Genomic DNA, 105,287 nt, shown 5'->3' with positions numbered 1-105,287 from the left:
CATCAACAAATTAGTTAAAAATTGTTTTCGCTAAGAATAAAATTTAAATAGTATCTCAAATGATTTAATTTTAACTTCAACATATTAATCATTTATGTTTATTCATTTGATTTTTGTAGTTGTAATAATTTATATCACTATTGATTTTTGTAGTTGTAATAATTTATATCACTAATGATATTTGAGTATTTCATAAAATGCCAATTTTCTTGTTTTGGTCCTTTTCTTTTAGGCAGATCATGTGAATTTGATTTTATATTCTATAAAAAAATATATTTGAATTTGATTTTATTATAAGATAAAGTATTTTTCTATATGCTATCTTCTGTATTTAGATTTTCTCTAGTTTAATTATCAGATCCATATTTTTTAACTATATTTATTTTATTCAAGTTGAGAATATCCCCCATATGGCAATATGCTGAGATTAGTGCTCCAAGAAAATTTTCTACTCTCAAAGTATAAACTCAAAATCCTACTTAAAACAAAATTAAGTACATATTACGTGAGCTAATTGTCTGTGATAAATTCATGTTTGGATTGCTAACGTGCGGTTAAACCTTTTGAGAAAATCTATCTCCTATTCAAATTAAATAATTATAAAAAATTAATACAACATATTTATTAACTTTACGAGTGATTAATCTTTATTAAAAATTGAATTGGTTACGTATGGAAGAGTTTCTCTTCCCAACTTTATAAGTTGCTTATTTTTCTTTTTTTTTTCTATCAGATATTCACTTTATATAATACTAGAAAATAAACATAGTATACATATTAGAAAACAAATTTACTTTGATTTGTTTTTTGTCTTTGAAGAGTGGAGTTAGAAATTTTGGGCCATGATTAACAAATGTTTCTAGACGGCCCAGTCCACACCTGATTCCTCTATCTCGGTAATGGCTTCCTGCACAACCCTTTTTACTTCTTCTACCTTCAATAAGACCTGAATAAACACAAATACCCCTGCCTCTCCCAAGCAAGTCCCACCTCCACTCAATACCATTGTCGACCCAAACACACCACCATTCCTCGGGTAGAAAAAAAGTGCATACAAAGTCAAAAAGAAAAGCGAGGTACAAAACTTGACCATATTCTAGAAATGTTTTTCCAAAAATATACTATCTTTTTTACACTACCAAAAAAGACATTTCGAGAATATACTTTTTCTTTTTACATTTATGGAAAGGCCTTTTTGAAAGTATACTTTTATACTTCTAGAAAGATTGTTCTAGAAGTCAATTTTTATACTTCCAAAAAGATTATTCCAAAAGTCAATTTTTATACTCCTAAAAATTGACTTTTTGAATAGTCTTTTTGGAAGTATAAAAATATACTAGAAAGACCTTTATGGAAGTTTTAAAACATTTTTTTTTGCAAGAGATGTTTTTAATGTTGTTTTCATTATGCTTGCAACCATTTTACACCATGATCTCATATAAAAATTGATCAATTTTATAATGTTGTCAACAAAACACATCTACAAGAAAAAAGCAAAACTAGAAATAAAAAGAATATAACACCGTCAATTTCAATCTCTCACCTTTTATAACTTCTAATAATATTCATATAATATTCGCTCAGTCCACTCAAATTTGTGGATAGCATTGTAAGAATTAATTTGTTATCAATGCTCATGTGTGATGTATTTTTTTATCATTTTTCTTTTTTCAGGTTTATTGTTTAATTTTATAGTTTCAATCTAGCAGTGCAAGTAACATCCATGTCGTAAAGGGATAAGAAAAGGCCTTGAGTCCCTCTTCCTTATTCTTCAAGACTCAAGTGCACTATTATGGGAAGAAACAATAGAAATTGAATATGTCTTTCTTCATGAGACCATATTTTACTATAGTATATATTATGCATTTTTTCCAACCCTATCTTCGTACCCCTATGATGCCAAGGTAGTATAAAAAAGAAATAAAATTTCCTTGTATTCAAAGTGTGTCATTATTTACATGAAGTATACAAATATACTTTTAAAAGGGTCTTTTTATAAGTGTAAAAAATGTATTATGGAAAGATCTTTTCGAAATAAGGTTAAGTTTTGTATCTCACTTTCCTTTTTGACTTCGTCTAAGCTTTTTTTTTTCTGCATAAGGGTCGACGAAGATGGTGGTGGGTGGTTGCAGCAGCGGTGTTTTGGTTGACAGTGATATTAGATGGAGGTGGGACTTGCTTGGGAGAGGCGAGGGTATTTGTGTCTGTTCAGGTCTTTTCTGGGAGGTGCAGGAAGCAAAAAGGGGGTGCATCAAGCAATTGCCCTCTGTCTCCTTTCTTAAGGGACGATTTCAGATAGCTACAGCAGCTTCCATAAGCAAAAGAAACAAAAAACATAGCAGCAAAGCTTCAATTTCCGCTTCCTTCAATTTTTGAACAAGCTTCTCGCTTCCCTAGCTTAGCACCTACATCACAGATCTTTAACGGTGCGTGCGAGAGCAACGCTTCAATTTGCATTTTAATCATCATTGTTATCGTTGTTAATTTCTGATTTTGGTTTTGGTTTTGGATTTGGTTTTTTTTTGCAGATAAAATAAAAATGGATCCAAACGCGGTGAAGTCCACTCTCTCCAATCTGGCGTTTGGAAACGTAATGGCAGCAGCTGCCCGTGATTATCAGAAGGTAATTTAACAATTCTTCACTTCAAAATGCAAATTATCTTCACGATTCGCGAAAAGGAAGACAAAACCCCCCTCGCTGATATGTGTGTGAATTTGGAACAATTTAAGTACATGTTTGGATACGCATTTGTAGAATTGATTTTGAACCAACGTGATTTTACAGAATTGATTTTAAGTAAACGTGAGTATGCTGTAGCGTGATTTTCACTTAACACTTACCACCTGTGTGAGATCCTAGGTCCTCTTCCTCCAACGTGTTGTTATGTTTAGTTTAGGCCTACAGCATCATAATTTATATATTTAAAATGGTGGATGGATGTTTATGATATTGGAACGTTCTTTTTACTACTTGAACCTGGCGGGCTATGCATTTGCATGTGTTTTCATTTGGAGTGAATAAAATTGTACTACTAGTGCTGCTACCATGGAATGATGAATTGGAAGTGCCGGATTCAAAACTCTTTTAACTTATAATATTGCTCAGGTTTTTTCTATGAACTCCTACCTTAAAAAGTTATCCTTTTCTTGTTTTCTTATCAAATGTTCTTAATATATAGTGCTATGTTTAAGAAGCATACCATAGATGGTGAATAGTTGAATACTGTATGTTTTGGGTGATAGTTTTTGAAGTACTACTTTCTCGTAAGTCTTGTGTGGTTTGTTTTTTAAACTAATTTACTGTTTACTCAAATGCTAACATTATGCTATAGTTTTCTCTGGAGAGTGATGTTATGCATAATTCTTATGCCAGCAGTGACATATCTGTGTAATCTAACATGTGCTATGATACTTGCAGGAATTGCTTGCTCAAGAGAAGACTCAAGGATCAAGTTCAGTACATGAGGAGGTTGACCTTGACGAGTTAATGGATGTATGCTTTGCAAACTTTTCAACCTCATCTTATATGTATACGTGTTTATCCCCTCATTCTTATAACTGGTCTACACAATGTTGATGTCAGGATCCTGAGTTAGAAAAATTGCATGCAGATAGGATTGCAGCTCTTAAGGTGGGAATCTCCATATGTACTGAGATGCAAATGATATTCAATTTTTTGTTTTTACTTCTGTTATTTATAATTTGCCTTGCTATTTGCAACTGAATTTTTCTTTAATAGAAAGAAGCAGAGAAACGGGAGGAATGGAAGAAGAAAGGTCATGGGGAATTCAGGGAAGTAACCGAGGGTGATTTCTTAGGTGAAGTCACTGGAAGTGAAAAAGTGATTTGTCACTTCTACCATAGGGAGTTCTATAGATGCAAGTATGTTGTTGACTTAAATATAATTTCTTGTGACTCATTATCTTTCTATGTCTCTTAATTTCTGGCGTGCACGGTTACATGTGCCTGTTGTTGTATCGATAAATGTTTCCAGGATAATGGATAAGCATTTAAAGTCTCTTGCACCAATGCATATTGATACGAAGTTCATCAAGCTTGATGCAGAGGTCAGCACTAACCACTCTATAGAGATGATTTTGGAGTTTTCTTAGGGATTGAGTCAATGTTACTGTTGTAACATTGGACAGATTATCTTAATGCAACTGTTTGTCTTGGTAAAGAAATTGAATGAAGTTCACTATTGAAAATGAAATGCAGAATGCACCATTCTTTGTTACAAAACTGGCTATCAAGACTTTGCCTTGTGTCTTGTTGTTCAGGTGAGGCCTAAATCTGTACTTGGTCAATTGAGTGTATTAATGTTTCTGTTAGGTCTCAAAAAATATGTGAATGTAATAACTGCCCCCACCTAAAAAAGTGGATATAGGAGCTAACAGATGCTTGGTGGCAGAAGTTATCCTCCTGGATGAAATAAAATTCTGTTGTTACTGAACTAAACTGACAGTATATATAATAAAAGTGGATAAAATTTATTTGTTATATCAGTATATTGGCTAAGGACAAGGTGTTTCTTTCTTCAGACAAGGAGTAGCAGTAGATAGATTGGTAGGATTTCAAGATGTGGGAGGTAAAGATGATTTTACCACAAGAACGCTGGAAGCTCTTCTGATAAAGAAAGGTAATGCTTCTATTTGTTCTTTTTCGTTTCTTAGCAACTGGAAAGTTTTTTAACTGTCATTTGACAGGTATAATTGAGGAGAAGAAAGCTGAGGATGATGAAGATGATGAATATATAGACAGTACACGTAGAGTCGTTAGATCCTCCACAATTGCTGGTTCTGATTCTGATTCTGAATAAAATTAATCAGTTGGTGGCATTAAAAGAAAAATCTGCTGTTTATCTTCATTTCCTTTTGGATTTTGGGCTTGTATAATCTTTGTTGCACTTTTGGTTTGTTTGCTTTTGGGAAGTGGTTTGAATCCATTGCAATCATACAGAAGCTATGCTGCGCTACAACTGTTGTATCATGTGTGAACCTGTTGTCCCTGTAGGAAATTGCTAACGTTTCTCACATCCAAGGGTGTCAAAAGTTAGAACTTCCAATTTGTAACGTAAGAGATTGATATAAATTATCTGGATTTAAGTATTGTTCATTAATGTGAATTCATTAGAACTTTAGAAGCCACTACAATTGGGCCAGGGCTTGAATAGTACGCATGAAATAGTAGCACCAAACTTCATTACCACCGTTATACAAAAACAAAATTGGGATACGACTATAATATTTCATTGTTACATCAAAATATATGATTACACAATTTTAAATGAAGTGTCCATATATAAAAGATCTTCTCACGGTAAATTTTCACATGATAGTTATGTGAAAATTGTGTATTATGTGAAAATTGTGTTAATCCGTTTCTTCATACGTATTAAATAGGTGGGGTTTTATATGTATGTTTGGAAAATATATATATATATATATATATATATATATATATATATATATATATATATATATATAAACCTCACACAAGGTACTGCCAAACCAAAACAAGAAATAGAATAGAAACATGGAATAACAGTATCGGATATTTCCTAGACAAGCAGCAAACATCTTTTCTTAGCCACTAATATCCTGCCACCTCAAAAGCTCTAACAGAATTAGTTATGTGAAATTCCCTAAGCATTTGGTGGTACGGTTTTCCATTTGGGCCTATGGTTGTGCCCTTAGTATTGCTTTGCTGCTAGATTGTTTTCTCCCTCCTAACATTCCATAACCCATCAACAACACCTTGTCCTCAAGGTGTTGGGGCTTCAAACCATGGCTACCAAAAGTAATATCAGGATCCCAAGGTCTATTTTGGCAAAACTCACTTAGTTTAGCAGTCGTCCATAGTACAAAAACAGTTGGTTGACGCTTGTGTGTGACCATGGCAGGTCCATAGGACTCAACTCCCATCTCAAACAATGTCATGCCTTTATGTTTCAAAAGTTTGTCATGCGGAGCCGCTGCACGACCATAATGAACAACAACACTTAAGAAGTTGTCGAGGGAAACAACGGTACAAGCGTGGTCGAGCTAATTGAAGACAAGGGACAACGCGTGGGGCACGTGGTGCTTGTTGTTGGCGGCAAGGTGGGGAGCATGCATGGGTGATTGGCTTTGTTGCATCGGCACGGGGCATGGAGACGCAGTTAGCCTGGAAAGCGGAGCCGGTAATGGTGTAGGACTTTGTTGCATGGGTGCGGAGCATGGTGGCGGAGTCGGTATGGAAAGCGGAGGTGGCGGTGGTGACTACACGGAGGAAGAAGATGGATAGTGGTGGCTGGTTATCGGGATAGGCAGTTTTAGAAGAATGGTATCCAGTGTGGATTCCATGGAAGCTTGGGTCTCGACGAAGCGGAGTTGAGCTGCAGCAAGTTTGGTCATGGCGGCCTCAAGACGGTCCACACAAGCGGCGGAAAGTTCGGCGTCTGCCATTAAAGGACGTCAGGGAAGGGGCAGGTCGGAGGAAGTGTCTGTGTGTTGGTGTTCTAGCGTTGTCGTTGGCAATGTAGAATCCATGGAAGGCGGAGTTGGCATGGTCCGCACAATTTGTAGAGTCGTGGTACCGAACAAGCATAGCAAACGTTTGCAGGTGCTCTCAAAATCAATACCAAGGGATTGAGTTGGATGTACAAAAGGATGAGGGGTGTGCAGAAACGAAGGGGATGGGTGTTGCAGAAATGGTTGCTGGTGGGTGGCTGTGTGGAAAAGATGTCGTGCGAAGAGGTGGTTTGGACTGACATGACAGCCATGGAAGGTAGCCATTGGAGCTCAATGACAGCACCAATTTGTTATGAACTGAAGAATAATTCAGCGATTCCTAACATTCGAGGTCTAGGACCCTCCCAAGAAAAAATGAAGAGAAGAAGGGAATTCTATTATTTTTCTCTATTGCCCTTACATGATAAGTATATTATATATATATATATATATATATCACACGTACTACCAAACCAAAACAAGAAACAAAATAGAAACATAGAATAACAGTATCAGATATTCCCTAGACAAGCAATAGACAACATCTTTTCCTAATCACTAATATCCTACCAGCTGAGAAGTTCTAACAGAATTAGTTATGTGAAATTCTCTAAGCATTTGGTGGTACGATTTTTCATTTCGGTATGTGGTTGTGCCCTTAGTATTGCTTTGATGCTAGATTGTTTTCTCTTTCCTAACACCAGCAAAGAAATCCAATTAATCTTTAAACCTACAATTGGGTAATCCTAGTTTGTCTCTATTGTATTGTTCACAAATGTTCCCTTCACGGAAAAAATGGGAGACGTGGAAGTGCATATCACCTGAAAGTTGAAGACAATTCAACCAATGGTCTCTAAGCTTCCAAAGGACCACAGCAGGGGATTTAGTGTGTTTAAATGGATGTTTATAAAATTAATTTTGAATGAAATCAATTTTGGTTAAAATTGATTTTGAAGTGATCTGTTTTGTTTGAATGTTTTATTATAAAATTAAGTTAAAAATAAAATTCAATATAAAATTTTGAATCCAATACAGAAGTTATTTAAAATTATTTCAACTCAGAATCAACTTTAAATTCTTGTATAATATGAGATATGAAAATGTATCAAAAATTAATTCTACAAAGTGAAATCAAATACGAACTTAAAAACTGCAATCACTGTAGTCGAATCCGTCTCCAGCAAAAAGCTTTCTCCAGCCTTTGTAACTAGCATATACTATATAGCTAGCATAGCTGCTGTAAGCTCTGGATTGAGGCTAAAAGAGATACCGATGTTTTCAGAGAAGCAGCCAACTACAAAGCCCTTATAGTCTCTAAAGATTCCGCCTGAAGCCGTCAGTGTTAACTTTGATCCAGTTTTGAAGGGGGGATGTCACTGAACCTGGCGAATCATAGGGGCCTTTTTGTGATGGACAGTAACAACAAAAAGTTTAAAAAAAGAGAAGTCAGAAATGGGGTTGTACATCGTGCTAGAAGAACAGTTTCCAGAGAGCTAAACAGAGGCTGAAATCATGTGATTATGTGAATAACCTGAGGAATGGCAACACTTGGTTTTTGAAAACGCAAAACCATATGTACCATAATGAATGAACAATACCAAAGGTAATTACATCAGAAACTTGAGATTTTTTATTAGTTGGAAGGACTGAAAATTAAAGACAGAAAGGAAGAGCAATCAAAGTCGAATTGGTGGAACAAGTGCCTGGTAATTTCAGCATGTTTGCAGCATAAGCTACACAATGAAACTGTCACAAAGCCTCTGCGTTGCAGGTTGGCATCATTTGGCGCTTTGCCATGGATCAACCGCCAGAGAAGGAAATAGTGAGGGAGTAGTTCAAATTTGAAAAAATAAAATTAGCTGGAAATTGTATGGTTAATTTACTAAACTCAAATATTTGTTAAAATTAGTTGTTGAATTATCTAATAAATAAAAATAACAAAAGATGATGATATGTTTATATAATTTTTATTTTGTAGACAAATATATATAATCAAATATAGTGTAATAATTAAAATAAATGATGTAATATTAAATGAATCAATAAATGAGAAATGCAGAGGTAAAGATAAAAATGCCGCAAAATACAATAAAATAGTAATAAGTTTATATATATATATATATATATATACTTATTAGTTATTACTATATTTGCAAGTAAATTTGGTATATAAAATAATATTACTGAAAACTAATATTGCATTGGTGCAAATGGAAATAGATTCAAATGTCAAATGCTTTACAAATAAGTGTTTAAATTTTATAAATGATAAAAATGTGATGGGAGTAAATTAAAATTTGACTTAGATTAGTGTGTATATATCAACAGTAAAATTTAGGGGTAGTTAAATTAATATTTTATTATTTATTGATTGTATTTAATAACTTAAGTCTAAAACATTTATTGTTAAAAATACGAACAAGGAATAAGAATTTGGCAAAATGGGAAGAGAGACATGAACATGGGAAATGGGAAAGAGATGGATGCAATAACATGAATGGAATGTAACAGCCTCACGTTTCGCCCAAACCCCTTCTTCCATATCTGTCTTAATTTGTCTTCTCCAATTAGAGAATCGTGACTTGGTCAAATGACCCATCGTGGAAACCTATTTTCAGGGTTATCCCTCTCTTCTTACAACTTTTCTCTCTCTCTCTCTTCCCTTTCTCCCCGTCCCCTACGCTTTCACGTACGAGGTCATCATTCATTCTATTTTACCCTCTTTTTATTTCTTCCCTTTTTCTTTCTTTCTTTTTTCTTTCTTTTGCAAAAACCCACTAATTGATACTCGTACACCTCTTTCGAGTTTCAATTCTCTCTCTCTCTCCCTCTCGGTGTTCAGTTCCGTTTCTTATTTTTTTTACCTCGTGTGTTTGCATGCATGCCATGCACGTTGGTGTTGTTATTGATTTCATTATTTTGTGCTTAATGGAATATTGTTAACTGATTGGTGGGGTCAATTATTTTCTTGCATGCATGCAGGGCATTTGGAGTGCTATGTTTTTTTTCTGCTTTCGTATGACGAGTGTATAATTCTCCTGAATACCCAGCAGAAGCTATCAACAAAAGCCACACCATGTCTGGACCCCTGTCTCCAAAGACATGTATGTCAGTTTCCATCTCCATTACTATTTTTTTCCTTCTTTCCCAAATTAATCTTAAATTGCTGGTTATGTTTGGTTGAGATTATTTTTAGACAAAAATCAACTATGTATTTCACAAAGTACAAAACCTTAGTAATTTCTTGTGTCTTTTTTTAGAGTTGTTCTCTAATTAGAATTGGAGATTCTACTCATAATTCGAATAAAAATATTTACATAAAAGTTACTAATAGGGTCGGCTTAATTAGTAGTGGAGAGTTTGAGTAGTATAATGTTTGAGATCACAGGTTCTAACATATGTTACTGAAGTGAAATTCCAATTTTGATTAAAAAATAACATATGTTTCTCTTATCAAAATCACATAAAGTTCGGTTTAGTAGTGGAGAATTTGAGTAATATATTGTTTGAGTTCATATGTTCTAATCTCACTGTGATCATTATAAAAAAAACAAAAAAAAACACAGAAATTTGGTAAAAAATAAAAACCAAATGTAATTGATGGTTGCATTATTGCAGCTCTTGAAAAGAGTGACCGTGTTGGTTCGTTGAAGAAAATGCTAAGGAATTCTCTGACAAGGAGTAGGAGGCGAAGCAGCAGCAAGGTCATGTCGGTTGAAATCGAGGATATCCGCGATGCTGAAGAGTCCAAAGCTGTTGATGAGTTCCGTCAAGCTCTTGTCTTGGACGAGCTACTCCCTGAGAAGCACGATGATTATCACATGTTGCTCAGGTCACATTAATTTTCTTGCTTAACTCCTACTAATGAGGCACAAAATTTTGATATAATTCACCTAGATTGAACAAGTTTTATGGGTCATCTATTTATTAGATTGGTGGAGATTATTCATCTTTGTAAGAGTGAATAGCAATGCTATCCTAATTTTAAAATCCTCTTTAATGAGTCCATTCTAATTATCTATTGTTTTTCCATTCAAATTTGGTTATTCCTACAAATAATGGTTATAGAGTAAATATATAGTATGGACCCCAAATATGTTACTTGTTATTTTGATCCTTGAAAGTTTTTGTCTTTACAAGTTGGTGCCTGGAGGGAGGAATTTGTTAGCTCCTTGGTAAATTTAGAAATCAATTCGTATAGGCAGAGATTTTTAAAGAGTAAAGCAATAGAAGAAACATTTTAAAGGACCAAATATTATATCGATTCAATTGGTTATGAGTAGGAACTTGACACTTTTCCTGCATTATTTGTATTTTGTTGAACAGATTCTTGAAGGCCAGGAAATTTGAACTTGAGAAATCTAAGCAAATGTGGTCTGACATGCTTCAATGGAGGAAGGAATTTGGTGCTGACACCATCAGTGAGGTATTTGTGTTTTTGAACAATGATATTTGTGAGAATTCAGGGGAATGTGACCCTTATTCTCACTTATTTAATTATAGTTTTGCTCCTCCTTCTATTTACTTAATTGGTGCCTTTTTTATACTAGGATTTTGAATTCAAGGAACTCGAAGAAGTCCTGCAATACTATCCTCATGGACATCATGGAGTTGATAAAGATGGACGACCAGTTTACATTGAGAGAATTGGTCAAGTAGATGCCACAAAGTTGATGCAAGTCACAACCATGGATCGCTACATCAAATACCATGTCAAGGAGTTCGAGAGGACATTCGATGTGAAATTTGCGGCTTGCTCCATTTCTGCAAAGAAACACATCGATCAAAGTACAACCATCCTTGATGTGCAAGGAGTGGTACGTATCAGAAATAGTTTGTTTATCTTAAGCCAACCCAATATTGAAGTTAAAAAATAAAAAAACAACATTGTGTTCTTGCACCAAAGATCTTACCATTTGAAGTAACTCGAGTTACATCATTTAATGTCACAGGGCCTTAAGAACTTCAACAAGCATGACAAATTAAAACTTACTATCTTTTATTCAGTTCACACTTCAAAATGAACCTTGAAATCTATGAGGAAAAAGTGATGTGTAAAATATGAAAATATGATGAAAACTTGCTATGTTTTAATGTCACAGGGCCTCAAGAGCTTCAACAAGCATGCCAGGGAGCTTATCACCCGTCTTCAAAAGATTGACGGTGACAACTACCCTGAGGTATGTTTTTCTTCTATTTTGCTTGAGACTTGCATAAAAGTTTAATTGCAAATAAATACTGTGGATTACTGAGTTGTAATATCATAAAATTGGTGGCTTCACTGCAGACCTTGAACCGCATGTTCATCATCAATGCAGGTTCTGGATTCAGAATGTTGTGGAATACCGTTAAGTCATTCCTTGACCCAAAGACCACATCAAAAATCCATGTGAGAACAAAGACATTTTCTTATAATATCTACCTGTTTTTGTCAATAAATTAAGATTTTATCTAATTGAGCTTATAATTTAACAGGTTCTTGGCAACAAGTATCAAAGCAAATTGCTTGAAATAATTGATGAGAGGTGAGTTCATGATAACAAATACTGTAACATAGCAGTACCTGATTTTCCTTGTGCCACAATTTATTTCAATCCTGTTTCTGCTCCATAGTTGTCATTCTAGTATTCAAAAGCTTTTATCAAAATTGACTTAAGGTTTTGTTGACCATCTTCATATCTATTGTTTTTGCTTTGCCAGTGAGTTGCCAGAGTTTTTGGGAGGCACTTGCACCTGTGCTGATCAAGGAGGTTGCATGCACTCTGATAAGGGCCCTTGGAAGGATGCAGATATAATGAAGGTGGGGTTGCAATCCCTTTTTGTTTTCCTCTTTTTATGTATTCAGCTAATTAACATTTTGTGTTCTGTTATTGGTTTGCAAGTTTATGTACTTAATATATATCTATATGGACTAACAGATGGTTCAAAATGGTGACCACAAATGTTCAAGGAAATGTGAGGTTCCTGTCATGGAAGAGAAGACAGCTTCTGAGGTGAGATAACTTATTGAATGCCTTTAACTTAGATAACTCAAAAACGGCTTTCATTTGGCATTTCCATTTTATATTGTACATAGTTTTCTCTATACAAAACCCTTTGTTTTTTGTTTTAACCCTTGGTTCCTTCTGTTATGGATTAACATCCAAACTAATCAATAAGCATGTTTAGGAACACGAGACTTCCAAGTTGGAGGCTAATCTCACCGCACAATTGTCTTCTGTCTTTGCTGGGGTATGTTATTATATTTCACATTATCCATGCATGCTTGATCTGGTTAACTACAGAAACCTTTTATATTACAGCATATAGATATAGCTTCAATCTTGTAGATTACAAAATATAGCTAGTGAGGTAAATATATAAGGAAAATTTAAACACGCTAGACTAGATAATTCAACTATGATGTTGTGAAGTACATTTTGGTAGTTTCATGTAGACATTGTTTTATACAGAAGATTGCATATTTTGGAAGTCTCATGTGACCTTTGTTTTGTTATTAAGAGAATTAAATAAATAGTGCTCATTTGCTTTAAGTACTAAACCTTGAAAAAATATAACAGGTCCCTGCTTCTAAGGCTTACAACTACGAGGACTTTGTCCCCGAGGCTGATAAAACTGCTTGGAATAAAAAGATGGATGAAAATGAGAAATTTGCATTATCCAAAGGTAGAATGGTATTTATTTAACTCTATTTTATAATGTATATTCTTACCATCAAGTGCGTGGATTAATTGGCATGAGATTGTTCTAACTTAACCAGTAGATTCAAATTTGAGTCTAAACTTGTGGCTTAGACCAAAAAAAATATTGCATATTCCTAAATGACTAAAACTTTTTAAAGTCACCTTGTGTGGTGTGTATACCAAATTAAAACACAGAAATGTCACACTCTCTATGTCTAAATCCTTTACTCGTGGCAACTTGTGAAGTGAATGATGTGTTTTTGTGCTACTCATGGCAGTTGGAGCAGTGGACGCATACGCCATGGTTGATTCGTTCAACATTCACGAGAAAATGAACTCTCAAATCTTCACTGGCGTGATGGCCTTTGTGATGGGCATAGTGACAATGGTGAGGATGACTAAGAACATGCCAAAGAAGCTCACAGACGCCAACTTCTACTCCAACTTTGGTGGCGAATACAAAGGACAGGCTACAAATTCAGAGGAAATGACTACTATGCCTAACATCTCTGCTAAAGAGTTCATGACTGTGATGAAACGCATGGCTGAGTTGGAAGACAAAATGGTCAAAATGAACAACCAGACCATCTGCATGCCGCCTGAGAAGGAGGAAATGCTCAATGCTGCTATCACCAGAGCAGATGCTTTGGAGCAAGAACTCTTGGCAACCAAGAAGGTAAACAAATAAAGCAATGTTTGGTTTTCCATTAGGAGAGCTCCAAACTGACATAAACTCATTTTTGGTTACATGTTTAATTAATTAATTATCTCCAAAAGTACGTTTGCACTTTGCATGTGAAAATTTTGCTTGAAAACTCAGTTTTATACAAATAATTAAGACTCGTATTGCTTTTTGCAAACTCATTTGTCAAACTACACATACCTAAGTTTACAAACTTTAACATGGACTAAACCTGATTTTACCTAAATTTAAATACATTGTAACTTAAAACATTTTTACACAGACTATAAAATTTGATTACTTTACAGTGTCAATCTTACCTACTACAGTTAGTTAAAAACTCTACTAGGTTTCATGAGATTACACAAATTTTCTGTTTAGTAGAAAACTACACAAGTTTTGTAGAAATAAGCCATGTGCATAATCTTAATTTAGGGATATGTTTTTTTCATTTTTTTTTCACCATTTTATATTGCTGCATAATTTTTTATTATATGTTCACAACAAAAAAATAATGGATCGGCCTTGTTAGGCTTTGGAGGATTCACTTTCCAAGCAAGAGGAACTTTCTGCTTACATTGAGAAAAAGAAGAAGAAGAAGAAGTTGGTAAGTACACTACAACTGCATGCCCAAATATATATGACAAGTTATCTGTTTACGCACAGAACCTACTTCTTCGTGTGTTTAATATTTTGTTTTTATAATGCAGTTCGCTTGGTAAGTTCTCAATTTATGTGGGGGTTTAATTCTTCATTCGGCTTTCCGAAGACTTTCTAAAATGCATCTATATTACACATTAAATGTTCACAATGTGAATATATCTATATATACAGCACAAATGTCATCTTATAGTACCTAGGATTGGACTTGCTCTCCATGTATATAAAAAATGATGCACAATGTATGCAAAAGCCAATCCTATTTTGGACGTACAGTGTCGGAATGAATATATATTAAGAGGATTTCTAAATATATATGAAAATCGAGCACTCACAAAACAACACTTTATAATTTGTTTAATATGCTTGAAATAACATTTTATTTACAAGTAAATTAATTAAAAAATGGTTTTCAATGAAATGCCAACATGCCCAAACATGTTACTCGTGGCTTGCGAGTAACGAAGAATAAAACGGATTTTTTTTTCCTCTTTCATTTTTTTTATCATTTTTTCTCTCTTTCATTTCATAGAAAATCTATGTAATGTATAATCTCATTTTCTAACACGTACATTTCTTTATCCTAAAAAAACATTCCTCTAAACACTTTTTATTATTAGATAAAATTTATCAAAAAATATAAAACTGAGTGAGATTTATTAAACAATAAGTGAGACTAACAAAAAAATTATCATTTCTAATAAAATATATTCAATCAATAATAAAAATAATATATTTTAAAAAATACGTTAAAAATGTGTTGCTGACATTGCTTAACATGTAATCAACTCCCTCTTCAACTAACGTTAAGAAATGAGTTTAATTTAAGTCATTCCCATCATGAGGTTGAACTGAAATTATAGTGCTGCTTATAGATCGAGCCGTACAATACATATGCAATTTTCAGTACCTATGATCACATATCTTCAACAAATAAGTATTTTAATCGGTATTCTAACTTCATATTTTAATAAATATTTTAATGGGTGTTCTAACTTCATATAAAATGTTATCATTATGTTATTATTGAAAGAATATTTCTCATTGTAGAACCAAAATTAACTAATATTGAACCAACAAATTGTTCGCGCGCGTTATTTTTTTTCTTCTGAACTCAGCCCAACCCCAAACTTGTCTTGTAAATTATCCTAATTATAATTTCTTATCCTTAACCCGATCCTATCCCAGTAAGATCCAAAAGTTTGTTTAACCTGATATGTGAAAAATATCACAATAAGAATTTGAAATCATTAAAAGCTATTTCACCCTTGTTTAATGTTTAGCATAGCTCAAAATTATTTTCCTATTTGCTTATATAGCACATAAATAAGATGAACTGGGTGTATTTATTATTTTTCAAAATATATAGCGAGGTGAAAATCATTTTTTCTTTTTCATTTTTTTTTTAATTTTCACTCCTCTATACATTTTACATTACAACATTGTCATTGCTCACAAACTAAAACAAGCACACCATGAAAAAAAAATTATTCAAATTTTGGGTTATCTGTTACTAATATCAATATGAAAATGGCTAAACACAACGATGAATAAATGATGCATAAGAAAGGGGCACAAGACACAAGCCTCTGCTTCGAAGGTCTGGCATGAATTCTCTTCTATCTACCTTATTTGAATCCTGCATGTAGCAAGAAAACAAAAAATAGTTTATATCACGTATTGAATGACGGACTATTTATGATGAATTTCAAATTAGCTAATTTTCCGATGTCATAATCATTTTTTTATATATTTTTTTTACTTTTTTTTTCCTTTTCTTTTCAACTAGTGCAGACGGTTTAAACGTCTCGCATGACTGAATGTACTAGAGCAAAAACAGTCTCATGCATTAATTATTACGTACAATCTCAACTATTATAATTATCAAATATACTATAACTAAATATACAATCAAGTATTTTTTTTAGACATTCAAGTATATTGTTTTTTTACAGCAATCAAGTGTATTTTTAAATCATTCAAAAAACTAAATTCTCTAATTGATGATTACTAATTTATTTTCTAAAGTTTACTCTTCGCCTAGGAGTCAAATTCTGCACAGAAATATCAACAAAAACTATACTATATGCATTTCTTACCAGCTGCACCATTCTAGAGGGCTTGCTTTGTGCGGATTTCATGTAAGGGATGCTCAAAGTCTGCAGTGAACAAAGAGAATATTGTACGTAAGTCTGAAAGAAATATATCAACGTAATTTGTGAATTTATTTCTTTCCATATTTGTGGAAGAAATATAGTTAAAGGGCCTTTAGTTAACAAGCCCTAGGTTCGTACGTACACTTAAAACAGTGCAGCTTAATTACCAGCTATATTAATAACGGTTGATCTAATAATGTCTAAATATCCACCTGAATTTGTTGGTGAAGGAAATGGATGTAGCCAATGGCTTCACTCAACACATAGGCTGTACTGGTCTGCGAATTAAAGAACATAAGTGTTAAATTAAAACAAAAAAACAACAAAAAAATATTTTAGGAATTATTATTTTATAATAATAATAATAATAAGAGAGATCTACTTACATAATCAATAAGATCTATTTCAATTAGTTAAATATAATACATAAATAATTATAAATTTCATAGTATCATGTGTTCAATTTTCACGCACACATATAAAAGACACGCAAATAAGTGGCAACCAGAGAGATCAGATATGATGTACCTTTCCGAAAGGTGCCACTAGTCTCTGAAGAGTTTGGATCCTATCCCCCAATTTTTCCTTTCTTACCTGCTTTAAATTCACTCCACATCGATCAGCCATTTTTATTTAAACATGAAAGTGACCCAAAACATCAATTTAAATGACTTTTTATCATAAAATATTACCTTCAGGGGCGGGCATGATGGCCTTGACTTCTTAACTTTTGCTTCAGATTCTTTTGGTAGAGAGCAATTGCTAGGCCTTTTCTTCGTTGCAACTTCACTTACAAATGATGAAGTCTATAATTTACTAGAAAAGGTTAATTAATCCAATCGAATAGGATCACCGATGAAACTTAATTATTTTGTTTATAATGTAAAAACGAAATTCGTGTTTCAAATATTACTCAAATTTACTAATTAGTTTTAGCCTCTGTTATGCTTACAGAAATACCAGGACACCCTGATTTAAGACGGTATATATGAAATACATACACACACAATCATTGGAAATACAAGATTAATTTGATGGTAGACAGAAGAAAGAAAAGAATAGGTCAATTTCTCACTAATAAAAATTAATAAATTAACAACTAATATTTATAGATAAAAAAAATACACACAATCAATTATTACTGTAAATGCATATATTTGTAAAAAAATAAAACTTCACAAACAGCTAAACATTCATAAGAAAAAGAAAACAACAAGAACTATTTTTTTTTTTTGCCTAACTTCAAATTAACATATAAAAGTCAGATGATAATATAAGAAAAAACTTATGTGTATAAATTGATTTTAAAGTCATAAGAAAAGTTTAATTCATTATATATATATATATATATATATATATATATATATATATATATATATATATATATATTTGAGAAGAGATGTAGACAAAATATAGCACTCACTTTACTTGAGCTGTTTGATGGACTGTTTTCACGGCCATGCATATGGCTGCGACTCAAAGATATGCTCTCGTTAAGACCAAAAGTATCATAGCAAGGTTGGATTAATCCACAACTCCCACCATAACTTGTATGCAGATCAAACATTTTAGGGTTTAATCCCAAAGAACATGAAACTAAGGAAGAGGCCATATCTAGGGTTGGTAAATTTGAAATTAAGGAAACATCGCCAAAGTTATTATTATATCTCTTGCTTAGGGTTCCTCCATCTATAGGCCTGTCATTGGGAAAAAACTCTTCACCAGTTACACCAATACTAGATAAGAAACTAGGAGAAGAATATTGTGATGATTCCTCCATACCCTTCATGGAGGTATTGATCATTCCACCTTTGAAGATTCTTGCAGGAAAGAGATTATTATTATCACTAACTGGATGCTGAGTTATGAGGCTTTTTCCATTGTGAAAACCAAAGGCTTGCCTTGTTGAAATTCTAAGTGAATCAGTCATGGCGTGCTTCAGTTGTAGCTCTCTTGAATTTGTGAAGCACTGATCAGTTAGAAACCCACGGTCATAGCCATTGCTGAAAACAACAAACACACATTTATAAGCTATAATGGATGCTATCACTGTTTCAAAGATGAAACAACTGAAAAGCAATCAAAGAAAAGCAGTAGAATAATAATCATGAAATGGTCAAATGTGAAATCAAGATAAATAGTACTATTTGAAGACATATACTACCACTACAGCGAGCCAACTTTAATAATTAAAAGATTTAATTTGTAGTAGTGGAGAGTTCTGTGCAAACTGATGTATATACTTTTCTACTATATATGTCCATATCTTAATTATCAAAAGAAAATGTCCATATCTTTTCCATAAGTAGTTAATTTTTGCTGAATAACATTCACAGGGAACCCCACAAGCCCGAGAAAAAATAGTGATATAAGAAGCCAGCTTCTATAATATTTTACTAAGGGGGGTTCAAAGAATTCAAATATCGTAACTCCTAGTTCAACGAATTCATTAGTTTCACCTGAGACAATTATTGTTACAACAATAAAGGGATCATATATATATATATATATATATATATATATATATATATATATTGTGGTATATAAGTTATAAATCAAGAGTTAAGTTCATCTTAAAAGGGTGAAAGCACTTACTACATGTTGCTTGGGATCCATGATTGATTAGTGATAAAGGAAGGTGTAGAGTCAGGTGGTGGGATTGTTGAAGTTATACACTGAGTAGATTCTTCTTGGAGCTGATGCTGAAGATGGAAACGGGCAAACTCCATAATTGTTCCAAGCCTTGAAGATCCCAAAAACAAAAGTAATCGATCTAATTAGCTATAGCTACCCTATATATCAACCTTGAGATGCCCTTTCACTTTTTACTATGCAATAAGATGGGATATATTTCTTGATATATATTCGATACCATATGCATGCACAAGTTGCAGCCCTTTTTCTCCTTGTTGCAAAATCTCTTCTTGCCTCGTTAAGTCCTTTTGAGCTCACTTCAAAAGAACTCTAGTTATACAGTGAAATTCCCAAAGCAAAACTGCATAGAGCTTTGAAAAAGGGTCCTGAAAGAAGGGTTATGGTGCTAGACAGCAAGGGTTATCATATATATACTGGTCCTCTCGGATCAACAAGTTGATCACTGTGTTTCTGCTTTTAGGATAGACATAAATATGACACCTTCGGGGAATATGCATGAATATAAGTAAATTCTTCCTAAAGCTGTGCTAGTGGTATGGACCTTTTTCCTCGGTAAAAGGTTAGTGGACCTTTTGTTTTGCCTACAATAATATATATCAAACTAAATAATAGTACTATTTTAATTTTGGTTAAGATATCGATTTTGAGTCATGCGGCAAAGCGTGATTGAGCTAATTATTTGAGCCATCTCTTTGTTGGGGAAATTGTATTTGTATTGTCAAATTCTTTTAGCCACCATCATTATTATTGAAAGGGAATGGTGATTGGGTTTAATTAGAGTCATCTCTTAATTAGTTTGGGAAATTGTAATTGCATTAATTGTCAGACGTTTTTTCAGCCACCATCATCATTAATGGCTGTTTTGGTGATGGTTAGGTTTCAGTGTTGTATATGGATTTTTTTTTTTTATTTGTAAGAATTGAATACAGTAACAAAAACGTTATACCAGTCACACACTTCACTCCATCAATTGAATAACTCCTTTAATATAAGAATTGTTTTGGTTAAGGGTCAAGGTCTAGAGAAAGTTTTTTTTAAAAGGAAGATTCAGAGAAAAAGTTATTCAATTATGGATTGAGTTAGATTAATTATTTGAGTAATATTTTTTATCAACTTAATAACTTATATCAATCTAACCAAATTTGGATTATATAGTCTTAGGTTGTCGAGTTACATAAATTTAATTTTGTGACTTTTTATAGAAATATTTTATGAAATAAAAAAATATTAGTTTTAAAAAATTTAAATAGTGATTTTTTTCATGTTAAAAATATTATTTGATTTTGAAAAATACTTGTCTCATCCTTATAGGAACCTTTTGAGAGACTTGTTTGATCCATTTTACAAGACTCTCTAAATTATTTCTTGCAATGTGTGAGAATTCGAAAAAAATGACTCACCACAAATTAATAAGATAAAATACATAATTATTATTCTTTTCCCGCATATTAATTAATTAAGTGGAAAAAGAGAATAACGAGTTGCAATAATTTCAAAGTGTAATTTTACAAAATAATACAAATATAAAATATTAATAAATATAATGTCACTAACTAAATTAATAAATTCTTTTAATTGTTGTATTTAATTAGATAAAAGAGTATTATATATAGAATGAATTTATATATATTGATTAAAATTAAAATAAAATAATGAGATAAATCAAACCAGGTTTAATCCGTTTTGAAATATGCAAGTCAAAATATTTTACCCGATTGAAAGTTTCTTTAATTAAAGATCTATTAGTTATACAATTTTTTTAAAATCACATATAAACTTATTTAAGTATATATAAATAATATATTATTATTATTATAGCGTAGCAAATTTATTAGGTTATTTAAAGACTTAGACTTACTGTATATTAATATATTATATATCTATTGGTAGCATCACTAGTAGTTCAACAAATGATCTATTGGTAAGTTAAAAATATTTGCTGATAAAGTTTTTAAATATAGTTTTAGTAAGTAGGTTTATTGTATCTAGTTATTAAATTTATATAAGATAAATAAGTTAAATTGAATCCTTAAATTTTTTAAAAAAATAGGCCGAACAAATGAAAAGAGTTGGTGGGAAGTACGGGTGAAAGTAGGTTAAATCATTCGTTGGAGTCTTATGGTTCAACCTGTATAAGGTCTGGTCTGATCCAACTTATTTAGTAAAAAGATTAAGCTCAATTTTTTTAAAAAAGAAACCTATTTAGTTAAATAGGTCAAACCATAGGCCATAAGAAAAATCTATTAAACATGACAGGCCAGTCCGTTTAACAATAATATTTTTATGATGTATAATATTATAATTATTTTATTTAAATTACAAAATTATTTTAGTAGTTTGACAATTTGAATCATTTTAATTAATGTTTAAAATAAGTTAATTCATATAAGTACGTAGTAGGAATATGAACTCTTTTCTTTTGGTGAAACTTAAAAGACTTTGATAGTATATCGCATGTAATGTTTGTAGGCAAATTTTTTCCATATCTTATGGTTTAAATTTGTCTTATTGTTTTTAATGAAAATTTGTGGTTTTATTTTTAAAAATAATATTTTTTACACTTCTTAATATGAAATAGGCTTTTAAATGAGCTAATCAGCTTGATGGGCTTTTACAAAGATCAACTCAGGCCTAAAAGTAGGCTCATGACGAGTATTAGGCCCAAACTTAGGTTATGAAAATATAAAATAGGTTAGACAAGTAAGACTTGACTCAGCTCATTTTCATCCCTAGTGGAAAGGATCAATGAATTGAATATTAAAGATGAAGATGAAGGATTGGAGGAAGAGGAAATAGAAAGGAGAAGGGGTTTCTAGATTTTTGGAGAGTTTCTAGGAGATACAAATCCCTCTTACAACAAAAACTGAGGATCAAGAAGCTCAAAGGGGATGGCAATACCTAGTTTTTCCATTCCATGGTTAAATGGGGAGAAGGAAGCTTAGTGGGATGAAGAGGTTCGAGATAACATGTTCTTGGGAGGAAGACCCACTCATTGTAAAGAGAGGAATTTTGGATTTCTTTAAAACAAGTTCAAAGAATATGGAGGGGTTAGACCTTTATCGAGTGGGGTTGAATTTGAAAAAATTGGGAGGATGGAAAATGAAGCCTTATGTGTAGTATTTTATTGAATAGGTGGTTAAAAAGACGATGTGAGAGTGTAAGGGGAATAAAAGTCCATGGTCTGGTGACTTTAATTTTCATTTTATTAAGAAGTGTTGGGAATTTGATGAGTAGTGAGTTTTTAAGCATGACGTGAGAGTTTTGAGAAAAATGGATCCACTTTGAGGGGTGGAAATCCTTTTTTTATCACTTTGATTCTTGAGAATGATAACCCCAAGGTCTTGGGGAATGGGGATTATAGATCTATTTCACTCATTGGATGCTTATGTAAAGTCATTGTTAAAGTCTTGGCAAAAAGATTGAAGGGCGGTTTGGATAAAATCATTGATGAAAGGCGATGTACCTTCTTGGGAAGAAGGCATGGTAGATGGTTTACTTGTTACTAATGAAGTGATGGATGAGGCAGAAAAGAGGAAGAACTATTTTGTTGTTGATGTTGATTTTGAGAAAGCTTGTGACTTCGTGTGTTGAAAAATTCGTGATGGATGAGGCAGAAAAGAGGAAGAACTATTTTGTTGTTGATGTTGATTTTGAGAAAGCTTGTGACTTCGTGTGTTGAAAAATTCTCTTTTTATATGATGAGGAGGATGAAGTTTTATGAAAAATATATTATTTGGACTAAAAGGTGGGCTAGTATCTTCAGCAGTCTCAATTTTGATTAATGGTAGTCCAACGAAAGAATTTAGACGAAAAAGAGGACTAAGACATGGTGACTCCATTACACCTTTCTTGTTCCTCTTGGTGTCGAAAGACTTATCCGATTTGATAAGGCATGCCTGAAGACTCTTGGCTATAAGGGTTATGTGGTGGGGGAAAGATCAACTAGAAGTCCCCTTTTTATATTTTATTGATGATATACTTTTCTTTATTAAGGCAATTTGCTAATAATATACTTTCCTCTACCGAAGCATCCTCTTGGTTATAAGGGTTATGTAGTTGAGTATTAAAATTATTGCCACACATGATGGATCAAGATACAAATATGCTTTAAAATGTGACTATCAAAACATATATATTATAACTCTACTAATTATGTATCATTCCTATCTTAATCAAAGTGCAAATACTCATACACAAGGGCGAACCCAATAGAAGAAGTTAAAGGGACAAATATAAGGTAGATGACTTTGTAATAAAAAATAACATTAATCATTTATTTTATAAAAAAGCCCAAAATCTATGAAAGTAAAATTTGGCAAATGTTTGGTATAACTTAATATTTAGTTTATTTTTCCAAAGTTTATATAACAATATTTAGTTTCATAAATTTGAAATTAGATTTATACTGTCATACATTCAAAGCCAAAATTAGATTGAGGTTAATTAACAATGACAAGAAAAGAAAAGATGAAATAAAAGAAAAAAATAATATATGAATAATAGTAAAGTTATCAATTTATTATGTAGTGTAAGTTTATCTCACAGACAAAAATTAATTATAAATAATATTTAATTCTTTAAATCAGTTATAACCATATCAATATAAAAGAAAAGATAATAATATTATTTGACTACAAATATAAATGTTTATAACCTTTAAAGTAGCAGTAATACATTGTAAAAGAAAAAGATATTAGCAAAGAAAATAAATTACATTGAATATTTTATTTTAAAAAAGAAAAAATCTTAATTCTTTCAATGATGAAGACTATCAAAGAAAATAATATTTATAAAAAAAATCATATTATGTTATTATTTTTGTAATGAATACTATAAAAAAGAATAAAATATTTTGTCAAAAAATAAAATAAAATAAAAAATTAATTTAATGTTAAAATAGTTTATATTATATATATATATATATTAAAAAAATAGAATTAAAAAAACAGGGGGCCTAGGCCCCCCTCCAATATACATGAGTCATACATGTATTTCTCTTTATTACAATAATTTTCATTAAGATGGATTTAGCTTGTTTTAAACTATTGTGATAAGGGTTAATTATAAATTTTATCAGTTATTTTTTATTATTTTGTAAATTTTATTACTTAAGTTTTTTTTAAAAATTTTATCATTTAATTTTCCAATTTTTGTGTATTTTATTACCGTTGATGGACTTTTTTTTTTTACTAAACTAGGCAATTTTATAAAATTAAATATCAAACTTAGTGATTTCAAAATTTTTTATTAAACAAGATTTTAACTTTTTAGATCGGTTATAATCATAAATGATATAGAAAACCACTTTTTTACATTGGTTATAACTATAATCGATATAAAAAATTTATACAAAAAACTTTTTACATCGTTTTGTTATCATGATGGTAAAATGTACACAAATAAAAGATTTAGATGGTAAAATATAAGAAATATTAAAAGTTGGATGATAAAATTCATGAAAAAAAAACTTTGAGTAATAAAATCTATAAAATTATAAAAGTTTAGTGGTAAAATTTACAAAAATAAAACTAATAAAATTTGGTAGGAAAATTTGCAATTAAACCATTGTAATATGATAATTTTGTTAAGTGTTTCTTTAGATTAGACCTGCCTGATTTTGAACCAATCATCGTTGACTTCTTTAAAGTTAACAACATTTATAAACTTAGACTTTAATGTATAGAGGTCATAGTTAATATTTTTAAGTAGAAAATTAAAATTAAAGAATGTTGTGCAATAAAATTTTTGAGATCAATTATATCAATACAAAACAATATTGTTATGTTTGCATTATAATTAGTTTAGATGTCTAGTAATATTAGTTAATAATCTTCATGAATGAGTTTTTTTTTATGAATTATGTGGCATTGAGTTAACGTCTTAACGAGACAAATGCAACCACTTTATATAATTTCTAGAATCCATAATTTAGCATAATTAACTCTAAAGTCAGAACAAATGAAAAAGGAGATAAGTAAATCTTAAGCACCTTTTATCTTTCCATTAAATTTTTGATTCATAAATACCTTTTATCTTTCAGTATAACCCAATCCATAATTTATGCAACAGTACCTCACGTGTGTTTTGACTTCACTTTATGAGTGGCCATTTAATCAAATTAAAGTGAGCAAGTAGCTTCAACGTACTTGATACATTGCTTATATATGTATAGTAGCTGATCTTCAAAAGCATCGAATTCCTTTTGCTATGTCTTTCTCTCGTGTTAAGTTGTCACAAAGGTTCTCATTTTCCCTGCAGCAAAAAAAAAAAAAAAGAAAAGAAGGTTACTCTCATTTTCCAGAAATTTTATTTTTCGGAAAAGGCTGTTATATTCCCTTTTAAGTTTTTACAGTCACATTCTACGCATTTGCTCCAAGTACCGAATATTGTTGCCGATAAGACAAAAATGGTCAGTCATGGGATCAAAATTATAATAATTTATGGTAGTGCTGATATTTAATTAATATTTAGGGTAATATTTATAACAGAGCAGTATGGAAAAAAGGAACCTATATATAATGTTATATATTTTCAAATATGAGGACTGCTACTGTAGATTTAAAATAACATTTTGTATAGTGCAAACTGATTGGAATATTGTGGTTCGATATGAAGATGGTGGCATTATTAATTACCATGCTGTACGGTTACTTTTAGACATATTTTAATCCTAGGAGTCCCTAATCTCTGTCTATGCCAATTCATTTGTCGGCATCAAATGGAAATCCACGCTGGATGCTTAATAGATTGATATGATGAAAACTATAAATTAACTAGTAATTATTAGCCCGAGTAATGTACGGTTTTCTTTTTAAGTGTTAATGGCTATATAATTTAAAGATTTAACATTTTCATGCATGTTTATATATGATAATAGTAGTATAACACATTTCTTGTACGCAACTGGTTAATATTTTAGTGCAATTTGGAATTGAAAAAGATGGCCATAGTCTTTAATAGTCAAATAAATCTTAGTAGACTTTGATGATAGTCAAATAAATAACTATTAAGACATAAAAGTTTTAATTAATTAATTAAAAAAACATATTAGATTTCTCTCACTATAGTATAATGAAACAATAAAGAATCATAAAATAAAAAATATATTAGATATATATTCTTTGAGGATTCTATAAGAAAAGAACTATTTATATTGTATATATTCTTTTACATGCATAAAGTGAAGGCTAAATAGTTGCTGCACTAACAATAAGTGGCAACCCTTAGTCAAAATCAAGGAAACAAATTGAAACAGAACTTGATTTTCTCCTATAATAAGAAAATAACATGGACATGATTATAGGGACAATAAACCAATTAATTTTGAATTAAATCCTATGTTTACATTTATGACTAATATGTCCCTGCAAGATGGAGGAGGAGTCAACGACACCAATCTTGGTGATGAGAAACTCATGGCGTGGTTGGGAGAGTGGCTTAGTTAGCAAGTTTGCTAGTTGATGGCTCGAAGGAACATGAGACACTTTGACTTCACCCTTGACAACAATGTCACGAACAAAATGGTAATCAATAGCTAAGTGCTTCATCCTTGAGTGAAAAAATGGATTTGCACAAAGATATGTGGCACCAATATTGTCTAAAAAGATAGTTGGTTGCTTGGTTAATTTGATGCCAAGTTTCAATAGTAGTTGTTGTAGCCATAGAAGTTCAAAAGTTGTTAATCCAATAGTGTGATATTTAGCCTCAGTTGAGGATCTTGCAACTATGGATTGTTTCTTGCTAGACCAAGATATAGCATTTGGACCAAGATAGACAATATATGCACCTGTAGACTTTTTGTCATTTGTATCACCACCCCAATCTACATCACAAAAGGCAGTGAGATCATGGTTTTTGGTTGCAACGAGTTGTAGACCATGTGAGATGGTATGCTTGAGGTAGCGTCACAAAAGGCAGTGAGACTATTTTGATTGTTTGAAGTTTGATAACTGGACTGAAGGTGTCTTTATAATCAATGTCCGGTCGTTGATGAAACCCTTTAGCTACAAGCCGGGCTTTGTAACGAGCAATCAATCCATTTGGATTTCTTTTCAAACGAAACACCCATTTGTTTTCAATGACATTAAAATGGGGTTGACTGGGGACTAGAGACCGTGTACCATTGTTCATGAGAGCGGTAAATTCTTCCAACATGGCTTGCTTCCATTGATGATATTGTAGTACTTTGGATACACTGGTTGGTTCTTTAATTGGCAGAATTGGATGTTTGCTCAAAGAGAATAATTTCTTTGGTTTGAATATTCCAACTTTTCCACAAGTGACCATGGGATGTTGAGATATAGTTGACATAGAAGACCGAGAGAGTGATTCCACTGCAAGTGATTGAGAAGAAGATGAAACATGGACAGGTTCGGGAAAGGGTAAGGTAGGATGGTGAGGTGTGCCATCTGGTGAGTTAATGGTGGGTGGGGTGGAAGCTTGAGTGAAATGAGGGAAGTTAGTGGGGTTATGAATATGGGACACAGTAAGTTTGATTGGAAACTGAAAATTGTTGTTGAACTCCATGAGTTCTTTTAACTCATTGGTGGTAGTGGAAGTGGTGGGTGTCATAGAAGGATCGTGTTTAAAGTGCTGTAAGACTAAGACAAATCTGATACCATATAAGAAGGAAAGAACTATTTATATTGTATATATTCTTTTATATATATGGAGTGAAGGTTAAATAGTTGCTGCACTAACAATAAGCCACAACCCTTAGCTAAAATCAAAGAAACAAATTGAATCAAAATTAAAGTAATAATAGTAGAGCTTGATTTTCTCCTATAAAAAAACAACATGGACGTGATTATAGGGACAATAAACCAATTAATTTTAAATTAAATCCTATATTTGCATTTATCACTAATAAGATATAAACTTGATTAAGCTCAACTCAACCCCCATTATGTATATAATAAAAAATGATAATGGACTAATTCAAACGAAAGAAGATTACTCAAAGTCTCAAACAATATTCATAGAATTTAACGAGATATTTAAGAAAAATATAATCACAGAGAAATTATATAATTATTAAGAACCTAATAATACTTTCACGCTGTTTTCTTAACACATGACAAAATTTTACATAATTTTATTATGAAAAATTGATATTTGATTAGCCAGTAAATAAGAAATAAATAGCTAAATAAAAAATCGTGAGGAAAATTGGTTAGGTAAATTAACAAACATTTGATTAAGTAGATAAATATGAAAACAAAATATTTATTTTGTAACTAACATAAAAAGAAAAATAAGTAGAACGAATTGATAGAATTAAATATAAATATAAATTATAAGGTTAAAAAAAGGCTAAATAAAATATTTTATTTATTTTAAATGAAGGAGTTATCGTCAATGAAAAAAGAAAATATGCAAAAATGATGAATTAATTTTATATGATTTCAGTGATACATTTATAGTTTTATTTTCAATTAATCAAATAGTATTATACTTTAATATGTTTACCATAAATAGTTAATTTAACTGACAAGAATGAAACTATTTTCCACAATAAGTTCATTGATAAGAATTATATTAAGTTAATCATTTTTAATTATCGACTGATTATATAAAATGATCAAATTATAAGTAAATTTTATTATAATTGAAATCTCTAAAATATAAAATATTATTCTTTTGGTTACAGATAAAATATTATATAATTAACCATATTAAAGTTTCACATATATTAAATTATCAATCAAGTAGAGACAAAAAGAAATTATGTGGTTCATATTGCCTAATGTGAATGATGCATATAACTTATGATTGCCTAGGTACTGCCTACTGATATATGGTGTTCAATTATTGTTAGCTAGTTAACTACTATAATACATTAGTTCTACTAATTTGTGGTGGTATTTCTCTTTTTCTGTTTTCTTCAGTAAAAACCGCATGCACGTATTAAATTTATGGTTTAATTATTCTTTTTTATCCTTATAGTTGTAATATCTTTCCACTTTAATTCATTCTAATTCATATATTGCAATCTTTTAGCCTTTTTTACTCTCTTCTAACTATGCTTAACATCATATTACATCCATATCTTTTAAAACTGTTCTTTGAGGTATTTTGGGTTTGTCATGTGGCTCATAGCTCACAATTAATAACTATTTAACTAATTTTTCCACCATTTTATGTAGGGCAACTCATGTCTATAGTTATATATTTAAATTTTATTATTCACCTCTCATACTTTTTTGACATTGACGATGTTTGCGAAGGTATATGTAGGTCATATTGCTCAATGAAAACTATCATTTATAAATTAAGTTTTTTAATAATTAATGATTTTTAATTTATTTATAATTAACTTTGGTAAAAATAAATAGTTTATAACTAACCTATCAACTATACTAATCAAAATCATTAGTTAATAATCGAGGAGATGAATCAAAATTATTAATTTATAAAACTAAGGGAATAAATATTAAAATTAAAAATTAAGAGAACAAAAATCATGAACTCAAGAAATTAAAAAGATCAAAATTATAATTTAGTTTAGATTTAAATATGTTTTTAAAACCTATAATATACTCATTTTGTAGTTTCATACTACCTATTTTTTTTATTTATTTTATCATCTGACATTTTTAAACTTTTACTTTTGGTACTTATCATTAATTTAAGTTCCTTAAATGATGACATAACACTCTCTTAATTTATTACATTATTCCTTAACGGATGATCTGATATTCTGTTGGTTTAACTACAAGTATTATATTATTATTCAATAGATTAAGACTATTAACATGTATCAAAAGAAAAAGTTTAGAAATATGAGATAATAAAATAAAAAAAATTATTTTTTAGGTAATAAGTTAAAAAAATATATTATAAGTATGAAAAATGTATTTAATTCTTTAATTTATTATGAATGAAATATGATTATGTTTGTCGTAAAAAAAAGTTATTTTTGTATTATTAGCTCGCCACACAACAAGGTCAAAGGCTGGTGAACTTACAATTCCGAACAAATGAAGTAAAAGAAATAGAAAATACGTAAAATAAATTCGCATTAGCAAAAGTGGCTGTAGTTTAGTGGTAAGAATTCCACGTTGTGGCCGTGGAGACCTGGGCTCGAATCCCAGCAGCCACACTTCAAACGATTATTTTTAATTTTTTTGAAAAATGCGGTTTTATTTATGGCCAATGTGCAATGGCGCTTCCAAATTTTCAGCGAAGAAGCAAACCAAAGAGCAAGCATTAGAATGTGCAGCGACAGCGAACAACAAGGATGGCGTTACACATGGGAAGCACAGTCCCACATCCCAACGCTGCGTTTAACGCTCTTCCCTAACGACAAAACCCTAAACCCTTCTCTCCAATGCAAAGACCTCGCCGTCGATCTTCACTCCTCCCACTCCTTCCTCACTCTCACAGCCTCCTTTCTCTCCCTTAGGGTTCCGCTCCCCGCCGTCTTGGTCGATGGCGACTCTCCGGTCGCTTTCCGGCCTCTCTCCGACCACATCGAGGTCAAGCTCCTCCTCCTCCTCCCCGTCGACCACCCCATCCTCTCCGCCCTCGACCTCTCCCAAACCCCGCCGCCGGACCCTCTCGATTCACAATCCGGTATCTCGAAATGCCGCTTCTAATTTTTCATTTTGGACAAAACTTGGATTCAGTGTGTTGTTTTCCAATCAAAATTGAAGTTTTACGGTGGTAATTTGCATTTTGTATTAAAAGATTTCGGGTTACCAAAGGTGAAACTTCAATTCTGATTGGAGAACAACACAGACAACACCTAAACTACTGTATCTGATTGGAGTTTTATTACTTATTTTTTGAATTTATATGTATTGTGTAACATTGTTTTTTGTTTGTTTCAAAAGTTGTGCTTATTTTCCGCTTCTTCTTTTGTTGCAGATGTGAAAATTTTGTCTTCTGCAGGAGAAGTTGACTTCTACTGCAGAACTTGTGCCTTCAAGTTGACCAGAATTCCTCTCAGGTAAATATGCCAATATTATATTCAGCTTAATTTGAGAAATGGAACCTCTTTGTATAAATTTCTCCTCACACACTCGTAGGAGAAGAAAATACCAAGGAAAAACTAACTTCTGCAAATTAGCTTATGTATAAGCTCATTTAAGACACTGGGAAAAAATTATTTCATTTATTTCTTCTTTTATAAGCGCTTTAAGGAGAAGTTTCTCAAAATAGGGTCATAATTATTATATTTTTTTTGTGAAATTATTTCCCCTAAACAATGGTTAGTATGATTGCCAGGTTTTAGTTTTACATATCTGACACTTGGTTGGATGCTATGAGGTTGAAATCAAATTATACGAAAAGTTGATAATAAACTGGCAGTAATAGGGACCAGGGGCTAATGATTTTTTTTTAATGTTTTGTTGTTGAGGTTATTGTATCGTTACTTGTTTAGGAATTTTGTTGAAATGCCATCGGTGAATTGGAGAGAGGTGGCGGACAATTGGTTTGGAGCTTGCTGTTGTTCGTTTGGAGGGATAAGTGAGAAGATGGTGATGAGATATGTGAGTTCTTATATGTGCAGGCCGGGGGTATGTCTAGTAAGTTCTGCTTCTGTCACTCTTTGCAAGGATGATCTTGTGGAATGTAATTTTCTTGAAGGGTGTGGAGAGCAAGAATGTAGTACTGTAACAGAAGTCTCCAGAGATGATGGTGTTGTCAAAGGCATGCGAAACTGTGAATTGAATGATGAAAGAACTTCAACTTGCAGTGACTATGGTGAAGTGACCCATGCTTTTGATAGCAATTCTAGGCTTGTACATCCTGAGGATGAGAAGCTTTCTGTGAATTTGAGGTGTGAAGTTGCGAAGAGTAAACCTGGTTGTGGTGACTTCCCTGATTCATGTCCAGATTTGAATCATGCCGAAGATGTGACCCAAACTCCTAGTTGTTGTGCTCATTTGACAAGCAATGTTGGGCATGGAGACAGTGAACACAATTTATGTGGAACTGCTGGAAAGAAAGGGATGCCAACAGAGACTGTGGAAATTCTGGGAAATCAGAAGTCTTTCCTCAACGGTTATCTTGAAGATGTTTTCATGGCTAGATTATCAAATCTTTCTAAGGATATTGATTGGCGTGAATTTACGTGCCCTCAATGCACGTCTCTCCTTGGAGCCTACCCATGTCGTGAGGGACAGACACCTGTAGATGGGGGAGTACGATTTTTCAAATGTTATATTTCAACTTGTGTGCAAGTTGGAGGATCAGGGGATATGTTCAGGTTAGCTAAGAATGACTAAATTCACTCTGTCATAATAGTTCTTTATCAGAAAGAAAAAAGGTCACTTAGTTTTGTGTCATTATAACTCAGTTGCAGCTAACCAGGGAGAACTAGATTCGGTAAAAACATGTATGCTTCTAGGATTTAAGTGAAACTAATGTCTCAATGTATAGTTTCATTCATCCAGTCGCTAATTTTGGGAATAATAAATGAATTAGTTAGATTGATAGATATTAATTGGGTAGTATAAATGTAATATTGGGGAAGAAAAAGCATTAAGTCTCAAAAATTGAAGTATTGGTGGACAAAACTTCTGCCGATGGCAGTGCTATTGCATGCTTCAGGAAGTCCTTCTGCTTGTAGCACCTACAGGCTACAGATAATGTGTGTAAAAGTTTTACCAATCAATGCCATGCATTTATATACAAAAGAGTTAATGGGGAAGACATAGTCTTGACATTCTTGTGAACTCAAGGTTGTTAATCATAAACTTTTTTATAGGCCAAAGGCAAAAAAGAAAACTGTCTGGTATGCTGTTTCTTCTTGATACTGAGAATGAGCACGATTATATCCATGTTGTGTATTCCAGGCTATTGCTATTACTTTTCTTTTTCAGTTAATAGGCCTTACAGTTTTTCTTTTTTCTTTTTTAATTTCAGTGAGAGAAGGGTTATATTTTGAAGTATGTTTGTTAAATACTGATATATCCCAAATAAATTTTAATGCATTATATTTGTCACCAGTAAATATACAATGGGCAAAATGTTTGCAAATCAGTTGATGGAGTGTGCAAATGATGAATCATCATTTCGGTTTGTCATTAGAGATCTGACAACCAAATCCCCCGTCCTGCAAATCATTCTCTTAAATCCAGATACTTGGTCATGTTCTGGGAATTGTTCTAGTTTAGAAGACAAAGACCCAATTGCTAAATTAAAGTTACAGCCCATAATCAAAGTGCTTTTTTCTGACTGCCACAATGCAACAGAATCTCAATCAAGGTCAGTCATCAAATTATTTCTTTTTATCATGATATTCAATTAATATGAAAAATATAATATGTGAAGATTTTTCTTTTTCGTTTGGTCTTTTGAATTAGAAACATATATAAGTTATAATCTTTGCTGTTGTTTATCTTGATATTTTACTAGATGCTTTGACTCCTTTCTTCCTTTTATTATCCTCTTGATAAAAAAGGAGACAATAAATATTTTTTTTAAAAATCTTTCTTTTGATTAAGAACGGGAAGGAATAATGATTTGCTTACCCATTAACTTTGCATAATCTATCGGTTCATGCATGATATATGCATTGTATAAATTGATTCCTACAAATTTGAACAACTTATGCAGGTTGATAGAGGAATGGGCAACAAAGAATTCGGCTGAAGACATTTTCATGTTGACTCGTCAAACACAAGAATTGGTGGGGTTGTTCATATCAGCAAAAGATTTATATCCACCTTGTTGTGCTTCCCTTCAAGGTTTAATTTTGTCATCTTTGCAACTGTAGTAATCTACTCATCAACTCGTTCGGCAACCAAAAGGGTCGAACAATGATTAAAGTTTTGTATTGTATGAAGGAAACGTAAAATTATAGCTAGAATTTACTTGACAGAATAGGTGCCAGAATTATATTGATCTTGATTATTTGGATAGATAATTGGCGTCAATTTGTCTTATCCAACTACGTTATTGCTGGTTAAATCCTATTTAAATTATTTGGGCTGTGTATCACACTACTAGTATTAATGCGGCCAAACCATTTTTAGAAAGCATCGGAGCTGTTCAACTGATTCAAATGAAGCAGACAGCCTGAGAATGTTTTGGTCTTCAAAATTTGTACCAAATTATTCTCAATCTAAAGAAATCTATCAATAATCGAATAAATCTGTGAATAATTCTATGACATTTCCTACCCATTTAATATCCTATTTTATTTTGATAAAAAAAATGAAATACAATTCCTCATTTTTATTTTAATAATTTATTAATAAATCTAAGAAATAAATTGACAGCTTGGTAGAATAAACAAGGTTTTTCACTCTTAAAATTTAAACCCATTTTATGTTATTTATTATTCTTACGAGTCATGAGACATGAGAATGAAAGTTACTTTTAAAATAATTAATTATTTTTATTTCTTATTTTACTTTTTTCTATCTTTAGTTAAATGTTTTTTTTTTAAAATTTCTAATAACTTTAATGGTTTCCATACGTGAGAACGATGAACGGAACTAATATATGGATTTATCGAGTGGGTTGAGGAACTGTGATGCCTGATCCAAGGAAAAAAAAAGGACTTTCCGGTTACATGGTCCATCGGGTCGAATGATTTGAATACGAGCGAATCCAGGTAAATTTGCCTCCGTACCCAGAACGGAACCTTCGCTAAGCCTTCTTGGTGTTTGCGTCAAGCTCACCGAGGAAAAACGACAATATTTTATTTAGTTGCCTGTGTTTCGAGACGCCAAATAAACGACATTATCACTGGCAACCCGAAACACACTCTTCATGCCGTTTCATTCGTCACTTCGCGCGTCTCCGACTCTTCTCGCTAGTATCCACTGCTAGATGTAAATTTTCACAGAAACCGCCTCAAAATCTGAAGCAACGCTCGATCCCAAAAATGCGTTGTTCGACGGCGTTCTCCGTTTTATGCCTAGGTGGGTCTATCGTTTCGCCACTTGCTTTACCTAAACGACCGGTCGTTTAAACGCAGTGAAATTCGTTTTTGTTTTTGGTGTGTTTCAGGTGTGTTTTTGCAGGTACCATGGGTGGCTTCAGTTTCGATGCCGACTTCCAACTGCTACGCTTTCGACAATTCTAGTCGCATTGTTGATTTCGTATCCTTCAATTCATTTCCACATGTTATGCACTTTTATTTCACTATTGTATTTTGATATTCATAATCGTAAATTAGTAATTCATTCATTGATTTAGGTTTTACTACTCATTTAATCACTCTCTCTCTCTCTCTCTCTCTCTCTCTTGATTTAGAAATGGGTCCCGCCAAAATTGGTAATTTCCGATTAGTTTCTGTCAGTCATAGAGAGAATGTTAAAAAGAGAGTCTCTAATAATTAATGATACGGTTAGTTATGTTTTTGGTTTTGCTTAACCGGTTAATTAGAGTGGCTGGACTGGTTATCTTTTCGAGTATGATCAAAAGGTAATGCTCTCTGACAGTTATTATGCCAATTATATATGAATGATCTTGTTCATGTGTTCAATTTTAGGCCTTCTGGTCTGCTTCTGAGTTTTTCACTTTCTGTTGATGCAGCAAGGTTCTGATTTGTCCGTGCGATTCTGCAAAGATGTGGAGAGTAGATCACAAACGGTAGTAGTGCATGTCACCATGCTTTCAACTGCTTTGTTCATTATTATGTGCTCTAATTCTTCCTCTTCCCCTATTTTGGGCTTGTGGGTAGAGTAGTTTTTGCGTTATCAGAAGAAAAAACATGCTTTTTTTTTGCATTTTTTTATCTTCTCGGTACTTTTCACATCAAGCACTTAAGGCACCATCTCTAAGAATGTAAAACATATTTAATTTAATATTTAACTTGGCCTGGACTGTTATAAATCTCACAAAGATTGCTTCAGCTATCCAGTGTTTGATTCATTCATATGTTACATGGTTAACTCACGAGTTGCTTATATGTTCTACTGATAGGCCAGAGTTTTACTTATTCTTCTCTTCTCAAACTGAGACTGATTTGGCTGAATAGATTGATTTTATTTACTTCTGTTTGGGTTTCTGCTCATGGCTTTATGAGGTAGACTTTTTTACAGATTGCAGAGGGATAAGGACACTTTTTGGGTCATGTATTTTTTGTTTCTATTTTCTTCTCCTTCCCCTATTTAATGGTCTTGGGAAGATTATGTCATTTTTGTTTGCGTCTTTCATTAGTTATTAAAAGGTAGACGTGCAGCTGTTCCTTTGAGTTCTTTAACAACTATCTGATGCATAATGATTTCCAAACACTTAAATTCAGTTAAGCTGCAGAAATTTTGGATCTTATATCTGACCTAGATTGACCTAAAATTTCAATCAGGTCATCGTTTATCAAGGCATGCTCATTTTATTGGATGTAATATTTTTTTTCCACTTCATTAGCTGATACCCAAAACTTTCCAGGGATATGTTGATTTTGGCCGATTTGATAGGTTCAACTACTTTGTTGCTGGTTCTGGTCAATCTGACTTTGTACAAGTAAGTTCCTTCTGCCTATGCTATATTTTGATTTTCGCGTGAACAAAATAAAAACCATGAGTAAGGATACTTCTTAGACATCAGTTCCTCATGGAAGGTGTTGAGAGGGGAGAAAACAAGAGACGCATGATGAAATCTGTGTGTTTTACAATGCAGTGGTCGTCGGGTGTGTGTGTGTGTGTGTAATTATACCCTAATTACTAAAAATACATAATATGTAGAGATAAGGTTACCCCTTTGTACATTCTTTCCAACAGAAGGAAATTATTATAATTATATTTTTCTTCCACTGCTTTGAGTGCTTTCTATTTGACCTTTTGCTAGTAAGAATACCTTGCAGTGTCAAACACATCTGCCAAATGTTAAATGTGTGGGAATAATAATGAAAGATTGAAAGCACAAATGGTCCTAGGAGCATGCTGATCTTATTTTAGTCACATAAGCAGTGTTTTAATTCTGTGTTGAAAAACTGCCTTAATTGCAGTCCAGCTCTGCCTTAATTGCGGCCTCTTTGGGGTTGCCTAAGTTGCAACCTCGAGGGTGGTGGTTTAGTCCCACAACGACTAGAGATATGACCAAATTAAAGTATATAAGTAGGGGGACAACCCGTACCTTACAAGCTGATTTTGTAGGGTTAAGTTAGGTCCATACCTATATTCTAAGGCTATGAAAATAATTTAAGTTGCAAAAATAATTAATATTCTAAGAATGGAACTTCAATAGTGTTGCAATCATCTTTGTGGTCAATGTGATACATGGGTCTCAGCCTCTCAGGGACAAAGTAGCAGGTACTAATGTAAGTGCATAGGTAGAGTCTCATGACATTTAAACTACAAATGTATTATTTCGAAATTGGTTTTTTACATTTTGCTCCCAGATCTCATCCTTTTTCTTTTTTAATACCTTCTCCCCTGCTTTATAAGCCATTTTTACTATGTGTAGGAATTTTATAATGGTGATCTTATGGGTTGCGAACAAAGTTACGACAAAATGGGACGAACAGCCCAGGTTAGTGCAATTCTGAAATTTCCATTTTTCTTTACTTTTTACAAAAATAAACTAGACCCATGACTTATCCTATTTGACTAATTGGGATAGAGGGCTTATCTTATGAATAAAGGGGATATCACCAAGCATAATTTCCTAGGTAGGAATTGTGTGATTTGATAGAATCTAGCACTATGTTAATTATCAAGCATAGAGACACAAAATAGGTGCCCACTAGAATAAGGTTATGTTGGACAAAAATAGCTGATAAGCAAGGTTAAAACTTATAAGCTACCTTAAATTTTATAAGCTAGATTAAAGCATATTTACTGCTAGCTTCAAGCTTACAACTTTTAAATTAGATATTGAATTAAACATGTTTGGAAAAATTTGTTGTTGAAGTAGGTGATAAAATAACATAAAGGACACATTTATGTAACTTTTTCTATAGATTCTATTTTTTTTTTGGTTTTGTAGACAAAAGTATATGTACAAGTTAGTTTTAGATTTTTTTTCATTAATTTAAATTTCTTATTGATTTTTGAAAGTTAAATATTTTATTAAAAATTAAAATAAATACTGTAATTATTAAAATAAATAGTGTTATGTGTGTTATGAAATACGAGAGAGTTAAAACACTAGGAGATTTCCATTTTCTTCACCTATTTGAAAAATAAATATTAAGCTACTTGGAAAAGTAATAAACGTCAGTTGCACCACCTATTTCCAACATTTAGTCAAATAAGTTAGAAGCTTGCTTATTTGACATGCCAAACACATTTAATGTTTTTGGTCCATTACATGATTTCTTGGCTGTAAGAAGTATGGGCTTCTTTAGCATAATGTTTGTATCATTATGTGGTGCATTGACCTTTCACATTTTGCATTCATGTTTCAGGTAAATATCATATGTGGGAAATGTTTGAATGGACAATGTAAAGGTATGATCATATTTTGAGATATTAGTTAGTGCGACATGAAACGTGAGCTTTGAGCCATGATCCAACCTTGATTCCTTTCACTCTCAATTTCCTTTTTTTCTTTTTTCATTTTTTTGTGAACTATCTTTATGGGTTGTTTAGAAGCACAGGTTATTGAAATGTGCAGGACAGACAAAATTCTGAAAAAGAGTAAAAAACTAGGGAGATAATAACAAATCATCGAGTGATTTATGCAAAGCAGAATTTTTCAATGATGTTGGTCATAAACTGTCTTAGTGCCATATTGAAAAGACTTTTGCTATTTTAAATCCTGTTTCAAGTTGCAAATCACGTATGTTTTTCTGTGTTTTCATATTGCAGGTCGTCCTGGATGCATATGTAATGTCACAAATGAATCAAACTGCAGGTCTTTGATACTTTACCTTGTTCTGAGCTGTCAAAAAGTCAGATGCAAATGTCAAAAAGTTTCCTTCAGTTCTTTGAATGTGAAAAGGGAAAATACACTGTGTGAATATAAACATTTTTACCAAACTAATTAGTTTAGATCAGATTTTAATCAATTTCATGATGATTTTCTAGTGCTTGTTTATTAATGTACTTTTATTCATCTTACTATTTTCAGAAATGGCATATACTTTTCATTTCTGTTCTTGATTTCCCATGTTAGCTGTTGAAGTATGATTTGAATATGTAAATATTATGTCATTCTTGATGTCTTTCAGAGTTTTAGTTGATCTTGCAATTCCATGTGATAAACCGGGCCCTCCAGTATTTCAAGGCTTCACTGTTGGTTTTCATCCAAGATCATGGGAACTTGTGAGCAGACTCTACCACTTCCACTTATATGTATTTGTTTGCTTGAAGGATATATGCATATTGCATAGCACCTAGAACTAAATTAGCAGAGGGTAGCATAAATAGGATTAGAAGTGCGGAGAAAGATTTCTCAATCCACTTTAACCATTGGTCAAGTAACCTTAGACAGAGCTTCTTACAGTAGCAGAGGGTAGCATAAATAGGATTACCAGCAGATGTACATTTCATTTTGAGTCATAGTTTGGTTCCTTTTCAGACTATGTTTGTCTGTCTACGGAACCATTTGTATGGCTTCTTCCCTATTGTACTGAGTACCTCTGGTACTTCATATATATATATATATATATATATATATATATATATATATATATATATACTTTTGCTGATAAAAAAAAAAAAACCTAGAACTAAATTAGAGGGAACCCCCATTTCAGTCCTCACTAGAATATTGGAAAATCAATTTGCTCCACAAAAAATAGTGACATCAAAGTGGTGTTCAAATGGTAAGTTTTGGTCATTGAGGTAGTGTGACCGTGATAGAACTGGTACCAGTTAGAGACAAGATTGAAAATATTGCAAGAACTTGATTTTTCTCATCGGTCCCAATGTGGAACCAGATCCAAAGAACATACAATATGACACAAGAATGCCGAGTAATTCCACAGTCTCAGCTTGGCCTCACTTCCCAACTGTACAATACCCCCTCAACCCTCTGTCCCACCTAACTAACAAACTTCTGTTAGTCGATTATTTACAGTGAAACTGACCCATTAAGGTTGTGATCCTCTACAGCTGCCTGTGCCTTCTCACATAGACCTTCCTTGTAGGAGCTCTATTCCTATTATAGCATTTGGTAGTCAAGTTGGAACAGAACAGAACACAACTTATAGGTTGTTGTATACTTGTATTTTAAAAATATAACAAGACAGAACATCAAAATTAAAAAGTGAGACAATTTGGTTCTATTAAAAAGGGTAGAACCAAGAAGAATTGAACAAACCCATTCTGTTGTTCATCTTTTATCATCAAGTGTTCTTTGTCTCTCTTTCTTGGTCGCACCCCAATTCCTCTTTATCACATTCTGGCATGCCACCCCCCTTTTTACCATCACATTCTCTCATTTCCCATTAATTGTCTTCTGAATTAATAATTTGTTTCTCATTCTCATATATGTTGTCATCTCCATTTTCTATTATAGTTTTCTGATTTGTTTTCATGTTTCACATTTTCCTATGTATTGCTTCTAATATTATTTTAATAACTAACAACATTTTGTGACATGTTGGTTGATTAATAACATGACTTTTTCATAATACTTTATATATTATTTTTATGAATTCACAAATTTTATTTGTCAGTTTTTTATTTCATTAAATGTTTAATAATTTTTGTATGAACTAAAAAATATTAATAATTTTTACAATTATATAATAATTGTCATAGAATGATATATGACAAAAGATCCCATTTACAACCAAAAGACTGGTATGTGTGTAATTGAAGTTCGTATTCTGTTCTCTTTAATAAGTGTCAAAGGCAAAATAGAACACATGGTCTTGTTCAATTTTGAAGTTACCAAACACATTATGCAGGACATTATTGTCTTTTGTTCTATTATGTTATGTTTTATGCTGTTTGCCAATAGCTAGTCAAACACAACTTGAATAATTTAAATTTAGTCCCAGTAAACAGTAGCTTTTAGACTTTATTTTTTTTTTAAGAATAAGAAATTTTAGGCTGTTTTGATATTAAAAATCATTCAAGGACCAAATTAATGTAATACCAAAATGAAGTGTAGATTTATGGTACTAAATTTAGTATTATAACACTAAATTTACTATTAAATTGAATTATAATACTAAATTTACTTTTTATGAAATTGTAGGTTTATAATGGCATGACCCAAATTGGTTTTGAGAAACCCCACCATGATTTTAGGTCAGGGTTGCTGCTGCTGTTGCTTCTTTTAGTTAATCATTGGCATTTTATTTTCTGTTGTCAGTTGTTTCACTTACCCAACCTTTCCTTCAATTATTACAAATATGTTATGCTTGTTCTTTACAGCTTTCATACAGGGCAAACTCAGGTAGTTCTGTTTATGACTGCAGTTGCTTCACTTTCTTCCCTGGTTCACAAGCCTAGTTTAAAGGTACATTTAGTCTCTGGGGAACTGTTTTTGGCTTTCCTTAAGGTACTGGGGACATGACCATTGTTGACTGCTGCTAATTAGGTACTTCCAGATAAGGGCCTAGAAGTTGGATTGTCTGGGTCTGCTGCCAAAGGGAAGCCTCCTACAACGTTGTCACCCTCAATGTTGATTGTTGATTGGAGATGTATGGTCCCACTTATTTTAGGATCATCAGTGTTCTGTGCTGAGTTTTCTTTGTTAAAGTTTAATGCTTTAACTCTTTTCCAGGTGAGGTGGCCCGTAATACCCCATATGAAGTTAATATCACAATCCCTGTTGAGGGTTATGAGCCAATTGAATTTGTGCTTACAAAAACATGTGGTGAGTGATACTAACTCACCTAGAAGATTTAGAATCTACTATTATTCCTCTTCTTTTTATGTATTTAGTTAATAGGAAGACTGAACAAGTATGGTGATTATGCCAATGGTATTATAATGTTCTTTTTTTCTTTTAACTACCATTTCTGTTGAATGAAGGCCTCGCTCTGTTTATTTATTGTTGCAGACTATAAACAGGATCCAGGGGGAGGTCGCACAAGAGGATGGGCAATATTTGGAGTGCTATCTTGCATGTATAGAAACTCTCTTATATTTAATTTGTATTTGATTATGCCAAGTAAAAGAATTACCTAGAGTTAGGGTCTAAATACTATATATAGTTCATAAAGTAAGACTTAAAACAATTTCTTGTTGTCATCATATATGCACATCAATGTTTTCTTATTCTTTTTCTATGCATGTTCAATATATGGGAACATGTTATTGGGCAGATTTTTTGTCTCTTCAACACTCTTTTGTTGTGGAGGGTTCATTTACAAGACAAAAGTGGAACGCCAGGTCAGGATTTTTCTCTTTCACTTGCAAGTTGCAAGCATAAGATAGTTCTTCATAGCTTATATCACATACATCTTAAATATCTGTAATGTTAACCTTTTGCAGCGTGGAATTGATGCATTGCCTGGCATGACAATTCTTTCTGCGTGCTTAGAGACAGTGAGTTCCTAGCTCCTTACTAATTTTTATTGGAACTGTTGACTATTAATGGTTTAATTCTGAACTTCATAATATATTAGGTCTTTCTAATAGTAAAAAAATTAGTCTTGATAGGTCTGAGCTTGATTAAACTAAATATTGGACATCACTCTATTAAACATCTATACCATGGATTTGAGAAATTTTAAGCATATGCTTAGCATGAGAAAAATTTTATTATAATTTTTATATTTATATTTATCCAAAGGGCAAAGGGGTTGGGAGAAAATTGGATCAGAGAAAAAAACTTGTGTAGAGAAATAAGAATATGATAAGTTGAGAGTGAGTATTGGTTTAGATTCTTAAATTAATTTTAATTTTTATATTTATATTTATTGGTCAAATTGAAAAGGCATGTCAATAGAATAATACTCGTTTCTCTTTATTAAAGTCAGAGTTATGTTTAGTTAAATTTAGTTTTTTATTTTGAAAGTATTTAAATATGAAGAAATGCAGTATTGCATGCATCACCAACGACATTAAATAAAAGAGTAATGCTAAAATCATAAGCTTTCACCAACACATTTTATTATTGGGTAAATTTCTTCTGGACTACACTGTAAAACTTATATTTATTGTTTTTTAGTATGACCCACATAAAATTCACCAAATTATAGAGAATGTCTAGTAAAGAGTGTGTTGTCAGCATTGCTATTGATATAATTTTAGATGCATAATGGGTTTGTTCTTTTGTTCCTAAATTTTGTACTCTCCTTTTTCCTTTTTCAAACTATGAAATTTCTCGGGACTTTGCACAGAAAAATCAATATTGCAGTTTGTAAATTTGTTTAGCAGGATTGTCTGCACTTCATTTGTATATCTATCATTTGTTGAGTGTGTGATGAAAATAGGTTAGTGGAGCTGGGCAAGGCTACTCACGGCCAGAAGACATCAATAGTGCATTTGGCAGTGAAACCTCTTGGGAACGTCCTCCTGGTCCTTCTCAAGGTGCAGGTGCTGCATGGAGACCAACGGAAAGAAAATATGGTGCCATTTGAATGTGTGCCGCTACTCATTTTGCTTTGTTTTCTGACAGTCCGACACCATGTTATATCTAATTTTTGGGAATTTCTTCTGCCAAAATATGTTATTTGGATCAACTCATTTAGGGTGGTTTTGAAGCCTCAGTCCGATGTATTTATTTGTAATCACAAATTCACATCTAGAAGTAAATAAAGGGTAGTTATAGCATGAATCTAGTTGCTGAATTCCATTTACTGGATTTTATTGAAATTGAATTTTGATGGGGTTCAATCGTTTTGTTTGATTCCATTTTCTATAACATATTGCATGTTTGGTTCACTTGATTTTAAAGAAATAATTGTAATTTTTACTAACATCTTGAAAACTAATTTAAGTAAAACATGTGCTTAGTGGGAAGATTTTGTTTTTTTTTTAATCAACATGAATCAAATTTAGATATCATGAGATTTACAATAATTCAGGCACAATATTTAATCAATTGTGCTAAATCCTCTGGTTAGTGGGAATATGTTTGATTGCAGTTAATGTTTTGATTGTTGATGTGTTAATCATGTTGCTCAAACAAAAAGAAATGTGTTGCTTCAAATTAGTGGCAATGGTGATTTATCATCCAAATGTGTTTGAATATAAAACTTTGGATGTGGCTTTCAAGGCGGTAAGGTTCTGATGGTTTACCTTCTAACTATGGTCTTTCAAATCCTATTGTTACATCATATAGAGTGGTACATCATATAGTTCAAATCTTACTTTATCCAGTTGAGACAATACCCTGCTTCATTTTAGCACGAATTATAACCCTCAATGGGTGAGTCAACTTGACTCAACCTAACTGATGGGAAAGCTGGGTTATAAAACAAACTTCTAGGTGTCTTGGAGTTATTTTTACCTGTTTTTCCTAACTCAGTTAGGTTCGATCAATTTGAGTTGAATCAGATTAATTCACAAGTTCATATACATTGTAACTTTTTAAGTATTTTTCTGAGTTACAGTGTCACACATCAACTAGCTTTGATTTGCCCTTGTCACATTGTCACATTGATTTCGCTCATCCTTGATTTGCCCTTGTCACATTGTCTGTGTGTTGTTTATGGTTTTGAAGTCAAAAAGCTTTACCATCTAATTTGATAGCTTGAGCGGGGCAGCTGCGAAATATATCTTGTGGGGTTACGGATATATTTTTTAATAAGTAACATTGAATATTATAATTATTTTTGAAAAAGTAACTTTAATTATTTTTGAAAAAAAATAACTGAAAAGATAGCTAAATACTAAAAAGTTAGTTAGAAATTAGAAAACCAATTTAAAATTGAAAATTGATAACTAGGAGCTAGAAGTGGATAAATTATATTATTGAATTGTACGTACAACGATAAAAATGAATATGTTTATATGATTTATTTATGCAAATTTTAATTATGTTTTGTTGATAAAAATATATTTGAGACATTTATAATTTCTAGTTTTTTAATTAACTTTAAATTCTTGCATTTTTTATTTATAGATCAATTATTTCAATTTTTTATATTGTGCATTCTATTCTTAGTTAAGAAGGAAAAAGTTAAAGGCACACCCTAATTTTTTAGTGTACATGTAGAGAGCAGAAAGAGATGGAAAGAAAAAAAAATAAAGAAAAAGAGAAAAATTGATAAAAAATAAGAAATACTATACTAAAAAAATAAGATGGAAATAAGAAGAAAAAAAATAAGTGTATTAATAAAATGATAACTCTGATAAGAACAAAAACATGAAATAAAGTATATGAGAAAGTTAAATCATGAGGAGGTGAGTCAACTTTTAACTTTTATATATGTATATGGGCTCCCTCTAATAAGATACAGATCATGCATAACCTACAGATTGACCAAGCTGCTGGCATTTGATATTGTCGTGTTTATCTGAAAACACTACAGGACTGATCAGCTGGCTAGGTCTAGGTGCTAGTGAAGCATATCACTTAATTGATTTGGCAGATTAAAGGGCAATTAGTCATTGACCTTAAGGTTGTACCATAATATGGTTTGGTCTTAGTTGTCTAATGTAAAGCAAAATATTGAGTATATGAAATAAAAAGGAAATGCTTAAATGAAATTTTAATCTCCTTACTTTTATTTTTGTTAATTTTAATTCTTATACTTCTAATTGAACAATTTTAATCCTTAAATTTTATCATGTGTTTAAAATGGATCTTTCTATTAGAGTAAACTTCAAAATTATAACAAAATTTGATAATATCATTTTTTGTGTGGCTAAAAGTAAGGTACCCCGTATCTTGAAGTCATGGGATTAATCCCTAGAGGCATTGATCCATAATTGAATTATCTATCAACATAGTATTCTGCATTATTTATCAACTATCTCTTAATCGACAAACTAAGACAAGTCAAAAAGCATTATTTTCTCTATGAAATCATTCCAGCCATAAAAAAATTTGATGCGTGCAAAGGAAGATGAAAAAGCTCATGTAAATTCTAATAAGTATTTTTTTATCTTTAAATATTTTGATATATCAAATGTTACTTTCACAGTACCAGTTACTCATATACATATATATATATATATATATATATATATATATATATATATATATATATATATATATATATATATATATATATATCAGGTTGTCAATTAAGTAAAACACAACTAATGTAAATAAATTTCGTTACTATTTAGGTGCAAGACTAATGAAGAAAGAGATCCAACATATGATAGAATTCAGGAATTAAATTTGTTGAATTAGAAGTACACGGCTCAAAATTGCACAAATGTAGAAATAATAAAGGAAAGAAAACTGGACGATAGGGCTGATTCTATGCCAAGCATATGTTTGCTTCAAATTAACTATATGCTTACACAACTTAGGTTCAAGTAATTATTAAGCATGCCAACTATAAGGGAAAAAAATATCTAATGTGCTCTTTACAATACTACATTAATCCAATAAGAACGTTATACGCATGTAGCAGCACATAATGACACCCAGCCCCCCTCCTAAGTTTCCATATATACACTTACCTATCTTCTATTTGAGGAGTATTAGGAAGACATTTTTTAATATATTTTTACAAACACATTTTTTTATTAATTAAAATTTGTTGAAAACTATAAAATTATAAAAGAGAATAATTAAATATAATGTAAGACTCATAAAATTGATATTTTTACTAAATTTTAATTAATAAGAGTGTGGTTAAAAAAGTGTATAAAAATCTGTTGTTAACATTCTTTTTATTTTAATCTTTTATTTACTTAGATATGCCCCCAAACTATTAATTTTCGAGGGCCTAACTCCACCCTAATAGCCACATGCATGACATACTATGCATACCCTCAGATTGAAGTTATATATAACTTTTGACAATATTAGGATTTGAAAATTGGTCAGCTATCAACTTTTTTTTTCGTTCTTTCCTCCCAGATCTTTTTTTGTAATGCAATAGTTTTCTGCCATGCATGTTCTTCTCTGTATAAATACCATTCCCCACCACAACACTCATGCAGCCAAGTTTGGAAACTTCTCTTCAACCATTTTTTTTTTAACTTTGAAGTATACTGAAAGAAGTAACAATAATGGCCAATTCCATGAGCTTTCTCCTTCTTCTTTCTTTACTAGCCTTTGCTCCCTTGTGCCTTTGTAACCCCAACCTTCAGTTTTATAACAATTCATGCCCTCAAGCTCAGCTAATTGTCAAGTCCATCCTTACCTCGTATTTTGTATTTCATCCTGGATATGCTGCTCAAATTCTCAGCCTTCATTTCCATGATTATTTTGTCATGATCTCTCCCTATGACTTGCCAACAAGATTAGTGGTTTTATTGCACAAAACATCACATTATTAGCATTGTAGTATCATAAATAATTATATGATGTTAATACTTAATTAGTCTTATCAGTAAACATAGTTGTATATATTATTATGTGATGTTAATTAATACCTAACTTAGTCTTATTGGTAAATTTATAGTTATATTTTTTTTTATCAACAAATATTAGTTTGCTAAAGCGTTAAATTTTATTAATAGAGGGAATCAAACCTCTTATCTCTCCGAACTTGTAGTCTTTTTTAACTACCCAATTCCCACGTTATATCTCCAAACTTATAGTTATGTTATATATATTCAGTTGTTTATTCAAATGCTTAATTCCAAGTTGATGTTGCAGGGTTGTGATGGTTCAGTGTTGTTAGATAGCAGTGAAAGCATCGTCAATGAGAAGGAGTCAAATAACGACCGTGATTCATTAAGAGGATTTATAGTCATTGATGCAATTAAACTTGCACTACTAGAGAGAATGCCCTTCTACAGTGTCTTGTGCTGACATCTTGACTATAGCTGCAAGCGATTCAGTTGTTCTTGTAAGTATCCTCTTACGAGAGATTCAGTTAATTTGGTTTGAAAAAATATTTTATATTTTTATTTTTAATTACAAAAATACTAAAAGTTTGTACATGAAATAGTAAAATAAATTTATTTATTTTTCCTGTTTTTATTCAAACTTTGGAAATTAAAAAACAGAAAATAAAGTAAAACAAAATGATATTTTTGTAATTAAAAGTAGAAATAGAAAATAAAAACAGAAAATTTTTTGTCAAATCAAACTGTTTCTTAACCTTTCAGTATCAAGACTTAGCCATTTTATATCAAGCCATATATGCCCCTTATGTATAGACTGGTGGACCAAGCTGGCTAGTATCCTTAGGTAGAAGGGACTCTCGAGATGCAAGTATAAGTGGCTCCAACAACAACATACCAGCCTCAAACTGCACATTCCAGATCCTCCAAACAAAATTTGAGCAACAGGGGCTTAACATTACTGATCTAGTTGCTCTATCTGGTATACTCCTTAAACTTTGCCTCTGTTTAGAGTCTTTTTGAATAAATTTCTCTATAAATACTTATAGGAGATAAAAATAAGAAGAAGAAAAAATCTCCATAAGTTATAATTAATTTATGCACAAATTAATTTATAAAAATTTTCTCAGGTTAACTTATCCAAAAGTTGATTTTTAACCTATGCATAAAGCTAAAAAGTTGTCATGCATCAACTTGAGTCAAAGTTATCTCAATGTCATCTTCTAAACAATTTGTTTCTTTTGTTTGTGCCAAAAATAATACAGTTAAAGCTATAAGTTCACCCTCAAGCCATATTGCCAATGCATGCATTGAAGGAGTTTAGGCTTTTGATAACACATTTTTTTAGCGTGTTTCATGAAATTTTGTCTATTTCTTATATTCATTTAGTCTCATAATAAATGCAGTGTAAGAAAAAAAATAAGTCTTAAAATAAGTGTTAGAGTAAATTATACAAACTTCTCCTAAAATTTGATGAAATTACACTGATCTAATTTTCTCCATTTTCAATCCCTACAATCCCCCCTAATTGTTCACTAACCATTACACTTGTCTCCCCTCTGTCATCAACAACGTTGTATTTTTTAGCTAACCATTACACTTGTCTCCCCTCTGTCATCAACAACGTTGAATTTTTTAGCAGAAATAGCAGATGACTTTTAATAAAAATTGTATCATCACCTTCAACCTTTAAAAAAATAAGGGAAAAGTAGTGTGCAAAGTGCAAGCTGCAAAGTCCAATTTGCTATGTAGTATGGAACCTACTGAAAAAATAAAAACCTTAAAAATCCTTTGGCATAGGACAAAATGAATATGTTACGTGAAATTTGTGAATATGTTAAGTGAAATTTGTGCTTTCTTCTAATTATTTCAGATGATAATTGTGATGGAGCAAACTTTCTCATAGCAACGATGGCTTAAAAATGAACAACATTTAAACATTTGATGCTAGGAAATAAGAGATGAAGAATATTCACAGGAAATCCAGAAAACTTCACGATAATTATTTGACAACAGTTCACACTTAATGTGTTTACTCATGGTGATTTCATGATATTCTTATGTTTAAATGATGGCTTTATATTTGTTGTAGAAACAAATAACACAAGAAAGGAGATTGAATTGTATTTATAGAAATTTAAAACTTTTCTTAAAACTGAAAAAACATGTTTATCCTTTGATGAATATAAACCTAAAATACTTAGAGATGTTTTGATTCAAATTGTATCCGACGACGAGAAAAATAGTTTCCTTGAAAAACAAAAAAGAGATATAAGAACTAAAAAAAAATCCAAACCCTTTATCAGTTAACCAACCAAAAAACGCACAAGAAATTTAATACTACCTCCCTTTCTTAACAATCACCAAGTTCTCACTAACTTATCAAAGTGACAAGTATTGTTCATTATCACTTTTGACTCTTACACTTGCAAACTCTACATCAAACTTGACTTAAATTCAGTATTTTTTATCTTACTAAGTCACTTCTAACTCTAAACAAATCAACAAGATCTGTTGAAAGTTTGCACATTGACTAAAATATATAATCATCTTACAGATTGATATATCACTTAGCATTTTTAATCTTTTCTTTCAAAGTATATAAAGTGTTGGAGAGCTTTGTATCTTTACAATAATTTAAAGAAAGATTTATAAGAAATAATGAAATAATAATTTGCATAGATCGTTCGTATCTTATTTCTTCAAAGCTTCTTCTACATTGACTAAAGTGTTTTTCTTTTTTTTGCGATACGTTATACTCCTTCTCTGACATCGTCGCCTGCACCTCTTTTCGCTTTGACATGAAGTCCCGCACCCCACTCCACCACCTCCACTCCCATACTCGCCCTGTCCACTTCATTCGGTTTCCCTACCTTGAATAGCTTCACCTCTTTTCCACCTCGACATTTTCTTCAACCTCCAAACAATTGTGTTTACATTTTTTTAGAACCCTAAAACTTTCCAAAAGATTCACCCTCAATTTCCAAGGAAGAACAAAAGAGATAAATGACAGTTTTAAATGTTAGAGTATAAAAGGAATATCATAAATGTATAAATGAATTTTTATTTTTATTAGTTTTATTATGACATAGTTTAGTGAGAGGAGTAAAAGTTGTGTAAAAATGAAGGGAAGGTCTGTATAATTTCATCAAACTTCAAGGGAGCACAATATTTGCCTCCATTAGAGACACAAATTTTGGATGAAATTTTACATTACAATTACATGAAAATCATTCTATGTTGTTACTTATTCTACGCCGATTGTTAAATAAACGATGTAGAAAATGATACGGTGTCATTGACACTAGCCTTTTGCAATTAAAGTAACATAATTACATTGGTTATTTATTAATTTATGTATAAAACACAATTCTACACCCATTCTAATTTGAACTGATGTAGAATAACAATATTTTCATCGGTTCAATAGAACCATTTGAACTGATGCATTATTATTTTCTAAACCTATAAATTTGATCTTCCTATCACTCTTGTCTCAAACACTTAGCCCCAAGTTCGAATTGTGTTCCTTTCTCATGAACCCTTATGAATCCTTTATTGTCAGTATCACAAACCCTCACTCTCTTCTACCTTCATTGCATTGTTGAAGCATCACCACCACAATGAACATGGGATGGTACCACTACACCTCGCAACCACTTGTGAAACCCTTAGTATTATTGTCATGAACCCTTACTTTTTTCTCCCTCCAATATTGCACCATTGCATCACCATCACTCCTTATGAATATTTGATTTGTCATAAATATTTATGACAAACTAAATAATTTTGAATCATTTCTAGAAATCATAATTTCCAAGATTTATAATACGCAAATATCATGATTCTTGGATTAAAAAAAATCTTGTACTAAATGGTCATGAATTAAGTCGTGATAATTTTCTATCTTACCGAAAAGTTGGGCTAAGTTAGTTAGCTTGCATGTCATAATTTTAGATTGATTTGATAACTCTAGCTAAAGTTATTATATTTCCTCTTTTTTACCTTCTTCCTTCATTCTCCCTTAACCATTTGGTCAAGTTATATCTTCCTTAACGTATTTATCCTAGTATTATCTTCTATGGTCATACCATATACTATATAATTAATAGGCAAAAATTTAATTATAGTAAGTAAAGCTATCCATATAATGCTGAACCAAAAGAAGACAACCACAGTTGAAGATTAGACTGCTACTATTCTGAAAAAATAGTTGGTATATCCAACCATACCTATTCCGTTCAGCACATTGCATCATAAAATTATCTAATATTCCCTTAATAATTTTGTTTAGTTACTCGCATACCCTAACACAAACAGATACATAATAATTGAACTATTGTTGAAGGTTTTGAAGTCAAAAAGCATTCCCATTTAATTTTATAGTTTGAGCGGGACAGCTGCGAAATATATCTTTTGGGCTGTGGGGTTTACCATGTCAAAAAGTAATTATGTCTGTATATAACCGCGTAAACATTGGTTGTGCAAACGAACGTGAAAATCAATCAAAGGAAATACATATAAATACTTTGGAAGATTCATTGTTAATCCAACCAACGAATAATTTTTAAGGACAATTTAATTTCAAAAAAATGTTTTCTGCTATTTTTATTATTATTTTTACATATTATTATGTTACAATGATAATAAGATTTTTTTTGACACAAATGATAAAAAGATTTGAAGTTAAGACTTTATATAAATAATCTAAAGTCTTCCCTACTTGGCTAATTTTAATGCGCTATTTTTAATTTTTCTTATGTCTTTGCTTTATTTTTGTTTTAAAAAAATAATAAGAAAAATGAACTTGTTTTTTAGATATACTAATATTAAAGGCACCTATATTTTTTTAACATATTATTTTAATAATTTAATGGTTATCCACGATTAGTATAAAAACTTACACTATCAACTAATTAGAAATTATCATTGTTATAACTTTTAAAATAAATGTAAAAATTAATAAACTTATAGTACATGTGAAAATAACCTCCTTTTATAATTTTGTATTTTTTGTTTTTATTTTAATTTGGATATGTCTTGTGTACCCTTGTCACATTGCAGAATCACTTTGGCAACAACAATAACTCTGATAAGAACGAAAACTCGAAATAAATTGATAAAGTCAACATAGCAGGTGAGTCAACTTTAACTTTTGTAGCCTCCCTTTAATAAGACGCAAATCATAACCTGCAGATTGACCGAGATGGCATTTGATGTTGTCGTATTTATCTGGAAGCATTACAGGACTCAGCTATGTGCTCGTGAAGCATCAAAACCTCAATTGAGTTGTTGATTTAAAAGCAATTAGTCTTTGCCCTGAAGGTGGTTGTACTATAATATGTACAAACTTTTTTTTTATCATGAGTATCGAGTATGAATTAATTTTGTTCACTTTTAATGATATCTTTTTTAATCACGTTTTTTAATTTATAGGAGTCGAATATGAAATTTTAGTAAGAGACCGAATCATATATAATCGCACATATTAGTATAAGATAAGTACTTTTTGCTAGAAAATAAATTAACTATAAAAACTGACATTATGTTTGATCTTAAACTCTTAGTTGTCTAATGTAAAGCAAAAGACTATATGAAATAACAAATTAAAGGAAAGAATTGTTGCGGGTCTTGAAATAAGATACCAACAGTTAGGTATTCTCAAACATAACTTTAATTGCAAGAATACGATAACATTTTCGAAGGAACAGGGTCCAATACTTCGGCCTTTTCTATGTCAAGCATGTTTGCTTTATGCTATAATTCTGTTAGCTTAGATATTAAGCTTCAAACTATATGCTTACACAACTATAGGTTCAAGTGATTATTAAGCATGCCAACAACTAGGAATATTTATCATGGGCTTCTTACAATACTACATAAATCCAATAAAAACGTGATATGCATGCACATAATGACGCTTTCGTGCTATCTCCTCATTCCTAAGTTTCCAAATCCCTTACATACTTGGAGATCCCCCCCAAACTATAATTTTCACAATGTCTAATTCTATTCCTACTAATTGAGAAATTATTAAATAATTTAGGAGTATCATAATTTTAGTCAATTTTCATGTAACACATCAAATGTTCATATTTTTTTAAAAACTAAATATCTTAATTATATATTATATAAAAATTAATTAAGATCATAGAGGTGTGATTATTCAGATTACATGTAAAATAACATGCCACATGACATAAATGTATACCCTCATATAAGTTACTAATAATATTATAAATTTAGACAATATTTGAATCGTTCAGACTAGTTAAATTTATTTGATAAGAAAGCTACTAACTCCATTCTTTCCTTCCACATTTATGAGGATTTGAAAATTGGTTAGCTACCAACTCCAACTTTTTCGTTCCTTCCCCCCCAGCTCTTCTTCTGTAGTGCAATAATTTTTCGCCATGTTCTTCTCTATAAATACCATTCCTCATCACAGTACTCATGCAACCAAATTTGAGAACTTCTCTTCAAACACTCTTCTATATTCCTAGTACTTTGAAGAGATATTGAAATAAACAACAATGGCCAATTCCATGAGCTTTTTCCTGCTTCTTTCTTTTCTAGCTTTTGCTCCCTTGTGCCTCTGTCACTATAACCAAGAGGGTTACCTCTACCCTCAGTTTTATGACTATTCATGCCCACAAGCTCAACATATTGTCAAGTCTGTCCTTGCTAAGTATGTTGCAGAGCAACCTCGATTGGCGGCTTCGATTCTCAGGCTTCATTTCCATGATTGTTTTGTCAAGGTCACTCCCTTTGACTTAGTCATTTATAGCACAAAAACATCACATTATTAGCATTAATATCATAAATAATTATGTGATGTTAGTAATTAATCTTATTGGTAAACATAGTTATATTAATATGTGATGTTTAGTACTTAGTCTTATTGGTAAATATATATAGTTGTTTTTTTTTAAAAGAAAATATATATTGTTGTTTATCCAATTGTTATTTGAAATGCTTAATTCCAATTTGATGTTGCAGGGTTGTGATGCTTCGTTGTTGTTAGATAGCAGTGAAAGCATCAACAGTGAGAAGGGATCAAATCCCAACCGTAATTCAGCTAGAGGATTTGAAGTCATTGATGCAATTAAAGCCGAACTAGAGAGACAATGCCCTTCTACTGTGTCTTGTGCTGACATCTTGACTCTAGCTGCAAGAGATTCAGTTGTTCTTGTAAGTGACTCCTTTTGCTTTATACTTCAGACTCTCCCTTATGGTGGATTTGGTAACTATGGTTTGAAAAAATGTTTTTTATCTTTACACTTTTATTTTTAATTACAAAATACTACTTTGTTTTCATGTTATTTTTTATTTCTTAAAGTTTGAGTAGGAAATAGTTAAATTAACTTTTGTTGTTTTCCTATTTTCTATACAAATTTTTAAATACAGGAAGTAAAGTAAAATAAGGTGATACCTTTGTAGTTAAAAGTGAAAATAGAAAATAAGAATAAAAAATATTTCTCAAATTAAACCATTCACTACTATCTCTTTTATGTAGACTGGTGGACCAAACTGGGAAGTACCTTTAGGCAGAAGGGACTCACTAGGTGCAAGCATAAGTGGCTCCAACAACAACATCCCAGCCCCAAACAACACATTCCAGACAATTCTAACTAAATTCAAGCTTCAGGGACTTGACCTTGTTGATCTAGTTGCTCTATCAGGTATACACTCCTTAAAAACTTTTCTATTTCTAAACTTTTATGTTCAGGTTGAATTGTGGTTAAATTTGGATTGACATAATCATCTAATCATATCATTGCAATGGCATTATGTGACTCATGTAGTCAATCTCACTTAGAGAGATAAGATTTTGTTGTTATTGTATTATTTTATAATCGTCCAATTATATTAAATTTATCACCATGTTGTCATGCACCAACTTGAATCAAAGTTCACCTCACTTTCATTAATTGCTAAACGATTTTTGTGCAATTGCTATAGGGGGGCACACTATAGGAAATGCCAGGTGCACCACCTTCAGGCAAAGACTCTACAACCAAAGTGGCAATGGCGAGCCAGATTCCACTCTTGACCAATACTATGCTTCTACATTGCGTACAAGGTGTCCAAGCTCTGGGGGTGACCAGAATCTGTTCTTCCTAGACTATGCCACCCCATATAAATTTGACAACAGCTACTTCAAGAACCTGTTGGCCTACAAGGGTCTCTTGAGTTCAGACCAAGTCCTCTTCACAATGAACCAAGAATCTGCTGAACTAGTGAAGTTGTATGCTGAAAGAAACGACATTTTCTTTGAACATTTCGCCAAGTCCATGATCAAGATGGGAAACATATCTCCTCTGACGAATTCAAGGGGAGAGATCAGAGAGAACTGCAGGAGGATTAACGCTTGAAGAAGCAACAATCATTGCCATATTAATATATCATACACCAAGTCATGTGACCACATTTTATTTATGTTTCTTTTGTTTGTGCCCAAAATAATAAAAGCTGAGTTCATCATGAAGCCATTGCCACTTGCCCGGGTGTCCAGTGGAGGCGTTTAGGCTTTAGGTAACACTTTTGTGTGTGTCATGAAATTTGTGTATTCCCATTTATTTATAAAGAAGTGATTATTTGTTAGTACTCTTCTGTTTGAGAAGCAAAATCAAACTTCCACATTATAATAAAACCAACCAGTGTGACTTTTTTGTATCGAAAAATAGGGTGAATCAATTTTTAGTTCAATATAATTTCATTAATTTTTAATTAAGGCTTTTTAGATTAAAAGCTTATAATTAAGCCATCGTTTGGGGTGTTTTCAGTTTCAAGTTTAAAAACAAAAACGGTTTTTTTTTTGTGAACTAAGATATCCTCACCCGAAAGCCAATGATTTTTGCTCGAGGTACTAAAAAAACAGTTTTTAGTTTTATAAGTTTAAAAAAATGTAAATTTTACTTTCAAAATAAACATTTTAATAGTTTCTTATCATATTAAAAATTAGTTTAAGGGTGTAGATGCCATGATGGTGGAGGCGGTGGCCGTGCTAGTGTTAGTGGTGGTGTTGGTTGTAGTCTTTATAATAGTGGTAATGATGATATCAATGTTGGTGGTAACAGTGATGGTGATGAATATTGATGATGACAACAATGGTAACGATATTGGTGCCATATATAATGATAACAGTGATATTAGTCACATTTAAGGTTATGCTTCTTAATAACTTCAGTTTTATTAGTAGAGTCAAGTTCCTCTTAGATTCTTTTACTTAGTTTCAAAAAGATCATCAAGTTAGTCATATCATATACAAATGAGACTCTACTAAAAGTAGTTGGAAGGAGAGATCCCATCACTAAGGGCGATTAATTAAGTTTTTTAAGGAAGATTAATCATTAATAAAATTTGTATATATTTCACATCTACACTAATGCCATGGGTAACAAAAAAAATATATGAGCTTTTACTTCTTACACCTTCCTTTTTGCTTCTTGCACCTCCTAAAACACACGGACAAAGCTACCGCTCCATACAATTCAATCACATCCCACCTTCACCCAAGTTTGGTCCTGAATTTTTGGTGCCCTAGACAAACCAAAAAAAATAATGTCTTCATAATTATTGAAATATTGTTTGTCTTCATATTTTTGGTTGCAAAATTCATTAATAATTCATTCATAATCAAAATTATTTAAAGTAACCATAAGATAAATAGTTAATATTATTCTAAAAGTTTTTATTAACAATAACGTGATTAGTTAATAATTCATACAAAATTATTTAAAGCAAAAAAAAATTAATTAACTATCTTTATAATATGTTAACATGACTTATCTTTTTCCTTTGAGCTAAATTCCAATACCCATAATGCTTAGAATTGCATAAACTTTAATTTATTTTTTGTTTGTTATTATTTGGTTGACTTGTGCAGGAGGACATTTGAAGTTTACTAATGGAATGATAAAGATTCATCACCTTAATCAAGTATCTTAATTTCCATGTATAAAAATTCATGAAAACTCATAGTTTTTTTTTAAAAAAAATTTAGTGATGAAATACAAGTAGGCCAGCAAAGTTGGTGCTTAGCAAAACCTTCAACAAAGTTGTTATCTTATATAGAAGTCTTATCATTGAAAATGAGTCTTTGAAATGAAAATTATTTTGTCAAGCTCACTTCGACAGATCATCATTTGCATTTTCTGACATAATTTTGTGCGCTCAGAATTAAAACACATTTCCTCATATTCCGTAAGCTCCTAAACAGTCTTTGAGAAATGCGGACGAAGAAGGAAGAGGGCAATGTGCACCATTCTAGAGAAAGCGAGACTTCTACGTGCTGAGGAGTAGAAAAGGAAGAAGGAAAAGGGGACCGAGAAGGAAGAATGAAATGTGCAACAAGAATGAAAGAACTTGGGTTCAACAAGAATGATATGTGTAACTATTCATTATATTATGGTTACTTTAGTAATCTTGATTATAAACGGATTATTAATAAGTAGGGGTAGAAATAGGTTAGGTCGGCCTACAGGGGCCTACAATCTGGCCTACATGAAGTCTGGTTTGAACTGACTTATTCAATTAAAATGTTAGACTCAACCTTTTTTAAAAGTCTATTAAATTAAATAGACCAGGCTTAGACTTATTAAAAAGTCTCATAAGTCTGATAGGCCGACCTATATATATATATATATATATATATATATATATATATATATATATATATATATATATATATATATTATTTTTAGTACCAATTTATACTTATATTATTTTTTGGGTACAATTTTTTTTTTTTGAAACTAGTAGACTTTGATTACACATTACTATTCCATAACTTCCATTCTTATAATCAAGTAAGACTTTAATTACAATTTAGGTGAGTCATGTGTCTCTTTATATTTCTTATTATTTTTATTGGCTTTCATTCCTATTAACCTTTCCTTTTCCTTTGCTTTAACTTTCCTATTACGTTTCTTACTCCAGAGCAGAGCACATGAATATTAAAGATTTAGTGTGAAGAAGACTTTTAAAAAAGCTATCAAGTCAGGCTAAGTTTTTAAAAAGGTCAGGCCGAGCCAAAATAAAAGTCTTTGATAAGCTATAGGCTAGACTCAGGTCTCAAAAATTCATCGTAGGCTAAGCTCAGGTTTTTCAAAGTCTGGCCTGACCTATTTCCACCCCTATTAATAAGTTGAGGAATAAAAAATTTAAGATGAATAATATTTTAATAATTATAAATGTGTAATTGTTTTTGATTTGCTTAGAGCACCAGTTAGGACAGAGTCTTGTTTGATATTGATCACTTTGAGAACTATTATATTTTTAAAAAATGATAATTTTATCATTTTCTTTTATGTTTCTAATTTATTTCTCTTTCCATTTTACAATCCAATAGAACAAAAAGCTCATATTTATATTAATAAATTATAATATATTAATATTTAATACTTATATATACTAAATAAAAAATTTAGTATCCCTTTAAATATGAACCCTAGTTGATGGTTCACCTTGATTGCGTTCAAGGCCATCATTGCTTGCACCCAACCATCCAACACCATCGCTCCACGCAAATACCACCACCCATCACCATTATCTACAACTCTATGTAGGGAAAAGACATTGGCGAAGAAAAGAAGAGGTATAAAACATGCCTACATTTTGGAATCACAAATTCGCACCAAACTATTCTTTTTTATGCTTTCGGAATTGTCTTTCCGAAAGAATCCTACATCTTTTCGAACGGTCTTCTTTATGCTTCCAGAATCGTCTTTCTCAAAGAATCCTAACATCTTTCCAAACAGCCATACATATTTAATCCTAAAAATTACATTGGTTATACCCCAAAAAATACAGGGTGTTGCTAGGTGCACCCAGCATTATTGCTGGTGCACCTAGCATTTTTTAAAAATGCCAAAATTGTCCCTGTTTTTTTTTCGCATTTGTGACAGGTGTGCGTGAGGGTGGTTCGTAAATCATACGGATCAAGTTTATTTATAAGGTTGATACGGATCAACTTGATCCAAATGTTGATATTAAGCATACGGATCAAGTTGATCCGTAAGGCTTCTACACATGAAGTTGATCTGCATTGTTCCGTAAAAGGCTTACGGATCAAGTTAATTCGTAAAAGGCTTACGGAACAACACGGATCAACTTCATCTGTAGAAGCCTTACGGATCAACTTGATCCGTAAAAGACTTACGGATCAAGTTAATCTGTAAGGGTTTTACGGATCAAGTAGATCCATAAAAGACTTACGGATCAAGGGTATTTTCGTCATTTCATCTTAAGTGCTGGGTGCACCAGCAATAATACTGGGTGCACTTAGCAACACCCAAAAATACACGGGTTTTGGCCCAAACAAAACCGGGTCGGGCCCAAATCAGAGGGAGCCTTCTTCATTCACATTGTGAACGGAGGGGCAAAACCGTAAAACAAATCAGCTTCATCTTCGTGTGGTAGGGTTTATGCCGAAGACCCAGAGCGTGACATCACTCTCATCATAGTCACTGACACAGTTACGCTCTAACCGGTTATTCAACTCCGCATCCAATTCAATGCAATGTTGAGAAATAAAACTCACCACTAGCTTCTTCAACCACCATCAACAATGAGGTATTATTCCCAATTCAAACACTTATCCCATTTCCTCAAAACCCTAACCCGACGACCCCAAAACCCTACCTTCGCTTCTGCACGGATCTCACAGAACCTTCCACCGCGTCCCTCCCACGCGCGTGACTACTGCAGCAGCGGCGGCGCGTCGCTGTCGCAGGGTTCGGAGAAGGTGGCGGCGATCGTGGACGAGGTGATGGGGCTGACGCTGCTGGAAGTGATGGACCTGGTGGAGGTCATGCGCGAGAAGCGCGGCGTCAACGAGCTTCCGATCGCGATGCTCATGGTGCCCGGAATGGGCGTGCCGAGGGGCATTCCGAGGGGAGCCGCGAAGGGCGGAGGCGCTGCCACCGGAGGAGCGGAGGTGAAGGCGGCGGAAAAGACGGCGTTCGATGTGAAGCTCGAGGGTTTTGACGCGGCGGCGAAGATCAAGGTGATCAAGGAGGTGAGGACGTTTACGAGCTTGGGGTTGAAGGAGGCCAAGGATTTGGTGGAGAAGGTCCCCGCGGTGTTGAAGAAAGGGGTCACGAAAGAAGAGGCTGAGAGTATCATTGCCAAGATGAAGGAGGTTGGCGCTAAGGTTTCCATGGAATAATAAGGTACGGAATTGTTGTTCTTGTGAGATGAAGATGATGTCTTGTTATGTTTGAACTTTGATATGTTGCTCCCATGGTATCATTGAGCATGTATCATTTTCATTTCAATCAATACAATGAGTTATTTTTATGGAACTTCCTTTCACCGTCCTTCAGGTCAAGTTGGGTGATGTCCTTTTAAAATTCTGGTAATCGCAACACAACTGCTCATGCAGCTTAAAACATTTTGTTATAGGAATTGTATTCATATATGTGATATTGTAACGGAAATTACGATTTCATGTTTGATCTAAAGGAAAAGGGATTCCAAAACTTAATAAGAAATTAAAGTCTTTGGCTTGTGAAATTATATAAGACTAATACATGAGTGTTTGTGAGGCTTATGTAGAGAACATGTTGTATGTGAGGCTTAACGACAACACCATTTCTAATGTTAAATGGATTCTTGTTAATGGTGTTGATTTTACTTTAAAGAAGAAGTGTTGGATGCTTGGACTTCTATGAAATTATTATTGCCTAGCAATGAATTCTATATGGAAGACTGCTAAAGCATAAAGTGAGATTTGAAGTTGGATCCGTATGCATGTCCTGATAATCGTGAATAATGTTATACTATGTATATTCATTGTGAATGCTACCAAAAGAGGTTTTTGGCAATCTCATTTTCTAATTAGTATTTTAATATTTGGACTTGCCTAGGAAAAGACAGGATGACAAACAAAACATGGCGTAGAGTTTTTTCTTCTTTGATCAAGTGTAGCAGCTTATTCCTCACACTCAAGTTATCTGCAGGTGATGGAACTCAAGGAATGCCTTGCCATAATTCAAAGCTGTTAACCTTTCTTGTATTTGAAAACTTTGCTGAGCACACTATGAAATTATTGTTATTTCTCCCTTACATAAGGCTCTTTTTGCCTTGAATTTTCTTGATCATTTCTTAACCAATGTTGTAAAATTGGTTTTTGATGGTGGAATCATTTTTGAACTAACATACACATGTTACTAGCTGCTAAAGTTCTAGATCCAATTGGTTGTCCACTGAACTACTATGACCACACAATCATGTGCCATGGACAACTAGAATTGAAGTTAAGCCCCAAATACTGCTCCTCACTTTATCTTCTCTTGGATGTGTACAGTTTGTGTTATTGACTTCATTTTCTTATTCTGGTTTGTCTCCTTTTATGAGGTTTTGATACATCCCTTCCAACAGTTTTCTCGTGTGCAAATATGCACATGCTGTGGATCACAAGATTTGACTCTAGAAGAAAATTTTCTCTTTATATAATGAGAATTTTCTCGTGTACAACATCCCTCCCCCATACCTTCGCATAGCGAAGAGCCTCTGGGCAATGGGGTACGAAGTTTTTATAATGAGAATTTTTCTATGTGGAAATCTGCATACTGCACCTCATTTCGGTTTAATCCCATCCTTTTTCATAATTGCTTAGGCAGATTAATCTCTGAAAACAGAGTAGTTTTGCAAGGAGGGAAGCTAAGCAGTAAGAATGAGTTTCATAGTGTCTCTTATACATAGAGTTATCTTGATTGGTGGTTGAAAAGAACTGTTTCTAGACATTGGAATTTAGTCTTTGTTGCAAATTCTGGGTCCCAATTAGAGTGGCGCTGGGATTGGATTTCCAGTTCACCCAACATAAGAAGGATGATGAACTTTATTTACCATATTAATAATCATTTTGTCCCTTCTGTCACATTTCTAGTTTGAATTTTAATTTTCTTGCTAAGAAACTGTCGAGAATCTGTGTGGTCAATTTTGTGTGCAGATCTTGGTTTACTGAAAATAATTGTTTGCATTTGGCCTTTAGTTTGTGTCTGGACAAGTGTATGTAAACTTAATTTTGAAAAGATGATTTTGGTTTAAAATGACTATGGAACAAAGTGATTTTTAATTTTTTTTTTTTACTGAGGTTTTGTTGAGTTTGTTAAACATGATGCGTGAGTTGTTATAAATCCTCTTATATGTCTTTGATTCAGATAAAAAAAGGTTGTATTTTGATAATAAAAAAATGCTAGCATTTAATACAAGCATTTATTTTGCAGATTATTAAGGTGACCTGTGTATGGCATTAAAATTACCAAAAATATACTTTTGTCCAAATAATATGACCTGTGTATGGCATTAAAATAGATAAGTCAATAAAATAAAGGCTTGTAGATGAATTTGACATAATTTATTGAGTACAAGTATATCAAAATCTCCAATGCTATAAGATTCAGGTCTGATTTGATATAGAATACAATAACCTGCAGATCATTTGTGCTATCAAATTATCAAAACATGTAACCAAAGTGTTTTGGGAATAATTTGTTCAACTGTGTCAACTTATATGACATAGCATGCACAATAAAAATTGCCATTAACAAATTCAGACCGGTAGTGCATCGTTATTGACTGGCTTGGTTTGTAGATCATTGAATTGAAGGGTGCAAGCCCATTGATTGAAGTGCAAAGGTACAATTTTTTACTTGACGATGACTAGGGTGCATAAGTGAAACAACTTGTGCCAAAGTTTTTTTTCACCATTGAATCTTTTAGTTTTTAAATGGAGGGCTCGGATTTTTTTAATTTTTAGAAACAATGCGGTTCAGAGAAACAATTCAAAACAAAATCAAATAGGCCAATCAGAAATTGGATATTAATCACCAAACATTCAAATGCTTCGAGCATTTAACCAAATAAATCACAAGTTAGAAAAAAATTATTAGATTGGTTTGATGATAAAGAGAAAAAAAGAAGAGATAGAGAAAAGAGAGGGATCAAATATTAACAAAATACTAACGATAAATATTTGTTTATAAAAAAAATTAACCTCAAACAAATTATTACGTTTTCTCGGTTGAAACTTTAGAGAGCCAACTAAAGGCACAATTTCACTTTCACTATCCTCATGGCATCAAACTTGAGTACTTGACACGAGGAAAATAAATTGCAGACTGAATTTAATAAGAAAAAAAAGGTGTTGATAATCTCTTTGCCACATTTTTTTTTGGGGTGGGGGGGGGAGAAATAGACTTATTGCATTTCATTCGTAATAAGAGCAAAGATACAATTTGGAATATGCTCAAAAACATGTTAGCTAACATGGAACCTAGATGCCCTAGCTAGTGTGTGAGCACCTTGGTTAACTTACCTGCCAATAAAACTCACCCTTGAGTATTGGTTAAGAGAAATTAAATTTTTACATTTTGCAAGAATAAAGTAAAATTCTGAGGCCCCTTTTAATCTGGTTTTCATCGCATCCCCACAATTTTGCAGTCAGTTTCAATGATAACATTGTTGAGCTCCAGTTGTGTGATCCATTGAACTGCTTTCATGAGTGCCCAGGCTTCAGCTTCACGTGGCTCTGGCGTTCCACTTTGTGTAACAGGTTTTGCCTTTACAAAGAATTCATTGTGGTCTCTGATCAAGATACCTGCTCCAAAAGAACCGCAATCTGTGAATATTAATGCATCTACATTAACTTTACAAAAAATGTTCACTAAATATATGCTATTGCATATTTAAGAAAAATGTTTTTTTTTAGAAAATTTAAGAAAAATGTTAGTACTATCTTCTTTGATCTAAGAATTTAGAATAATTCAGCCACGTCACTCAGGGTAAAATGTTAGTAATATCTAACGCATTGTTTTTTAATAAACCACTCTACTCAAGGGATTAGTTTATACTTTATATAAAACTTAATAAATTACACGTAGTTCGCACATGAATTTATTTTTCCCTAATTGGGGAAATGAACCCATAAACTTGGGAGGAACCTTCAAGGTTCAAACCTACTACAAATCTCTCCCAAACAAGTTTTCTAGTGTTTTACACTTTGCACATGTGATGAGAGACTAGACTAGTCCCTTGAGAGAAGCTCCTAACAAATAAAACGAAACCATACTTCACTGTCGCAGTCAAAATCTCCGTATTTGAATCCAATGACGCATATATCAATTCAACTCTGAATCTGAAGCTTCCCGTATGTCAACGGAAGCGCCCAAGCGCGACCAATGGCAGTGGGAGAACGCCACCGCCGGCGCCGCCGCTGGATTCGCCACCGTCGCCGTCATGCATCCCCTCGATGTTGTCCGAACTAGGTTCCAAGGTTTTCTCTCGCTCTTCTCATATAAACCAACATTTCTTATTTTTCACGCCTTCGAATTCTTAGAAGCATTATTTGATTCTGCAGTTAACGATGGTCGAGTCTCTAATTTTCCCAGTTACAAGAACACCGCTCACGCCGTTTTCACTATCGCTCGTTCCGAGGTTTGTGTGATTTCTTAATGTAGCAATGCCAATGTTTTTGTCAATTAAGGATTTAATTATCAACTTTCTTATTTAGTTAAGGCTTAAAATAAGTTTTTGGTCCTAAAGATTTTTTTTTAGTCCTTTAAAGATTTTTGTTTTGATTTTAGTTCTTTATATTTTTAATTTATTTTTTTTAGTTTTTGTACCTGCTATCAAGCTGAAATGGTGTTAAATGATTACGCAACAGCGGTCCAACATTAATAGTCCATTCATTGACTTAATGTTACTTGACATCATAGACTAAAATAAAAAAAATTAAATCTTTAAAGGATTAAAACAAAAAATTCAAAGGATTGAAATAAAAAAATAAAAATCATATTTTGTAAGAACCAAAAACTTAGTTAAGCCTTTTAATTAGTGACATTCCACAATTTTCTGCTGTTTATGCTACTTGTTAGGATTTTCGTCTGTCCCTTAAGAAAGGGAACTATCTTGATTGCTGAACTTTCTAGGCATAGAAATGTTAGAATATATAAAATTAGATGACACCTTTACAGCTTTGCGCCCTAGATAGTATGGTTGATGTTGAGCAAAAATAAATCTTACAGATGTGATGAAGTCAGCACTTTGGTTTCTGGTATTCGTGAAGAGTGAAGAGAAACTTTATAAGATTAATGCCACGACCTGAGATCTTATGGCTCATAGTGATATCAATGCGCACCGAATTTTGGTGACCAACATAGACATATAGGATACAACACCGTGTCAACATGTGGATATTGACAAATGCGGAAATTGTGAGACATGGAAGGGCTTAGATAATAGATACAAGTCATACAACATATAAAAATATCCAATGTGATATGTGTCCAACACTTGTAAAACAACCATTTTGGAGGTTTCTGTTTCATAGGTGACAAGGCTGCTTGTCATTAGATTTTGATTTTCACCTTGTTCAGAGTCTTATTTTCATGGATATTATCATGGTTTCAGCTAGGATCATTGAAGGCTCAATGTCCTCTCCTTCTACGTATTATTAATGGGTTTGGTGTTGACAAATTAACATCTGTTGCAAATTGCAATAGGAGAGAAAGTTTTGCTTTAGTTACTTTGCGTATGTCATACTTTGAATGTCCTACTTATATGCTACGCTTTATCCTGCAGGGATTAAGAGGGTTATATGCAGGCTTCCTTCCTGGGGTTCTTGGGTCAACTATTTCATGGAGTTTATATTTCTTCTTGTAAGTACTAAATTCCATCAGTGAGAATGAGAATTTAATTGAAGTCTACTTTTAACCTATCATTTTTATATCTGATGCTCACTAGGAGAGAGTGATATTATGTAGGATGGCTGACTCTTTGATGTTTGCATCCTGGTTTCTGTGCATATATGCATCCTCTCCCGTTAAATTTTAACTTGTTTAATGAGTTTGAAAATCTTCTCTCACTCCTACTCACTCACCCTCATGCACACAGGTGAAAAATACGTATCAAAATTCTTTTTTAGTCAGGACCAAATCAATATGTTAGTATCTCCTAGTCTACAGGACATAGTAGTTTCATTTAACACCAAACAACTACTTCGAAATGTCTGTTCTTTACATGTCAAAGGATGAAAGGATTCTCCGCCCTCCATTCATTTATTTATTTTTTCCTTCCAGACTTGAGTGATTAATTATTACTGTTAGAGTGGTTACTGGTCCATCTGATTGCTTTTGTAGAAGACCAAACTCATCATACCAAACTTTTTTTTTTCCAATTGCAGCTATGACAGAGCCAAACAGAGATATGCAAGGAACAGGGAGGGGAAGTTGAGCCCAGGTCTGCATCTTGCCTCAGCAGCTGAAGCAGGAGCTATAGTAAGTGCATAAAATCCCAATATTATGAATACAAAGCCACATATATAATTCTTAGCAGTGTTGTTAAATAGTGGTTCCATGGCCACCATGGTGGAATGGCATGGCAGATTTTTTGCCAACCGCCATGGGGAAAATGTGAAGGGATGCCTGCTATGGCAGCGCCATAGTCCACAATGGTGTGTTCCACAATGGTGCGTTTATATGGCGGAATTTAGGCCTTCCACCATCTGCCATTGATATAATTGATTCTTAGTATGTTGTACAACCCTGCTGGAGTTTTGTTGGATGTTGGAGTTGAGTTTCTGCTGCCCGAGGTTTTGCATTTTTAAATTTGGCACTATTGGGCTGCAGGAGAGATGAAAGGCAATAAAATGAAGGGATTTGACTCATCCAAAGTGAGTGATTCACTTTAGAGGGAAAAGGGAGATGTTAAGGCCACTGATCTGAAATCAACAATTTAGATTGTGATAAATTACATGTAAATGTATAATAAAATATAAAATAATTGAAACCTATTCCCTTTATTTTCTTTCTCATTGATGGATATAACACCTTACTTTTCTCTCTAAAGTGAATCCCTCAATTTAGATTCACTTTAGAGGAATCAAATGCACAACGAAGTACTTTACGTGAGCTGTATTGATGAATTTGCCAATGAAAATTATTGTTTGAACTGTTTGAGAATGGAACTAATATACTTAAGTTTACTATTTCCTTATCTATGTGCTTATCTTTTAGATCTTGCTTTGCTTTCATAGTTGGATGCTTAGGATTCCAAAGTCTTCCAAACATATTGTGGCACATACCTGGTCTAAACTGAACCTTCAGTTATTATGGTTTCCATTGCCTTTCGCCAGGTTTCCTTCTTCACAAATCCAGTATGGCTGGTAAAGACAAGATTGCAGCTTCAAACTCCTCTTCATCAGACACGACCATACTCTGGGGTTTATGGTCTGCTCTCCATCTTAATTTAACTTTATTTTAAACTGTTTACTTTGGGATTTTACTTTTAAGCATTCATATTATTTGTTTGCTGATAAAAAAAAAAAAAGCATTCATATTATTTGTGCTTTGGATCTAGATGTTAGCTATAAATGCATTGCTTAACTATTGTCTTTTACACATAAGAATATTCTTAATCTCAGTTACCTTGCCCTAAATTGAATTTGAAATTAGTATCCAAAAGTTGAAAATAGGTCAATTTCAGCAATTGGTTCAATTTGAGTCATGGTATTTGACAGAGCATTTATTCTCTCACCCAAAATGGTTACGGGTTCGGGGCAAGTTATATATCACCACTATATTTGTATTCAGTAATTCATTACTAACCAGTATTAAGCACGTGCATTCATCCTATTTGTTCCATTGCATTGTCTTGTATGATGTTGATTTTCAGACTGGTTAAAAAAACTTTAATTTATATATAAATGATTTCAGTTGTTTAGAGAAAGGAATGATCAAGATGTAAGAGTTAGGTACATTTTCTTTTATCAGCAAAATAATATTATATTATAAATAATTCAGTACAAGGGGTACTGATGAGTGTACAGATCTTGAGCCAGATAAACAGAAATATGGTATCCTAATACAAGCTATATCTCAAGAATTAGGAGACCCTATATCTGACAGAATGCTTAGCTCAAAACTACCCAGTGTCTATATACTTATTCCTCCCGAATTACAAAAGCCATCCCTAATATTACTGGACCAGTGGTGAAAAGGTATGTCAAAACCTTTTTCCAGATTTTTTAGCCACATCCAGCACAAGAAAATAGCACCCTCCATCAATTTACTAACATTGAAACTTTCATCTAAAAAGACAATCTTGTTTCTATGCTGCCAAATACTCCAAGTTAAGGAGATCCACCAAATATACCAGCGCTGTATCCTGACACCAGAAGACCTCCCAAAAGCATGTTGGAGGAAGTGTTGTCTTGGAGTTTGCGGAAATGCACCCATGATGTTTATCTAGGACATCGATTCCCACCAAAGCAGCAGAATTTTACTGCAACTGAAAAATAGGTGTTCTGCATCCTCTTCCTTGTTTCTGCAGAATGGGCACATAGAATCAATACTTTTGATATTTCTCCTACGTAAGTTCATCTTTGTTGGCAATCTGTCCCGGATTAATCTCCATCCTGATTTTCATCTGTGGTATCTCTCATAAGCAACATGTACGCATTCCCCACTGTGTAGTCGCCACTTGAATCTCCCTTCCAGACTCACTTGTCCCATCGGTCAAGATATATTGTGATACCTTCTATGTCCTCCAAGAACTTAGCAGCCATATGTCTTTCTGCATCAAAAAGTAGTCGCCTCCACTGAAATCTCCACTCCCAGCTTACATCTAATAAACTCCCCATCTGCTGGATAAACTGTTCTTGCTGATAAGAATTAATGTATAACTTAGGGTACTTCAGCATGAGTGGCACACCATCTTCTCTCCAACCATCCTCCCAAAATCTCACCCTTGTTCTGCACTCCACCTTCCATTTTATCCTTTTTTTCAAACCAATTACCCTCCTCAGTAGAATGAGTAATGAATCTGATGTCCTGCCACCATAAAGATTCACTTCTGACCCTTCTTTCCTCATCCAAGTTCCTCCATCCTCCATATTTTGAATCCAACACCCGAGCCCACAGTTCCCCTTGGTGATGGAATAAATTCCATCACCATTTTCCGAGAAGGGCATAATTAAATTTCCTCAGGTCCCTGATTCCCAACCCCCCTTTCTCCTTTGGTAGGCACACTGAATCCCACTTTACCCAAGCAATCTTTCTGCTCCAAGCCTCCACCCCACAAAGATCGCCACTGTAGTCTCACCAGCTTATCTAATACTTTATTAGGTACTCTGAAAAAAGAAAAGAAGTAAATGGGAATGGAGTTTAGGACTGACTTTATGAGAGTCACCCTACCCACAAAGGAAAGATTTTTTTGTTTCCATTTTGACAGCTTCCTCTTACATTTTTTTATAATGACATCCCAAACCTCACAACGCCTTAGGTTTGCCCCAATCAGGATATCCAAGTAGGGAAAAGGTATAGCCAACAGTTTGCAGTTTAGATACCTTGCAGCATCCTTCATCCACTGATCCGACATCCCAACTGCCCAAAAACTACTCTTTGCAAAGTTAATTTTGAGTCCCGATACCAGCTCGAAGCTCCACAATATCACCTTAATTGCTTTCACATTTTCCATCAAGGCTTCCCCGAAGAAAATTGTATCATCTACATATTGTAGAATACTGATTTCTACATTATTTCTTCCAATTGAAAAACCTTCAAACAACTTTTTCTCCATTACTTCTCTCATTATGCCATTTAGACCCTCTGTAATGATATTAAACAGAAGTGTAGCTAGCGGATCCCCTTGTCTGAGTCCTCTTTGTGGGGTGAACTTAGCCGTAGGGCTTCTATTAACCAATATCGAGATGGAAGCGGATTTGAGACAGCCCTCAATCCAAGTGATCCATTTAGACCAAAAACCCATCCTCCTCAGCATGTACAACAAGAAATCCCAACAGACTGAGTTGTATGCCTTTTCATAATCAACTTAATACCAGACATGACTTGTTACACCTTTTTGCTTCCTCAACCGCTTCATTAGCAATAAGAACGATGTGTAACATATGTCTGCCCTCAATGAAGGCAGTTTGTCTCTCATCTATGATTATTGGTAGCACCTTCTTCACCACCCCCAGGGTATTCACATGACCCTTTCCCCTTTAATTCAAAGTTTTCTGACAGCAATGGGCCTGTACTATGATTATGATTCTTTATCCCTTCCGATGCAACCTCCTTCCCATTTTCCATCATACTCGAGTGTGTGTCTTCCTCGTGTTGCCTCTTTCGTGCACTTACCCTCAGACCTTCTTTGTTGGGCAAGTCTGTGTTTGACGACATAGGCTATCCCATCTACCTCGCTTTGTTCACATCCTACTTCCTTGTACCCATTTTGGATTGGTCATTGTGTTAGGAACCTTGGGTTATTACCCTGGGGTCCATATGAGAGACCTTGTCCATTAGTCAACCGTAACTCTCCAACTTCCCCTAACGGCTCTCCTTTGTCTGCAATCACTTTGGTCATTATCAGCGAACACTCATTTTTTGGTGAGACATCATCGGCCAGTAATGGAGTCCCGATTTCACTCTCTTTAGAGCTTATTTCTTCTGACGACCCTATCAAACTCCCTGTCCAACATTTACATCTGCTAGAGTTATAGCATGTTTCTTCAGCCATATGAACCATGTATTCCTCCCCATTGATCGAAACTGCTACAACATGTTGGATTATAGGGTACCATGGGTTTTAATTAGCACCCGTGCCCTATCCAGCTGTTGGAGTTCTTCCACATCGTCATCCACCTCCACCACTTCCCCTACTGCCGATGCAATCTTCTTAATGCTCTCCATATCCCATACGTGTTGTGGGATTCCCCAGCACAACATCCACACCAGCCTGTACATAGTCCTCATTCTTGGGTTTCACTTCTTCACCTTATGGAACAGGGACAGTTCATTGTCAGTTGCTTCCTTACACAGTTGTTCAGCTTTGGAATCAGTGAGTCCCAATAACAACACCATGTCATCCCCTAGATACTTTGACGTGATATATTCTCCTCTGTCCCACATGAGTTCATCTTCCACTCTATCAAACATCACCAGGTTCCTCAGTCTTCCTACCCAAGCATTATTGAGCCATGTTCTTTCCTCCATAGATATATTCAGCTGTACCGACGAGTGAGAAATGGTTCCCATTGGATTCGTGTGCCTTGGCGTCCACCTTCGCCCCATGTTTTGATTATTTGTCACCACCGCTCTCGTGTACGAGCTTGATGTTATCATTTTATGGGATTATTAGTGCACCTTCGTTCCTACATTGATCTTTCACACCCTCGATTATTTTCTTTGAGTCTATCCCCACCTTGTACTTCTCTTCTGAATTAGGTTCACCATTTAGCGTCCTCTCCCTTCCATGCTTTGGTATGTTGACATGTAGTTTCAGACCCCCAATTATAAGATTATCCAACTGTCTTTCAAGCCTCCCTACATCACCCACTCCCTTGAATCTCACGAAGCCATACCTCTTGCCACTCCTATTTGTATTTTTCGCAATGAAGAACTCTCTTACATCCCCCCATTTCTTGAACTCATACCTCAAATCTTTTTCACACATTTCCTTTGGAAATCTTGTGAAGTAAAAGGAGAAGACATCAGGTGCATCCCTCCAGTTTGTACGTTTCACCGTAGCTTGTTGGCTGCACCCATTTCCAGCATAGTTACGTCAGGATCCCTCACTCACCCACGCTTTGTTTATCTTTCTCACCCACTCTGTTTCTCTCTCGACCTTTCCCTCATTCTCTCGGTAAGAGTTAGGTACATAAGTTGGCTTTTTTTTTCTTTTGTGATTTGGGGAGGTGGTTATGTTTCACTCAACTACTTAAAACATGATGGTCACTATATTTTGTTTATTGTGGTTATCTTCATCATATGAATTGCTAACCAATCATGAAAAAATTTTATCTGTAAAAATTAAATATCAGATGCATTTATAACCATAATGAGGGAGGAAGGATTTAGTGCACTTTACAAAGGGATTGTTCCAGGTCTATTTCTGGTATGTTGCTGGTTCTTGTTATTTTACGTGTCAATCTTAGCACTTAAAGTTTTAATCAAATTAAATATAATGTACAGAATTATGCTTAAAGATAAAAGACCTTATTCACCCCTAAAAAAAAAATTATAGGTCATTCTTTTCCAATCTATAATGGGCATTGTATAATTTGCAACTAGCCACTATGAACTCTAATCTTCCAATTAAACCCAAAGACTATCAGAAATTTCGCAATTGATCCTTCCTTTTAATAACTGTTAAGTGACTAACAGAATGTGTTTGCCATGTGATGTCACATGATCACTAACATATGTTGGTATAATATGTTGTAGGTATATTCATCAATATATGATTTGCTAACTACTCATGAAATTTTATTCTGTTAAAATATCAGATGCATTTAGGACCATAATGAGGGAAGAAGGATTTAGTGCACTTTACAGAGGAATTGTTCCTGGTCTATTTCTGGTACGTTTGCTGGTTTTTGCTATTAGACCCGTCAATCTTGGCACTTAATATTTTAATTATTGATTAAATATGATGTGTGGTATTGTGGTTATTTAAAAATAGAGGTCTTTCTTTCACAAAATCAGGATATTAACAAGATTTCCTGAGTATATGTCTGAAAGTTGGTTATATTAAACTTTTAGCTTATGAATACTTTTTTGCCGAAGCTTTTTAGTTATTTATGAAGCTATAGTCTAAATTTACTAAAGCCATTATTAGGTTGCTACTTTTCTCTAGGGTGAGGGACAATTTTGAACTCCGATGGCTATATCAATTATCAAGTATTGGCTAAAGTCACAAAATCATACTTATCATTGTCTTTTTATGCTTTATAATGAGCTTAATTTAATTTGTCTTTCAGCAGGTCTCTCATGGTGCTATTCAGTTTACAGCATATGAGGAGCTACGCAAAGTTATTGTTGATTTTAAGAGTAAGGGAAGTACAGTAGATAATCAAAACCCTGATAAATTGCTGGTAAGTTAGAGGACCTTGGATCCACTTAACTCTGGAATTCACATGTATTGGACTATTTACATTTCTCAAATGATTTTTTGATGTTGACCTTTTTGGTCACTTGTACTATTGCTCTGCTAGTCTTGCTCCGATAAGTCATTGCTCTAGTTTGGTAGAGCCAAATGACATATCTCAAGAATCATGACTCTGGTTGTTGCATGCATGTGGATAGTGGATGCCTATGGTTTTGACTTGATTGTATACTGGCTTGGTCTTGGTATATTTAAGTTGATATTAGTTACCTCAGTTAGATTTTATTCCCTGTTTTCAAATGGCTATATTGAATTCAGGGACTTGTTAAATGGGAGAAATGTAGCTTTAGGCATAGCCTACATTTTATTTATTACAAGCTTATAGCTTTTTAAGCCATGTTAGTCTGGTACTCTTAGCTTCCCTCTATCTGATGTTAACAAATGATTTCAATTGATTTTGTGTTATAAGAAACAAATCAATATTTATATCCAAAATCTACTGTTGTAATGTTTTCATATTGTATTCTTTTCCCCAGAATTCTGTTGATTATGCTGTTCTTGGAGCAACATCAAAACTTGCTGCAGTACTTCTAACCTATCCATTTCAGGTACAACTGTTTGTCCCCTCTCTTTGGAAGGAGGATTCTAGCTTCTACAGTCCTTAAGTATGATATATCAATCATTGAAGAAGTTGCTTTCTCATGAGACATACTTTATCCCCCCTTTTTCAGGTTATACGGGCTCGATTGCAGGTACAAGGATGTCATTACAAAGATAGAGATATTACAAATTTCTTTTCTTTTAACTGTGCATCTTTCTCTGAGCTGGACTGAAGTTTCCTTGTCTGTGCAGCAAAGACCCAGTGGTGATGGGGTTCCAAGATATATGGACACTTTGCATGTTGTGAAAGAAACTGCACGGTACATATTAAAACCCATCCTAGATTTAGTTTACATCTTTATATTGGCAAATAAGCAAAGGTGAAACTGGACAGAAATCATAAATATTAATGGTGATTAGCATTATTCAATTGCTTATACCTTGGCAAATGGCAACACAATATAGGTTGACTCTTGGTGAAATGCTAATGCTGTCAATGAATTATAAAGACTATATAGTTACTCTTGTGTGTATCCAAATTAATATGCTCTTGATCATTTCAAATTGAGATATAAGCCATTATAGATTTTGTTCTGTTGCAGATTTGAAAGTGTCCGAGGTTTTTACAAAGGAATTACCGCAAACCTCTTGAAGAATGCTCCCGCTTCTTCGATAACATTTATTGTTTATGAAAATGTCCTAAAATTGCTTAAACCGGCTAGAAGGAATGACTGAGTATTTCATGATTCTTTCCTTTCTCCTTATTGCTGTTTAATCTCCTTTCTTATCTGATATTTGTTGCATTGAAAAATTGCTCATTTTTCCTATCACTTTTTAATGATGGGATTCTACACAATACACAATTGCTCATTGAAGTTAGACAACCCCAAAAACAAAGTAAATCTTGACAATTTGCATGCATTTCACTGTTTGCGAGCTAAAACCGACTCATAACTGTTACCTAATTAGTGAAGAGCATCTGCTCGAGTTTCGTACCACTATTTTCTAGTAAAACACCGGTGCCACATAATTAAAAGTATAATTAAGCCTAATTTAGACATATATTAGAATTAATAAATCTATTCAAATTCTATTTACATGTTAATTGTTCATGAATTGTAGTTTCGCCTTTACTCCGTATTAATCAGAGTTAACCAAATAGATGGTTCGTTTGCTTTTCTGATACAGAATATGATCCACAATAAGTTATTTAAATAATTAACAATTGAAACATCATCATTTATATTAAATAGTTACAGAAATTTTTATATATTTAAATTACTGACGATTAACCTTCTTTTCTTTCTTAAACATGACGTTTAATTATATCAATAAAACTTATAAATTCGAAGCTGACACAAAATAAGCTTCGTTATTCACATCCACAATACTTGGCTGCTGACCTCCTATTTTTCTGTACTATTTAGTGTTGCAGAAATTAAGATGATAAAGCAAATGAAGAATCACTACCTTATAAAATTTGTGAAAATCACACTAGTAAGTAACGCTGCCGTGTCACTACCTAGACAAAGGGGTTTACATTAACAATCAATAATCAATCACTCTAAAAAACTAACATTACATGGAAGCATTGGGGGATAATTTACTGATGAAGGAAAGGATTTCATGTGAAACTTGTTGGGCTTTTTCTTGATGTATAAAATGGTGGGCGTCTAGTATAACTACTTCAAGGTTGGGAACAAGGCTCTTGAAAATATCACTTTCCACAAAAGTCTTTGTACCCGCTGTTTCAAAACCGATGTCTTTGTCTCCTCCTATGAACTTCGTTGGAACTGTTATCTTTGATCCTTGCCATGGTGCAAGAAGCTCCCAGTTTCTGTAACCATTGAGCATCAACGTAAGGAAGCATGAATTCTTCCATAGAAAATGAAAACATAAACATGCTGGATTTTACCAAGTCCAATTCGCTAGGCAAGTGTATAGTCTTTTTTTATGGGTCTTGCTAATCAAAATATCCGGAAGTCCAACATTTGTTAAATTGAACTCAAGTTCTTCTACAAACCTCACATTTGTTATCAATTGACTTATACACAGAACCATGTAGCTAGGAATGAAAATGAGCTGAGTCGCTGCTTGTCAAGGGTCTTTGACTCCGCCTATTTAAGGCTCGGCTTATCTTGTTTATTATAAAGCTCAAGCTTTTTAAAAAGCTTTTTTAGATAAAAAGACCAAAGTCAAATTATAAAAAGAGTTTGTTAAGTTTGACAAGTCAACTTGTTTAAGTAATAATAATAATATTAATAATAATAATAACTATTATTTATGTCATTTTTATGGCATTATGAATGACAGGATGAAGTGACATAAAGTGTTTAGAGGGTTCACTTGGATGTGAAAAATTTTCAAAAAGAAAAAGACTCAAATTAAAAGGATAATGTAACCAGATTAATACTTCAATAAAAATGTTTTGTAAAAACATTTTCAGACAATTTAAATATTTTTATTTGACTATATTGGTATAAATCATCTCTAATCCATATAGTTTTTTAATATTCTGCTCTCTTTTTTTTATTTTCTTTTGATAAACTTTGTGTTTTAACAACTTGAATTCGATATGATTTTGTTTATCAATTATTTTTGGATTTGTATATTACTTATACGAAATTTTATAAGTTTCTTTTTTTAGTTAGTATTTCACTAGGTTTTAAAACAATTAATTTGTCAAAGATGTGTTTAAGCAGACTTTTAAATAGGCTCATAAGTCAAGTCAGACTTCTATGTAAGCCGAGTCGAGCCTTAAAAAAAAGTTTATGACAAGTAATAAGTCAAGCTCAAGCCTTGCATATTCAACTCAAGCCAAACTCAAGTCTAGTAAAGTTTGACTTGGCTTGACTCATTTCCACCCCTACGTGTAACCTTTGAATGTATACAACATGTGGGCCACTAAAAATTGAGTTAGTTTTTTTAAGTTTGACTATAGTAGAGAATTCAAAGTTGAATTGTGCATGTACTTTGCAAGAAATTGAATTGTCTTGAAAATAAAATTAAACAAGAAAAGTACTAATGAAAATACTTACAAGTCCATTGCACGGTAATAATTGAGTGGACCAGTGAAACCAGACTCTTGGAATTTATCTGCAAAGACCATGAGTTCTTCCTCGGTTATCCATGATGGCACAACCGAAGGCGTTGGCAAGAAATCAACAAGCTCCATGCCCGGTGGAGATGCTAGAATATCTGTCCGTGTTATCAGCAAAAACTTCTTCATCACTGTCAAATAATCATATCTAGCAAAAGCTCTCTCTGCTCTTCCTGGTTCCTGCACACCCAACCCCACAAACACAAACCACATCATCACTTATATTAGTAAAACCAAATTAGGTAAGGACAAATCTTAGATTTAGTTGTTTAGGTGCTTTTAGTGTTAATCTCTACAAAATTGATTTTTGAACACCCATCAACCTACTTGACACCTAATAAGGCAAAGATAAAATAAAAAAATTTATAGGTATCATAAATTATATGATATGAGAAAAAAAATAATGAATATTAATAAGGTGTTCAGAAATCACTATTTAATCTCTAATTAGAATTAAAGTTTCAACTCGATAAGTCAATATAACATATTATTAAAATGATACTTCAATTCTAATTAAAGATTAGCTGTGAAAGCACACCCAACCCCATAAACACAAACCACACAATGTCATCATATATATTAGTAAAACCAATTTAGGAAAGGACAAACTTAAATGTATTTGATTAGGTGCTTTTGGTGTTAATTTCTAATTAGAATTAGAGTTTCACGTCAATAGGTCGCCATAACATAGATTATCAAAGTAAAACTCTAATTTTGATGAAAGAACAATACTAAAAACACAAAGAATTGGATCTAAGTTTTACCATAAAAACCTTTTGAAAAACATATAAATGTCAACCCATTTAAACAAGCAGAAAGAACAAGGAACCTGGAACTGGCAGACATGACTCTCATCTCCAATTAATTTCCTGATAGTTTCAACCGTTTTAGCAGTTGGAGACCTAGGGTAGTAAGGAACACTTAGGGCAACAAATCCTTTGACTCTGTCAGGCCTAAATAGACTCAGATGCCATCCAATGTTTGCTCCCCAATCAGATCCAACAACAAATACCTATATTATTCAATTTGGTTAGAAAATAGAAAAAAAAAACATTAAAAAAGAAACAACAATCATACTCAAACAAAAATAATTATACAACAAAATAGAGTAAATTATGTTTTTAGTCCTTATACTTTTGGTAAAAAAGAACTTAATTATTAGAACTTTGATCAATTTGATTCTTTGAACTTTTCAAAAGAAATGATTTTTGTTCCTCTTTTCATACAATTTTCACTGTGAGAAGGACTAAAACCATTGTTTTTATAAATTTCAAAGACTAAATTGATTAAAGTTAAAATTCAGAGATTAAAATCAAGTTACACTATAGAAGAATTGAAAACATATTTTATCCCGTTATGAGATAGACATGAAGAAAAGTAAAAAATGTCAAACAAAATGAATTATAAGAAGCGTTATAAAAATTGTTGTAAGTTTATTGTTACTCAATCAACTTCCGAGACTTGGCCACAGAAAATGAACTAGAAACCCAGAGGGACAAGAGAACAATTGTGTTACCTGTTGTTGACCAAAATGATCAAGCAAACCTATGATGTCACCTACAAGGTGGTGCATAGTGTAGGAAGTGGGATCAATAGGAGAATCAGAGTCACCATATCCTCTAAGATCAGGTGCAACCACATGATAGCCATGCTGGGCCAAGAAATTGATCTGGTGCCGCCAGGCATACCATGTTTCTGGGAAGCCATGAAGCAGCAGAACTAGTGGACCTGTCCCTTTCTCTGCCACGTGTATCCATATCCCGTTGGTTTTGATTCTTTGGTGCTTCACTTCACTCACCATGTCTAAGTGTTCCATGGTCTAATTCTTTATGGATCAAATTAACCAAAGTTGGAGGGGGAAGCTGATGATGTTATGTTTCTTAAGAATTAAGGACAGCGAAGATGGAACAGGTTGCAAGAGATTATTAATTGTCAAAGGTAGGGTCAGAGCACAACTTTGACTTGATAACCCGAAACATTTTTGTTTGTTCTAGATAGATAAGCAATCTACCGAACATACAGCCAAATAAATCAAATGCAACAATGATTAAAAACCTTTTCTCATTAAGTAAGTTAGACTACATGGATAAAATAATAAAGTTCCTTATAAATATTTAAAATAGAAGAAATAAAAAAAAGTAAAATTAATTGTAATTTTTTCTATAAATTAAAATCAACTTTTTTTGAGAGAAAAATTAAAATCACCTTGTACACCTTAACTTTTAGAGAAGTTAAATTAGAGAAATTTTATACAAGTTAAAAAATAATGTTAATTTAAACTTGTAAACAAATTCATTTCATTTTTCATTTTTATTTTCTTTACTTATAAGTAAGTATAAAAAAAAGTGTCCAAACATAAATTGTATTTGTAGACTAATACATAAAGAGAAATTTAACAGGTTACTCTCATAGCTAGAAAAGTTTGTTGTGTATCATTTATTGTGAATTATTACGGTTATACAACTAACTAATATATTTTTAACAACATTTATAATGTTAGGCTTGGTTGTTCGAAATTTGATTTAAATTGATTTTTTTTATTTAAATTGATTTTGAGATGTCTAATTTATTCATGAAAATATTATGATTGCATTTGGATTGTTTGGAAAATAATATCAAATCTAAATCAATGCAATATAAACTTTTGTGATTTGGATTATGACTCTTTGGGGTGGTGGCTAGTTATTTTATTTTAGTTTGCAAATGTAATTTCTATAAAACATGCTTGAAAAAAAATGAAGTTGAAATATTTGTAACTCATTTTAAAAATTAATAAAAAATTGTGAATTTAATTTAGTTTGAAAAAATAAACATCCTTACATTTAATAGTAACCTTTTTTATGTCATCACTACCATCATAATTATATTTATCACAACTATAATTATTATCATTGTCATCATTATTATCATTACTTTTGTCGTTGTCGTTACCAACAAATAACATAATTATCATTGTTGTCAATTGTCATTGTCATCAGTGATGTATAAAAATATCCTTAACCTATTTTTTAGGGATAAAAAACTTTTTGATACTTATAAATAGTTGTGTTTTTGGTTTTGGCACACATCTTTTATTTTTGTATTATTTTGGTACCTGGAAATTTTTATTTTTGAAAAAATACTCACAAAAAATGACTTAATTACTGAATCAATGATTTTGATATCGTGACATTCCATTAGCCATCTCATTACTCATTTTTGTAATGACACATGACTATCTCAAAAAGTAAAAAATTGTCAAGTACCAAAATAAATAAAAGGGTAAATAACCACTTTTGTTCTTGAATGTGTAATTCGCTGGCAAATGCGTCCTTAAAAAATCAAAATATAAAATTTAGTCTCCAAAAGTATAAAAAGTACAATAAATATATCAAGCCATTAACTTTTGTCCATCATCATTAATAAAATAGCCTACATGACGCAGAGAGGTGAATTTGTCACTGTAATGATTGTCAATGTGTTCATCTCTAATGATTTGTACATTGTTATAATGTTTTATTTTGGTAAACTCGTACAATATTTATTTTGAATAATTTCTATTGTGATACATAAATTATGGTTGATAATCAATATTATTATTATTATATTTGTTTTAAATTATGTTTACTAATATATTTTTTTAAATGGTTATTGTAATGTTATGCTTGTAACAATAAAAAATGTAAAATTTATCCTAAAATTATAGTTTATCCTTAAATGAAAAAAAAATTCGAGTCTAACAAATGAGTCCAACATAAATATACTAATATTTAGATCTAATAAGAAATTATTGACTTCTTCATCCAAGTAACTTATTAGTATTTTTGGTCCGGTGTAATGTATCGACCTTTAGGTCCAAAAAAATTATTGACATTTTCTTCCAATAAAAAAATATTGTCATTTTCATATAACAAAAAATGACTGACATTTACGTTCAAAAATAGTATCTTGTTGACATTTTTGTCCAATTTAGTCAGTATGGTGATGTTGACAATCATTTCAGTGACAAAATTTGTCCTTCCATGTCACATAGACTATTTTATTAACGGTGGCGGATAAAAATTAACGATATAATATATCTATTGTATTTTTTACATTTTCGAAGACTAAATTTTTTATTTTCCTAGTATAAAGACATATTTATCAGCAAATTACATCTAAAGACAAAAATTATTATTTACCCTAAATAAAACTTAATACTAAAATTGAAACACTCATATTTTGGCAAATTTACCCTAATTCTATTTATTAAAAAAAAAAAACAAGTCAGCACAACACACCAACACACCAACAGCTAGGGAAACGCGGCAGGGTTGCATAAAACGGCAGGGTTACAATCTTATCTTCGTATTGGACTTCAATTGATCCCAAAGAAAAATATAGAGAGAGAGAGAATGTGGTGGCGGCGGCGCCCGAGACCATGAGAACTACAGCACCTTCCGATTTCATTTTCACCCAAAAGCTTCACCCTTTCAACATCACCTCCACCAAAACCTCCCTCCAACGAACCCTACCCTATTTTCTCCAACTCAATCGCATGGCCGAGGCTGCACGAACCGCGCATAAACCCGCGCCGCACCCGATCCAACCCAAACCCGACGATAAAACCCCGAATCCGGCGAAGGAGATTCCGCCGCCGCCGGAGAAGCCGGAGCCCGGCGATTGCTGCGGCAGCGGGTGCGTCCGATGCGTCTGGGATGTGTACTACGACGAACTCGAAGAATACAATAAGCGATACAAACAGGTCGATCCCAGCCCCAAACCTTCTTCGTAATCTTCAACATCGCTTGGATTAGCTTTATTAATTTATTTATATTACATCCTAATTTTAAAAAGCTTTGGGTATTTCTTGATTTCGTGAATTGTCCCTTTTTATCAAAAAGGATCGAAATGTTGTATGTGGAATTATACATGTAGAATAAACTGATTTTTTTAAAAAAAATGCCAGGGCTAAAATGTACGATTTATATAATCCCGAAGATTAATTCGGAGATTTACTTCTCAGATCGCATAATTTCCAAGTTTTTTTGGTAATAGTACGCTGTGTTTTTTCTTTCATGACTTTGTTTATGTATTTTTTATAACCATTTTGATAATGTAGATTGGGATTTTTATTTTTTATTTTAAGCATTTTTCCAGTTTTTTTTAAACTCAGAATGATTGATTTTTTTTGACAATTTTTAACACCGGGGTGGGTTGTAATTTTGCGAGAATAAAATGAACTTGAGTTCCTTTAAAAATTTACTGAATGGTTAAAATTAGAGGAGACAAAATTTTGAGGAATGAATATTAAGAGTATGCTTATATCCGCAAGAGAGAGTGGTTGTCCGGCATGGTTTCTGTGCCCTTAGTAGTTAGCATTTTATTTTTACATTCCTACCTCTAGGCTTATGGGTTAATGGGATACTGTAATGTTTATATAGATAATTAAGAATTTGTTAACTCTTGAGGACTCTTGTAGTTCTTGGGATTCGGGAACTCCTACAAATACAATTCTCTTCTCTACAAAATTCTTAATATGTAGATTGAATTATTAAATGATGCCAAAACTGCGTTTAGTTCAATGGGTGTCTCCAATGATTATATATTTACTTAAGAATTTGGTAGTTCTTGAGGATTATTATACTTTTCGGGATTTGAAAACTCTTACGATTCTCTTCCTGTTGTATATGTAAATTATGATATGGTGTGAAAACATATTCAATTCAATGGACATCTTTTTTTATTTTTTTTATGGAAGATTAAATCGTGTATCTTTAACTGAATTTCTCTGTGTTATTTTTATATAGTGATTCACATTGTAATTTCACAACTTTCATTTGGGAATTTCATTGTTAAAATGTGACATCATATTCTTTCTTTCTTATGCTTTAATATGAGAATTTGGTTCAAACATCAACATATTGCTTTTTATTTATTTTAAATTTTAAAGTAATTTCTTTCCTTTAACAATTAGCATAGAAATATATTAGGTTGAAATTAAGATAAATAATAAAATATAAAAGAGAAAGATATATGGTGGAGTCAATTAAGAAGCTTTGATAAATTTCTCTTCTAAAAGAAAAATTACTGAGCTGTCTAATGTAAGAAGAATTATACATTATTGTAGAAATTTGTAAAATATTATAAAATATTAAATATAATACCTCACTTGAGTTGTTCCATTTGAGATGTTATTATTGACATTTTATTTTAGCATTACTTATGTATGTCTCGTATTCAATACTTATGGGTAAATGAGACAACCTGTCAATGCTTACATAAATAATTGGGAGTTTTTAGTTCCCGGGGACTTGTATAGTTCTTGGGGTTCGGGAACTCCTACAATTTTTTTCTCTGCAAAATTATTGAATATGTAGATTCAATTATTAGATGATGCCAAGGTTGTGTTTAGTTCAATGGGTGTCTTCAATAATTATATAGTTACTTAAGAATTTGTTAGTTCTTGAGGATTATTATAATTTTTGGTATTTGGAAACTCTTACGATTCTTTTTCTCTTGAATATTTAAATCATGTTATGATATGATGCAAAAATATATTCAATTCAACGGACATCCTTTTTTTTTTATGGAAGATTAAATCGAGTATCTTTAATCGAGTTTCTCTCTGTTATTTTTATATAGCGTTTCACATTGCAGTTTCACAACTTTCATTTGTGACTTTCATTGTAATGCTTTAATATGGGAATTTGGTTCAATCTTCAACATATTGCCTTTTTATTTATTTTAAATTTTAAAGTATTTTTTTTCATTCAACAATTAGCATAGAAATATATTAGGTTGAAATTAAGATAAATAATAAAATATAAAAGAGATACATGGTGGAGTCAATTAAGAAGCTTTGGTAAATTTCTTCTCTAAAAGAAAAATTATTGAGTTGTTTAATGTAAGAAGAATTATACATTATTGGAGAAATCTGTGAAATATTATAAAATACTAAATATAACACCTCACGGGAGTTGTTTCTTTTGGGATTCCATTGGCATTTTATTTTAGCATTACTTACGTACTTCTCTTACTCAATACTCATGAGTAAATGGGATAACCCGTTAATGCTTACATAAATAATTGGGAGTTTTTAGTTCCCGGGAACTTGTATAGTTCTTGGGGTTCGGGAACTCCTATAATTCTTTTCTCTGCAAAATTATTGAATTTGTAGATTCTGTTATTGGACGATGCCAAGACTTTGTTTAGTTCAATGGGTGTCTTCAATGATTATATAGCGTTTCACATTGCAATTTCATTGTTAAAATGTGGCATCATGTTCGTTCTATGTTATGCTTTCATATGACAATTTTGGTTCAAACTTCAACATATTGCTTTTTTTCAATTTTAAAGTATTTTTTTTTCATTTAACAATTAGCATAGAAATATATTAGGTTGAAATTAAGATACATAATAAAATATAAAAGAGTAAGATACATTGTGGAGTCATTTAAGAAGCTTCGATAAATTTATTTTCTAAAAGGTAAATTACTGAGTTGTTTAATGCAAGAAGAATCATACATTAATATAGAAATTTACAATATGTTATAAAATATTAAATATAATACCTCATTTGAGTTGTTCCATTGCCATTATTGGCATTTTATATTAGCATTACTTGTGCGTATGTCTCTTATTCAATACTTATGGGTAAATGAGATAACCTGATAATGCTTACATAAATAATTGAGAGTTTTTAGTTCCCGGGGACTTGTATAGTTCTTGGGGTTCGGGAACTCCTACAATTCTTTTCTCTGCAAAATTATTGAATATGTACATTCAATTATTAGATGATGTCCAGGCTGTGTTTAGTACAATGGGTGTCTTAAATAATTACATAGTTACTTAAGAATTTGTTAGTTCTTGAGGATTATCATAGTTTTTGGATTTTGGAAACTCTTACATCTCTCTTCCTCTTGTATATGTAAATTATTTTATGATATAGTGTTAAAATATATTCAAGTCAATGGACATCCTTTTTTTTTAATGTAAGAAGAATTATATACATTATTGTAGAAATTTGTGAAATATTATAAAATATTAAATATAAGACCTCACTTGGGTTGTTCCGTCTGAGATGTCATTGGCATTTTATTTTAGCATTACTTACATACTCTCTTACTCAATACTTATGGGTAAATGGGATAACTTGTTAATGCTTACATAAATAATTGGGAGTTTTTAGTTCCCGGGGACTTATATAGTTCTGGGGGTTCGGGAACTCCTACAATTCTCTTCTCTGCAAAGTTATTGAATATGTAGATTGAGTTATTAGATGATGCCCACACAATGTTTATTTAAATGGGTGTCTCCAACGATTATATACTTAAGAATTTGTTAATTCTTGAGGATTATTATAGTTTTTGGGATTTGGAAACTCTTTCGATTTTTTTTCCTCTATGTAAATTATGTTATGATATGGTACAAAATTATATTTAATTCAATGGACATCTTTTTTTTTATGGATGATTAAATCTAGTATCCTTATTTTTTTGGTTTTGAATTCTGCTGTGGTTGAAGGAATTGAATCCCAATAAAAAATGGTAGCTTCTTTCTAAGCTATTTGAAAGTGAATGGGATTTGTGCCCAGGCTTTTGTTTCCTTATCCCATCAATAACGTATGGAATCAAACCTTTCATTCATCTTTCTTAATCTCTTTCACAAATCCTTCAACTAATGTTTGGTTTTGTAAATTTTTGTAATCCAGCTTCGTAATCTCTTAATCACCCTTCAACTAATGCGCATCAATTATGTATGGAACTTATTTTTTTGTTTTGAATTTTTGTGTGGTTTTGGTGAGGAAGAGGATGAGGAGGTGCTAGTCTGGGGGTTACTGTTAGAGGTCACAAAATGAGGTAGAGAACCATTAAGTTAATTTTATTAATCACAGTTAATTGTTAATAACAAAACATAAGTGTATCACATAAGCGATAAGTTGGTCAACGTATATAAACTTATGTCAACGAAAGAAATTTGACAAATGAACTAAAATTGTCAATTTTTAAATTCAGGAAGACTAAATGTCTCATTTAAATTTTAGGGGACCAAAATTATAATTTAACGTATAAAATATAACACCTCTCGAGTTATTCCATTTGATATACCATCGACATTTTGCATACTTCTCTTACTCAATAAAATTATTAACTTATGGATAACCTGTTAATGTTTATATAAATAATTGGGAGTTTTATGGGTAAATTGGATAACCTGTGAATGTTTATATAAATAATTGGGAGTTTTTAGTTTCCAGGGACTTGTATAGTTCTTGTGGTTCAAGAACTCCTACAATTCTCTTCTATGCAAAATTATTGAATATGTTGATTGAGTTATTAGATGATGCCAAGACTGCGTTGAATTCAATGGGTGTCTCCAATGATTATATGTTTACTTAAGAATTTGTTAGTTCTTGAGGATTATTATAGCTTATGGAATTTGGAAACTCTTATGATTCTCTTCCTCTTGTAAATGTAAATTATGTTACGATATGGTGCAAAAATATATTCAATTCAATGGACATCCTTTTTTTTAAGGAAGATTAAATCGGGTAACTCTAAGGAAGATCCCCTACTAGGTGAAGATAAGTACAACAGAATTTACATAATCTGAATCATTGAAGCAATCAAAGTGATGAATTTGAAATACATGAAGTTTATTTATTTTTATTTTTTTAAGAGGAAATACATGAAATTTAACGTCCACAATATGTGAATTTAATTAATACTAGAAGAACCAATACTGTTGTCTAAAAATCAATTCTATTAAGCTGAAACTTCTTTCAAGTACAAGACTAACAAATAATGTCCTGTTAAATAATCAATTGAAGTAGAAAACTGGTTCTTCTGAATTCAAGCATTGAACATAATAACAAGATAGTGACACTTTATGTTGACAACTGCAAATCTCATTTTGTTGGTGCGTGCATTACAACATGTCTTTTTTGGGGTAGTATTTGAATGTTATGCATCAGTAAAAAATTGTGTCACGCCTTTTCATTGTGCCATAGAAAGCCGATGAGAAACCAAACCTTGTGCCACTGCTAGTGCATATAGATTGTTTGAAAACATAATCTTAAATTGCATCACCAATGTTGTCTCCTTGATCAAGACAAATTTACTTCAAGAGCTAGGTCGCCACATCCCTTTCTTGCCACAGAGCAATCCCTCTAGATTTGTGGAGGTTATTTCCCAATGCAGAGATTTCAACAAAGCCTCCACCTCTCCAATGACACTAGATTCATCACGGACTATCAAATTACCTCCTGGTCTTACTATTCTATCAATCTCTGTTACAACAGGAACAAGATTGCACCTGGCAAAACCAAAACAAGAAACCAGATCAAGATGAAATTTAAATACATTAACATTTCCATTCAATCATAATAAGATTGTTGACTCTATTAATAACTACTTTAAAATTCATATCTATAATAAATTTTAGTTGCTTTACTGTTTAAAAATGTTTACAATGATTCATTGTACATAAAACTTAAACTAAAAAGAGGTTCAAAAGATCACTACTTCCATTTGCTTACCTATTCTTTAGAATTGAGAAAAGATGATCAGCATGTAGTAGATCATAAGTTCGTGGATAGGTACTAAAGGATTCACACCAATCATGGTATATTCCAATGAGACCCCGTTCATATATGACAGCAAGTGTGTCAGGAGCATCTGTGTTCACCACATTGAATACCCAAACAGGAAGATCCTTCAGAGCTGCTGCAAATCTGCATACAAATTGAGTAACTTTGATGTTTGTCAAAAAAAAAAATTGAGTAACTTGGATAGATATACTCTTATGATCAATGATTCAATAGTATTACCAAGGCATGGGATTTTTTTTTTATTCCTAAAAATTGAATACATGCACCAAAAAATTTACAACAACTTAAGTATTATATTTATTCAACTGAGCTACATCCTTAGGTGACATGATAGATTTATTAAGACCAAAGGTTTGACACACAAATAAAAAATAATTTAATAGTGATGCATTGATACTTTAAAATAATTTTACATTCTCTTCAATCACTTTGTACGACTTTTAAGGTAATTTTGTAAAAGTCAATAAATATGCATAACTTTTTTTCCCATAAAAAAATTAAATAGTTTTAGTCCAAGCTGATTGAGATATACCTACCCTCCATAAGTAGCTCGCATGTCCATGATATTTCTAACGTTAGACCAAGAAACCCCAACGTTACTCAACTCATCTACAACGTTTTTCCAACGTTCATTGTCTGTTGCAAAATCATGAGAAGCTTGTTTTCCACCCTGCAAGTTGTTTAACCAATATGGGGCTTTTTCCAGTCTACGAGGCCAAGGTTCAGGCCATCTAGTTCCTCTCTCGTCCTTGTCAGTCGGCAACTTGTGCATGCACGCCTGTAGAGGAACATACCTGCAATATAATGTATCAGTAATGATATATGACTTTTGCTACAGAATAAACACTTCATTATTATTTCTTATTTTTCTTTATCTCTTTTCTGTTGTTACATTATATCACCTGTCACATCTATATTTATTTCTCTGCTTTCTCCTTGTTAATATCGTTAAATGGCAGCGCCATGTCCACTATATATGACGCAATTGCGTGGTGGAGTTTTTGCCAACAGTTATTTGCAATTTATGAAAGGAGAGGCACACTATGGCAACGCCATAGGCTGCAATGGCGTGGCTGTATGACAGAATTTTGGCTTTCTGCTATATTCCGGCATCCGCCAACATTGCCCTTTATCTCTGAGTGTATATTAGCACAAAGTATCACATCTATATGTATGTATTATTTTTTTTATAGTATATTTGGTCAATCAAAATTAAGGAATAGTCATAGTGTCCTTTATTTCTCATATATGTAAAACATATAATATAATACAACAATTTCTGTCCATGCTCCTATTGCAGTTACAAATTCAAGAGAATGAAGAGATTTACCATGCTGCATTTGGATCATCATCAGTTTTGCACATTGGAGGTTGGTTTTGCTCCCTTTGCTCGTAGCATTCGTTGGAAGTGGGTTTGCGGTAGAAGGCAGCACCAACTTGATTCAATGCATCCTTTTTTATGGTCACGAGTTCCCAACACATGGACTTGGTTAATGCCTTCATTTCTAGAAGAAAATAACAAAATGTTAGAGCCTACAAAAATGCATAGTTAAATTATTTCTTTTTGAATAACCAAAAAAATGTAATGTATCGTACGCTTCCATATCTCAGCATCTTCTTCAATTGTCTGGTACACAGGTGTAGCACACCACACAAAATAACCCCCTGGTCTAAGGAGGCGATTCAATTCCAAAAGCAACAAGCCACCTACAACAGATTCACACATTTCTCAATAACATCATAGAATGACAAATTTAAACAATGTAAAATTATTAGTGAGATTAACTACCATCTTCATGCCAAGGTACACGACAGCGAGCACAATGAATAAGATCAAAGACCTCGCTGGGGAATTGCAACCTTTGAGTACCCATGACAGCAGATATGGCTGGTATCCCTCTCTCTAGGGCAAATTGCACTTGTGCTTCATGCTCATCTTTGGGTGCAAAAGACATAGCAATAACATCTCTTTCAAATAGGTAACCTCCTAAACTACCTACCCCACACCCAACATCCAAAATCACCCTAGTGTGCTTTCCCCATGCAATACCTGGTTCAGCCTGCGTAAAATCAACCATTCCTTTCAACAATCGTATACTTACCAGTTACCAGGAAGAAATTATGATCAACACTTTAAGAATGTAAAATTCTATTTTAGGAAAAATAGGATAAAGTATGTTTTTAGTCTCTCTAAAATATGTAAAATATGGAATTGGTTCCTCCAAAAAATTTCGTCCCATTTCAGCCCTTTAAAATTTTAAGATGTTATTATTTATCCAATATGTTAATTCTGTTAGTAAATATAGTATGGTCATCCACTATTTTAACATGCACCACCACTATTTTCTTTTAATTGTTATACGAATTCCTCAAAAAGAACCTGTATTCAATCTGTCTGCTAGAAGCATTAATAGAATTAACATTGGATGAACAATAACATTAAAATTTTAAAGGGACAGAAAATTTTGGAGGGACCAATTCCAGATTGCACATTTTAGAGGGACAAAAATATTCTCTTCCCGAAAAAATATTGCACTTAGATATGGTATACTAATACTATACTATACGTAGTATTATTTATTTATTTTTGCATATTATGAATATATGATAGAACTTTTCAAATATTATTTTTGTCAAGTCCATCAATACTTCATGATCCTGTAGACTCTATCCTTGGCAACCTTAATTGCTAACTGTTATATGTACTAGTAACAAATCAACATTACCTGTTGAAGAAAATCAATGTAGTGGAGAGCGCCATGAATGAACTGGGTGCCACCTCCCGGGAATGTCAAGAATTCACCCGTTAACTTCACCCAGTTCTGGTGTCCCTTCACGTCTGCTAGCAAAGTGTGTGGTATGTTGTGGTACCATATCTGTTGAAACACAAAGAAGCTTAATATTTAATTTTGGGATACTCATATCATCGTATACCCACCCAAAGGCACTATGCACCCACACATTTTTTATAATTAAATGCACAAATGTATTCTTTCTCTTTTTATTTATCTAATAGTACTACTATTTGTGTAAAGCATATATGTCATAAATACCTTTATTTTTTTATGGAATGAATATCTTTATATAAGCATTAAAACATACTAATTAAAGTAATCAAGTATTTTAGGAGATATTGTAAAAAAAAAACTCATATTTTTAATTTTTTTAAAATAATAAATCTTTTGAGATAAATTAAAGCTCATGAAAGTGAGTATGAAACTGAAGGAATAATTTTTACGAAAGAAAAAACTTATGTATAATTCTTGAAAAATGCTTAACTTTACGAAAAGCTAAATGCAAGAAAAGAAACAAATGCCTTTTATTGATCATCTTTCTATTTTTAACTATCCTTTGATTTTTGTCCAATATAAGTAATTACCGGCTCCTCTCTTTAAAAAAAAAAAAAAATCTGCACTACTTTCGTATGATTCGTGCAAGTACTCCTTCGTACTAAAAAGCAGTTTTTTTAGTTTTTTTTTTTTCAGTCTAATCAGAACTAAAATTTTGTTCATATTTTAAGATATTCAAATATATTAAACCAAGATGCCTAAGAAACAGGATATATCTAAACCTTGAAAGCATGGAATCAATATTTTAAATTTTCTACTCCTTTCAAACAAGTCACCTTATCTTGGAGATATAAGACTGATTTAATTTAATAGTAAAAAATGAAAGAAAGAAAAGATAGGTGGTGGTTTGAATTCCCACCCTAACAAAAATGGAACAAGTTAGCATTTGTGAATAACAAAGAAAAAGAAAAAAAACCTGACCTTATCTCTGCTGCTGGGCCACTGTATTGGTGTTTTGTAACCTTTGGGAAGTGGCACCAGGCACGTAGGAGCATCCTCGGGGCAGTGCCTCTCTCTATGCTCGTAGTGCTTTCTGCGCGAAGTTTTCAAATACTTGTCATTATCCAAACACGGTATGTAATCCATACCAGCCGTGACATTGCACAAACTCCACTTCAAATTATCCTGCAATTGCACCACTTCTGATGATGATGATTCCTCATCATTCTGTGATGATGATCCCTTTTTCTCACCCTGCTGTGTCGACTCATCATCATTCGATTCTGTTGATGATCCCTTTTTCTCACCCCGCTGTGTCGACTCATCATCATTCGATTCTGTTGATGATCCCTTTTTCTCACCCCGCTGTGTCGACTCATCATCATTCGATTCTGTTGATGATCCCTTTTTCTCACCCCGCTGTGTCGACTCATCATCATTCGATTCTGTTGATGACCCCTCCTTCTTCAAACCCTTGTTTGATTTCTTTCTATTGTTCTTCTTCCTCTTCTCATTCTCCTCTTTTTCCTTTTGCTCTCTCTCCGCCACTGCCTCACCTTTGTCTTCTCTCAGTTGCTGCACGTTCGCGTCATCGTCGTTGTTGTTGCTCTTACCTCCTCCTCCTGTGCCCTCTTCTTGAATATTCTCACTCACATTTGCAATCTCAGGTTCTGTGTTTTGTTTTGAGTTTAGGTTTTCTTTTTCATCTTGAGCTATGATGATGTTGTTTTGCGATTCTTTCTCGCTCTCGTTCGCTTTCTGATCGCTGTCGGAACCAGTAGCTTCGTTCGCAATAATGGAAGTTTCTTTCTTGAGATCATTCTTTATGGCATCGTCGGGGAGGTTTCCGGGGTTGTCGCCGAACACCGTAGCGTCCTTTTGGTCTTGAATTTTGGTGTGGATTTCATGTGGTATATTTGTGGCGGTCTCACGTGGCAGGTCTTGGGAGATGGTTGTGATGGATTCAGCAAAATCATCGGGGATGTTGTTTGTTGTTGTGGTTGTGGCGGTGGTGTCTTGGGTGAGGTCGGTGTTGGTGGTTTCGGAGATATTATCATCAATGGCAGTGCGTGTTTTGGGTGTGACTACGGTGTTGGAGGTTAGCATCCATAAGCCCAAAACGCATAGTGCGATGAAGATTAGGGTTGTTAGGGTTGATGTGTAAGAGGAAGATGATGATGGCCTCCTGCTGTTGCGTGACTTGGTAGCTTGTGCCATTAGGGTTTGTACGTTGGAGTGAAATTGCAAAGGTTGAGATCAATTAAGAAAGAGATTTCGATGATGTTTGTGGACAAGGAATTAATGTTGCAAGTTGGAAAGTATCAATGATCCAAAAGAGTCGGAGTAGGGAATTTGTTAAGACAGCTTAATTCGTTGCTATGTTAGCGTACGTGCAGACAATGCTTCACACAGGTGGGAATATAATCCATGTATCATGACTTAAATATGTTTTTTTATTATTATTTTACTCCATCCGAGGTGATATTTTTTAAATTTTGATCCCTATCAGCTTTTTTTCCATTTTTAATGTTATAAATTTATGTCTTTTTAATTTTAATTTCTTTAAGATTTAAATTTTTTATTTATAATTCTCATAAGTTTACACATACAAAAACCAAGATTTAAAAAACAAACTAAAAATAACAAAATATTTTATAATGATTAAAATAAATAAAAAATACAACCTACATAAACTATAAAAAAAATTACATGCACCAAAATTGAAAAGGCACAAAGTTGTTTGGTTTCATCGTTTTGGAAATTTAATTCTAGAAGTATGAAAATTTTAGATAATACAGGAATGTAATTTCTGAAATGTTGATTCCAGCCACTTATACGGGATGTTTTTGGATAAACAGAAAGACAAAAGATGCGAGGGGCGTAGTTAAAAGAAAAAGAAGGTGGAAAAGAAACCTTACTATTATTAAAGTAATAATATAGCGCAGGCCCAAAAGCAATTTGCTGTATCTTAATGGGCCCAAATAATATACCGGAAGGCCTGATTAACATTTATGGATAGGAAGCTAGAGAAATATGACAACTTTATAGGTATATGTTCATACAGAGAAATAATAATAATTTGACCAAAAAATTAAATAAGTAGTACGAAGAAAAACGTACATGATAATTAACACTGATCATTTAAATTATTGCAGACTTCGATGATTGGTATACTTCACTCCAAAAGTTGGCTTCAAGGACACATTATTCTTATTATTAGAAGTAGTTAATAAAATCAAATGAGGTGTGACAAAATTCCAAAATGCATTGAGTGTTGTTGATCTTTCTAAAAGGGATTGTAGCTCTGGCTATTAGCAACAATGAAAGGACCTTAATCAGATACCAAACGAAATTTTCAAGCAATGGACAAACTGAATCTGGAATACTGAAGTGAGGACACAAGGATGTGCACAAAAAGAGACAAAGATGGTAAAATCTGTTCCAGACAAGAATATGATTAATGACGACTCTTAGCTATACTAGTTAATTCTCAAAACAAAATGGCAAACAAGTGATCTTTCTTAATCTAACTTTTCGGATGCCGTTGAATAATAAATACAAGTCATTTCCATTTTTCTATTACCAAACCAACAAGGTTCATATTATGGTTGGTTGTCCATCTTTCATATAATTTGGAAGGGAGGTAGTACTTTAAAAATCATACTTATAATAATTTTATGATTTATTAATAGTGTGAAAATCTTTGTATTGATAATGTAATTTTTTTTCACAAACATTTAATAAGATTAGACTATTTTATCATGTTATTTTAATTATCACTATGAATTTTCTCACAAATTTAATTAGAATGTACTCATAGAGTAAACCTTTTTTTTTCAGTCATTTAATTATAAATTGACATGTATGGTATAATTTTTAATTCTTGTAACAATTACTTCAAAAATTATATTTAAGATATTTTTATGGTGTAAAAATCTTTGTACTGTTGGTGCGTGCGTGTATGAAAATTAAAATCCTAATAAAAAAATTTTTTTATCTAAATTAAATACAATATTGTTAAGACATATATACTAAATTATGCACAGTAGTTTCATGCATGATGCATTCAATTATAATGTCAGAAATCATGGAATCATTAAATAACAAGGATCCGAAACAATGTACTGGATCTTGCAGTCTCACATGCATTAGCTTCTTCCCTCTTCCTTTTAATGGGCGGTATTTTAGAAAGCAGTGTCATATGTTTGTACAATATTTAGCATAAAAAAAATATGTTTGCATGTACAATATTTGAATCTTTTTAATATTTTCTAAAAAAAATCTTAAATAAAAATAAAATTATTTAATATCTTAAAAATATATATAAAAAAGTCACATTCTTTTAGTCAATAGAGGATTAATAGAAAACTTTAGAATTTTTTTTCGTAACACTAAATCATCTTATAAAATTTAATAATGCAGAATATATTGATTTTTATTTATATGTTAAAATTATTCAAAGTAAAATAAGCAAATACTAATAAATATCCGAAGGATATTGCTTAAGGAAAAACTAAAAACTCATTAAAAAGAAAGTCCTCATTATATTTAAAATAAAAAAAAATCATTTTACATATTTTCTAATTAATTAGAAATATTTAGTAAGTAAATTTAATGCTTCTCAACTATCACATTTCAATTTTTATTAATTTTTTGTTATTTTGCTCTGCATTTTTGTTTCAAATTAAAAGAGTTGAACTTTCAATTGGATGGGTGGGCATATATAAAGGCCTTGTTGGTGAGGTCACTATTCATTTTCATGGGTCATTTCCTATGATTAATGAAAAGAAAGGTTCCTGTCTTATGGCCCACAACCAATATAGAGGAAGATTAATTCACTGTGGTGTTGTGAATCTGTGACACAGCGATATCTAATTAATGGTCTTTGGTGCATCGGTTTCCAACCTAGCTTGATCCAATGAAAAAGTTGATTAGATTCTTCTCTAACATCTTTGTTTTTTGTCTAACATATAATAATAGGCGCTGGTGACCTAATGGTAATCAAGGGGAGACCTACATATATAAGACATTAGCTGGGGACATTACTCATCACAGAAACTGAAAGGTTACTGCGAAAATAAAGTATATTTACTGGGAGCACAACCGAAGATAGCATCTTCTTTTAAATGTGTTCAATCCCCATATTACTTTAGTGTAGGTCAAACATTTTGAAAGGAGAAAAAGGATAACTAATGATAGAAATACATAGCTACACTAAAATTCTTAATTTCATCATAGATCAGTTATCAACTTATTATTAGGTTTTCTGTGGCTAGCCTCCTTTTCCCTATTCTGGCAGTTGATCCCAGTCCAAAGAAGCAATGAGTGATATATATATAGCTTAACTTTGTTCCATTTCTGAACATGTAAAATTGTGTACTCATCATATATATGTGGGTTTAGGTTTGGGGACAATTAATTAAAGTTTAGAATAGGCATATAATTTTTTTTAAAAAAAGTGTCTTGCTGAGAATAAGCAACTATCATTAGTAGAGACAAAAGAATTCATATTGGTATTGACGAACTAGCCCAATAATAAAATAATCAAAAGAAGGGTGAGGTGGTTCGTGCAAAAGTTGATGTTGCCATCTTACTATTTTGGGCGGTGCATCACTTTCACCATTCACTGAGACCATAGTATATATGGATGGTACTAATTAACTGCCTGTCCAATCGAGGCAGTTTCAAATCAATGGAAATTCCAAAGCTACTCATAATAAAATCAAATATAATACATATTGTCGTCGTTTCTAACGTAATGTACTTAACCTTTTTTATTTTTCATTAGTTAATTAAGCCTTTTATTAAAATAAAAAAGAAGAAGAAGAAGAAAAGATACTTATGTGAACAACGTAATCAACTACATGATTGGGGACAAGCTCGTGTGGCGACATGCATGTTGCTGATTCTAGATATAAAAGAGACCCTACATTAAGTTGAAGATAATCATTAACACATTTGATAACAAAAATGATACCATATACTTTTGAAAACCATAACAATCAATTTGATGACCTAGAAAAGATTCTCACCCCCCCTCCCCCCTCCCCCCTTTAGGGCATAGGATATGGACATGTTACTATTAAAATATATAAATACCAACTTAATTAAATGAAGTATGTGTATTGTTCTTAAACAGTTATAGTTATAGATCAGGAACTTGATTTAAAATACATGCATATGATTCAATTAGTGTATTCTTCCTTACACACACAACCTGACCATGGTTTTACAAATCTGCAAGTCGTGGGGCAGGACACTAGGAATGGTACGTATGGGACACAACCATAGGTCATACATATGTTCTTTTTGGAAACCCCTTTTTTATGGGTTTGGTCTGATTGCAGTTCTAATCTTAACAAACATTGGGCCCGGAGATTGTCACTGCTTGTTTATTCCAACTTCTTTTTCTGCTGTTGATTTTTATATATATTTTTATAATCATCTTACCCCTCTTGATCAATTAGACTACACAAGCTAAGAGATGGCTCATGCTTACTCATTTAATTGGTGCATTATTGTACTTCACATAATGATCCAAACTAACTGGGGCATTATTGTACCTCACGCATGACCTACACGTTTTGTGGTGAGAAAAATTAAATTGCATTATGGAATGAATGTGGATGACAAGAGTAGCAGGACAACACTATATCCGAGTGTATATAGGTATGACACAGATATACATTCATTACACAGCATTTGAACTGTTTATTAATTTTGATCAAATGCATTTGACTAAGGTATATAATATATCTGTATTTATAGTCTGGCCTCCTAAACTTATTCGTTACAAAGTGTTTTCGGGAACCATGGTCACAGGAACCATTAATTTATTTTCTTCTTCTTTTTTTTTGTGTGTGTGTGTGTGGAAGGAGATTCAAATGCTGTTGAAGATTTTCTTGGTTATATTGGAGTTGAAGTTCAGATAACAACTTTCCATCTGTATTTTTTGGGGCACCTTTGGAAGATTATCATAGGGCAACAGCGTTTCAAAGTAATAACTAAGAAGAACTATGGATATTAAGGGTGAGTTCAAGTTCTTCTCTTTGTTTTATCCACATATATGATTAGTCATGTAATAAGCTGGATTTCATTAAATAATAGTATATAACGAGTATACTAAATTAAGGAGTTTTATTCGTACGTCTTAAAATAATTATTTTCTCTTTATTCTTAAATGTGTAATTTCTAATAAAAAAATTTTAAAAAAAGTAATAGCTAAATAATTTCTATATTTTAATAAATTAAATATTTTTAATAACCCAATACATTTTACTCGACTTTTCTAACGATCGAGTATCCTTGAGTACTCGTTATCTAGAGACCCTTTACTTTAGAAGAATAGGTTAAAGACAAAATATGGTTGTCACAGCATAATTAGTCGACAAGGTACTAACTAATTAATTGTATTTTAGTTAAGTTGGCATAAACTTTGGCAAGTCAAAGTTTCCAACAGAGGCCTTTAAGCTTGATTTATAATGGGGGCATTGACAAATGACTAACCCACCACACCAATATTTAATTATGACGTTTTATGACACTACCAGTCATGCATGTATAATGTAATTGCAATTTTCAAAACCGGCCTTTAAAGTTGTGAAATTTTAGGTAAGCTTTCAATACAAAGGTGCTGATAATTACTCGAACTACCTGTAAGATTCTAAAGTGCGCTATTGTTTTCACAAAGCTTTATTTCTTCATTACTAGTTTCTACGTGTTACTAACTATACTTATTGGTATTAATTTCCTTTGAATAGAAAGAATTATCTTCTATTTCTCTTTGGTTATATCCATTATTAGAATGCAAAGTCAAATGGTATCTGTTGCTATATATAGGCATTTGGATTTGGCCCTTACCTAGCTAGAAGATAAGTGAAGTCAGCAAAAAGGGCCACTTTCTGTTCGTAAAGCATTCTGATGAGGGCAAAGCTTGCTTAATTAACATCATACAGGAACCCTACAGTCAAGGAAATTTTCTGTAGCACACATGGCACCCTTTGACTAGTCACCTTTCAATATATACAGAATAAGAGCTTGCCACTTGTGCCTACCCAAAAAAGATAGTTCACTCATTCATAAGGTTTTATATACATTTAAAATATATATGAAGCTAATATTAACAAAGATTGGGTCTAGCATAGGGGATTATTTTCTCATGACAAACTATTAATTAATATTTGAATTTCTATTGGGAGAGGTGATTAGTTAATTTAGTGTTCAATCGTTTCACAATTATTGGATTCTTTTTGAAAGAAAATAACTGTGAAAAAACAAATAAAAATATGAAACTCATTTTTTTGGTTTTATATTTGCCTATTTAGATTAAGATTGATTTTTTTATTCATCATTTGTACATATACATCCAACTATATTATGGTTTTCGAATCCACGCTTGGCTACAATGAGCTCACTTGAAATAAACAAACGTAAAAGCTTTTATTAATGCATTCTCAGTCTAAAAATTAATTGGTTTTTTTTTTCTCAAAGTATTATAGCATTTCTTGATGAAAATCTGGTACTTGTTCCACTCTTCTCAACAAATAGATCCAGGAAAGATATAAGTGGTGCTCCTTCACCGCACACTACACATATGTTCATGGACCAGTCTCAGCAAAAGTAATCAAGTAAATCAAATGAGTCCCATATTTAGGTGAATTAATATTCCGTGGTCCTACGTTCGGTTATTCTGACAATACATTTAACATTTGTAACTTGGAATTGAATCAAAAGAGAGATTACCACAAATTTAAATGTTACTTGTAAGTTGTAACCAGCATATTTTTATATATATATGAGCAATTTCGTTTAATTCGAAAATTAATCATAAGGCCATCCAAACTATATATATTATATTGAAAGATAGGACTAATTCTCTTCACAATTGCTTGTTGCTTGACGAAAATCTTACATACATAACTTGAACTAAGCGACCATTAATTAGTTAAAATATTGTACTGTTTGAATCTCAATAATACCTGCTGTGTTAATTATACAAGGTGAATTTCCATAAGAAGGATACTAACCTCAATATGCAATCGGAGCAGTACACACAGACATGCCACTGGTAAAATATAAGCAACTCTGGAATTGTTACTTGCTCAGACATGTGCAAACTTCGCAGATCTGAGATCACAGGAGCAAACTCAACCCTCATATACGGGAAAAGTTAGTAAAGTAAACTCATAAAAGTGATTTTTTTATTCATAAAATATAAAAGTAAATGGTATAACGACAACACATAAAATTTGTGAAGAATATTTTTTTATGTATATATCAATGCTTTAACATTTCGTTATATGATGTATAGTGCAATCTTATCTTTTAGCAGATCACAGAAAATGCCAGGGTTGAAAAGAATAAAAATAACATTTTACTGTATCAAAAGCTGTAATGCACAATGCAGCTTCATGTTTGGTTCTTAAAACCTACTTTTGAACTCATAATTATCTTGTAGTGTGGTTTTTGCCATACCATGAAAAGAGGTCAAATTGTATTTGCATTAATATTAAAATTTGACATAGTTGTAGGGAAAAAATATAATTGTGAAAGCGAAACGAAAAAAAAAAGGGACGTAAAATTAATTTAGAATGGTACAAATTGAGATGTGGGGCTAAATTAGGTTACGTCCTAGAAATTGACTGGGCATTTAATGGGGATATGCTCATCTAAAATCGCCATAGCAATAACTAAAACAAACATCTAGCAGTATTGATTTCGTATATAATAATATAAACCTAGAAAAGGCAGTCTGGCTATTTTAAAGTTAAATAGAATTAATTTTGAATCATTAAATATAATTGAAATGTGCGACTAAATTAATCTTAGCTATAAATTTTATGTCACAATAAATTCATTTTCAATATTTCCAGTAAATTTTAATTAATTTTTAATATAAGGGTGATTAAATATCCTAGATAAAAATGAGATTAAACAATCTAATAATAAATGCTTGGTGTAATTAAAAAATTGCACTAGTCATTATTATGTATACAGAGAATTGCACCAATTAGGGATTGTTTAATCCTATGTTTATTTCGATTAAGTTAGACAACTCCATAAATATAAAATATAAGCCTAAGTGCATATTTGATTTTACATTAAATTCTTTATAATTACTCTGAAATACCACTTAATGTGATTTTATGTAAATTTTTATACGTTTGATTTAACTTTGATAAATTAATTTTATGTTTAGAATTGATTTTGAGTTGAAGTAACTTTAAATAATTTTTATGTTGAGTAAAAAAAATATTCAATTTTACCATTAACTTGTTTTATAAATCAATTCACTTCAAAAATGATTTTATAAATACATATATTAGACTGTCATCCTTTCTTCTTCTTGTTTTACCCCTTTTGTGATCAAATTATACTTACAATTTTCTTTTTTGTCTTTATTTCTCTCTTAAGATGTCTAATAACATAAGTGTGTTCATGCATCTTTATGCTTTTCGGTAGCACGCCTATTTTGGTTTTAGATAACATTTGGACATTTTGAAAATCTCTGAACATCACAGCAATAATATTTAAATGATAAAACGTACGTGGATTTTCCTCGTAACATCGGTTGCATATAATATGCAACTTTTTTTCATTTCTTTGTAAGCAATAACTTGAGCAGAAAGTAATTAGGTGAAACCATTAGTGGAGTTATTACGTGACAAACAAATGAACCTGAGAGATGAGATAGCCAGGGAATAAAGGAAAAAAGTTAGTAAAGCTTAATTAAGAATTCAAGACGAAAAAACATTTGTGAAGATTAATGCCACTAACATTGCTTCACGTTACTTTTATCACGAGGCTGCTAATGACACGGATAACGGGGCTAAAGAAATGAATGAGTTTGTTTATAATACAAGTAACCTTAAATGGCTAAATTTGAGTGAATCAATCAAATTAAATCGTGAACGTAAGGTTAATTGACTGAATTTTAAAATGAAAATGATATAAAACACGTTATCTGTAATATAAATGATTGTCACAGTAATATCAAATCTCATTATATTTACATGTATTGAAATATTTTATTTAACCGAAAAATATGTGTTCATTTTTTACTATATACAAAGTTTTCTTGTATTAGTACTGGCAAACCCAAAAAGTATTCTCAAAACTAATTGTGAGAGACACTCAACGATTGTTACTGATGAGCAGGCTTTGGATTACTTGACCAAATTGGGCTTAATCATATTCGTAATTAATGCTCCTAGATAAAATTATTTACACTTATTAAGAATTGTGAAACACATACAAATATTACATACAAATAAACACAAGAATTTATACATCTTATTTAGTTTACAGAATCGTTTTAAGAATATTTTTCTATCACAAAAATGATTATAAAATTATAACACACCTCAAATAATGTATTATTTTACAGATTCGAATATTTCACTTAATAGTTATAAAAAATATTAACACTTTAATAAAGTGATTTTGTTTTATAATTTCTCTGATCACACTCTCTCTTCATGTGTTATTTTTTTATTAAATTTCTTCTTTATTTATAGTAAAAATTATCATCAACTATAATAAATAAATTTTATTAAAAATTAAAACAAAAATAACTTCAAATATATATATTTAACTAAGATTCATTTAATAAAATATAATTTTTTATTTTACTTAAAATATAAAAATCTAATTCCATATATATATATATATATATATATACACACCTTATCTTACTTTGAAATTCTAGAATTGAAAATTTCAGCATCCAAAAAGAGGCACTCCGCTCCGAATTACATAATCGAATTGAAAGGGAATGTGGTAAACTTTTGTTTGTTTTTTGAAGGAGAAGAAAAAGCATTCATTCATTCAAATTTGATGGGACTGAGTGGTAGAGTGACAAGGTGACCAGAGAAAGAAACCAAATCTTTTGAGCATATTATTATCATTGACTTGTTTGTTACTACCATTTCACGTGGCTGTTGGTTCTGTTCCAATGAAAAGCTAGCAAAGCCAAAGCGCACACACACCCCTTCATTTATGGCTCTGTCTGACAGTGACCCTTAGCATTGCTCTTTCTCTCTCTCTACAAAAATTTGGGGGAGAAAACAGAAACAGAAGCAGAAGCATTCATTCCTTTGGGTTGATTATTACCCAAGCCAAGGAAGGGAGAAAGAAAACTACTGGACACATAGCCTCTTTGTTTTGTTTGGGTGCATAGCATGAGAGAGCAGAGGACACTTTGCCACAAAAGGAATTTCTTTTGCCATCATCACTCTTGCTGGAATTCACTTGGTTACCTTGCCAACAAGAGAGTTAGGTAACTTTGGGATTAGTGGTATATCTTTTCTGCATTTTTTTTCTAACTATGACATTTATTTCTGGTCAAAAATATTGACAAACTTTTGTTGCAGATCTTAAGCGCACCAAAGGTCTCTTTTTTAATATAGAATTTTATACTCAAGATTTAAGATTTAATCGGAATTCAAATTTTAGATCAAAATATTTGATTAAAAAATATAAATTATTATGACTTGTGACAATAATTTTAACTTGAGTAGAATAATTCTGGATCTTTTTACTTCATCGTCTTGTAAATTTTACTATTATCTTTTACCATAAGTATTAAATAAAAAATAAATATTTTAATATCTTACAAATATAAATATTTATCATAAAAGATAATAAAAAAAACTGTAGGAGGTAGGGGTGTTACTGTTAATAACCTGTCTGGCTGAAAGGAACTATTGATTAATTCGGGTGTAGGAAAATAGACTGGGTACATTTTGAGGACATATTTAAGTTATTAACTCGTTCTACTTCTAATGACATATATTTTAAAAATATATATATATTTGTTAAAAAAAATATTAATAATATAGATTTTTTACTTAATAAATAATATTTATTTAAAATGATATTGTATTTATATCGATATCATTTTATCATAAAATGTTTGTTGTAAAATATATATTAATTTAGTTATATTTTTCTTTAATTTTATATTTTAGTTATACTTAATGTTAAGATTAATATGTTGTTCCAATAAATTGGTTGACTCGGTCTTATTTCAATTATAGAGTTTTTTTTATCAGGTTTGGGTTCATTAAATTGACTCTAACAAGTTTTTAGGTCAATGAAAAAATAGGTTAATCTATTTTAACTCGTCCCACGTACGAACACTTTTAGTAGGAGGATAAAATAAGAAGACATGACATTATTCTATTTAAAAATAGAGTTTAATTTTTATATATTAATAGTATAAAATCAATTAGAAATTAAATGAGAAATAACTTTTAAAATAATAATGAAAATAGTCTATATACTTAAGGTATAAAGAGTTTTTATATTACTACTATCACGTGGAAGAATAAAAAGTAAACCCAACAGTGATGATAAAAGTTAACCAAATTACTATATATGATAGTAATTTCTATTGTTTAACAGTATACAAGTTATTTACATTGTAAGTATATATATTATTATTTTTTTCAAAACATGTAAATATACGCTAGAAAAATGTGCTAATTATAAAACAAATACGTAAATAAACCGTTCACTTAGAAAATAATCATAAAAAAGTAAAATAATTTTATTATAAGAACAATAATATACAAATAATTATTTATTTTAAATATCCTATCAAAGCTTTTCATTTTTTGTCTATCTTTTTGCTATCCTATCATAAATTTTATAATATTTATATTTTCCTCACCCTAAGTTTTCATAGCATAATGGGTCTCAATCAAATATTTTTTCTTATTATAATTAATCTAATTTGTTTTATTTTTATTTATTAATAAAAAAAACAAGTTTGGAGAGGTAACTATCAAATCTGTGTGTGTCTTTTTTGTTTGAGTTCTGACAGTGACTTGTGAGTATAAAATACATACGATGGGTATAGTATATTAGTACATGGTATATTATGCGCATAAAGTTGCAGAGGATAGGTAGTCAATTGCGGGAACAAACACAGGGCTCGAGAATGAAACAGAGTAAAACGAGTATTGGGACTCGCACTTATCATTCCCTTCTCTCCTCATTCATTGTTGGACAAAAACACACAGCTACATGCTTGGATAAGATGAGCTACATTCATTAAAAAAGTAGCAGTAGTAAATTCAAGATTTTCTACAATCAAAATGTATTAGTCAAAGTTTTAATAAAAATATATCTCATTCATTTTATATTATAAGATATTTAAGATTTTGATAAAGATAATAAGAAATTTAAATTTTAAACTCTATAAAAAGTATTATGTAACTTTTAATATATCTTTTATTTCTTTAATTAATTACTTCATGTGATCTTAAATATAAAAAAAAATTACACTAACTAAAAATAATTAATTAATTCCTCTAAAAGAAATAATTAATCACATTTCATCGTACTTATTTATTATGAACATGAAACAGCTAGTACTTTTACATCTTGCTACTGAATCATCAAATACCTATGTGTTAAACATCTTATTTTTTAGATAATTTTTTTAAAACTTAAATAATTGAATAAAATTTATTAAAAATTATCAAATTTTTTTGTGAGTTTCCTTTTTAAATTTGGAGAAATAATCACTAAATCATAAATAAGATCCACAAAAAATAGTTAATAATAGAAAAAATATTAAAAAGAGAATATTAAAGAGTTTGTCAATGATATTTCTTGTCTTGAAAAGAGTCTAGGAAGAGTTTGTTGATATCTGTATATTGCAGATAATTAAAAAAAAAAACTATCAAAAAGTTCATTTTCTCTTCCTTTTTTTTGTTATAAAAGTTAACTTTTTCTTGGAAGTGTGGATATGGAGACGATAACATCCAGCTAGTTAGCA

General features: G+C 32.1%; 11 protein-coding genes, 1 long non-coding RNA gene, 1 other non-coding gene and 1 pseudogene across 17 annotated transcripts; 10 read left to right on the top strand and 4 right to left on the bottom strand.

Annotated features, from left to right (window-relative positions):
• Positions 1-2,307: 2,307 nt before the first annotated feature.
• On the top strand, positions 2,308-5,140 carry LOC114381990 (thioredoxin domain-containing protein PLP3A-like). Its single transcript, XM_028341221.1, has 9 exons — positions 2,308-2,426; positions 2,529-2,623; positions 3,419-3,493; positions 3,584-3,631; positions 3,740-3,882; positions 3,995-4,067; positions 4,219-4,280; positions 4,542-4,639; positions 4,707-5,140. The coding sequence occupies exons 2-9, from the start codon at positions 2,540-2,542 to the stop codon at positions 4,817-4,819; spliced, it is 696 nt and encodes a 231-aa protein (XP_028197022.1). The 5' UTR covers positions 2,308-2,426; positions 2,529-2,539; the 3' UTR covers positions 4,820-5,140.
• Positions 5,141-9,207: 4,067 nt separating this feature from the next.
• On the top strand, positions 9,208-14,787 carry LOC114381957 (phosphatidylinositol/phosphatidylcholine transfer protein SFH12-like). Of its 2 annotated transcripts, XM_028341189.1 has the most exons (15): positions 9,208-9,332; positions 9,474-9,595; positions 10,110-10,323; positions 10,818-10,917; positions 11,042-11,308; positions 11,594-11,671; positions 11,779-11,880; positions 11,967-12,016; positions 12,192-12,291; positions 12,410-12,484; positions 12,660-12,722; positions 13,052-13,157; positions 13,453-13,850; positions 14,389-14,463; positions 14,567-14,787. In XM_028341189.1, exons 2-15 carry the CDS (start codon positions 9,568-9,570, stop codon positions 14,576-14,578), a joined length of 1,668 nt encoding a protein of 555 aa, XP_028196990.1. In that variant the 5' UTR covers positions 9,208-9,332; positions 9,474-9,567; the 3' UTR covers positions 14,579-14,787. The 2 variants fall into 2 exon arrangements, with proteins under 2 accessions (XP_028196990.1, XP_028196997.1); XM_028341196.1 differs by having other exon boundaries at positions 9,254-9,595.
• A 1,056-nt stretch (positions 14,788-15,843) lies between these two features.
• LOC114381974 (transcription factor bHLH110-like) lies at positions 15,844-19,778 on the bottom strand. Of its 2 annotated transcripts, none has more exons than XM_028341207.1 (7): positions 19,268-19,778; positions 18,096-18,675; positions 17,365-17,478; positions 17,201-17,269; positions 16,885-16,950; positions 16,616-16,675; positions 15,844-16,155 (listed from the first exon to the last, which is right to left on the bottom strand). In XM_028341207.1, exons 1-7 carry the CDS (start codon positions 19,399-19,401, stop codon positions 16,051-16,053), a joined length of 1,128 nt encoding a protein of 375 aa, XP_028197008.1. In that variant the 5' UTR covers positions 19,402-19,778; the 3' UTR covers positions 15,844-16,050. The 2 variants fall into 2 exon arrangements, with proteins under 2 accessions (XP_028197008.1, XP_028197014.1); XM_028341213.1 differs by having other exon boundaries at positions 17,201-17,266; positions 19,268-19,777.
• A 10,578-nt stretch (positions 19,779-30,356) lies between these two features.
• On the top strand, positions 30,357-30,428 carry TRNAH-GUG. Its single transcript has one exon. It is a non-coding gene; the product is annotated as a tRNA-His (tRNA).
• Positions 30,429-30,455: 27 nt separating this feature from the next.
• LOC114381947 lies at positions 30,456-34,260 on the top strand. Its single transcript, XM_028341180.1, has 5 exons — positions 30,456-30,901; positions 31,196-31,277; positions 31,713-32,540; positions 33,284-33,541; positions 33,893-34,260. The coding sequence occupies exons 1-5, from the start codon at positions 30,475-30,477 to the stop codon at positions 34,050-34,052; spliced, it is 1,755 nt and encodes a 584-aa protein (XP_028196981.1). The 5' UTR covers positions 30,456-30,474; the 3' UTR covers positions 34,053-34,260.
• Positions 34,261-34,792: 532 nt separating this feature from the next.
• Positions 34,793-43,971, top strand: LOC114381936. The gene is made up of 17 exons (XM_028341171.1): positions 34,793-35,205; positions 35,294-35,385; positions 35,672-35,710; positions 35,822-35,878; positions 36,677-36,751; positions 37,694-37,759; positions 38,637-38,679; positions 39,040-39,085; positions 39,402-39,495; positions 41,381-41,433; positions 41,560-41,644; positions 41,726-41,828; positions 41,912-42,004; positions 42,191-42,257; positions 42,456-42,522; positions 42,625-42,678; positions 43,569-43,971. The coding sequence occupies exons 1-17, from the start codon at positions 35,169-35,171 to the stop codon at positions 43,713-43,715; spliced, it is 1,218 nt and encodes a 405-aa protein (XP_028196972.1). The 5' UTR covers positions 34,793-35,168; the 3' UTR covers positions 43,716-43,971.
• A 3,300-nt stretch (positions 43,972-47,271) lies between these two features.
• On the top strand, positions 47,272-48,576 carry LOC114369713 (annotated as a pseudogene).
• Positions 48,577-53,998: 5,422 nt separating this feature from the next.
• LOC114381926 (peroxidase 72-like) lies at positions 53,999-56,166 on the top strand. Its single transcript, XM_028341160.1, has 4 exons — positions 53,999-54,311; positions 54,553-54,744; positions 55,070-55,235; positions 55,516-56,166. Exons 1-4 carry the CDS (start codon positions 54,087-54,089, stop codon positions 55,926-55,928), a joined length of 996 nt encoding a protein of 331 aa, XP_028196961.1. The 5' UTR covers positions 53,999-54,086; the 3' UTR covers positions 55,929-56,166.
• Positions 56,167-59,939: 3,773 nt separating this feature from the next.
• On the top strand, positions 59,940-61,877 carry LOC114381917 (50S ribosomal protein L7/L12-like). The gene is made up of 2 exons (XM_028341149.1): positions 59,940-60,728; positions 61,425-61,877. Exon 1 carries the CDS (start codon positions 60,125-60,127, stop codon positions 60,722-60,724), a length of 600 nt encoding a protein of 199 aa, XP_028196950.1. The 5' UTR covers positions 59,940-60,124; the 3' UTR covers positions 60,725-60,728; positions 61,425-61,877.
• Positions 61,878-64,436: 2,559 nt separating this feature from the next.
• Positions 64,437-74,918, top strand: LOC114381895 (folate transporter 1, chloroplastic-like). Of its 3 annotated transcripts, none has more exons than XM_028341136.1 (11): positions 64,437-64,834; positions 64,919-64,995; positions 66,142-66,218; positions 66,743-66,836; positions 67,694-67,787; positions 72,845-72,918; positions 73,319-73,432; positions 73,980-74,051; positions 74,175-74,195; positions 74,296-74,363; positions 74,629-74,918. In XM_028341136.1, exons 1-11 carry the CDS (start codon positions 64,711-64,713, stop codon positions 74,693-74,695), a joined length of 882 nt encoding a protein of 293 aa, XP_028196937.1. In that variant the 5' UTR covers positions 64,437-64,710; the 3' UTR covers positions 74,696-74,918. The 3 variants fall into 3 exon arrangements, with proteins under 3 accessions (XP_028196937.1, XP_028196930.1, XP_028196924.1); XM_028341129.1 differs by having other exon boundaries at positions 64,438-64,834; positions 73,322-73,432; positions 74,646-74,918; XM_028341123.1 differs by having other exon boundaries at positions 64,438-64,834; positions 74,646-74,918.
• A 569-nt stretch (positions 74,919-75,487) lies between these two features.
• Positions 75,488-79,121, bottom strand: LOC114381885 (epoxide hydrolase A-like). Its single transcript, XM_028341113.1, has 4 exons — positions 78,660-79,121; positions 77,973-78,155; positions 77,082-77,323; positions 75,488-75,880 (listed from the first exon to the last, which is right to left on the bottom strand). The coding sequence occupies exons 1-4, from the start codon at positions 78,957-78,959 to the stop codon at positions 75,622-75,624; spliced, it is 984 nt and encodes a 327-aa protein (XP_028196914.1). The 5' UTR covers positions 78,960-79,121; the 3' UTR covers positions 75,488-75,621.
• A 2,329-nt stretch (positions 79,122-81,450) lies between these two features.
• On the top strand, positions 81,451-82,180 carry LOC114381875. The gene has a single exon (XM_028341101.1). The coding sequence runs from the start codon at positions 81,543-81,545 to the stop codon at positions 81,894-81,896; it is 354 nt and encodes a 117-aa protein (XP_028196902.1). The 5' UTR covers positions 81,451-81,542; the 3' UTR covers positions 81,897-82,180.
• A 4,668-nt stretch (positions 82,181-86,848) lies between these two features.
• LOC114381865 (probable methyltransferase PMT27) lies at positions 86,849-93,010 on the bottom strand. The gene is made up of 8 exons (XM_028341094.1): positions 91,484-93,010; positions 90,440-90,589; positions 89,503-89,773; positions 89,310-89,420; positions 89,044-89,218; positions 88,250-88,507; positions 87,642-87,836; positions 86,849-87,418 (listed from the first exon to the last, which is right to left on the bottom strand). The coding sequence occupies exons 1-8, from the start codon at positions 92,717-92,719 to the stop codon at positions 87,226-87,228; spliced, it is 2,589 nt and encodes an 862-aa protein (XP_028196895.1). The 5' UTR covers positions 92,720-93,010; the 3' UTR covers positions 86,849-87,225.
• Positions 93,011-95,128: 2,118 nt separating this feature from the next.
• On the bottom strand, positions 95,129-99,822 carry LOC114381859. Its single transcript, XR_003660103.1, has 3 exons — positions 99,529-99,822; positions 98,363-98,552; positions 95,129-96,428 (listed from the first exon to the last, which is right to left on the bottom strand). It is a non-coding gene; the product is annotated as an uncharacterized LOC114381859 (long non-coding RNA).
• Positions 99,823-105,287: the final 5,465 nt, after the last annotated feature.

Source organism: Glycine soja, chromosome 2 (genome assembly GCF_004193775.1).
Source record: "Glycine soja cultivar W05 chromosome 2, ASM419377v2, whole genome shotgun sequence".
Classification (NCBI taxonomy): domain Eukaryota; kingdom Viridiplantae; phylum Streptophyta; class Magnoliopsida; order Fabales; family Fabaceae; genus Glycine; species Glycine soja.
The sequence above is the reverse complement of the archived record's forward strand: the minus strand, read 5'-3'. Positions and strand labels throughout refer to the sequence as shown.

Bases quoted from the DNA above. Each gene is read 5' to 3' on its own strand.
- LOC114381936 (XM_028341171.1), top strand. From the start codon at position 35,169: ATGCGTTGTTCGACGGCGTTCTCCGTTTTATGCCTAG. The intron at 38,680-39,039 runs GTATGATCATAT...TTCATATTGCAG, and splicing joins TTTGAATGGACAATGTAAAG to GTCGTCCTGGATGCATATGT. The intron at 39,496-41,380 runs GTGAGCAGACTC...ATGAAATTGTAG, and splicing joins ATCCAAGATCATGGGAACTT to GTTTATAATGGCATGACCCA.
- LOC114381917 (XM_028341149.1), top strand. From the start codon at position 60,125: ATGAGGTATTATTCCCAATTCAAACACTTATCCCATTTCCTCAAAACC.
- LOC114381957 (XM_028341189.1), top strand. From the start codon at position 9,568: ATGTCTGGACCCCTGTCTCCAAAGACAT. The intron at 11,309-11,593 runs GTACGTATCAGA...TTAATGTCACAG, and splicing joins TCCTTGATGTGCAAGGAGTG to GGCCTCAAGAGCTTCAACAA. The intron at 12,017-12,191 runs GTGAGTTCATGA...TTGCTTTGCCAG, and splicing joins CTTGAAATAATTGATGAGAG to TGAGTTGCCAGAGTTTTTGG.
- LOC114381895 (XM_028341123.1), top strand. From the start codon at position 64,711: ATGTCAACGGAAGCGCCCAAGCGCGACCAATGGCAGTGGGAGAACGCC. The intron at 64,835-64,918 runs GTTTTCTCTCGC...TTGATTCTGCAG, and splicing joins TGTCCGAACTAGGTTCCAAG to TTAACGATGGTCGAGTCTCT. The intron at 74,052-74,174 runs GTACAACTGTTT...CCCCTTTTTCAG, and splicing joins TTCTAACCTATCCATTTCAG to GTTATACGGGCTCGATTGCA.
- LOC114381947 (XM_028341180.1), top strand. From the start codon at position 30,475: ATGGCCAATGTGCAATGGCGCTTCCAAATTTTCAGCGAAGAAGCAAAC. The intron at 30,902-31,195 runs GTATCTCGAAAT...CTTTTGTTGCAG, and splicing joins CCCTCTCGATTCACAATCCG to ATGTGAAAATTTTGTCTTCT. The intron at 31,278-31,712 runs GTAAATATGCCA...TTACTTGTTTAG, and splicing joins TTGACCAGAATTCCTCTCAG to GAATTTTGTTGAAATGCCAT.
- LOC114381885 (XM_028341113.1), bottom strand. From the start codon at position 78,959: ATGGAACACTTAGACATGGTGAGTGAAGTGAAGCACCAAAGAATCAAA. The intron at 78,156-78,659 runs GTAACACAATTG...TGAATAATATAG, and splicing joins ATCATTTTGGTCAACAACAG to GTATTTGTTGTTGGATCTGA. The intron at 75,881-77,081 runs GTAAGTATTTTC...CAATGGTTACAG, and splicing joins TATTACCGTGCAATGGACTT to AAACTGGGAGCTTCTTGCAC.
- LOC114381974 (XM_028341207.1), bottom strand. From the start codon at position 19,401: ATGGAGTTTGCCCGTTTCCATCTTCAGCATCAGCTCCAAGAAGAATCT. The intron at 16,951-17,200 runs GTACATCATATC...TTTAATTCGCAG, and splicing joins TAGTGGCACCTTTCGGAAAG to ACCAGTACAGCCTATGTGTT. The intron at 16,676-16,884 runs GTGGATATTTAG...TGTTCACTGCAG, and splicing joins TCCTTCACCAACAAATTCAG to ACTTTGAGCATCCCTTACAT.
- LOC114381865 (XM_028341094.1), bottom strand. From the start codon at position 92,719: ATGGCACAAGCTACCAAGTCACGCAACAGCAGGAGGCCATCATCATCT. The intron at 90,590-91,483 runs GTCAGGTTTTTT...GTGTTTCAACAG, and splicing joins GGCCCAGCAGCAGAGATAAG to ATATGGTACCACAACATACC. The intron at 89,219-89,309 runs GTACGATACATT...ATTTTCTTCTAG, and splicing joins AGATGCTGAGATATGGAAGC to AAATGAAGGCATTAACCAAG.
- LOC114381926 (XM_028341160.1), top strand. From the start codon at position 54,087: ATGGCCAATTCCATGAGCTTTTTCCTGCTTCTTTCTTTTCTAGCTTTT. The intron at 54,745-55,069 runs GTAAGTGACTCC...TCTTTTATGTAG, and splicing joins CAAGAGATTCAGTTGTTCTT to ACTGGTGGACCAAACTGGGA. The intron at 55,236-55,515 runs GTATACACTCCT...CAATTGCTATAG, and splicing joins TGATCTAGTTGCTCTATCAG to GGGGGCACACTATAGGAAAT.
- LOC114381990 (XM_028341221.1), top strand. From the start codon at position 2,540: ATGGATCCAAACGCGGTGAAGTCCACTCTCTCCAATCTGGCGTTTGGA. The intron at 3,632-3,739 runs GTGGGAATCTCC...TTTCTTTAATAG, and splicing joins ATAGGATTGCAGCTCTTAAG to AAAGAAGCAGAGAAACGGGA. The intron at 4,068-4,218 runs GTCAGCACTAAC...AATGAAATGCAG, and splicing joins TCATCAAGCTTGATGCAGAG to AATGCACCATTCTTTGTTAC.
- LOC114381875 (XM_028341101.1), top strand. From the start codon at position 81,543: ATGAGAACTACAGCACCTTCCGATTTCATTTTCACCCAAAAGCTTCAC.